This window comes from Bufo bufo, chromosome 1 (genome assembly GCF_905171765.1).
Source record: "Bufo bufo chromosome 1, aBufBuf1.1, whole genome shotgun sequence".
Lineage (NCBI taxonomy): Eukaryota > Metazoa > Chordata > Amphibia > Anura > Bufonidae > Bufo > Bufo bufo.
The window spans coordinates 223,903,123-224,047,301 of record NC_053389.1 but is presented as its reverse complement, the minus strand read 5'-3'; the positions used below and the strand labels follow the sequence as shown (position 1 = coordinate 224,047,301).

The 144,179-nt window shown below is 44.5% G+C and overlaps 2 protein-coding genes across 2 annotated transcripts; one reads left to right on the top strand and one right to left on the bottom strand.

Moving 5' to 3' along the window:
* Positions 1 to 18,894: 18,894 nt before the first annotated feature.
* On the bottom strand, positions 18,895 to 41,305 carry MED21 (mediator complex subunit 21). Its single transcript, XM_040435700.1, has 4 exons — positions 41,201 to 41,305; positions 21,401 to 21,515; positions 20,063 to 20,163; positions 18,895 to 19,377 (listed from the first exon to the last, which is right to left on the bottom strand). Exons 1-4 carry the CDS (start codon positions 41,240 to 41,242, stop codon positions 19,201 to 19,203), a joined length of 435 nt encoding a protein of 144 aa, XP_040291634.1. The 5' UTR covers positions 41,243 to 41,305; the 3' UTR covers positions 18,895 to 19,200.
* Positions 41,306 to 53,015: 11,710 nt separating this feature from the next.
* LOC121003788 (glucose-fructose oxidoreductase domain-containing protein 1) lies at positions 53,016 to 131,636 on the top strand. Its single transcript, XM_040435690.1, has 2 exons — positions 53,016 to 53,613; positions 129,745 to 131,636. Exons 1-2 carry the CDS (start codon positions 53,361 to 53,363, stop codon positions 130,662 to 130,664), a joined length of 1,173 nt encoding a protein of 390 aa, XP_040291624.1. The 5' UTR covers positions 53,016 to 53,360; the 3' UTR covers positions 130,665 to 131,636.
* Positions 131,637 to 144,179: the final 12,543 nt, after the last annotated feature.

The following is a 144,179-nucleotide window of genomic DNA, read 5'->3' as shown; positions in this document are numbered from 1 at the left end:
GGGAACTCTGTAACGCTGGGTTCACACAAGAGCGTACTGAACGTACGCTCTGTATGCGCGATTGTACGGGCATTTACAATCGCACCGCGGAGACAAGCGAACGCCCAGTGTCGCGCATTCCCGGAAGTCTATGTACGGGAACGCGCGACACTACGCCCCAAAGAAGCTCCTGAACTTCTTGGGGTGTCGGGCGTTTTACAGCGCGATCGTACGCGCTGTAAAACGCCCAGGTGAGAACCATGTCGGTAGGGAAGCATTGGTTTCTCCTTGTTGAGCGTTTTACAGCGCGTAGAAACGCGCTGTAAAACGCTCAGGTCTGAACCGGCTGTTAGTTGCTGCACATAAAACAACTACAGATGTCCATTTACTATCTGCAAACGGACAGTCTGGTAGAACGGTTTAACCAAACATTAAAAAATATGTTGACAAAGGTAATATCTAAAGATGGGAAGGACTGGGACCTCCTTCTGTCCTATCTCATGTTTGCAGTGCGAGAGGTACCTCAGGCCTCTACTAGGTTCTCGCCCTTTGAACTGCTATATGGCAGACACCCTCGCGGTCTCTTGGACGTGGCCAAAGAGGCGTGGAAACAACAACCCACTCCACATAAAAGTGTCATTGAGTACGTTACCCAGATGCAAGATTAGATAGAGACAGTGTTGCCTCTTGTTAGGGAGCATATGGAGGCAGCTCAGCGAGCCCAGAGTCGGGTCTATAATCGGCAGGCTCGGGTGTGGATCTTTAACCCGGGTGATCAGGTTTTGGTTCTGGTGCCGACCGTGGACAGTAAGTTCCTGGCTAGAAGGTAGGGTCCCTACGAGGTACTCGGGAAAATTGGAGATGTAAACTACATGGTACACCAGCAAGGGCGGCGAAAGCTGGATCAGGTTTACCATGTGAATTTACTCAAACTGTGGAAAGATAGGGAAACCTGTACAGAAGACAGCCCTTGACAGGACTCTTGAAGGAACACAAGTCAATGATGGTTCGCTGGGATGATCGGGCGGAAGAGGCTTTCTCCGCTTTGAAGTCGGCCCTGTGTGGGTCTCCGGTTTTGGTGACGTCTGACTTCAAAAGGGAGTTTATAGTACAGACTGATGTCTCCGAAATAGGCCTTGGTGCTGTACTGTCTCAGGAAGTCAACGGGGAGGAGCATCCCGTTGTCTTCCTCAGCCGTAAGCTCACCCCAGCCGAAACCCGGTATAGTATAGTGGAGAGTGCCTGGCTATCAAGTGGGCACTAGAATCTCTCCGCTATTATTTATTGGGGAGAAAATTCCGCCTGGTGACTGACCACTCCCCTCTCAAGTGGATGAACCAGGCCAAGGACAAAAATGCCCGGGTCACCAGATTGTTTCTCTCCCTACAAAACTTTACGTTTTCGGTGGAACACAGGGCAGGCTGGTTACAGGGAAACGCGGATGCCCTGTCCCGGGTACACTGTCTGTTGTGTGTTCACCCCCTCAGAGTTGAACAAGGGGGGGGGGGGGGGGCGGGGGCATGTGACACAGTGAGAGGTTTGGTCTGGGAAAACAGGTATTTTCCTCCCAGCATGTGCTGCTGGGCTGATTTACAGCCAGGTGAGGTCAAATACCGGATTTTAAGTGCCGGCCCAGGTTTTGGCAGCACCTGGCTGTCCTTAAATAGGCAGCTGGGCTCAGAAGCGAGGACTCTGTGTTGGGATCTGGGAACCTTGTGTCTGGATGAAGGCTTGCTACCTGTTTGGCGTGAAAACAGGTTGGTGCTGCTATGCTCAAGGACTCTTTGAGGCAGAATTGTCGCATGGTGTGAATTACCACCAACACTGCAAGGTGACTTTTTGCTTGTTTATGACTGCTTGTTTTGTCACTTGCCTAAAGTGTGAATAAAACACTGAACTGTTTGATCCAAAGAAATCCAAAGAACTTGTTATTGCCTCTATACTGTATCCGCTAATCCTGTCTACCAGAGCTAAACCCCACAGGTCCCAGCAGGCCACCGTGGCCTTCCTTGTTCCCCATCAGGCAACACAAAGCAATAAAATGTATTGGAGATACTATACATAGACTACCTTCCACGCTTTACAATAAGCACATTACCCCTTCTATTTTTCACCTGGAGACCTCTCTGCTCACCTGGAAGAAGTTCCTATTATCAGATATAGGATGGGCAAATATTTTAACAATTATCAAAATACCCAAATCCTCTACTACTGTGAAAGGGGCACATGTGGGTATAACTATGGTGAAGGGGCACATGTGGTAATAACTACTGTGAAGGGGCCACATATGGGTATAACTACTGTGAAGGGGCACATGGGCATGACTTCTGTGGAAGGGGCACATGTGGGGATAACTACTGTGAAGGGGGCACATCTGGGCATAACTACTGTGAATGGGGCACATGTGGGGATAACTACTGTGATGGGGCACAGTGTGGACATAACTACTGTGAAGGGGCACAATGTGGGCATAACAACTGTGTGGTGGCACAAAGGGGGAATCATTATTATGTGGGGGCTTGAACCCCTTCCTGACACAGCTATTTTCCGTTTTTGTGTTTTCATTTCTTACCTTCCCTGAGACATAACTTTTTTTTTTCATTCACATAGCTTTTTTTCTGTCACAATTTTTATGGGTTTTGTTTTTACGGCGCTCACTATGCAGTAAAACTGACTTGTGCTCTTTAATCTCTTCTTCAGTAAGATTATGGTGATACCACTCTTGTATAGTTTTAATACTGAAAAAAAATTTTTTTTTATTTTTTATTGTCATTGCCATATTCTGACCCCCATAACTCTTTTATAGTTCTGTCTATAGAGATCTGTGAGGGCTAATTTTTTGCATGACAACTAGGAATGAGCGAACTTGTGTTTTACAAATTTGGGGTTCGGGTTTTATAACAATTCCGTCATGGATTCCATTACCACGGGCCATAACAGAATTCTATGCCTTTAAAAGGCATTCCGTCATAATAGAAGTCTATGGGCCGCATAACGGATCTGTCTGGTTTCCGTTATGCAGGAGTCCTCTTTGTGATTTTAAAATTTGCGTAGCACGCTGCACATATTGTCCCTCTTTGTGATTTTCAAATGTTGGGAGGTATGCAGAAATTGCTGCCTTGAGATCAGCATCTGGAGACATAATATTCTTAATATTATCACTCGACTATGACATCTGAGGATATTCTAACATGGACACTGCAATCCTGTTTTACCCAATGAGACACACTCAAGACATTTTTTGTTTTGTTTTATAAATGTCTATTACAAAAAAACTATAAAAAAAATCTTAAGTGGTAGCAGATAATACAGTCTAGTCCTGCTAGTGGGGGATATATCACATTGGCTAGTTTTAGGAACTCTTCCCAGAATTTCTTTGATGAAGCCCACCTACCAGAGATTTTTAGAGATGACTTTTCATGACGCATTTTCCCCCACTGAAGTCAATATGGAATAATGTTTTCAAAAATATCAGGGATGAACCTTGCAGCATTCCCTTTAAATGGCCAGGAACCTGCACGCGCTGCCATACCTACTACCTAAGCGCTCTACGTGGATGCCTAGCTCACTTACCACTACAAAAGCATCTCCTTCGAAGAAGACAGGGATTCTCTGAGACATTTTCCCAGTATGACCTCATCTTCTAATGTAAGACGAGATCACGCCTGCCGTATTATTACACAATGACACAAGTGTTTTAGGCCGCTGCTGTGAGTCAGGACAGACTCCTTCATGTTCCTATTGAAGACCCTGCCTGAACTCCACCATCCCCTCCACCACCTTCTTAAAGGAGCCTTTGAGGATCATGACGTCTTTTCCACGAGCTGTGAGCCCAGAAACTGTTATATTATCTGGGCAGGGAGGGCGAGGTTTATGTTGGGATACAGAGTGTCCCTTGTAGAAAAGCCACAAAATGAAAACACTTATTGTAAATGTCCAAGTGTCTGCATACAGGAGGTGAATGGAGATTTCACGGGTATTTGAGGTTGGAATTCCAATTTATCTCCAGCCAAATATAAAAATGACATTTCAGCCCTGGCTGGATATTATAGTAGTGACTCACCAACTAAGTTTTTGCTTAACAGGGGTTCATTTTTTAGACTGGGGAAGGTGGGCTGTATGTAAGACTACCTTCGCAAAGTTATCAAGGCTAACCATGCCTTTTGAATTCCCTCAATGACACCCAAGTGCCATGACCATGTCTCCTGTAACCTCCTTCAGCTCTAATTATCACCTACAGTAGACACCCTCCTGCAGACCTGCATCATATCAGGTGCCAAACGACTGATTTTGAAAAACACTCAAAAGTTTTAGATTTTTTGAACCAATGGGTTCAATACAAAAAACCTCCATGTGAACAGGCCCTAACAGCCAGGTGCCATAAGTATGCCTCCTGCAGATAAGGCCGAATCCACACGGTCGTGTTTCATGGCCGTGAGCGGTCCGTGAAACACGGCCGTGTGCATTAGGCCTAATACCCTGGGGCCATAACCACGACATGTACATCCCAGATCTGTCATGAATTAAATTTTTTAGATCAAGAGGCTGGAAGCCTGTACAGATTTAAGGCTAGGTTCACACAGCAAAATCCAATATCTGCAGCAGATCAGCCGAAAACAGGTTGTCTATGGTTATGGTTTTGTAATTTGTTGGCATTTTCACAGGAATTTTTATATAATTTTATTACAGTTTCTGAGTGATGCTTCTATGCTTCCCCCTCGACTTCTATAAAAATCAGCTTGAAATTTTTTTTACATGGAACTTCTCAGGGTACGTTTTCCATGGGGGATTTTAACCGTGAACATATCCTCAAGCAGTTTTTAAAACAGGTTTAGAAAAAAAACCTCCACCATGTGTCAAGCGTTTACATTGAAGTAAGGGCTCATGCAAACAAATGTATTTTCTTTCCATGTCCGTTCCGTTTTTTTTGCGGACCATATACGGAACCATTTATTTCAATGGGTCTTAAAAAAAAAAAACCGGAAGTTACTCCATGTGCTGTCCGTTTCCATATGTCCGTTCCGCAAAAAAATAGAACATGTCCTATTATTATGGAAATATGGTGGCTCACTCTGTATTTGGTTGTGGAATGGGTGCTACTAAGTCTGAAATGACTCACCCAGTCATAAATAAGAATAATTGTAGAAAATATAGGAAGACTGAGCACTCACCAGCTGGACCAAATAGAGACTAAGAACAGATAGTATATAGCAATAATATTTAATAGTTAATAGCCCTATATTGAATCCAAATAAGTAAAATCTATAATACAGTAATAATATAACACCTAAATAAATAAAACAATTCCGTATGTTCAAATATAAAAGGACAAAGTCTATAAATACACCTGATATATATGCAGTAATAAAAATGTAGCAGGGACAATTCTAAAAAGGGCAAATATAATCGATGAATAAAAATATATAGATAGTTGAAATATTCGATAGATCACTATTGAGTTCAATGAGAAATGCGCCAGATGGAATGTTCGATAATCAGAACAGGTAAATATATCTGTGTTCGAAAAAACCTATTCACTTATTCAGGATCAATTCGATCAAAAAGACCAGATAAGCATACAGTCAGTGGATGTATTACACCTGTTAGTTTTGCCGTCTGATGTGAGTGTAACCGTGGCGTCCCACGTGGCTCACTGTATCAGATCCGGCAGTACCTGGTTCCAGTCGCTTGCTTGGGGTGATTCGGATAATCGTGTGGCTCCCAACGTGAGAGGTCTCCTGATGATATTCACCGATGTTGCAAGTCTGGACCTGGTTTGTAGTTAACAAGGTGTTCCCTCCACATTGGCAGAAGTCGTAATTCCGACAAGGTAAAAATCCAGTTATCGGAGTGTTGGGGTCTCGTAAGTGTTCATCAGCTGATGTCCGATGTCTCGTAAGTGTTCATCAGCTGATGTCCGATGTCTCGTAAGTGTTCATCAGCTGTACACCTCGGACATCAGCTGATGAACACTTACGAGACCCCAACACTCCGATAACTGGATTTTTACCTTGTCGGAATTACGACTTCTGCCAATGTGGAGGGAACACCTTGTTAACTACAAACCAGGTCCAGACTTGCAACATCGGTGAATATCATCAGGAGACCTCTCACGTTGGGAGCCACACGATTATCCGAATCACCCCAAGCAAGCGACTGGAACCAGGTACTGCCGGATCTGATACAGTGAGCCACGTGGGACGCCACGGTTACACTCACATCAGACGGCAAAACTAACAGGTGTAATACATCCACTGACTGTATGCTTATCTGGTCTTTTTGATCGAATTGATCCTGAATAAGTGAATAGATTTTTTCGAACACAGATATATTTACCTGTTCTGATTATCGAACATTCCATCTGGCGCATTTCTCATTGAACTCAATAGTGATCTATCGAATATTTCAACTATCTATATATTTTTATTCATCGATTATATTTGCCCTTTTTAGAATTGTCCCTGCTACATTTTTATTACTGCATATATATCAGGTGTATTTATAGACTTTGTCCTTTTATATTTGAACATACGGAATTGTTTTATTTATTTAGGTGTTATATTATTACTGTATTATAGATTTTACTTATTTGGATTCAATATAGGGCTATTAACTATTAAATATTATTGCTATATACTATCTGTTCTTAGTCTCTATTTGGTCCAGCTGGTGAGTGCTCAGTCTTCCTATATTTTCTACATGTCCTATTATTGTCCGCATTTCGGACAAGTATAGTACTGTTCTATTAGGGGCCAGCTGTTTCGTTCTGCATGGGTCACCCGCACTGAATCCAGACCCAGTCATTTCAATGGGTCTGTGTACATGAGCGTTTTTTTTCACTCATCAGTTCTGTGTTGCATGAAAATCACAACACGTTCCATATTCTGTGTTTTTCACGCAGCCCTGGCCCCATAGAAGTGAATAGATCTTCAGTAAAAAAACACATTGCATCCAGAAGCAAGTGCGGATGCGATGCGTTTTTCACTGATGGTTGCTAGATTTTTTTTTCAAACCTTCAGTTTTTGATCACGCGCATGAAAAACACATCAAAATGCATTGCACCCGCGTGGAAAAAACTGAACACAATCGCAGACAAAACTGACTGAACTTGCTTGCAAAATGGTGCGAGTTTCCCTGAACGCATCCGGAGCCAATCCGTCACGCTTGTGTGAAAGGGGCCTAAGGGTGCTGGCATATGTTCAGCTGAGGGTTTGTTACAGTTGAAACCAGTCTTTCCCATCCACCTCAGATCTCTCCTGTCCTGAGTTTGGTACAATGTGTCAGCCTTTGCTCTCTTTCGTATTTCTAGCCTTTAGGCCTCATGCACACGGCCGTGCCAACCGCGGATTCGCAAAAAACGGAAACAGAGTGCTGTCCGCATCTTTTGCGGCCCCATTGAAGTGAATGGGTCTGCATCCGAGCCGCAAAAATGGCGGCTCTGATGCGGACCCAAACAACGGCCGTGTGCATGAGGCCTTACTTTGTCTCTCCATTTTTCATTGTGTTATCATATGTCACACCCTGCAAGTGACTGTATAGACATATATACAGTCATGTGAAAAAATTAGGACACCCTTTGAAAGCATGTGGTTTTTTGTAACATTTTTAATAAATGGTTATTTCATCTCCGTTTCAACAATACAGAGAGATTAAAGTAATCCGACTAAACAAAGAAAACTGAAGAAAAGTCTTTTCAAGATCTTCTGTAAATGTCATTCTACAAAAATGCCTATTCTAACTGAGGAAAAAGATAGGACACCCTTGCCCCTAATAGCGAGTGTTACCTCCTTTGGCTGAAATAACTGCAGTGAGACGGTTCTTGTAGCCATCTACCAGTCTTCGACATCGGTCTGAGGAAATTTTACCCCACTCCTCAATGCAGAACTTTTTCAGCTGTGAGATGTTTGAGGGGTTTCTTGCACGTACAGCCCTTTTCAAGTCACCCCACAGCATCTCAATGGGATTCAAATCTGGACTTTGACTTGGCCATTCCAGGACTCTCCATTTCTTCTTTTTCAGCCAATCTTTGGTTGATTTACTAGTATGTTTTGGGTCATTGTCATGTTGCATGGTCCAGTTCCGCTTCAGCTTTAATTTTCTAACTGATGGTCTCACATGTTCTTCAAGCACCTTCTGATACACAGTAGAATTCATCGTGGATTCTATGATGGTGAGCTGACCAGGTCCTGCTGCAGCAAAGCAGCCCCAAACCATGACACTTCCACCTCCATGCTTCACAGTTGGTATGAGGTTCTTTTCTTGGAATGCTGTGTTTGGTTTACGCCAAACATGTCCTCTGCTGTTGTGTCCAAATAATTCAATTTTGGACTCATCTGTCCAAAGAACATTATTCCAGAAGTCCTGGTCTTTGTCAACTTTATCGCTGGCAAATGTCAGTCTGGCCTCGATGTTTCTCTTGGAAAGCAAAGGTTTCCTCCTTGCACACCTCCCATGCAAGTTAAACTTGTACAGTCTCTTTCTGATTGTAGAGGCATGTACTTCTACATCAACAGTAGCCAGAGCCTGCTGTAGTTCTCGAGATGACACTTTAGGGTTTTTGGATACCTCTTTTAGCATCTTGCGGTCTGCTCTTGGGGTGAACTTGCTGGGGCGACCAGTCCTGGGCATGTTGGCAGTTGTTTTGAAAGCCCTCCACTTGTAGACTATCTTCCGGACAGTGGAATGGCTGATTTCAAAATCTTTTGAGATCTTTTTAAATCCCTTCCCAGACTCATAGGCTTCTACAATCTTTTTTCTGAAGTCCTCTGACAGCTCTTTTGCTCTCACCATGGTGCTCACTCTCACTTCAACAGTCAGGAGCACACCAAACTAAATGTCTGAGGTTTAAATAGGGCAAGCCTCATTCAACATGCAGAGTAACGATCTACTAATTATGTGCACCTGGTGTGATATACCTGTGTGAGATCTGAGCCAATTTAAGAGGGAATACATGTGAGGGTGTCCTATCTTTTTCCTCAGTTAGAATAGGCATTTTTGTAGAATGACATTTACAGAAGATCTTGAAAAGACTTTTCTTCAGTTTTCTTTGTTTAGTTGGATTACTTTAATCTCTCTGTATTGTTGAAACGGAGATGAAATAACCATTTATTAAAAATGTTACAAAAAACCACATGCTTTCAAAGGGTGTCCTAATTTTTTCACATGACTGTATATATATATATATATACTTACATATACAATAGAAAAAGTAAGGCAGCACCAACCTATAAACAATACTGTGGGTGCAAGCTCGGTTAAATAACCATCGTCTCACTATCCGACAAAAGAGGTTGGATTTGCCGGTATCGAAACACTTCGCAGATTTCAAGCAAAAAGAAAGGGATCTCAAATGTTGGATCATTGATCATGTACCGATGCCCAGAAGGGGTGGTAACAGAATCAATCTCCTAAAGAAAAAGGAGTTACAATGGATTTATGCACTCAATTCTTTGAGACCTAATGGTCTCAATGCAGATTACAATTTGGGACAAATATTGGGGTGGTGACTTGCCCTGTACCCCATGGTTTTCGTCGCTTCCTTTTTCCTGCGAGTTGGGTTGTTCTTAGGACAAATATATTGATAATACATATGTATTTTATTATCACTAATATTATTTCTTTTTCTCATACACAGATCTATTGGATGTCTTGATGACACACTGCCAGCATCATTTCGACCCCCTCTGCTTGAAGATATTAACGTTACCCCCACTATGTTTTTTTTTATATACGGTACACATCATTTATATTGGTCCGTGGTGCAATTACGTTATGTCCAGTCTCCTGAGTATGTGGTGTATTTGTATTTGATGAGGAGATCCCTCGTTAATAAGTTACTGGATCCATAGGGTTAATTTGGGGCAGGGTTGCTGTTAACGCGGTTCCCCGTCTCAGGTTTTCTCTATGTTTGGCTGGGCTGTGGGTGCTTAATGGTGCCCTCTGTTCCGCACATAGATCCAATAAGTAACATTTTGACATGCTTGATAACGTTGCTGTATTCCGCATTGAGGAATGGTTGCTGACGTTATGTCATGGCGCATGCGCTATGGCTGCTGTCGGCATTACCACTTCTACAATTGTGAATACATGAGAGAGCTGGACGCTGTGCAAGTTCTTTATCGATGACGCGATTTTCTATGATGGCAATACTTTGCGCATGCGCTGTTACGATGAGGGTACGCTATGTCCAGCATTGAGCAGGAGATGGGGATCGTTCTTTTGCTGGTTAGTGTCTGTGCCCACGCCCTCTACTATGTGTTTCCATCTATCACATGCATCAGCTGCACACACGCACTTTGTATCATTAGTCATTTCATGCACTATATATTAATGCATATATTTATTATGATCATTGTTGGTCATCATGCACTTTATAAGCATCTTTGCACAGTTCTCACGTATAATTATGTATATTTTGAACACTTTATACTGATTTTAGTATGGTTGTGTATATTGATTCTGCAATTTATCACAGCAAGGGTTAATGTTTTCCTTGAGATGTGTGATCACATGACACTGTGATGTACCGGTAATTTCCTTTGGCTATATAATGTTTTGAATGTCCTGTTCACATTGCTTGAGAAAGGCTTCATGTTGGAGCCGAAACGTTGCGACATATACACATATACACTAACCAACGCACAGCTAGACCCATTCTACAGCTCTCCAAAAATAATGCTGTATCAAAAATGTAATTCAAAAAATGGAAAATCCCGACCTAATATAACCCAACCACTTCTATATTGAGCTGCAGACAAGACGACTTATCTGAGGCAGAACTCTGGAAAATGTCCCCTTATCTAGAAGGGGCTTGTCTGAGTCCTTACAGGGGATGTGTGGTTTAGAAGGCACATTTCAATTACTCAATTAGGGAAAGTTGAGTTGGCATCTAGAGTTTAGTAACCTCAAAGCGACACTACTATCAACATTTGTTAATCATAAATTAACAGCCTATGGGCAATTTCACTTGAACATTCGGTCTAAGGCCTCATGCACACGGCCGTTGTTTGGGTCCGCATCCGGACCCATTAACTTCAATGGGGCCGCAAAAGATGCGGACAGTACTCAGTGTGCTGTCCGCATCCGTTGCTCCGTTCTACGGCCCCGCTAAAAAATATATAACATGTCCTATTCTTGTCCGCGCTTTGCGGACAAGAATAGGCATTTATATTGCGGACCGCAAAAAAGGAATGGTCGTGTGCATGAGGCCTAAGGCTACTTTCACACTGGCGTCTTGGTTTTCAGTTTGCGAGATCCGTTCAGGGCTCTCGCAAGCGGTGCAAAACGGATCAGTTTGCCTCAGTTCACTCTCGATTCCACTTTGGAGACAGACACCAAACGGATCCGTCCTGGCACACAATGTAAGTCAATGGGGACGGGTCCATTTTCACTGACACAATAGAAATGCTAATCTAGTGCTGGTCTAATCAAGTGCGGGACTGCAAGTGCATTGGAGATATTCAGGAGGTAATCTGGAGGTGGATACAATCTAAACAAGTAAGATTTGTTTGTTTAAATTTTATTTTTATTTTTTTATTCCCCCCTTCCCCCTCTTTGCAATGGCAGACCTGGTTCTGTGCAGGAATTGTTGTGCTTTTATTTCAGGTTCCACTCTTCAGAGGTTTGGATACTGTCTGATCTGTAGACAGCTCTCTATAATGCAACAGGAAATTACCTTTTTGAAATATGAGATTTGTAAATTAACCATTAAGCAAACTCAGACTGAGAACATTGCAATGCCACTGCTACAGAGGCCCCCTAGAAATGGAAGATGGGTTACTGTAGGTTCTGGTAGACTGAGAGTTGTGGATAGAAGACATGTCCCACAGTCTGTGGCTCTCCATAATTCATTTGCAGCACTTTCAGAGTGCAAGAGCAACATGGCGGATGGCTGAAGCACAGTGGGTGAGAAACAATCATCTCCCATGCCTAAAGTATGCAAGACTGCAGCCAAAGACAAAAAGGAGAAGGTGAGGATTGATAGTAAGCAGCTGTTGGTGGGCGATTCCATCATAAGAGGTGTGAAGTTTGAGGAGAATGGTGTTGTAAGATGTCTCCCTGGTGCTACCGCTAGCAGGGATAGACGACGGATCCTTAATATTGTTAGGCAAGCAAAACAGGAAAGGAAGTGGCTGTTATTGTCCATCTGGGGACAAACGATCTGGCTTGCAATGAGGTTTCAAAGGTGAAAGAAGCTTTTCACACACTTGGAAAGGATATACGGGAGGTTGCATCAACTTTTCATTCTCTGCAGTTTTGCCTGTGCATAACCTTCAGCATGACAGGAAGATGCGCATTAAGGAATTCAATGTATGGCTTGGTGAATGGTGTCGGAACCAAGGGTTTGGCTTTGTGTCTCATGTTAGCTCTTGTTGGAATGGAAAAGAACTGTACAAGAAAGATGGTTTGCATCTTTCTCTCAAAGGAACGAATGTCCTCGGTGAACAGTTCCAATTATTTGATAAGGAGCATTTAAACTAGGAAAGGGGGGGGGCAAAAGAGTGATAATCCAGCAGTCCGACTGCCCCCCGGAACAACGCCAGAAGATGCCAGTAGCACAAAGGTTAAGAAATGACAAGCTCAGATTCTTATCTACAAATGCTCGCAGTTTAGGGAATAAGATCAATGAACTTGAGGCTATAATGGCATCTGAGAATATAGATGTAGTGGCTGTTACGGAGACGTGGTTCAAGGGGAGTAATGACTGGGATATATCAATACCAGGGTTCTCTCTATACAGGAAAGACAGGGAAGGCAAGAAGGGGGGAGGGGTGGCCCTGTATGTGAAAGACAGCATAAAATCTAATTTGATACAAGTTAGCGAGAACAATTTAGAGTCAGTTTGGGTTACCTTGCAGCTTGATAATCATAAGGTAACTCGTGTAGGTGTGATATATAGACCACCTAGCCAAGTCAAAGAATTAGATGATCTACTAGTTGAGGAAATAGCTAAAATGACATTGAAGGGGGAAGTTATCATTATGGGAGACTTCAATCTTCCTGATGTAAACTGTAAAACCAAAATAGCTAGTTCTGCCAGGAGTACAGATATTCTAAAATTCCCTACTGGGATTATCTCTACAGCAAGTAGTTGAGGAGCCAACCCGGAAGGAGGCCATTTTAGATTTAGTATTCACAAATGGGAATTTGGTATATGATATTACTGTAGGGGAAAGCTTGGGATCTAGTGATCACCAGTCAGTGTGGTTTACTATAAGCACAGTGACTGAGTCACACCACACAAAAACAAAAGTTTTAGATTTTAGAAAAACTGACTTTTCTAAAATTAGATTAGTGGTATACGAGTCCCTATCAGATTGGAACAGTTTCATTGGAGTCCAGGAGAAATGGGACTACTTAAAAGAGGCACTATTGAAAGCAACAGAAAATTGCATTAGGCTTGTCAGTAAAAGCAAAAAAAGGAAAAGACCACTGTGGTACTCAGCAGAAGTGGCCAAAATCATTAAAAACAAAAAGATAGCATTTAGGAATTATAAAAAAAAAAAAACACGAGGATGACAGGCTAATTTACAAGATTAGGCAGAGAGAGGCCAAACAAGTTATAAGAGCTTCTAAAGCACAGGCAGAAGAGAAATTAGCTCAGTCAGGGAAAAAAGGCGATAAGGCATTCTTCAGATACATAAATGAAAAAAGGAAACTAAAACAAGGAATTACAAAATTAAAAACAAAAGAAGGAAGGTATATGGAAGAAGATAAAGAACTAGCTGACTGCCTCAATAAATACTTCTGTTCAGTCTTTACGAAGGAAAATGAAGGAAATGGACCTCAGTTAGGAAAGACAACTAATGAATATTTTGATGCATGTGTCTTTACAGAGGAAGAGGTCCTAAGTCAGCTGTCTAAAATCAATACAAATAAGTCACAGGGGCCTGATGGGATACACCCAAAAGCTATTAAAAGTGCTCAGCGGTGAACTAGCAAAACCATTAACAGATTTATTTAACCAATCACTGGCAACAGGAGTCGTCCCAGAAGATTGGAAATTAGCAAATGTTGTGCCCATTCACAAGAAAGTTAGTAGGGAGGAATTGGGCAACTATAGGCCAGTAAGCCTGACATCAATAGTGGGGAAATTAATGGAAACCATACTTAAGGAGAGGATTGTGGAACATCTAAAATCCCATGGATTGAAAGATGAAAAACAGCATGGGTTTACTTCAGGGAGATCATGTCAAACTAATCTTATTGATTTTTTTGATTGGGTGACTAAAACAATAGATGGCGGAGGTGCAGTAGACATCGCTTATCTAGACTTCAGTAAGGCTTTCGATACTGTCCCACACAGAAGGCTTATCAATAAATTGCAGTCTTTGGGCTTGGACTCCCATATTGTTGAATGGATTAGGCAGTGGCTGAGGAACAGGCAACAGAGGGTTGTAGTCAATGGAGTATATTCAGACCAAGGTCATGTTACCAGTGGGGTACCTCAGGGATCTGTTCTGGGACCCATATTGTTTAATATCTTTATCAGCGAAATTGCAGAAGGCCTCGATGGTAAGGTGTGTCTTTTTGCTGATGACAAAGATTTGTAACAGGGTTGATGTTCCTGGAGGGATACACCAAATGGAAAAGGATTAAGGAAAACTAGAGGAATGGTCAAAAATCTGGCAACTAAAATTTAATGTGGATAAGTGCAAAATAATGCACCTGGGGCGTAAAAACCCAAGAGCAGAATATAAAATCAGTGATACAGTCCTAACCTCAGTATCTGAGGAAAGGGATTTAGGGGTCATTATTTCAGAAGACTTAAAAGGTAGGCAGACAATGTCATAGAGCAGCAGGAAATGCTAGCAGAATGCTTGGGTGTATAGCAAGAGGAATTACCAGTAGAAAGAGGGAGGTGCTCATGGCGCTCTACAGAACACTGGTGAGACCTCATTTGGAGTATTGTGCTCAGTACTGGAGACCATATCTCCAGAAGGATATTGATACTTTGGAGAGAGTTCAGAGAAGAGCTACTAAACTAGTACATGGATTGCAGGATAAAACTTACCAGGAAAGATTAAAAGACCTTAACATGTATAGCTTTGAAGAAAGACGAGACAGAGGGGATATGATAGAAACTTTTAAATACATAAAGGGAATCAACAAGGTAAAAGAGGAGAGAATATTTAAAAGAAGAAAAACTGCTACAAGAGGACATAGTTTTAAATTAGAGGGGCAAAGGTTTAAAAGTAATATCAGGAAGTATTACTTTACTGAGAGAGTAGTGGATGCATGGAATAGCCTTCCTGCAGAAGTGGTAGCTGCAAATACAGTGAAGGAGTTTAAGCATGCATGGGATAGGCATAAGGCCATCCTTCATATAAGATAGGGCCAGGGGCTATCCATAGTACTCAGTATATTGGGCAGACTAGATGGGCCAAATGGTTCTTATCTGCGACACATTCTATGTTTCTAAAACGGATCCGTCCTCCATTGACTTTCAATTGTGTTCAAGACGGATCTGTCTTGGCTATGTTAAAGATAATACAAACTGATCCGTCCATGACGGAGCCGCACAAAACACGAGTGTGAAAGTAGCCTAAGGAAACACGCCAGCGTGTCCACAACTCTACTGAATTGTGGTCATGACAGTCTGCGAGTGGACAGGAACCCACAGCATTTTAAATCATAATGGCGTGAGTTTGTGTCAGCCCAGGAAATACTGCTCTCACACAGAATAGGTTTCCCGGACTAAATATGAGCATGTAAAATTGCCATTTAGGTGGATATTCCGTGTGATTATTTTTTTTACAAAAACCAGGTGTATGGTATTTTCTTTACATCACAGCATGTATTCTGCTCCCTGTCCTGGCTCTTTAATTTCCATTCTTAGGCCCCATGCACACTCCGTAGCCGTTTTTGCAGTCCGCACGACACGGATGGCAGCAGTGTGAGTTCCACATTCTGCAGAAAGGAAAGTCCTGCACTCTGTTGGAACGGTCTATTCTTGTCCGGGTTTCTGCACTTTTTTCCCGACATTTTCCCGAGGACGGGGCTTAGTGGAAAGGGGACAGAGCTACACGAGAAAAAGGGCATGACCTAAAATGCACTACTTGTGCCAAAACGGAGCATAAAAATCTGTCTCAAAGTAAATCATTGGTATAGAGGCAGAAAAGTATCTGTCCCTGAGCCTCTGTGATAAATCTGAAAAGAAAACAAAAAAAAAAAAAAGAAAAATAAACAGCTCTACATGTAAGTGAAAGTCTATGGGAAATATGAAATGCAGGGCCCTCGAGCATTTTTAATAATTTGGCGGTGTTTGTGTTTATGGCGTTTTCTAGAAAGCTAAGCATGCAGAAACTTTTTTTCTTTCCCTTCTCTATAAGGCAAACTCCATAGAAAACTTCGTCCATACAGTTGACTAGAAAAAAAACACAACTTTTCCTGTTCATTTAACGTATACAAAAAAAAAGAAAAAAAAAAGAGAATATATATATATATATATATATATATATATATATATTAAACAGATGATATAGATATATCTCTATCTCTAACAAACAGCAGCACTCTATAGGTATGCCAGATGATATATAAAAATTTTACCGGACTGTGCAGAATACAAGAACGTGGTGTGCTGTAGGTCATAAAAGGAGACGAAGTATAAAGGAAAACTATGACTGCCCTTTTTTATTTATTTTTTTATTTTATTTAAATTCATTCCTGGTTTTGGCTTGCAGAAATCGGACCTTGTTTTTTTTAAGCCAATTATAGGATTTGTCCAAAAATGTAATTCTCAGACAACCCATTTAGTTCCAAAATTGTCATTAGATAGACAACCCACTGGTGGCGCTGTTGGGGGAATAGGACACTTATTCTGAGTTATGTAGAGCTCACACAAGAAGAAGGCAAGGCAAGGCCAGGTATGAATGCTTCATATTCATTCCTGGGAAAGGACACCAGGTCTGCCTAATTATGCAGGGAGGCAGATATGCCGTTCAGAGTCGGAGAAAGCTGGCGATACCTGTGGGCACTGTAACAGAAGCCATACTAGCTGTCACCCAGCTTTCTCAGGAACAGAGGTGACTAAGAAATGACTGAATAGAGAGTAAGAATTGGACACCTCAAAGACTGAGAATTTATCGAAGTGGTGGATAACATTGGTGCAGAGATATTATTTGATTGGGCTGGCCCTTTAAACACATTCCATAGACCGTTCTAGTCCTCACTGTCACCATCGTGTTCGTGTAAAGCTTGGGTGATGTAACTGGACACAGGAAACAAAGGATTAACTCATAAGAGGAAGCGACTGACTCAATCCTGGTCTACTGCACAGAACACCAAAAACAGGCACCAAGCACCAACTCAAGCTCATTCTTATGTCACATGACTATTCTGTCCGAGGACTTTGGTGACATCATGACCACATGGTCATCTAACTGTATTGAGAAAAAGCATGAAAGTGAAGCTGCAGATGCACTAACCACTATTACTCCAGATCCCGGGCTCTGCTGTGCCAGGACAAGCTGACAGTTTTACAAGATCAGTTCACTGGGTCTCATTACAGCTAAAACTGAGAAATATCTAAATAAATCTTCTGTGTCCCAGGAGGTCAACCATGTCCCCACTCCTCCTCCCCACTGTCCTATAACAGACGAAGACAAGTGGCTGCAGCAGGAGCTTCCACCCACTGAGCAGTTCTGCAGATGAAAACCGAACTGATCAGCAGGAGCTTCCACCCACTGAGCCGTTCTCCAGATGAAAACCGAACTGATCAGCAGGAGCTTCCACCCACTGAGCCGTTCTCCAGATGAAAACCGACCTGATCAGCAGGAGCTTCCACCCACTGAGCCGTTCTCCAGATGAAAACCGAACTGATCAGCAGGAGCTTCCACCCACTGAGCCGTTCTCCAGATGAAAACCGAACTGATCAGCAGGAGCTTCCACCCAACTGAGCCGTTCTACCAAACTGATCAGTAGGAGATTTACTATCTGCATGATGTATGGAAGAGGCAATGTAAAATCCACACTAATCTGTTGACTTTTGGGAGGAAAGGGGGGGTTTGAATATTTTTTTCAAAGGATAAACCATGCTTTTTTTTTTTTTAAAGAGTTAAGAGCATAAACTCTACAGATTTTCAGCAATTAATCCAATTTTATTATGAAAAACCTGATACAAACAGTTGCCGTGACAGAGGCAGATAGGATTTAAGTGCAGCCCGTCCTAGCAGTAGAAAAACCACTCATGCCAAACAGATTTCTAATAGGTCCAGCAATGTTTATACATGAAAACAGGGCCACCTACTGGTTGTGAATGGGAAGGACAGAGAGGAGATTTTAAGGGATCCTGCGACTCTGTCCTGGGATCAGAGTGGTGAACCTACACGAATATTAGAAAAGTGCATAAAATCGTAATTGCCTACAATTCCTTTATTATGGGGAGCTCTGTCGGTTTTCCATCAGCAGACATGCTGTTTTAGGACAGCCTGTGCTTGCTGCATTATTTACAATACAGGCCCTCTCTGAAGGTGGTGGGGTTCCAATGAAAGACACTTTTGGCATATAATGGATGTTCTCCAACAAGCTTTCAGATGGGGGACAGGAAACAGGGGTCCAGTGGAATTAATAAGCTATGTGTGATGGGATAACCCTTGAGGTATGATCAATGAGGAATCAGACTGCTTTTACATATAAAGCAGGCAGTTCCTCTTCAAGCAATTCCCTAAGGGTACTTTCACACTTGCGGCAGGGGACTCCAGGAGGCTGTTCCGGCGGGTGAACAGCCTGTCTGATCCTTCCTGATGCTAGTTCAGGTGTGCCCCCAGACTGCCGCTCAGTCCCCATTGACTATAATGGGGGCGGAGTTATAGCGGCAGCACGGCAGTGCACGGTGAGAGGCAGCTGGACTAAAAGTACTGCATGGCTGCCTCTCGCCGTATGCTGCCGGAACTCCGCCCCCATTATAGTCCGGGGGCACATGTGAACTAGCGGCAGGACGGATCCGACGGGCTGTCCACACGCCGGAACAGCCTGCCGGAGTCCCCTGCCGCTAGTGTGAAACATAGAAGCATAGGTTCATCGATAACAGGTCATCTTAAAGCATAATAAAAAACATATAAGAAGTATTTAATTGCACGCTGTAATGTCATGCCCATGGAGAGTCTCTTTGTAGTGCCAATCATTGATGTTCTAAGCCCCTGGCAAGCACGGCTACTGTTTCCTGCCACTCAGCATCTCACAGTGATCAGTTCTAATGAAGGACAGCGCCCTCTACTGCTAGCTCTCTGAAAGTGGCTGCATGTGGATGATGCTTCTGGTCTTCAGCTGAGACTGGGCGATGTCCGCTAGTGCAGTCTGAATCTTCTCAAGCAGCATGTCCCCTCTGTATACCACCTCCTCTAGACGGGCTGCTGCTGCGTGGTTTTCTTCCTCTAACTGGTACAGGCTAGCGGCCTTAAAAAAAAAAAATATTTACAAGTAAAGTTCAGTTATTCAGCACCATAGTGTCCTATACTTTGCTACACTACAAGACTACCCAGACAGACCAAGGGGGGCATTTATCAAACTGGTGTAAAGTAGAACTGGCTTAGTTGCCCATAGCAACCAGATTCCGCCTTTCATTTTCCAAAGGAGCTGTCCAAAATGAAGGGTGGAATCTGTCTGGTTGCTATGGGCAACTATGACAGTTCTATTTTACACCAGTTTGATAAATGACCCCCAACGTCTTATAATAGATGTATAAACATGCCCTGCAGTCATTAAAGAGAAACTGTCCCCTCTCCTGACATGTCTGTTTTAGTTACTACTTGCATTCCCCATGATGCAGGAATTCTGAGTTATCTTTTAATACAACTATGTTGTCATGCCTCTATTATTCCTCCTGGAAATGCCAAAACAAATTGTCAGGGGTGTGTCCCTGCACAGTCTGCCACTACCAGTTAGACGGGGCCATAGTATGTAGGTACACACTAACTATTAACACCTAGTTATCAATTTATTAATAATCCCCAATAGGAATAACAGAGGGACAACACAACTTATATTCTAAAGAACAGATGTTCCACAATTATATGGGGAATAAAATGATCTACTAAAACAGACACGTCAGGAGAAGTGACGGGTCTGCTTCGGGTCTCACCTGTAACGCAGCAGTAGATTCCTCACTTGGCAGAGAGTCGATGAGAACATCAATATCTTTTGCTGTGCGAGCAATGAGGGCGGCAAACAGCTGAGCGTATTCTGGAATAAAGAAAAGTACAACAGCCGCCAATACATCAGCATTTCTAGCCACATATGCGTACATTACTCAAAAGGTGCAGAGCTACAAGAAAAGTCAACTGAATGACCGTAGAGCGCCCCCTAAAGGAAAATAAGAAATAGCTGGCCAGCTGGTTGAAAGGGACTCTTATGTACAGAATGGTGGGAACTTGGGAAGTGTCAGAATGGGAGCAGCAGGGGATCAGCAAGGTGCACATCACTTCTTTCATTTTTTTAAGTTACCGGCTAAAAAAAAAAAACTATGGCTCAAAAATCAGGTGATATCTGTTTCAGGGAAACCTGAGTGATGGCCAACATGGCTGCCGCTGGAACTCCCGCAGGGGCAGCTGCAGCGGATCACGGACCCATTCACTTTAATGGGTCCGCAAAAAGATAGGACATGTCCTATCTTTTTGCAGAACGGAAGTATGGCACGAAACCCCATGGAAGCACTCCGTAGTGCTTCCATAGGGTTCAGTTCCGGACCATTCCGCATCTCCGGACCCATTCAAGTGAATGGGTCCACATTCGTGATGCGGAATGCCCACGGAACAGCGCCAGTGTATAGCGGATTAGGGATCGACCGATTATCGGTTTTACCGATATTATCGGCCGATATTAAGAATTTTGAACGTTATCGGTATCAGCATCTATTTTGCCGATGTACCGTCAACGTATGGGGAACAAAGATCGCGCTGCTCTCAGCGCTCTCCGTGTTCCCTCAGCAGCACAGGGGAGAAGGAAGCAGGGTCCCCTCTCCCCTCCTCCTCATTGGTGGTGCAGTGGCAGTTCTGATCGGAGTCCCAGCAGTGTAATCCTGGGGCTCCGATCGGTTACCATGGCATCCAGGACGGTGGAGATGGTGCAGGCAGCCATGTTAGTTGTCACCCAGACCGACAGTACTTGCGGTCTCCAAATAATAAATATTCGGCAACTTCAAAGAGAAAACTGAAGGACAAACCATGTTCATATAAGATTAGGATATATGGACATCCCCTCCATTCTGTAAGATTAGCTCTTGCCCCAGCTTACACGGTCACTCCATGCATTACACAGCCGATCACTCACTGGAATGGCTGCCATGTAAAGCTGCATTACCCTTGCAGGGGGCGCATACTGCATCTGATCTATAGCCACCTTCTGATAGGCTAATGACCATGGACCAGACTTTCCCTGCACCATTACATTATACACTATTACACAGGACTCCTCCACTCACCTTCTGTCGGGTTGGAGGGCTGCTCCTTGCTTATCGCTGTCTGAATGTTATTAAAGGATGCGGGGGGAGCACACTGCTGGAGGACGCCAATCGCATTACAGAACTGATCCGCAAGCTGCAGGAAACAGAACAAAATAGCCATAAAGTCACACGTCATTCCTCCGACCTCTGCTGTCAGTGGCAGGAAGGAAACCCCTAGACACGAGAGATCATCAGTCTAAGGGCTCATGCACACGGCCATTGCCCCGCCATGGCCGTATTGCGGCCATGGCGGGTCCACAATACACGGGGCACCAGCCGTGTGCACCCCGCATCACGGATGCGGACCCATTCACTTGAATGGGTCCGCAAACCCGGAGATGCGGTGCGGAAGCACGGATCAGAACCCCACTGAAGCACTACGGAGTGCTTCCATGGTGTTTGTGGCCGTGCCTCCTTACCGCTAAAAAGTAGTGGATGCAGTACTTTTCTGCGGTGCGGACCCCATTCCAGTGAATGGGTCCCCAATCCGCATGCGGCTTCCCCACGGCCGGTGCCCGTGCATTGCGGACAGCAATTTGCGGTCTGCAGCACAGGCACAGAGTCCTTACATTCGTGGGTATGAGCCCTAAAACAGCAAGTTTATCTAAGGGTGGGTTCACATCACGTTTTATTCCTCCGTTAGACGTACACATTACAAAAATACAGCACACCACGTTCTTGTATCCTGCACAGTCCAGTAAAAAAGTATACTATTTTTTTTTTCCATAATGGAACTCCATGGTGAATGGACGCCACTGTATGGCATCAGTCTGAGGCGTCTGTTTAACATATATATGTTAAGCAGATGTGAACCCATCCTAACTCCAGTAAAGCAGGAGAAATTTATTTTTCCTTTACATATATAGTTGCAAGCCTATAAATCCATTTAAAGCTTACAGTATGTCCCTCATTGAATACCATGTTCCATACAGATGTAATCTACATAAAAGTGGAGTCACTACCGTGTAAATATGACATCACTGATCCTGAGTTACATCCTGTATTATACTGCAGAGCTGCACTCACTATTCTGCAGGTGGAGTCACTGCGTATAAACATTACCAAGGGTACTTTCACACTAGCGTTGCCGGAACTGCCTGCTGGATCCGGAAATCCGAGTGCTGGATATCATTTGTTTCCGGATCCAGATCAGTCTCTCATGCATTGAAATACCAGAACCGTCTTTCCAGTGTCATCCGGAAAAACAGATCCAGCATTTATACTTTTTCACATTTTTCAAATGTCGGCGCATGCGCAGACCAGAAAACCGGATCCGTCAATGCGGCAATTTCCTAAACACTTGGTACCGGATCCGGCATTAATACACTTCAATGGAAATTTTGTTCCGGAATTTTGTCCGGAGAAAAAACCGCAGCATGCTGCGGTATTTTCTCTGGCCAAATACCCTAAAAGGGAAGGAACGGAAGACATCCTGATGCATTCTGAATGGAAAGCAATCCGTTCAGTATGCATTAGGACAAAACTGATGCGTTTTTTTCCCCGGTATTGAGCCCCTATCACTGAACTCAATACCTGAAAAGAAAAACACTAGTGTGAAAGTAATCTTATCCTGAGTTACATCCTGTATTATACACCAGAGCTGCACTCACTATTCTGCTGGTGGAGTCACTGTGTACATACATTACTTAGGGCTCTTTCACACCTGCGTTATTGTCTTCCGGCATAGAGTTCCGTCATCGGGGCTCTATGCCGGAAGAATCCTGATCAGGATTATCCTAATGCATTCTGAATGGAGAGAAATCCTTTCAGGATGCATCAGGATGTCTTCAGTTCCGGAACGGAACGTTTATTGGCCAGAGAAAATACCGCAGCATGCTGCGCTTTTTGCTCCGGCCAAAAATCCGGAACACTTGCCGCAAGGCCGGATCCGGAATTAATGCCCATTGGAAGGCATTGATCCGGATCCGGCCTTAAGCTAAACGTCGTTTCGGCGCATTGCCGGAGCCGACATTTAGCTTTTTCTGAATGGTTACCATGGCTGCCGGGACGCTAAAGTCCTGGCAGCCATTGTAAAGTGCAGTGGGGAGCGGGGGAGCAGTATACTTACCGTCCGTGTGGCTCCCCGGGCGCTCCACAGTGACGTCAGGGCGCCCCAAGCGCATGGATCACGTGATCGCATGGATCACGTCATCCATGCGCATGGGGCGCTCTGACGTCATTCTGGAGCGCCCCGGGAGCCGCACGGACTGTAAGTATACTGCTCCCCCGCTCCCCCGCTCCTACTATGGCAGCCAGGACTTTAATAGCGTCCTGGCTGCCATAGTAACACTGAAAGCATTTGGAAGACGGTTCCGTCTTCAAATGCTTTCAGTACACTTGCGTTTTTCCGGATCCGGCGGGCACCTCCGGCAACGGAAGTGCATGCCGGATCCCAACAACGCAAGTGTGAAAGAGGCCTTATCCTGTACTGATCCTGAGTTACATCCTGTATTTCTTTTAACATTTTAAAAACATGAATAAATAAATACAGAACATAACAAAACCCAAACCAAAAAATACAGGACATAATGCACCTCAGCACGGTGCAGATAACACCGCTCCAGCCCAACACTCACTTCCCCATAGAACACCTACTATATACAGTCTTTACAATGTACTAACCTTCCTGATCCGGTTGCACCCTACCTACACACAGCAAAACACTGAACACTTACAAAAACCCCACACACCAACACCCCAATTAAAACACACACTTTTTTTTTTGGCCCCGAGTTCGTCCCGCATCCCATGATAACAGATGTCCATGGACCAGCCCAGAATTTCTCATATACCCAAAAAGTCCCCAATGTCCTATGGAACCCTAGAACCTTCCCCCATTTACCCACCACCCAACCTAACACTACAACCAGCAACTCAAATTATAAAATATATACATCACTATACAAACATACAACATATACACTCACACAACCTACCAATATATACATATAAAACACATGGCAGACCACCCATACCACCCACAGTGAGGCTTTTCAGCCACACACACACAACCATTAAAGGGTTTCTATCACTTCGTATGACAGTTGTCAGACACTAGCGATCTGCTAGTGTCTGCTCTGGCCAACCATCCTACTATAATCACTTGTGGGGCAGCGGTTTTGATAAAAAACTAACTTTTATAAATATGCTAATGAGCCTCTAGGTGCTATGTGGGCGTCATTAGCACCTAGAGGCTCCGTCTACCTTCATACACAGCCGCCGCCCAGCGCGTCCCTCCAGCCCGCCCATGTCCTCCTCCGTGTGACGCAGCGGACGAGTTCTCGCGCATGCGCCGTGCGTGGCTGTATTCGGCGCATTTGAGATCTCAGCTCGGAGCGGTCAGACATTCAATGCGCATGCGCGGCTGTATTCGGCGCATTGAATGTCTGACCGCTCCGAGCTGAGATCTCAAATGCGCCGAATACAGCCACGCACGGCGCATGCGCGAGAACTCGTCCGCTGCGTCACACGGAGGAGGACATGGGCGGGCTGGAGGGACGCGCTGGGCGGCGGCTGTGTATGAAGGTAGACGGAGCCTCTAGGTGCTAATGACGCCCACATAGCACCTAGAGGCTCATTAGCATATTTATAAAAGTTAGTTTTTTATCAAAACCGCTGCCCCACAAGTGATTATAGTAGGATGGTTGGCCAGAGCAGACACTAGCAGATCGCTAGTGTCTGACAGCTAATTATGTCATACGAAGTGATAGAAACCCTTTAAAGGGAACCTGTCACTGGGATTTTGTATATAGAGCTGAGGACATGGGTTGCTAGATGGCAGCTAGCACATCTGCAATACCCAGTCCCCATAGCTCTGTGTGCTTTTATTGTGTAAAAAAAACTATTTGATACATATGCAAATTGACCCGAGATGTGTCCTGTACGTGAGATGAGTCAGGGACAGGACTCATCTCAGGTTAATTTGCATATGTATCAAATCAGTTTTTTTACACAATAAAAGCACACAGAGCTATGGGGACTGGGTATTGCGGATGTGCTAGCGGCCATCTAGCAACCCATGTCCTCAGCTCTACACACAAAATCCCGGTGACAGGTTCCCTTTAAAGCCCAAGTTCGGCGCCTGCAAGCCACATGTCCTCATACAGCCACCAAAAAAAAATAAAAAAAAAATAAAAATAAAATAAAAACACCTCTGCAGTGTCAGCATCAGCCCACCACCAGGAAGGCAGACAACATGCTAGGGTACCCTAAAGGCAAATCCCCTCCAGAGGAATGCGGCTCTACCCGCCCCCAACCTCTCATAGTCCAGAGAGTCTCCAAGAATGTTCCTAACCACTTCATCCACGGGGAAGATTTTGCGCTGCGTCGAGACTAAACATTGTGCGTGTCACGTGTAGTACCTGACCACTGAGCTGACTAGGAATAAAGTGCAGCGGTCCCTACCACCCAGGTGTCTGAATGCTCCATAGGCCCATTCGTATAGGAAAGAGTGACCAGCCTAGGCCAGCCGATGGAGGTCCCCACCCTGGTGTAAACCTCTGAGTTAGGCCTCATGCACACAGCCTGTATTCCGCGGCCGAGAGTGGTCCGTGGTAACACGGCCTGGATTCCTGTTGAGAGCAGAAGCACACGTCATTGGTTGCTATGACGCTGTGCGCTTCATGCCGCCGCTGCACTACAGTAGTACACTGACTGTAGTGCAGCGGCGGCATGAAGCGCACGGCGTCATAGCAACTAGAGATCGACCGATTATCGGTTTGGCCGATATTATCGGCCGATATTGAGGATTTTGACCGTTATCGGTATCGGCATCTATTTTGCCGATATTCCGATAACATATGGGGAACAAAGATCGCGCTGCTGTCAGCGCTCTCCGTGTTCCCTCAGCAGCACAGGGGAGAAGGAAGCCGTGTCTTCCTCCCCCTGTGCTGCTGCTGCCGCCGCCAATGAGAGGAGAGAACATAAGAGGAGGGGAGGGGCTGTGGCCGCTGCGCCACCAATGAAGATAAGCCTTTCATTCATTCATATACAGGAGGCGGGAGCTTGCTGCAGAATCACATAGCCAGCTCCCGACCTCTATGAGCAATAGCTGCGATCCGCGGTAGTTAACTCCTCAGGTGCCGCGGATCGCAGCTACCGCTCATAGAGGTCGGGAGCCGGCTATGTGATTCTGCAGCCAGCTCCCGCCTCCTGTATATGAATGATTGAGAGACTTATCTTCATTGGTGGCGCAGTGCGCCCCCCCCCCCCCCCAAGCCCCCCAGTATTAATCATTGGTGGCGCAGTGCGCCCCCCAACCCAAGCCCCCCCCCCTCAGTAATAATCATTGGTGGCAGTGGCCACAGGATCCCCCCTCTCCCCTGCTCCTCCTATCGGAGCCCCAGCAGTGTAATCCTGGGGCTCCGATCGGTTACCATGGCAGCCAGGACGCTATTGAAGCCCTGGCTGCCATGGTAAGCTCCATGCTGCTGTGTGCACAAAGCACAGAGCAGCAGGGACAGTGTGACATCCTATTCACCCTGATAGAGATCTATCAGGGGGAATAGGACAAGGGTTCTAGTCCCTAAGGGGGCTAAAAGTTAGTAAAAAAACAAACAAAAAAAAACATTAACAATAAACAAAAAAAAAAAATACACATTAACAATAAACATTAATTTTCAGCAGATTTGTGTAGGAAATTTTTTTTTTTCTCAAAAATGAAAATTCCCAGAATATCGGTATAAATTATCGGCTATCGGCCTGAAAGTTCACAAATTATCGGTATCGGCCCTAAAAAATCAATATCGGTCGATCCCTAATAGCAACCAATGACGCCGTGTGCTCCTGCTCTCAACAGGAATCCAGGCCGTGTTACCACGGACCGCTCTCTGAACACGGCCGTGTGCATGAGGCCTTAAAGGGACAATGAAGCAGGAAGTGGTCCATGCTCTCCAGCACACCAACGCACTCCTCTCGGGGACACCCCTGTCCTCAGAGCTCCTACACTTCAGATTGTCCCTCACACACAGTTTCCTTTGGAAGCAGCGCCAAGTCAAGTCTAAAAACTTCAAAGGGATCCTAATGGAATTCAAAAGCCGTAACCTGATCCCCAGATCCCCTCTGAGGGCCAGAGGTTTCTGGAAATGGGTCAACAGAACCCTCTGGTCAAGGAGAGTCACGATTTCCCAGGCTATGAGCTGTGCGCTGCGATTGGCCAGCGCTGCAGCAAGGGACACGCCTCATACAAGAAATCACTCCAGTACAACAGAGGGAGCGCAGACACCGGAGCCCATACCGGGCGAATGGAGCGGCGCCCAGACATACTAGTAAGTGCAGGGGGACCCCTGGGCGCCGCTCTGCCCACTGATATAGTTAGGTTTTAGTTTCTACACTAGTGAAAGGTCCTCTTTAATAAAAGGTGTTCACCAAGAACACCACAGGGTTGTCCATACTCAACCCTCCTAGTCTCCTCGTACGGTAAGTAACCTCAATCTTGACAAGGTTCAGTCTATTTCCCCACAACATCTGGAAGAACAGACTGTAGACCAGAGTCCAGAAAGGTTCTGGCAAGACTCACGCACTGCCCAGATATAAAAGCAAAGGGATCAGGTAGGTTTTGACAATGTTCACCCTTCCACTGTAGCACCCTCTGAGCTACAATCTTAAGCCTGCTATGCCAATTTTGATGTGGGCAATCCTCCTGGCCAAATTCAATGCCAAGGACTTTTGTAGACTCCTGGGGCTCTGGAATGGTGTCCGGGAGATCAAAACCAGGATCTCCACCTCCCAACCGGAGACTCTCACACTTATCCCGGTTGATCTTGGACCCAGATGACTGAGTAGTGTTCTACCTCCGACAGCACCTACTCTGCCTCCCCTCTCAAAAGACACAAAGATAGTTACGTCATCAGCAAATGCCACCACCCTCAGTGTGGTCTCCGGAGCTTCCCGGTCCATCTCGACACCTGCCCATGATTAACCCTTCTAAGGAAGGGATCAATCGCGAACACGTACATCCTGTATTCTACTCCAGAGCCATACACACTAGGGATCGACCGATTATCGGTTTTACCGATATTATCGGCCGATATTCAGGATTTTGACAGTTATCGGCATCTATTTTGCGGATATACCGATAACGTATGGGGAACACAGAACGCGCTGCTCTCAGTGTTCCCTCAGCAGCACAGGGGAGAAGGAAGCAGTGTCTCCCTCCCCCCTGTGCTGCTGCTGCCAATGAGAGGAGAGAAAACAAAAGAAGGGGAGGGGCTGTGGCCACCGCTCCACCAATGAAGATAAGTCTTTCATTAATTCATATACAGGAGGCGGGAGCTGGCTGCAGAATCACATAGCCGGCTCCCGACCTCTATGAGCGGTAGCTGCGATCCACGGTAGTTAACTCCTTAGGTGCCGCGGATCGCAGCTACCGCTCATAGAGGTCGGGAGCCGGCTATATGATTCTGCAGCCAGCTCCCGCCTCCTGTATATGAATTAATGAGAGATTTCTCTTCATTGGTGGCGCAGTGCGCTCCCCCCAGTATTAATCATTGGTGGCGCAGTGCGCCCCCCATCCCAGTATTAAAAACTTTGGTGGCGCAGTGCGCCCCCCCCCCCCCACCCAAGTATTAATCATTGGTGGCAGTGGCCACAGGATCCCCAGCTGTGTAATCCTGGGGCTCCGATCGGTTACCATGGCAGCCAGGACGCTACTGAAGCTCTGGCTGCCATGTTCAGCTCCATGCTGCTGTGTGCACAAAGCACAGAGCAGCAGGGACAGTGTGAGATCCTATTCACCCTGATAGAGATCTATCAGGGGGAATAGGACAAGGGTTCTAGTCCCTAAGGGGGCTAAAATTTAATAATAAAAAATAAATAAAAAATAATAATAATAAAGTATAAATGAAAAAGAAAGATTTACAAAAAAATAAAATAAAATATACACGTTAACAATAAACATTAATTTTCAGCAGATTTGTGTAGGAATTATTTTTTTTTTAAATGAAAATTTCCAGAATATCGGTATAAATTATCGGCTATCGGCCTGAAAGTTCACAAATTATCGGCCCTAAAAAATCTATATCGGTCGATCCCTAATACACATCTTCGCTGTACTCGCACTATCATGTTCCAGTGTATGAATGCAACTCTAGAGTATAACACAGGATGCAACTCAGGATCAGTACAGGATAAGGAATGTATGTACACGGTGACTCCACCTGCAGAATAGTGAGTACAGCTCTGGAGTATAATACAGGATAAGTAATGCAATGACTACACCAGCAGAATAGTGAGTGCAGCTCTGGAGTAGAACAGAGGATAAGAAATGTATGTACAAAATAACTTTTAGATCATGCGATAGGTCTACTGTAAAATGGTGAATGTACAATTTAAAGCGATTTGCTTGCATGACACATCCTCTTTTAACCTCTTGGGGACACAGGGCGTACCTGTACGCCATGATGTCCCGGTACTTAAGGACACAGGGCGTACAGGTAAGCCCTGTGTATTTCCGGTTTGCAGTGTTTACGGGTCATTCCGGTGGGGATCGCCGCTGCCATCGGGTCCCCGTGCTGCTGTAATGGGGACCAGTTGGCATGGAAGACAGCGCAATGTCTTCCTTAGGCATCGGGGCTGCCTTCCGGTGAAGAGCCTGTGAGATCCAGCATCCTGGATCTCACAGGCCGGAAGCTGTATGAGTAATACACACAGTATTACTTATACAGCCAATGCATTCCAATACAGAAGTATTGGAATGCATTGTAAAGGATTAGACCCCCAAAAGTTGAAGTCCCAAAGTGGGACAAAAAAATAAAGTGAAAAAATAATTGAAAAAAAATAAAGTTTTCCCCCCAAAAAATGAAGTTTCAAGTAAAAAAAAAGTAAAAAATAAATAAATTGGTAAAAATTAGAAAAGTAATATTAGGTATCACCGCGTCCGTATCGACTGGCTCTATAAACATATCACATGACCTAACCCCTCAGATGAACACCGTAAAAAAAAAAACTGTGCTAAATAAACCATTTTTTTGTCACGTCACATCACAAAAAGTGAAACAGCAAGCGATCAAAAAGGTGTATGCCCGCCAAAATAGTACCAATCTAACCGTCACCTCATCCCGCAAAAAATGAGCCCCTAAGACAATCGCCCAAAAAATAAAAACTATGGCTCAGAATATGGAGACACTAAAACATATTTTTTTTGTTTTAAAAAAAGCTGTTATTGTGTAAAACTTAAGTAAATAAAAAGAAAAGGATACATATTAGGTATCGCCGCGTCCGTAATAACCTGCTCTATAAAAATATCACATGACCTAACTCCTCAGGTGAATACCGTAAAAAAAAAAGATAAGCCATTTTTTGACACCTTACATCACAAAAAGTGTAATAGCAAGCGATCAAAAAGTCATACATTTTTTTTTTTTTTTTTTGTTTTAACAGGTCAGTTATCTTCATTGGTGGCGCAGTGCGCCCCCCCAGTATAGTAAACATTGGTGGCGCAGTGCGCCCCCCCCAGTATAATAAACATTGGTGGCGCAGTGCGCCCCCCTAGTATAATAAACATTGGTGGCGCAGTGCGCCCCCCCCAGTATAATAAACATTGGTGGCGCAGTGCGCCCCCCCCAGTATAATAAACATTGGTGGCGCAGTGCGCCCCCCCCCAGTATAATAAACATTGGTGGCGCAGTGGGCAGTGCTAAAGAGGGTTAAAAAAAATAATAATATAATAATATTAACTCACCTCCTCCAATTGATCGCGTAGCTGCCGGTCTCCGGTTCTTTCTTCAGGACCTGTGGTGACGTCACTGAGCTCATCACATGGCCCATTACCATGGTGATGGATCATGTGATGAGCACAGTGATGTCACCACAGGTCCTTTGACAGGTCCTGAAGAAAGAACAGGAGACCGGCTGCTACACGATCAATTGGAGGAGGTGAGTTAATTATATATATATATATATATATATATATATATATATATATATATATATATATATATTTGTGGTCAAGGCTAAATACGAAACTTGGGCAGCGTGCCTGCCTGGAACCTAACCGGCTGAGGTGTGCCTGGAGCCGGGTATGAGAGTAGCCTAAAAGGGGGCTACCCTAAGGAGGACCCTTGAAATGAAGGGAATGGGTGGGTGGGACCAAGAACCGGAACGCCCACTGTGATGAGGTAAGTGGGGGTTTAAATAGGCTCAAGCCCCTCCCACAAATGCAGGCTGAACCTCAGCCTTACCAACTTGTGGTCAAGGCTAAATACGAAACTTGGGCAGCGTGCCTGCCTGGAACCTAACCGGCTGAGGTGTGCCTGGAGCCGGGTATGAGAGTAGCCTAAAAGGGGGCAAAATGACAACAAAATAGTTAAGGTGTAAGACTTTATTACCTTATAACACCAAAGACCGAAATGCCTGCGAAATCTCCACCTGCGGGTTAGGTATGTATCTGGTGAAGCAAGACGAACGCCATCTCCCCATCTTTCGGATGACGTGGGCGGGGACCCCCTGCCGGGAAGCCGCGGAGGCTGCCCCAATGCGGAAGGAATGACCGGATATTGTTCCTGAGTCCAACCCTAAGCCAGCAGCCACCATGCGGATGTGGCTGATGAATTGCGCCGTGGTGAGAGCTCCCTTCAGATGGGGTAGCAGAGGGCTGTGAGGTGGCGCATCCCGGAGGGGGAGGATGAGCTGGTCAAATACCTGTAACGGGCACCATTCATTCCTAGTGGGAAAAAACTGGACCTCCACCGGGGGGCCTGTTTGACTGGTTTTGGAGATAATTATCTTCAGCGCGTAATGGTCAACCACCCTCACCAGCTGCTCTCGGTGCAGGCTGCACCGTCCCGCCGTGCTGCACGTGAACTCGCCTGGCCTAAGGAAGCCGTAAAAAGCTAAGTACATGGCAGCTTTGATGATTAAGCTGGAAAAGGGCCCAAAAGGAGCACCATCCAGGGCTGAAGATAATTTCCGGAACATCTCTCCCGTGACGCCCTGCCTGCGGGACGAGGGATTGGACCCACCCTTCTGGACCCCTCGTAAGGTGGCCTTGACTGCATGCGCAGAAAAAATGGATCCGCCCCCTGGGTTGCGGAGCATGGTGTGGTGTTGGACGCCTGCTAGGTACAACTTAATGGTGTTGTAGGAGAGGTGTAACTGGTGGTGGCAATGGGCGATGAAGGCCATGATGTAAGGAATGTCCGCCAGGCCCGCCTGCGGGTGCAGACGTGAAAACTCCTGGAAGGTTTTCAGGCCTGAAAGGTAGTTCCTGGCCGTGTTTGGGGCAAGGGACTGCTGCGCCAGGTCCCTTGCTGACGAGACGAGCAAGCCTAGTCCATTGACAGGGAACTGAAAGGCGGGGTGGGATATCTGCGTGGCTCGGCCTCCGGCATGACCTGGAAGAAGAGTTCAAAATTAAACCTAGACAGTGCGTCGGCTGCTACATTCCTCTCCCCCGGGATGTGGCTACAATGCACATGGAAGTTATGTGACAGGGCCAGCCAAACCAGCTGGCGCAACAGCGCCATGATCTTGGGGGACTTGGCCCTGCCCTTGGCCAAGATGTCGACCAAGGCCTGGTTATCTGTCACAAACATCACCGGCAAGTTAGCCCAGAGGTGGCCCCATGCCTGAGCAGCTGCCACGATGGGGTATAATTCCAACAGAGAGGAGGTGCGGATGGATTCAGCCTCTTCTAAGATGGTATTGGGCCAACGATCCGCTAGCCACTGGGAACCCCAAATGGCAGCGTAGCCGCAAGATGCAGCTGCGTCTGAAAAAATGGTCGGGCAGGAGGAAGACCAAGGTGACACGAAAAAGGAGACGCCGTTCCATCGGGACAGGAACAACTCCCACATGGCCAGATCTGCCATGGCCTGGCCGTCCAAACGGATGATGCTGTCCTGCTCGGGTGCTGAGGGAAGAAGCTGGAGCAGCCTTGACACAAAGGTTCTTCCCTGGGGCATAATCCTGGAGGCAAAGTTGAGCCGCCCCAGAAGATACTGCAACTCGACTCTAGTGAGGCATCCCGTGGCTGCCGCATGGGAAATGACCTCCCGACACTGAGTGAGTTTCTCCTCCGGTAGGCTGGCTTGCAACAGAACCGAATCCAGGACGATGCCCAAGAATGAGACCCTCGTGGCAGGACCCTCAGTCTTTGACTCCGCGATCGGAACAGCCAGACTGGCGAACAATCCGAGGAGGATGGTGAGTATGCTGGACCCGCCCTGCGGATCCTCGACAACCAGAAAATCGTCGAGGTAGTGGATGACCGACCGGAGGCCCCCGTGATGGATCAGGATCCAATGCAGCGCCTTGGCCAGCTGGTCGAATAACCACGGGCTACTCTTGGATCCAAACGTGAGCCTGTTGGCGAAAAAAAAATACTGGCCGGCCCACTCAATGCCGTAGAATTGCCATAACTGCGGCAGGATGGGCAGGAGTTTAAATGCATCCGCAATGTCAACCTTTGCCAGCCAAGCGCCCCTACCATGTGACAGGATGGCCTGGATGACGTCGTCCACCGAGGAATAACGCATGGAAAATTCCTCTGAGGGAATCAGAGAATTAAGGCTTGGCATACCGGACACATGAGGGGCGGACAGATCATAAATTAATCTTTTTTTATTAGTGTTCTTTTTTGCCACTAAGCCGATGGGGTTAATGCGCCATGAGGAAAACGGGATGCGTGGGAACGGGCCTATGAGGAACCCCTTGGAAACTTCTGACTGGAGCAACTCGCTAGTTGCTGGAGGGTCCAGGGTGGCGGACAGCAGATTCCTGCCCTGCCAGGGCACCTGCGGCAGGGTGATGAGCCCTGTGTGGAACCCCTGGCGGGAGCCTGCCAACAGGAACGCCACGAAGTCTTGATCGTGAAGGAGTGCCGCCAAGAGGTCCACGTTGATGTCCGCTAGTCAGGAACCTTTGGAAGATTTCTTTGGGCAGGCGGACCGTGGGTGAGCCCTGAAGCACAGGGAGCAGACGTGGAGTGACCTGCAGCTGGCATATGAGCACCCCCCTGAATTAAAGTTATTACAGACCTGGTTCTTCCCCAGGTAGACAATAGGTCTGCCGAGCTTGTCTGTGGAGGGGTTGGATGGAAATGACCCGGAGGTCCCCGGGATGGCCCTGTCCTGAGGCGGGTGCGCGGTATTGGGGCACCACTCTGAGGAGTGGAAAATCGACTGACACGTCGCACAGTTGGGAGCCCTGAGGCCAGCGAAGTGACGGCAGAAGAGCTCGGTGTCAATCAAGGACCAGCTGGTGACATACTGGAACTGGGCCAGAGCTGCCGCCGCCTTAGCTGCAAAGGAACGGTGGTAGTCATAGAAGGCCGACCCACCATACTTGTGCCCTAGGTCAGTGACCAGGTACAAATAGCTGTCAAGCTCCTCTCTTCTCTCCGGCTGTGCGGTGCAGACGATGTCCCTGAAGAGGCTGAAGGCCAGGACAAATTCCGGAATGGACAACTTGCGGTTGAGCCGCGAATCCTTGGCCCGAAGGACCACCGACACATCGCCACAGTTTATGACCCAGTTCTCGGGAACATCTTGAGCGGCAATGAGGATTGATGCCAGATTGACATCTTTCCCTGCCAGGATGTCTCTCTTAAGGTTATCAGGAATGAAGTGAGAGGGGGACACATGTGGAATGGGTCTTGGCGTACCTGTAGCCAGCCAGCCTGATGTAGAGGGAGTCATCAGCGGAACGGGAGCCGGGGGTACAACGGGTGGCCGGGATTCGAGCTCCTAAACCCTTGCCCGCACATCCGCCACCGAGTCCACCAAGGAATTCAGGGTCGCCTGTAGCTGCACCAGGGACAAATGGATGGCCGACACCTCTGGCTGCACTGTTGTGGTGCTGGGGCTGGTCATGAGCAGTTTGTATAGCTCTGCCTTTCTTGCGGTGGCCGGATGTGGAATGCGTCTTCTGTTCAACTCGGCCAACAGTTTTGGGATGGTCCAACTCCGAAGGGATGAGGGACCCGCTTGGCTTGACACGATTGAGCCGGAGATGGAAAGGCCGTCCTCCATGTCCGAGGCTCGAGACATGGCAGAGCAGCTAAACAAAAATACAAGGCATAACAAAATAAAAGGAAAAAAAAAAAAAAAACGAGGGCGACGATGTACTGGAATTTGGACTGGTGCACGACAGAGAGACACGTACCGGTAACGGAATTCACGAGACGGCTCAGTCGAACCTGGCCTAACCGAACAGACGAAGACAATTAACGCGTGGTTATGACTTGACTGGGACCGAGGTGGTGCCAGTGCGAACTTACCTGAACAGGACCGAAAGGAACGGAGAACTGGGAACAAACTTCTGTAAATAAAGCACAGGCAAAAAACATTTGAAAGTGCAGAGGACACGGGTGCCCACCAACCTGCGGAACCAGGCGAACTGGCCAGGCTGGGGCTCACCCTAAGGCCAAGTGACCATCCGAGCGCATCGGATCGAACACCTGACCGAAAAGAGAGCCGCCTGAGCGTACCAGGCGGTTTGACAGGAGAGAAGGCGCGTAGCCATGAAATAGAGGCTGCGCGTAGCAGCGGCCCGCGAAGGGCAGTGGTAAGCCATAACCTAGGAGTTACGGAAAGCAAGAATGACCCGGGGAGAAGCCGAGGACGGCCCCTTTGGAAGACTTGAAAGCCGAAGGACAGGTGCGTGAACCCATGTGATAGACAAGAAAAACATGAAGACCTGGGCGTACCAGGAGTGAACCGAGCCCCGGGCGTACCAGGGAAGAAGGAGGTGCCACCAACCGCGACCGGACACCTGACTGTGACCGGCCGACAACGACTTGGCAACAAGACAAAACCCGGTGGCCTGGGCGAAACCAGGAAGACCAGACACCCTGGCCGTAACCAGGTGCCCGAGGTGGGGCCAGATCGGTCCTACGTGGGACACCTATCCTTGTCCAACCGAGAAAATTAAATAATTCTTTTTTTTTTTTTTTTTTATTAAAAGGGGGTTAGTCGGTGTCGACTATATGGCGGGTTTGTGCCGCAAATACATATATATTTATATTATAATTTATTTATTTATTTATTTTTTCTCGGGTTGATGATCCGACTATATGGCGGGTTTGTGCTGTAAATACTCACATATACCTTTTTTTTTTTTTTTTTTTTATTCAATTATTTATTACAATTTTTTATTTTTTTTTGCGGACTATATGGCGGGTTTACCAACGTACTTATACCTTTTTTTTTTTTTTTTTTTTTTATAGACCATGTGGCGGGTTTACTGCACACACTGATACCAATTGCTTATTTTATTTATGTGAATTATTCCTTTACTATCCCCTCCTTTCTTCCCCCCCTCCCCGTCTGGCCTGGCTGCCCGTGAGCCCGCGCCCAGCGTGGAACGCAAGCTGACATTGCAGCCAGGGAGACCGGCAGGGGGCGGGTGACGTCACAGAAGCGCCGGAAGAGGAGTGCGTTCCAGGCTGGAACGCACGCCTATGTGCCCCGGCTTCCATGCCGCACCCGGGGTGCAGCCTTGCCCAGGAACCCAACCCCCCCCCCCCTCCCCGATGAACGGGTATCCGCCGGCAGGCGCTGATTTGTCCCTGCTGCCGCCGGAAAGCAAGTGGAGCGGGCGGGGACCGAAACCAGGAAGTGTGTGCGTTCCACCCTGGAACGCACGCCTTCCTGCGCCGTGCCGGGAACAAGGTGAGCCGGCCAGACCAGGGAAAAAACACCCCCCCCCCCCCGTCTCCAGCATGACGAGTCGACCAGCTGCCGGGTGCGCTACCTGACGCCATACCGCCAGGAACACAGGGAGACGAGTGGAGGAGGAGGGGAGCCGGAAGCCCGTGCGCTCCACGCTGGAACGCACCGGCAGCATGAGGCGGAGGGAGGGTGCCAGACTGCCGCAGTCCTTGCCCTGCGAAAGAGCCCCCCCCTCCCCTACTTACCACCAGGAGACACGAACTCTGCAAGAGGCGACCGTAGGTACCAGGAAACACACGAACACTAGCCAGTGAATAACCAAGAACCGGAACGCCCACTGTGATGAGGTAAGTGGGGGTTTAAATAGGCTCAAGCCCCTCCCACAAATGCAGGCTGAACCTCAGCCTTACCAACATATATATATATTTTTTTTTAACCCTCATTGGCACTGCCCACTGCACCACCAATGTTTATTATACTGGGGTGTTGGGGGGGCACACTGCGCCACCAATGTATTATACAGGGGGGGGCACTGCGCCACCAATGTTCATTATACTGGGGTGTATATAAGGTTTATTATATTGACCTTCTACTAAGCAATCTGTATTAAAGAATGCTATAAAAAAAAAATAGTGAATAGACTTTAAAGAGGACCTTTCATCAGTATAATTTTAATAAACTAATAACCCTACCTAATAGTGCGGCTTCCACTGATGTTCCCCCTTTTTTTTTTTTAAATCGACCACCGAATGTTGAAATAATAGCCCCGTTTGTTCTGGTGCAGCACCGGTCACTCAAGCGCTTTTTTGTATGGGGCGTTGCTAAACTTTTTTCTTTGCTATGGGCCTTGGCTGAGAGCGCAGCCAATCAGAGCGCTCCTCTCTCAGCCAGGCAGATCAGATAGAAAGATCAGATAGACCGGCCGAGGGACGCGACGGGTGTGGAAGCAGCGGTACGAGCGGCAGGGTAAGTATCATAATCATCCCCTAGACATCGCTGCAACAGGATGTTATGAAGCTAAAGTTCTCGCGAGAACTTTAGCTCCTTCTGCCTGGCTGAGAGAGGAGCGCTCTGATTGGCTGCGTTCTCAGCCAAGGCCCATAGCAAAGAAAAAAGTTTAGCAACGCCCCATACAAAAAAGCGCTTGAGTGACAGGCGCTGCACCAGAACAAACGGGGCTATTATTTCAACATTCAGTGGAAGCCGCACTATTAGGTAGGGTTATTAGTTTATTAAAATTATACTGATGAAAGGTCCTCTTTAATCTTAGCAACCATGCGTGAAAAATCGCACCGCATCCGCACTTGCTTGCGATTTTCACGCAGCCCCATTAACTTCTATGGGGCCTGTGTTGCGTGAAAAACGCACAACATAGAGCATGCTGCGATTTTCACGCAACGCACAAGTGATGCGTGAAAATCACCGCTCATCTGCACAGCCCCATAGAAGTGAATGGGTCCGGATTCAGTGCGGGTGCAATGAATTCACCTCACGCATTGCACCCAAGCAGAAATCTCGCCCGTGTGAAAGGGGCCTAAGGGTGAAAATGACAAGGGTTCCAACTGCCTGCCGGATCCGCCGATCTGGATGTGACAAAGCATTTGTGAGACGCATCCGGATGCGGATCCATCTCACAAATGCATTTCAAGGACGGATCCGTCTCTCCGCTTGTCATGCGGACAGACGGATCCGTCTTGTATCTTTTTACACATTTTTACCGGTCTGCGCATGGTCAGACCGGAAGGACGGATCCTGCATTCCGGTATTTTGAATGCCGGATCTGGCACTAATACATTCCTATGGGCAAGTCTTCAGGTTTTTTTTGCCGGAGATAAAACCGTAGCATGCTGCGGTTTTATCTTTTGCCTGATCAGTCAAAACGACTGAACTGAAGACATCCTGATGCATCCTGAACGGATTACTCTCCATTCAGAATGCATGGGGATATAACTGATCAGTTCTTTTCTGGTATAGAGCCCCTGTGACGGAACTCAGTGCCGGAAATGAAAAACGCTAATGTGAAAGTAGCCTAAAATAATAAGTTTAAATCCCCCCTTTCCCAATTTTACATATAAAATATATAAACAATAAATAAATAAACATATTACATAGCGCTGCGTCCGAAAAGTCCATACTATTAAATTATTAAAAAAATATCTCCTATGCGGTGAGCATTCGCCATTTGTCACCCCAAAAAATAGGATAGGACTGTTCATGACCATCTGATCCTGTGTGGGAGGAGTCAGGCTCACAGGCTGTGCATTTGAAGGAGGTAAAGGACCTATGATGATGTCGCGACCCTGTGCCCCTGTATGGGCGAGGTCAAGTGGATCACATGATCATGTGCTGCTGTACTTGTTGGATAGTGACTAGAGTAGAATCGCTGCTGGTAGGTGTGATGTCACCCAAGGAGGTGGAGACCGGTCGTCTAATGGGCGGGGCCTCTTTCTAACAACTCCAGTCTGCCTCCCCATACATGCTGTGTAATCTCCACCATTTTCTGTCATTAACCCCTTCACTACCAGCTCTCTGCTCTTGAATAACCTCCTATTCCTTATTAACACCAGGAGGCGGTTAAAGGGGGTTCTCTGAGCGCACACACCTCCTGGGAGTATTATTTCTATACTGAGTAATATATAAGGGGCCACATGACTCTTAGGCGGGTCCTGCTCCCGAGTGTGTCCTCCTGCCCCTTACCTCATCCTAGTGGTGGTCCCAGCCTTTCTGTACCCTGCTGCCTCCATTACAGCACCTGTGTTACAGTGTGTCAGCACAGAGAGCCCTGAACACAACCTGCTGTCTCCATCTAACATAAGCTTTTCCAGGGTGAGATCCACCTGAAGCTGCTCGGTTCTTTCTTTCAGCCAGATGTTCTCTGTGATTTCTGGGATCTGTCTACAGACGAGCTGTCTGGGCCGTACTCTGTGAGAGTGTGAGTGAGTGTGTGTGTGTCTCTCCATCACCATGTCCACAGTGTTCCTATGTTTTGATGCAGCTGCATCAGGACATTCTGTGTGGGGCAAGAAGAAGGAAGAGGAGGCAGCGCCGCCAGCATGGAGTCCATGGGAGTGAGACAGGGAGGCACACTAAGGACATAGGTAACACTACCACATTATCAGCACTAGTGTTGTCTGTGTTTTTACATAGGACTGCAGGTAACACTACTACATTTTCTGTACTCAGCCATCACTGTGTTATCTGTGTTGTCACATAGGACTGCAGGGGACATCTACTATATTATCTGTACTCAGAGAGTTATCACTGTATAGGGGGGCCCACAGACTTTATCGCCCAAGTGTCCACATGAGCCTGGAGCCGACGCGGTGCAATATGTGGGTGGGGCTGTGTGTGGGTGTGGCTTGAGGGTGGGCAAGGACACAGGGGCCCCATAATCTCTCAGTCCGCCCCTGTAAAATGGCATTTACAAAATCATCCAAACCTGAAGTAGACATATGGGGAATGTAAAGTAATAACTATTTTTGGAGGTATTACTATCTATAATAAAAGTAGAGAAATAGAAATTTGGAAATTAGCAAATTTTTTAAATAAATAAAACGATTCTCGCGAGAACTTGAGCTCCTTCTCCCTGGCTAAGAGCGGGGCGCTTGGATTGGATGCGCTCGTTCCCAGGGAGAAGATAACCTAAAAAGTAAATGCCTACTATAACTTAGTCGCCTCATTTGCATATGAGGCGACCAAACAGCGTGGAGAAAAGCGGTCGAACGGAGGTCCATTAGAAAAAAAAAAAAAATAAGGTGTACTGACATCTGTGGTAGCAGCCCGTTATGGTAATGTAAGAAGTTCTGACTTTTTTCTCATGAAAGGTCCTCTTTAATGTCCTCCCCATGCACTATGCCCCTTGGTGGAATAGTGGTGGGATCACATCCACCACAGGGAAGTCAATGACAGCTTCATGGGTGGATCCCAACATCTGCAGTAGGCAAGTGATGACCTACCCCTCCCATCTCCCCCTGAAGTGCTGTACACCCCCACATGTACAATGACCACACTTAGGAGTGCGTTGTAGTCACAATGACCCAGTATAATAGGGGCACTAGCACTACAATACGTAACTATTATACATAACTCCCCCCTTTCCAGTACACTCTGTCCCCTCACATCTACATACCACAGAGGAAAGCCATGAGACCGGGATAAGAAAATAACTCACCGAATTCAGCGCATCCTGCAGCTGCGTCAAGCGATCCGCCATCTTGGACTCGGGCAAATCCCTAAACAGCGTCCAGAACAGCGACGTGCTCTCCTATTGGCCCGCAGCTTGTAGGCGTTCCTGCTGTGCTCGACGTTTTCTCGTCACTGTTGTCTTTTTTATGTAATAACTTTATTGATATCATTCCGAACTAACACTGGCTCTAAAGTGATTCAGGAACCTCTATAAATCTAGGAGGTGTTTCGTTTTCTTAGATTATGAACACTTAGCAGTTATAAATCAGAATATTTTATGATTTTATTCTATTCAGAGCTTGGAATGCGTCAGCGTGACCCACAAATATATATGCCTCCTCTGCTAATGGACGGTTTGCATGTAAATAATACGAGCAGCTCCACTAATGACCACCAGGTGTCAATCTGAATCCTTCAGTGTTTAATTATTGTGGGTCAACCTGTGACGCTATGGACTGTCAAATAGGGTTTAGATAGAGAGTGGGATTTATCAAAACTGGTGTAAAGGAATGCTGGTTTAGTTACCCATAGCAACCAATCGGATTCCACTTTTCATTTTTCAGAGCTCCTTTGGAAAATGAAAGGTGAAATCTAATTGGTTGCTATGGGCAACTAAGCCAGTTCTACTTTTGACAAGTTTGATAAATCTCTCCTAGAAAGTTAAAAAATCCTCCAGGAATCAGAGCTCCAGTAAGTGGTTTGATCATAACACATCGGTCTTCCAGTTCCTGCTGCATGACATTTCACGTTTATTCCCTGTATATACCATACACATGTAAATATAATAAAATACACATACCACATAGAAATAGACGTACACTGTATCAGGCCGGGGTACTAGAGAAAAGTATATTGAAGGGCTAAGCCTACAGCTGCATGCCTCCTGACACCATGTTAAAAACGACGAACCATAGCGGCAGGTCATCAGCGTCAGATGGGGGTTGTCTTTTGCTGCAATCAATGGCCCATAGTGCCAGGACCTGAGCCCTTTGGAGGATCCTCTAGTACTTTGTCCGCCCCTTCATGTACAGGTATAAAGTACATGCATGCACATACTGTATATACATACATATCTTACATGGACTGCATGGGAACCATGTTTGCACATCTCTGAGCTGTCAGAAAATCAGCAGCAACCAGATCCAGAAGTGACTGAAACACAGGCGTGCTGCCGCTCCATTCATCTCTATGGGACTGATGGAGATAGCCAAGCAGCTTCTCTTTGGTAGGACAATAGAGATTAATGGAGCGGCAGTCCCATTCATACTGAGGAATACAGAAACCCCCATTCTCATGATTGGTGGTGGTCTCAGCTAGGGATGAGCGAATCGACTTCAGATGAAACATCCGAAGTCGATTCGCATACAACTTCGTTTCAATACTGACAGATGCCCTTTAAAAGGGTTTTTCCAGGAGTGCAATACTGTTGGTCATTAATATCTGAATGGTGGGGGTCTGACTCCCTGCACCGCCACCGATCAGCTGTTTGAAGAGCCTGTGGCGTTCTTGCTGCTGCCTACTCACAGGTTACCAAGCACAGCTCCATACATTGTATAGTGGCTGTGTTTAGTATTGCAGCCAAGGCCCACTCACTTCAATGAAACTGACCTGCACCTAGTCCATGTGACTGGTGAACATGTTGTCACTGGCCTAGGAAGAGGCTACAGAGGTCGCCAGGAGTTGGACCCTCAAAGATCTGATATTGATGACCTATCCTTCAGGGCTGTTTCACACGAGCGGATGCCGTGGGTGTCATCCGCTGCGTAAAAGACAGCCAAGCCCCACAGTGGACAGCAGAGACACAGAGGATTAACATGATTGATAATGCTCCGTTCCTCTCTGTGACCTTTTTACTACAAAATCCCGGTGACAACTTTATCTCACTGTGATTTTGTAGTAAACAGATCACAGAGAGGCACAGAGCATTATCAATCATGTTACTGCTCCGTGTCTCTGCTGTCCACTGCGGGGCTTGGCTGTCTTTCACGCAGCGGATGACAAGCACGGCATCCGCCTGTGTGAAACAGCCCTTAAAGGCTATGTACACCTTTTGGAGGCAATTTTTTTATTATTGCATTTTACTCATTTTGAGCTAAAAAATTTTTTTTCAATTGATCCTTTTTTAAAAATTTTGAACCACTGTCTTTGTGCAGCCTTGAGTTTATCTAGTAGCAGGAACTGAATTTTCACTCTGTTCTGTCAGGCAGGTCAGCTGACAGGCTCCTTATCTCTGCTCTCTGACATTATAAACATTCATTATAGCTCAGTTCTTATCTAACTGATAAGAATGTGGCTTAAATAAGTGTTTATGACCTTTTAGTAATTTAGACATAAGGTTTATTAGATGACCGGCACAAAGTAAAAGTACATTCACACAGCTAGACAGTTAATCCTTTGTAACAGAACCACTCAATATTTTTTTATAAAGACCAATTGAAAAAAATTTTTTTTAGCCCAAAATAAGTAAAATGCAATCATAAAAAAACTTGCCCCAAAGGTGTACATAACTTTTATATTGTGAGCCCCACTGGGGACAGCGTGATGCTAATATCTGTAAAGCGCTGAGGGATATGTCAGTGCTATATAAGTGGGCAAAATAAGTAAAAATAAGAAAATGTTAAACATATACAACATGTCAAAAGTTGCCACTGATTGAGCAAAGATCTTATTCTGAACCATGATATGGGGTCCTCTTAGTCAGTGGCGTAACTAGAACTTTTTATCAAAAAACCACGGCACTCTATAATTAATTTATAAGTTGCTTGTTTTTTTTCATTTCATATCTTTTTTATATATATATTTCTTTTGTAAATCCATCCAAGAAAGTAGCCACTGGCCAACGTTTCGGTCTAGTCTTAGACCTTGTTCACGGCCTAATATATAGATAGGTAAATATTTACATTAGTATATACAGTAATAGAACAGAAAGTTATTACATAAGTATCATGTTGACAATGTAATTCTTTGGTATGACATGAATTAGGGAGAACATGTCTAACCTACAGGAGAATACATGACGGACCAAGGACAACCATGATATCCACATATAGATATTTGGCTTCTAACATAGAAACGGTCAGCTTGCAATATAGAAAGGAACAGTAGCATCAAATAGAACGTTGAGACAATGGGATAATGATCTCCAGGTAGAGATGGCAGGATATGGGTGTAATATCTGTGAAATCCAAACAGTATAATATTAGATAAAGGACCAAGGAAGTGTTTCATGGATCATATTTCATATTTAGCGATGACTGCATAAGCATGGTTGGGACAGAGCATAGTTAGGAGAGATAGTAACTTAAGAAGAATTAGTAGCAATAGGTCATGCAAAGTGTTTGAATGGACCACTTAGCATTAACGTCAGTGTAGTAATAAACATGCTGGTAAAATTGATTAGTCAGGACGTCTCTAATGTATAGTAGGCATAGTAACGGATCGCAGCAGTCTCAGTAGCTGTACATACCTTAGTCTGTGTAGTAGGGAGAATGATGGATGATGTGGGGGCGCCATTAGCCTATTTGGTTTAAAAGGACGGCGAGGATGACGAGGGGAGGCGCGGCCCGCGCCGAAATGATGACGTCAAAAGGGCACGTGCATGCGCAAAGCAAGTAAATAGTATCCGGAGCTGAGAGCTCACGTATGGTGAATGCGATCATGGGCGGGCGCATGCGCGGAGGCAAGATATGGTCTAGAAAGGGAACTGGCAGGCCGTAATTATGCATAGGGAAACGGGCGCATGCGCTGTGGTAATAATGAGTCTGGTAGAAGTACTGGCATGTTGTAAGGGACATAAAAGTTCCTATTGCCTCCTATGCAATATATTCTTAGAAAAAGGTAATATATAGTATATTCTTAGAGGAAGGTAATGTATACCAACACTAATCTTAAGTAGTAGAAACATCTATTAGTATATATAACTATATAAATATCAATATATCGCTACAGTATATTCTAGCAATGGCATCATATTATATTACCAGTGGCATAATACTACCTGTCTGACAGTGGTCATTTCACCTGTAGAGAATAAAGAGGGGGGGGGGGGGGAGGGAAAGAAAATTAATATATGGAAACCAATATTTATCTCACATTCAGCATATAGGATAATATGAGCATAGAGTTGTCGTAGTTCATAGAATATATGGAAAAAACAAGAACTGTGATCCAGGAATGTAAAGACATTTAAAGAAATCAAGAGATGCAGAAATCAAATTCTCTATTTAATCCACGGGGTGTCAAGGTATTAAGTTCATAGATCCAGTAAGCCTCGCGTTGTTTTAGTCGTGCCATCCTGTTCCCTCCGCGTCTTGCCGATGCTACTTGTTCTAAAGTTTGAAACTTTAATTGTTGATCTGGTGGTTTGCCGAAATGAAATGATGTGGTACTGGTAATTCGGTTTTGTGGCAACGAATGTCCGATTTGTGCTTGGAGATGCGGTCCCGTGCACATTGGGTAGTTTCACCCACATATGCAAGGCCGCATGGGCAGCGGATTAGATAAACGACATATGAAGATGAGCATGTGTAAAAACCTTTCGGATGGTATATTTTGCCTGAGTGGGGGTGAATGATCCTATTGCCTCTAATGACATTGTTGCATTGGGTACAGTTGAGACATGGATAGGTGCCTGTTTTTGATGGTGCCAGTGTGTTAATAGAGGGTTTTATCGGGCCAATATCTGCCTTCACTAGTCTATCTCTTAGGTTTTGTGTTCTTTTGTAACACATGCGAACTGGAGACTGAAATTCAGGAATATCTGGATATGATTGTTGCAAAATCGACCAGTGTTTTTTTTATAATTGTTTGAATTTTAGGCATGATTGGGTGGTATGTCACCACATTAGTGGGGTGGTATGTCACCACTAGAACTGACTGGGCTCCACAGCATATTTTTGAACGGGCTTCCCCCCCCCCCAAAAAAAAACTTCTTCGCAACATTCTCCTCCCATCCAACCCCTACTACTGTGGCTACTTAACCCATCTGCTACCAGTGCCGTACATGTACGGCGGTGGAGCGATGTGTAAACATGGCACCCACTCGCACGTGCAGCGGGCGCCATTCCCGGCAGATCTCTACTGCTAATTACTGTGCCCGGCAATAATGCCGATCGCGGTAATTAAAGGCTTTAGATGCCGTGATAAAGCGAGATCACGGCATCTAAAAGCACAAAAACCCGGGCTTCCTACTGATGCCCCGTGTGGCCAATGTGGGCAACGGTAGTTACGCTCAACACTGTAAGCCTCGCTGACGAGGCTTTAAGTGTTCATGCTGCAATTGTTATTTGGCCACCAGATGGCAGGCCAGGATAAGAAATGTGCAACTTATTTTTAAAATCCCTGATAGAACAAAATCAAAAATTAAAAAATATTATTTATAGGCTCATATATGAGCTTCAAAATCATCACAAAAAATAAAAAAAGTTTAAAAATATATTTTAAAAATATAAAAGTTTAAATCACCCCCCTTTCCATATAATTAAAAAATAAATACCTAAATAACAATAAATCTAAACATCATGGGTATCATCGCAACCAAAAACGCCCATACTATTAAAATATTTTAAAAAATTCCAATATGGCAAATGGCGTAATGGAAAAAAGGTCAAAATGGCCAATTTGCCATTTTTTCATTGCTTCTCTTACCCCAAAAAATGTAATAAAATGTGATCAAAAAGTCACACACACTCCAAAATGGTAGCAATAAAAACTATAAATTGTTCTGCAAAATAAGCCCCTAAACAGCTCAGTAGACAAAAGTATAAAAAAGTTATGGGGGTTAGAATATGGTGATGTAAAAATTATTATTTTTTTCTCAAAGTTTAAGTTAATTTTTACACTATTTAGACATAAAAAACCTACACATATGGAGTATCATTGTAATCGTACTGACCCAGAGAATAAAGAGCATGGGTCAGTTTTGCCGTAAACGAACCCGTAAAATGGTAGAGGAATTGCGTTTTTTTTCCAATTGCACCCCATTTGGATTTTTTTTTACCGCTTCCCACTACATTTTAGGCCATAATTAATGGAGGAATTAGAAAGTACAACCTGTCCCGCAAAAAATAAGCCCTCATACAGTTATGTGGCCAAAAATATAAAAAAGTTATGGCTCAAGGAATATAGGGAAGAAAAGTGAAACCACAAAAACGAAAAAACCTCCAGTAGCCTAAGGGTTAAAGGGGTTATCCAACCCCTATAATGACCCCCCTAACGCCCAGGCCCCTCAGATAGGTTATACTTACCCCGCTTCCCGGCATCCTTTTCACTCTGGATCCCCGCACGGGCCGCCGCTGCATCTCCGCGATGCTAGGGAGGCTGGTCTCTCGCGGCCTGCTATTTGGCTTCTCCCCCATTGCCGGATATTTTGATCTGCACGATGGGGAGATGCAGTGGTGGCCATGCGGAGATCAGAAGCGATGCGTGTGCCGAGGAGCGGGGTAAGTATAACCTATCCGAGGGGCCTGGGCATTATGGGGGTTGGATAACCTCTTTAAGATTGCTCTCTCAGGCGAGGCTGCTCCATCCATTTCTTACAGTGTCACTGTATATAATGTCATTGTATAGTATCTTTTAGTCCTCCTCCTGGGTGGGCCCCTTCTGAGTGTGGGCCCCAAAACAGCAGCTTCCTCTATAGCTACGCCCCTGCTCATAGTCTGTATTACAGAATACACACAGCGTTATCACAGACTGAATCTGACAACCCCTCCCTACAGTATGGGTACCCCGACGATGAGCTGGCTGCAGGTGGTCCCGCCGCCTGGACACCAAGTGACGAGTGCCCTCTACATAGCTAGCATTACGCTGCACCCATGACGTGTGTCCTGGAGGTGTGGAAAGTGCAGGGGAAGATTCCATATCTGCCAAATGCTGCCCCCTACAGTCAAGAAATGGGGCTGCTTGATAGAAGGTGCAGCTATAAGCCACAGAAATCATTTAAAGGGGTTGTCGTGCAGGAAGCTGATCAGGTATCTCCTGCATGTAGAGTTGGGATCAGGAAGGTGAGTAATGGCCATTCTGCCTCATAGGAAAATGTTACCGCTTCGGACAACCCCTGTAAGGTATAATGCATGGGAGGCACTGACGCACTAAAGTGAATGTGTCTGGATTACAGTTACTGATGGTTTAGCGGCATTGTAGTCCCCTTCATGCTAGATATCTACTGGGGTCCTAGTCCTCCTGGTCCATAGGAGAGGAAGAATGAGGTCAGGGCCCAGTGCTGGTCATTTTATTTCCCTGTAATGGAAGGAATACCGGCAAAAAAAATTGTGGGATCTTTTTCTTCTGCCCTTGAACCGCACAATGGCTGCTATCTGCAATGTGGGGATTGTGGATAGTCACACACCGTGTAAGGCCCAGCTCACACTTCAGTTATTTCCATCAGTTATTGTGAGCCAAAACCAGGTGCAGGTCAAATCCACAGAACAGGTGCAGATCTTTCCATTATACCTGATCTCGGAGTAGCCTCCACTCACAAAGGCCTCATGCACACGGCTGTTGGGCTTCAGTGGTGTTTCTTTCCGTGGTTCCGCCTGGCAAAAAAATATATACGGATGTTGCAATTGCGGTCCCCAATGCACGGAACGGCCGTGTGCATGAGGCCTAAAACTGATGGAAATAACTGATGTGTGAGCTGGGCTTTTGTCTCTCCTAGTTGGGGGGAGGTAGGTGTGGGCAGTCGGTGTTTACCCTTCTTCAGCATTTGTTTGCCGCCACACCCATCTCTTTGTAGAGGCCATTATTGTAATGTAGATAAGATGCCATACTGATACCATACAAGCAGGGGGATAACTACCTGGATAGCAGATATAGCACCTACTATGGGACCCAAAACATAAAGACGTCCCACCAAAAAGTGCAGGTAGTAATGCCTATGGACGATGGAAGGGGGTGTGGGGTAGTGAATGCAGCCCCATCCTGTTTTACTCTGGAGCCCCACGGTTACCCCTGCTGAATTTATCATTACTTTTTGCATTATACAAGTATTTAGAGAAGGCTCACCTAATGCTCAAGAATGGAAATGGGTGCACCTACCAAGAGGATTCACCCAATCCTCAAAAACAGTAGTAAAATCGAAGAATAAGATGGTAGGGCACACCAATATTTGATACCACACGGATATTTATTATAACAATATTTATTTATTAGTGATATAGCTGTTAAATAAACATACATAAAATGTAACACTCTTAAAAGTAATAAAATACTAAAAAATGGAAAAACTATTGAACACAATAAAACCCAATATAATAATAATATATAAATTAGCAATATTGCGTTTTTGATATCTATGTAATTTCAATAGTTCAACTGTATGTATACCAGGACTCGTTAGATGGTAGACAATATCCTTCCAGATGGGTTCTTTCACCCAAACGATACCCCAAGAAATGGGGATTAATTGGATGGTTTGAATCAAGTCTTTTTGAATAAAGGCTTTTGAAACAAAGATTTTTCTTATATATAAATAAATAAATAGTCACTGCCGATGTTGCGACTCAATAATCGCTATGTATATTGAATCAGTGCACTATTGCTGCTTTTTAATACAGGAGAGCCGAGACAATTTTACTCACAGTTTGTAGTGCAGTATTGTCGGCTTTGATAAATCACAGGTGGCGTCCCACGTGTGGTGAACAATAGTTGCTCCAATTGCAGCAAATTAAAGTGGTGCGGCTTTGGGATCCTCGCCGTTTTTCATATAGCTGTGCTGTATTTGGGGGTCAGTCGGTGATGCGTTCCTTCTGTGTTTAAATAAATACTTCACAGGAGTAAACTCTGCCAAACAGCCGACTCTCCAAACAAACAGGTATCCTGCTTATCTTGGATTTTTCAAGCTGGAAAATCAGCGATCCCTTGTTTCTTTATTTCCTTTTTCTTTGCCTTTTACTTTAGCGCTTTTAGTCCTCCGGAGTGATGCTTTATTCCATAGGGTAATTACCCTATGGAATAAAGCATCACTCCGGAGGACTAAAAGCGCTAAAGGAAAAGGCAAAGAAAAAGGAAATAAAGAAACAAGGGATCGCTGATTTTCCAGCTTGAAAAATCCAAGATAAGCAGGATACCTGTTTGTTTGGAGAGTCGGCTGTTTGGCAGAGTTTACTCCTGTGAAGTATTTATTTAAACACAGAAGGAACGCATCACCGACTGACCCCCAAATACAGCACAGCTATATGAAAAACGGCGAGGATCCCAAAGCCGCACCACTTTAATTTGCTGCAATTGGAGCAACTATTGTTCACCACACGTGGGACGCCACCTGTGATTTATCAAAGCCGACAATACTGCACTACAAACTGTGAGTAAAATTGTCTCGGCTCTCCTGTATTAAAAAGCAGCAATAGTGCACTGATTCAATATACATAGCGATTATTGAGTCGCAACATCGGCAGTGACTATTTATTTATTTATATATAAGAAAAATCTTTGTTTCAAAAGCCTTTATTCAAAAAGACTTGATTCAAACCATCCAATTAATCCCCATTTCTTGGGGTATCGTTTGGGTGAAAGAACCCATCTGGAAGGATATTGTCTACCATCTAACGAGTCCTGGTATACATACAGTTGAACTATTGAAATTACATAGATATCAAAAACGCAATATTGCTAATTTATATATTATTATTATATTGGGTTTTATTGTGTTCAATAGTTTTTCCATTTTTTAGTATTTTATTACTTTTAAGAGTGTTACATTTTATGTATGTTTATTTAACAGCTATATCACTAATAAATAAATATTGTTATAATAAATATCCGTGTGGTATCAAATATTGGTGTGCCCTACCATCTTATTCTTCGATTTTACTTTTTGCATTATCCCTGTAGTGTGACATCATTGTGTGCATTATCATTTTACTGTGACATCACTGTGTGCATTATTAATTTACTGTGACATCACTGTGTGCATTGCTCCGATACTGTGACTTCACTGCATGCATTATCCCAGTTCTGTGACATCACTGTGTTCATTATCTCTGAACTGAGATCACTCTGGGTATTATCTCTGTACTGTGACATCACTGTGTGCATTATCCCTGTATGATAACATTACTGCATGCATTATCCCTGCACTGCGACAACCTTGCGTGCCTTACCTCTGTACTGTGACATCACTGTGTGCATTATCCCTGTACTGCGACATCCTTGTGTGCCTTACCTCTGTACTGTGACATCACTGTGTGCATTATCCCTGTACTGCGACATCCTTGTGTGCCTTACCTCTGTACTGTGACATCACTGTGTGCATTATCCCTGTACTGCGACATCCTTGTGTGCCTTACCTCTGTACTGTGACATCACTGTGTGCATTATCCCTGTACTGCGACATCCTTGTGTGCCTTACCTCTGTACTGTGACATCACTGTGTGCATTGTACCTGTACTGTGACATCACTGTGTGCATTGTACCTGTACTGTGACATCACTGTGTGCATTATCCCTGTACTGCGGCATCCTTGTGTGCCTTACCTCTGTACTGTGACATCACTGTGTGCATTATCCCTGTACTGCGACATCCTTGTGTGCCTTACCTCTGTACTGTGACATCACTGTGTGCATTGTACCTGTACTGTGACATCACTGTGTGCATTATCCCTGTACTGCGGCATCCTTGTGTGCCTTACCTCTGTACTGTGACATCACTGTGTGCATTATCCCTGTACTGCGACATCCTTGTGTGCCTTACCTCTGTACTGTGACATCACTGTGTGCATTGTACCTGTACTGTGACATCACTGTGTGCATTGTACCTGTACTGTGACATCACTGTGTGCATTATCCCTGTACTGCGGCATCCTTGTGTGCCTTACCTCTGTACTGTGACATCACTGTGTGCATTATCCCTGTACTGCGACATCCTTGTGTGCCTTACCTCTGTACTGTGACATCACTGTGTGCATTGTACCTGTACTGTGACATCACTGTGTGCATTATCCCTGTACTGCGGCATCCTTGTGTGCCTTACCTCTGTACTGTGACATCACTGTGTGCATTATCCCTGTACTGCGACATCCTTGTGTGCCTTACCTCTGTACTGTGACATCACTGTGTGCATTGTACCTGTACTGTGACATCACTGTGTGCATTATCCCTGTACTGCGGCATCCTTGTGTGCCTTACCTCTGTACTGTGACATCACTGTGTGCATTATCCCTGTACTGCGACATCCTTGTGTGCCTTACCTCTGTACTGTGACATCACTGTGTGCATTGTACCTGTACTGTGACATCACTGTGTGCATTGTACCTGTACTGCGACATCCTTGCGTGCCTTACCTCTGTACTGTGACATCACTGTGTGCATTATACCTGTACTGCGGCATCCTTGTGTGCCTTACCTCTGTACTGTGACATCACTGTGTGCATTATCCCAGTATGATGACATCACTGCATGCATTATCTCTCTTGTGTGCTTTACATCTGTACTGTGACGTCACTTTATGCATTATCCCAGTATTGTAATTTCAGTGTGCATTTCCCCTATACAGTGACATCACTGTGTGCATTATACCTATACTATGGCATCACTGTCCCCTTCATCCCACCACTGTAACATCACTGGGTACAGTATCCTTGTACTGTGACATCACTATAGTCCTAGTGGAGTTTGTACAAGGATGGCTGGCACACACGGGCACTACCAGGCAGCATATTGGACCAATTCAGAAATCCTGCATCAAGCAGGTCCTGCTGAAAGGGTTAACACGTCACCTTAGCAATAGCCAATGGCGGGCGAGGCCGGGGAGAGGGCGTTGCAGGAACACACACGTTAGGTGACAGCAGCTCTCCCCTCCCACTCCCTCTATCACAGCACTGTAGGGGAAGCCTGCGATCATGGCAGAGGGCGACTAGGATCGGCACCAGCCCAGGATCGCCTGGTTCCCCGGCTGGCACTGCCCGCACACCGTTCTCTGCCCGCTCCGGCCATTTTGCCTCTTTCCCCTGGGATAGCATTGTCCTTCGATGAGAAGAAGCGAGGGAGGCAGGGTGTCTGCAGGATCCGGGCATGAGGTGGACATGGAGGAAAGAGCCTGGCCCCTCCAGCCTGAGAGGTGAGGGGGGCATGCAGTAGGCATCCCCGATCCCCTGTGTGTGACTCTGCTCCCATTGTGCTCTGCTGGAGGAGATCGGCTCTGCATTAGCAGCCATGCTGCCCGGGGTCGGGGTGTTCGGCACCAGCCTCACCTCCAGGGTCATCATCCCTTTGCTGAAAGACGAGGGCTTCTCCGTGAAGGCTTTATGGGGCAGGACGCAGGAGGAGGCTGAGGAGCTGGCCAAGGAGATGAGTGTCCCCTTCTACACCAACCGCATCGACGACGTCCTGCTGCACCAAGACGTGGACCTGGTGTGCATCAACCTGCCCCCTCCTCTCACCAAGCAGATCGCCGTCAAAACCCTGGGTGAGTCCTGTGCCCACATGCACCCCTGCACCTGGTACCACAGTGCAGGCCTTATTACTGGAGGACTGGCATCATGGTTGGCTTTATTGTAAGGGCGTGAACCAACTGAGCATTGGTCCTGCCAATGGGGGTTTTGCAGGGTACTTTAGGACGCCTTCACACACTGCAGATTTTGTTGCAGAAAACTGAAGAGCCGCGTCGTGTGAAGGCGTCCCTTATAGTTACTGGCACTTGTCACGTGACATAATAATTGTGCCTTGTGTGTAGTGTGTATATTGTACCAGGCTGTAGTTTATACCAGCTCTGGAGACATGGATGGCGGCATACTCCACTAGTTTTAGTCACTTACCTGTGATCAGGTGAAATCCGCAGCAGACTTTTCTGCAGATTTGTGGTGGAGTTTTCCACCGCAGCTTACATTGTGTGTGCACATTCGTTAAAGACGACTTAGAGTAATCTCACACTAGCGCTATTCTTTTCCGGCATTGAGTTCCGTCCTAGGGGCTCAATACCGGAAAAGAATGGATCAGTTTTATCCTAATGCATTCTGAATGGAGAGCATTCCGTTCAGGATGCATCAGTTCAGTCACTGTACGGTTTTTGGCCGGAGAAAATACCGCAGCATGCTGCAGTTTTCTCTCCGGCCAAAAATCCTGAACACTTGCCGGAATGCCGGATCCGGCATTTATTTCCATTGAAATGCATTATTGCCGGCCCCAAGTGTTGCGGCAAAACGGATCCATTCTTTAAAGTCCGCGCATGCGCAGACCATTAAATCTGTGGAAAGAATTATTACCGGATCCGTTTTTCCGGATGACAACCGGAAAGACGGATCCGGTATTGCAATGCATTTGTGAGACAGATCCGGATCCGTCTCACAAATGCATCCGTTTGCGTCCAGACTGCCTGCCGGAATCCTCTGCCGCAAGTGTGAAAGTATTTCAAAAAGTGTTTAGAGCAATTTACACAAAGAGTTATTACTGTTAAAGGCTACATGCTTGTTTCCGTGTCCATTCAGTTTTTTTGCTGATAAGATGTGGACCCATTCATTTCAACGGGTCCACAAATATGCGGACAGCACACCGTGTGCTGTCCACATCAGTATGTCCGTTCCGTAGCCCCGCCAAAAAAATAGAACATGTCCTATTCTTGTCCGTTTTAGGCATTGTTACAATGAATCTGCAAAAAAAACAGATGGCATACAGATGTCATCTGTTTTTTTTTTTTTTGCGGATCCGCAATTTGCAGACCGCAAAACACATACGGTCGTGTGCATGTAGCCTAAGGGCTATTTCACATGACCGTGTGAAGCCCGTGCCCGTATTGCGGACCGCATTTGCGGATCCGCAATACACGGGTCCAGTTCCGTGGCCATTCCGCATCACGGATGCGGACCCATTAATTTCAATGGGTCCGCAAATCCGGAGATGCGGAACGGAACACTACGGAAGCACTACAGAGTGCTTTCTGAGGTTCAGTTCCGTGCTTCTGCACCGCAAAAAGATAGAGCTTGCTCAATTTTTTTGCAAAACGGAGGGATCACGGACCCATTCAAGTGAATTTAGCCACGATCCCTATGGGCAGGTGCCCGTGCTTAGCGGACCGCAACGGTCGTGTGAATAAGCCCTAAGGCCCCTTTCACACAACCGTTTTTTGCGTTCATCTCAATAGTTCCGCAAAAAAACGGAATGTACTCCATATGCATTCCGTTTCTGTATTTCCGTTTTTCTGTTCCGTTGAAAGATAGAACATGTCCTATTATTGCCCGCAAATCACATTCCGTGGCTCCATTCAAGTCAATGGGTCCGCAAAAAAAAGGAACACATACGGAAATGCATCCGTATGTCTTCCGTATCCGTTCCGTTTTTGCTGAACCATCTATTGAAAATTTTATGGCCAGCCCAATTATTTGTATTTAATTACTGTATACTGCATATGCCATTAGGAAAAATAGAACAGAAACACAATGGAAACAAAAAACGGAACAACGGATCCGTGAAAAACGGACCGCAAAACACTGAAAAAGCCATACGGTCGTGTGAAAGAGGCCTATAGTGAGAAAACCAGACCCCTAAATTTATTAGAAGGTTTGTATGAGTGTTTTACACTGATGCCCTATATTCAGGATAGGTTATCAGTATCTGATCAGTGGGGGTCTGATCCTTGACATCAGTTGTTTGAAGAGGCCAGGGCGCTTCGGTGAGTGCTGCGGCCTCTTCCTAGGCCATGTGACATCACGTTTGTTGGTCACATGGCCTAGGCGCAGCTCACAGACATTCAGATGGATGGGACTGAGCTGCATGGACTGTGCTGTGCTTGGTAAGCTGAGAGGAGGCCACGGCGTTCACCAGAGCATGGGGCCTCCTCAAACTACTGGTCCGACTCCTGGCACTCCTGTAATTCAGATACTGATGAGGTATCCTAAGAATAGATCATCAGTGTAAAACATTTGGAAAACCCCTTTAAGACCCCAGCACCTAAACTCATTCAGACCCCAGACCACAGCCCTAAAATTCATACCCCTAAGCAGACAGAAAAAAAGAAAGAAAAGATATACACCTGGGACTGTGTGTGCATTAGTTCCTCTCTTGACAGTGGACCTGCTGTCATTTTTGCATTGGAGAAGACATTGCCCTCCCCTAATTCCTGTATGGCATGAAGCCTCGTCTGGACAACTAGCGTCCCTACTTCGGATGCACGGTCTGCCAGTTGAGGACCACTGTTGAATCTGGCCTTTACAGAGAGAGTTGTTTTCATGGGTTTGTGATGGTCATCTGGAAGTTTCGACTTCAGGAGACTATATGCAAATGGTGGACATCTTGGTGTACAACAGTGCTTCTCAAATAGTGGGGCGCGCCCCCCAGGGGGGGCGCCAGGCTCCGTAAAGGGGGGCTCGTTCAGGGCCTGGAGCTGGGGGCCGGCAATAGCGGTGGGGCGGTGCGGTCACTGTACTATAGCCCCGCCCCACCGCTCCCTCCAGCAATGCTCCAGCATCGCAGGCTGCGATGTATCAGCGGGGAGGGACCGGGAGGAGGAGCTGGGGGCCGGTGCGTTCACTGTGCTCCGGCCCCGCCGCTCCAGTACAGTTATAGAATGTGTAAAATTAATAATGATTATATTCATTAGGCCCCCTCTGTAGTAGAACATTCAATATATCCATCCTACTCACAGGGCTGTTATCGTAATGCAGGCCGGCCGGGCAGACGAGCGGCAGCGTCACTGACTGACGTCACGTGCCTGCCCGGCATACTTTATGAATGAAGCAGGCGGCGCAGGCACGTGACGTCAGTCAGTGACGCTGCCGGCCTGGATTACGATAACAGACCTGTGAGTAGGATGGATATATTGAATGTTCTACTACAGAGGGGGCCTCATGAATAGAATCATTATTAATTTTACACATTCTATAACTGTACTGGAACGGCAATGGGGGGGGGGGGGTCTGTGGATGGCACTGTTATGGGGTGGGGGGGGCACTGTGGATGGCACTGTTATGGGGTGGGGGTCTGTGGATGGCACATATATAACAGTGCCAGCCACAGATCCCCCCCCCATAAGTGTCCGTCATCCACAGATCCCCCCATAAATGTGTGTCCGTCATCCACAGATCCCCCCCATAATTGTCCGTCATCCACAGATCCCCCCATAATTGTCCGTCATCCACAGATCCCCCCATAAGTGTCCGTCATCCACAGATCCCCCCCATAAGTGTCCGTTATACACAGATCCCCCCATAAGTGTCCGTCATCCACAAGCGGCGTCCCACGCGGCGTCGGTTGCCTAGCAACTCTACGGCTGGAGAGAGGGAGCCCCCGGCCCCCGACAAATGATACTATTTACAGTCGCGCGGGGGGCGCCAAATGTTTTCTTCTTCCTAGGGGGGGCATGACAGAAAATAATTGAGAAGCACTGGTGTACAAACACAATAATGCAGAAGCCTGAAGGCCCAAATCTTCAAAAGGCAGGAGCTTTGAAGTCACCGATAAAAAAAAACGCTTTGTTATTAATTAAATGAGTTCAAGTATTCTTCTCCTAACGTGCGACGGTTCTCCAACCGATCTAAATCCAGCCTTCATCTTCCAGACTTCAACGCTGGAGCTCTGGTTGGTTGATATGAACAAGGACGCGTTCTCTGAGACGGTTTACAGCATGTGACCAGGGTACCACACACCGGTAGACCTCTGTCGTTACACCTGTGGCAAGAAGCCAACACTCAAAACCATTTTAGGAGAAAGCTGTAAATCTATGCCCACAAATGCCATCTTGGTTTCACCTGGGCGCAACAAAAGTCAATTCAGTGGTCAGTAATGAGGAACACAGTGAGAAGTTGCTTATGGCGGTGATACATGTTGTAACTCTGGACGGTTATTTCAGTAGTGTGACTAAATGTGGCACTTACTGTACTGTCTGGGCGTCCCGTACAAGAATCACTGGGCTACAAAATAGCAGTGACGGTACTGCGGGTACTGCGCAGCGATTAACAGTACAGACTGATTAGTTAAAGGGGTATTCCCATCACATACAATGGGGGCATATCGCTAGGATATGCCCCCGTTGTCTGATAGGTGCTGGTACCACCTCTGGGACCCGCACCTACAACGAGAACGGAGCAGGGAGAGCTGTGGCTGGTGGATCCCGGATTTCCCGGGGGTCCGTCCACCACTCATCGCTGCTCCCATAGAAGTGAATGGGAGCGCACCGCGCACACGCGGCCCCTGCTCCCATTCATTTCTACGGGGCAGACGGAAATAGCCGAGCCATCGTTCGGCTATTTTCGGCGCCCCCCCATAGAAATGAATGGAGGGCGGCTGCGCATGCGCAGTGCGCCCTCCGTTCATTTCCTCGCTCTGTTCTCATTATAGGGGCGGGTCCCAGAGGTGGGACCCGCACCTATCAGACAATGGGGGCATATCCTAGCGATGGTAAAACCCCTTTATTTGGAAATGGCTTGGGTTCGTATGGTGTTTCTGTACTGAACCGCAGCGCAGCCGCCTCGCGCCGTGTCCTCTGAATGTATTTGTTCTCTTTGAAATCTCGTTTACATTTTTAATCTCTCAAGGACACGGCTGCTTTGATCCTTGAGGTGACAGATTTAGATTTTTGAATGGCACTATTTTGCGGTATGTAGAGTGTATAGTGGCAGTTATCTTTAGTACACAGATAATGGCTGATAGTTTGTGGGGTGTCTGCAGGTTTACACAGCGCAGTGACCTGGTGAGTGTTCGTCCCGATCATCGGACTATAAGGGCCCTTAGAAATGGTGGTGACTGCACAGGGTGGTATAGTTCAGTGATAGGCAAACTGCGGCTCTCCAGCTGTTGCAAAACTACAACTCCTACCATGCCCTGCTGTAGTCTGAAAACTGTAGGCAGTCTTTGCATGCTGGGAGTTGTAGTTCTGCAACAGCTGGAGAGCCGCAGTTTGCCTATCACTGGTATAGTTCAACAGGAAATGAGCATGACATGACATCACAGGGACTCGCAGGGACTGTGTTCTATATGATTATTAAAGTGCTTTACATTAAAGGAAGTCTATCACTGGGAAATTCACCTTGTAGGGCTAGCTGTAATGATACCTTTCACTTAGCAATCGATTGCTTCATGCTGGAGAAAAAGTACTTTTAAGCCATATGCAGCTGAGAAGTTAAGTGCACTGAGGGCGGGTCCAAGCCACTCAGTGCACCCTGAATCCTCCTGCTTCCTCTGACTGGGTTTTCCTCTCCTTCTTGATTGACAGGGCCAGGTTCCTGTATAGTCCTCTTACCTGGCACTGTCAATCAGAGGAGGAGATGAAGGGGCTAGCAGAGAAAGCAGAAGGAGCAAGGGTGCACAGAGTGGCTTAGGCCCGCCCTCAGTGCACCTGATTTTTTTTTAAACCGTTTTTGATGCGTTTTTTGTTCACTTCAATACAAAGCTGCATTTTCAGCTTGAGTTTTTGAAGCATGTGGAAAACGCACATAAAATACATGGACTTACATGGAGCTTTTTTTTTTTTAGCTTCCTATTCATTTCAATGGGAGATTTATGCCCCAAGATAGGACATGCTGCTTCTTTTTTCTACGCTTATTTTTTTACAAGTGCTTCTTCCTATTGAAATGAATGGGAGGCTGTTCTGAGGCGTTTTTGGAGCTGATTTTGAGACAGAAACGCACCAAAATCAGCGCCAAAAAAAATTCTATGTGAACTGGCCCTTACACAAAAGAAACCTACTGGAACCTATACCAGTCTGTCACATACAATACGACCATTGATTTCATTAGCGCCAGGGAAACTGGGTTAAATAAATAATACATGCAGCCAGTCTATGGGAAGGAGTTGCTATGTATGCGATTTTCCTCCGATGTAGAAGAATGGATGTCAGTAAAGTAATACACACAGTGCTACTCTATTGTACTGCAGATGGAAGCCCAATCATCCCTTGAAGGGGTATCCTCGTCTGATAAAGTGATAATGTCATATTGCTATGATATGCTGCTATTTTGTGATGGGTGGGGGTCCGACCTCTACGTACAGTTATTAGGCTGACAATAGGACCACCAAAACCATTACAATTATGGAACTGGCAAGACGACAAGGTGTATACTGAAGATAGGTAGTCCTATATCTATATCCCTCTCCCTGTATGTACACCTGTAGCATTAGTTCATTCATTCACTTGTCCATTGTCTCCTTCTGCATCACATGAGGAGCTGTGAGGAGACCCCTCAATATGCCAGGCTTCTATTATACGAGATACGGACACGTCCCTCTCCTCCCCTGGAGCTTTCTGCAGATGACTTCCATAGAAGTCGAGAAGGCAGGATTTAGCCGTGGCTCGTGGCTCTACACATGGCAGGCAGCAGCTTTGTGGGAGATCTTCCGTCACCAGAAATTCCAGCTTTTCCACATTGCTTCCAGGCGGTTGTGACCTGTGACCGAGTGCGGTGATTCGCTAGGTGTTTACTTTTGCATATGACCTTTTTGTGGTTATTTGTCTTTAGTCAGTCGCTGTGAACTATTGGAAATGCTTAGATTGCCTCCTATTAGTCCTACCTTCAAGAGAAAGATGGACCCTTGTCATCAAGACAGTCCTTGATTTAGTACAGACAGTTGTCAAAGATATCAGGACCACCTAAAACTCCCAACACCATTGGCGAGCTTTAGAGATCATCCCACCTTCTGCATTTTAGAATTATTGTTGTCTGTAAAAAGTAACTACAGGGTCCCATAGAAAGGCATGAAATGGGGCAGCAATCCACCATGAGCACCTTCACAGCAAGTTCAGGCATATCTATAAGGCCTTTTTTTCCGTTCCATTTTTTGCGTTCTGTATACGGAACCAATCATTTCAGTGGATCCGCCCAAAAAAACGGAAGGTACATCACATGCCTTCCGTTTCCGTAATTTCCGTTTTTCCGTTATGTTCAAAGATAGAACATGTCCTATTAGGGCTCGTTCACACAGACGCGTGCTGCCCGTTGTTGTATTGCAGATCTGCAATACACGGACCCCGTTCCGTGTGCATTCCGCATCACAGATGCGGACCGATTCACTTCAATTGGTCCGCAAATCCGGAGATGCGGAACGGAAGCACGGAACACTACGGAAGCACTACAGTTTGATAAAGGCAGATTGTATGCCGAAACGCCGTCACTGGAATGTGACAATAAATCACAAGATTATATACTAACATCGAGTGCCGGTCCGTTCTTCCTTTTAGCTCAGTGTGCTGTCTGCATCCGCATTTCCGGAACGCGGCCCCAATCTTCCGGTCCGCGGCTCCTGAAAAAAATAAAACTTGCGGACAAATTAGGCAGTTCTATGGGGGTGCAGGTCGGGTGTATTGCGGATCCGCAATACACTACAGACGTGTGAATGGACCCTAATGATGTCACAGTACAGGGATAATGTCTATAATAATGTCACAGTACAGGGATAATGTCTATAATGATGTCACAGTACAGGGATAATGTCTATGATGGTCTATAATGATGTCACAGTACAGGGATAATGTCTATGATGGTCTATAATGATGTCACAGTACAGGGATAATGTCTATAATGATGTCACAGTACAGGGGTAATGTCTATGATGGTCTATAATGATGTCACAGTACAGAGATAATGTCTATAATGATGTCACAGTACAGAGATAATGTCTATAATGTTACAGTACAGAGATAATGTCTATAACGATGTCACAGTACAGAGATAATGTCTATGATGATGTCACAGTACAGAGATAATGTCTATGATGATGTCACAGTACAGAGATAATGTCTATGACGATGTCACAGTACAGAGATAATGTCTATAATGATGTCACAGTACAGAGATAATGTCTATAATGATGTCACAGTACAGAGATAATGTCTATAATGTTACAGTACAGAGATAATGTCTATAACGATGTCACAGTACAGAGATAATGTCTATGATGATGTCACAGTACAGAGATAATGTCTATGACGATGTCACAGTACAGAGATAATGTCTATGATGATGTCACAGTACAGAGATAATGTCTATGATGTCACAGTACAGAGATAATGTCTATGATGATGTCACAGTACAGAGTTAATGTCTATAATGATGTCACAGTACAGAGATAATGTCTATGATGATGTCACAGTACAGAGATAATGTCTATAATGATGTCACAGTACAGAGATAATGTCTGACGATGTCACAGTACAGAGATAATGTCTATGATGATGTCACAGTACAGAGATAATGTCTATGATGATGTCACAGTACAGAGATAATGTCTATGATGATGTCACAGTACAGAGATAATGTCTATAATGATGTCACAGTACAGAGATAATGTCTATGACGATGTCACAGTACAGAGATAATGTCTATGATGATGTCACAGTACAGAGATAATGTCTATGATGATGTCACAGTACAGAGATAATGTCTATGATGATGTCACAGTACAGAGATAATGTCTATGATGATGTCACAGTACAGAGATAATGTCTATGATGATGTCACAGTACAGAGATAATGTCTATGATGATGTCACAGTACAGAGATAATGTCTATAACGATGTTTTCTCCCTTGGATAATTTTGCTATCTGTAGTTTGAACACTTCCTGTAGATTTGACCTTTTGGTGAATGTTACTAGCTTTATACAGAACATTAGCCATTTCCTTTTTTCTGATTTTGGTGGGACCAGCTGACCATTCAATGTTTGAGGACCTCCCGACGGCAGATGTTAGAGAAGAGAAGGATCGGGCAGGTGACAGCGACTTGCCTCCGTCTCCCCATTCAGAATACAAGCATGCTCTGCCAAATGAATGGCATGTTGACTTTTAAATTCATGCTGGTCCATAGAATAGTATAGACCGGCTACACCAAGGACGGCATTCATTTCCAATCATGCAGTTTGTAGACTAGAACGCTCTAGTGAGGAGTGACTATGTAATCACACCCACCATGTTGTTAACATGAAGCTGAACTCCTGTACTCCCGCCGTCCATATTCTCTATATCTGTCCTTTTACATACTGATCAATTGGCCTGACCTGGTTTCCAAGAAAAGCTGGTTTGTGGTCTGTAACAACCAATCACAGTCCAAGTTTTATCTCCTTTCATTTTAGTTTAGAAAATGTGACTTGAGCTCTGGTTATTATGGGCATCAACGTAACTTTTCCTGTGACATGCTTCATCCATGAGACCCGTTTATGTATAGATTATCCAGGAAAAGTTACTCAACTTTTGTAAGGTCTGCAGCGTAACAAGGACAAGGACAGTGAGGCCCTGAACTGAGTCACCTTGCTGCCGCTACCTACTTGCAGTACAAGCCCTAAGCGGCAGGACCACAACTGGTCGATGTTCCCTACACTACTAAGTGCCGAGACAGACAAACAGACACGCAGACAGACAACACAATCAGGCAAACTCTAGAGAAAATGGCGCAAAACCAGACAAGCTACACGGTACTAAAATGTGAAGCAGAGAAGGGTCCAAGACAAGGTAACTGCCGCTGATCTGCTGCCAGCCCCCGCCTCCTGTATAAAAAGTTAATTATCATTGGTGGCGCAGTGCGCCCGCCCCCCTCAACCCCCCCAGTATTAAAATCATTGGTGGCAGTGGCCACAGGGTCCCCTCCCCTCCCCCTCATTGATGGCAGTGGCAGCTTCTGATCGGAGCCCCAGCAGTGTAATCCTGTGGCTCCGATTGGTTACCATGGCAGCCAGGGCGCTACCGAAGCCCTGGTTGCCATGGTAATTTCTCTGCTGCTGTGTGTACTATGCACAGGGCAGCAGGGAGAGTGTGAAGTCCTAGTCACCCTAATAGAGCTCTATCAGGGTGAATAGGACAAGGGAGTAAAAGATCCCATGTTCTAGCCCCTAAGGGGAGAAATAGTTATTAAATGAACTGTTAGGGTACTTTCACACTAGCGTTTTTCTTTTCCGGCGCTGAGTTCCGTCCTAGGGGCTCAAATCCGGAAAAGAACTGATCAGTTTTATCCTAATGCATTCTGAATGGAGAGTAATCCGTTCAGGATGCATCAGGATGTCTTCAGTTCAGTCTTTTTGACTGATCAGGCTTTTCAGAAAACCGTAGCATGTTGTATTTTTACCTCCTTCCAAAAATCCTGAACACTTTGACTGAACGCCGGATCCGGTCTTTTTCCCATTGACTTGCATTAACGCCGGATCCGGCGCCGTGTGTTCCGTCAAACCGGATCCGGCTTTTGCATGTTAAACCCGAAAAATGTGAAAAAAAGTTAAAGTCCATAAATGGCGGATCCGTTTTTTCCAATGCATTTTTTCATTGTGATCAAAATCCTGATCAGGATTCAAATGTAATCCGTTTTCACAAGTTTTTCCGGATCCGTCGGGCAGTTCCGGTGTCGCAATTGAACGTCGGATTCAAACAACGCTAGTGTGGAAGTAGCCTAAAAAAAAACAAAAAGTAAATAAAAAAAAACACACCAAGTATAAATCACCCCCTTTCCCAATTTTACATATAAAATATATAAACAATAAATAAATAAACATATCGCCACATCCGAAAAGTCCAAACTATTAAAATACTAAAAAAATCTATGCGGTGAACGCCGGAACAGAAAAAATTAAAATAAAAATGGCGCGATTCGCCATTTTTTAAAATAAGGAATGCACTTGGCTTTTATGGTGTTTTTTTATTTTTTTCGCGTGGTATCGAATGGTATCGAGTATCGCTATACTTTTTTATGGTATCAAAATCGATTTAAAAATTTGGTATCGCAACAACTCTATGCTGGAGTAAAATGCACCAAATTTATGAAGGGACACAGGCCTTTAAAGAATGATTTAAAGCGTACCTGAGTTTTCAAAAAAAATAATTGCACAATGCCTGTGCTTCTTTGTACAATCATAATTGTGAAAGAGCAGTGATGGTTGGGCTTCCCTACTGTCTCTTTCAGCCATATTATTCCCTGTTTCAGGTGCACAGCTAGATGCATTTCACTCAGAAGCAGAGAGGCATCTCCTTTCTGCCCATGCTGTACAGTCGTGGCCAAAAGTTTTGAGACTTACATAAATATTGGAAATTGGAAAAGTTGCTGCTTAAGTTTTTATAATAGCAATTTGCATATACTCCAGAATGTTATGAAGAGTGATCAGATGAATTGCATAGTCCTTCTTTGCCATGAAAATTAACTTAATCCCAAAAAAAACTTTCCACTGCATTTCATTGCTGTCATTAAAGGACCTGCTGAGATCATTTCAGTAATCGTCTTGTTAACTCAGGTGAGAATGTTGACGAGCACAAGGCTGGAGATCATTATGTCAGGCTGATTGGGTTAAAATGGCAGACTTGACATGTTAAAAGGAGGGTGATGCTTGAAATCATTGTTCTTCCATTGTTAACCATGGTGACCTGCAAAGAAACGCGTGCAGCCATCATTGTGTTGCATAAAAATGGCTTCACAGGCAAGGATATTGTGGCTACTAAGATTGCACCTCAATCAACAATTTATAGGATCATCAAGAACTTCAAGGAAAGAGGTTCAATTCTTGTTAAGAAGGCTTCAGGGCGTCCAAGAAAGTCCAGCAAGCGCCAGGATCATCTCCTAAAGAGGATTCAGCTGCGGGATCAGAGTGCCACCAGTGCAGAGCTTGCTCAGGAATAGCAGCAGGCAGGTGTGAGCGCATCTGCACGCACAGTGAGGCGAAGACTTTTGGAAGATGGCCTGGTGTCAAGAAGGGCAGCAAAGAAGCCACTGCTCTCCAAAAAAAACATCAGGGACAGATTGATCTTCTGCAGAAAGTATGGTGAATGGACTGCTGAGGACTGGGGCAAAGTCATATTCTCCGATGAAGCCTCTTTCCGATTGTTTGGGGCATCTGGAAAAAGGCTTGTCCGGAGAAGAAAAGGTGAGCGCTACCATCAGTCCTGTGTCATGCCAACAGTAAAGCATCCTGAGACCATTCATGTGTGGGGTTGCTTCTCATCCAAGAGAGTGGGCTCACTCACAATTTTGCCCAAAAACACAGCCATGAATAAAGAATGGTACCAAAACACCCTCCAACAGCAACTTCTTCCAACAATCCAACAACAGTTTGGTGAAGAACAATGCATTTTCCAGCACGATGGAGCACCGTGCCATAAGGCAAAAGTGATAACTAAGTGGCTCGGGGACCAAAACGTTGACATTTTGGGTCCATGGCCTGGAAACTCCCCAGATCTTAATCCCATTAAGAACTTGTGGTCAATCCTTTAAGAGGCGGGTGGACAAACAAAAACCCACTAATTCTGACAAACTCCAAGAAGTGATTATGAAAGAATGGGTTGCTATCAGTCAGGAATTGGCCCAGAAGTTGATTGAGAGCATGCCCAGTCGAATTGCAGAGGTCCTGAAAAAGAAGGCCCAACACTGCAAATACTGACTCTTTGCATAAATGTCATGTAATTGTCGATAAAAGCCTTTGAAACGTATGAAGTGCGTGTAATTATATTTCACTACATCACAGAAACAGCTGAAACAAAGATCTAAAAGCAGTTTAGCAGCAAACTTTGTGAAAACTAATATTTTTGTCATTCTCAAAACTTTTGGCCACGACTGTACTGCTATGACATCCTTTCCCTTAGTTCCCACTATGTTTGTTTTCCACAATGGAGCTAACAGAACAGATAAGGATATAGAAAGACAGAAGGCTCCTGTGATGTTCAGAAGCTGTGTAGAAGCAGTTTTACAGATTCAGCTAGCTCTGACACGCCTCCGCTTCCTCTCAGCCGCCTTCTGTGTCACTGTTACTAGGGATGGATCTTGCCATGACTTTACAGCTTTTTTTTTCCTGGTGGATCCAGGCATATTTTTTAAATGAAGTGATTAAGAGTCATTCTCTATTAAATGAAAGGAAATTGTGTGAAAGTATAGTGACTCTTACACAGTAATATAATATTGTATATTCTACTAACATAAAACGCTAAATAATGAAGATTGAAACTTTGGAATTGCTTGTAAAGCACAAGAGTGACTTTAGGATCATTACAAGCTGCCTTTGACGTTTACAAAGGACCGTCTGCCCTATGTAGTGAATGATGGTGACTAATCTCCGTATTTGTACTACTTCAGAGGTGGTAGTTTGCTCTACATTTCTACAGATTTATGATGGTTATCTTCACCTGTGCTCACAAGGTTCATATACTATACTCCTACCGTGGGCTTAGTTCACAATTCAGTTATTTGCATCAGTTATTGTGAACCATAACTAGTAGTGAAGGCACTCAATGATAAGGTATAAGTGTACATACATTACATTACTTATCCTGTACTAATCCTAAATTACAACCTGTATTATACTCCAGATCTGCACTCACTATTCTGCTGGTGGAGTCACGGTGTGCAATAAATACATTACTTTTTCTGTACATCCTGTATAATACTCCAGAGCTGCACTCACTATTCTACTGGTGGGGTCATTATGTACAGACATGACATTACTTATTCTGTACTGATTCTAAATTACACCTTGTGTTATACTTCAGAGCTGCATGCAGTAGTCTGTTGGTGAAGTCACTGTATACATACATTACTTATCCTCTACTAATCCTGAGTTATAGACTTTGTTATAGACCAGAGCTTCATTCATATTTCCTCAGGCTTTAGAACTGGCTCTCCAGCAATCCTTCCTGTAACACCGCCCCTTTCTTTAGGTGCTTTGCTAAGCTGTTAGTGATCTGTATGATGAGAAGTGTGCATTGTTTCCTATGACATCCAGCAGAATTGCGAATACAGCTCTGGACTATAATACAGGCCATAATTCAAGATGGTAAAAAACTTAATTTAGAATTACTTTACTTTCTTTGCTTACTTTACTTCTTAGGATCGGCCATCAATAGCTGATCGGGGAGAACACCCCTCACCCTTGCCGATCAGGTATCTGTCGCTGGAAGCTGGAACTAACACAGCATTGTCAACCTTTTAGTAGAGGTAGCTTGTTTCTACAGTACTGCTGTTGGAACCCCACCAATCAGCTTATGATGGCCATCAATTAGTAAAGTCTGGACAACTTCTTTAATATCGATTACAACTATATGTAAAATTTTGTTCAAAGGGGTTGTCTCACTCCAGCAAACGGCATTTATTATATAGACAAAGTTATAGGGGTTATGCCATGGCTAATGTAAAAAATGAAAATCATCATATAGTACATGACAATACCTTTCTAACAAAGCCAGCCCTTTACATCACATGGATCCAGAGATCTCCCCAGTCATTGCTCTGCTAGATTTATATCAAGCGGTCAGCTCAAGGGGAGTGTCTTTTCTACTGCAGCTAAGGGGGCGTGTCTCAGCTCTCCCTATCACAGCTCAGGAGGCGTGTCTCAGCTCTCTCAGGCAATCAGAATAACTCCCTGGATCAACGACCCCTCTCTAGTAGCTATAGCCTGTAATATTATTACACTCCAGAAATACATCCAGGCCCCTCTTGAATTCCTTTATTGTACTCACCATCACCACCTCCTCAGGCAGAGAGTTCCATAGTCTCACTGCTCTTACCGTAAAGCATCCTTTTCTATGTTTGTGTACAAACCTTCTTTCCTCCAACGCAGAGGATGTCCCCTCGTCACAGTCCTGGGGATAAATAGATGATGGGATAGATCTCTGTACTGACCCCTGATATATTTATACATAGTAATTAGATCTCCCCTCAGTCGTCTTTTTTCTAATGTGAGACACCTCCTTTAAAGGTACTTTCACACTTGCGTTTTTCTTTTCCGGCACTGAGTTCCGTCAAAAGGGCTCAATGCCGGAAAAGAACTCATCAGTTATATCCCCATGCATTCTGAATGGAGAGTAAGGGTGCTTTCACACTTGCGTGGTTTGATTCCGGCAGGCAGTTCCGTTGCCTGAACTGCCTGCCTGATCAGGCAAACTGTATGCAAACGCATGTAATTTTTCTGACTGATCAGGCATTTTTCAGACTGATCAGGATCCTGATCAGTCTGAAAAATGCCTGATCAGTCAGAAAAATGCATTGCAATACCGGATCTGTTTTTCCGGTGTCATCAGGCAAAACGGATCCGGTATTAATTTTTTTTCTCATTTTTAAAGGTCTGCACATGCGCAAACTGGAAGGACGGATCCGGCATTCCGGTAATTTGAATGCCGGATCTGGCACTAATACATTCCTATGGAAAAATATGCCGGATCCAGCATTCAGGCAAGTCTTCAGTTTTTTTCGCTAGAGATAAAACCGTAGCATGCTACGGTTTTCTCTTTTGCCTGATCAGTCAAAATGACTGAACTGAAGACATCCTGATGCATCCTGAACGGATTACTCTCCATTCAGAATGCATGGGGATATGTCTGATCAGTTCTTTTCCGGTATTGAGCCCCTAGGAAGGAACTCTATGCCGGAAAAGAAAAACGCTAGTGTGAAAGTAGCCTAAGGCTACTTTCACACTTGCGGCAGTGTGATCCGGCGGGCAGTTCCGTCGTCGGAACTGCCCGCCGATCTGCCGCTGACTGAAGGCATTTGTGCGACGGATCCGGATGCGGATCCGTCTCACAAATGCATTGCAAGGACGGATCCGTCTCTCCGCTTGTCATGCGGACAGACGGATCCGTCTTGTACATTTTTTCCCACTTTTGCCAGTCTGCGCTTGCGCAGGCCGGAAGGACGGATCCGGTATTCTGAATGCCGTATCCGGCGCTAATACATTCCTATGGGCATTCAGGCAAGTCTTCAGTTTTTTTCGCCGGAGAGAAAACCGTAGCATGCTGCGGTTTTCTCTTTTGCCTGATCAGTCAAAAAGACTGAACTGAAGACATCCTGATGCAAACTGAACGGATTACATTCAGAATGCATGGGGATAAAACTGATGAGTTATTTTCCGGTATAGAGCCCCTGTGACGGAACTCTATGCCGGAAAAGAAAAACGCAAGTGTGAAAGTACCCTAATCCGTTCAGGATGTCTTCAGTTCAGACTTGCCTGAATGCCGGATCTGGCATTTTTTTCCATAGGAATGTATTACAGATACCAGAATGCCGGATCTGTCCTTCTGCGCAGACCGAAAAAAAGGTGAATAAAATAAGTGCCGGATCCGTTTTGCCGGATGACACCAGAAACACGGATCCGACATTTCAATGCATTTTTCTGACTGATCAGGCATTTTTAATACTGATCAGGATCCTGATCAGTCTTATAAATGCCATCAGTTGGCATACGTTTTGCCGGATCTGGCAGGCAGTTCCGGCGACGGAACTGCTTGTCGGATCACTCTGCCGCAAGTATGAAAGTAGCCTAAGTGTTTGAGATGGAATTTCTGTGGTCCTGTAGTTTGTGGAATTTTTAAGATATACATTGTGTCATGAAGAAAGAAGATTGGGTGTTGTTAAAATTTGGCCTGTTATTTTCCAGCACTTGTGTAATGATACATTAGTGACAGTGCTGTAAATGTAACCTGTCCTTTAGGAACTTTACTATTTTTACTGTTTATGTACAGCACTATTACTATGTGTCTCTGCTACTTCACAGCGGTTATAAAATTCTTTCACATTGAAGTGACTCATCGCTATAAAGCCTTAAAAGGAAGCTTTGTGTATGGGGTGTACGCCGCATGCCAGATACCGGCATATTTGTGTATATGGATGTCTGTGTGGAGCTGAGATAACACGGTCTGTTATTCAGACTCGAAATATATACACACTGCATGAACAAAACTGCTGGGGCACCTACATCTTACACCTACAGGAGCTTTTATGACATCCCAGTCATTAAAGGGGATGTCCTCTTTCTTTATATTGATTACTTTTCCACAGAAAAGGTCATCAATATCAGATTCGCAGGGGGCCAACTGCCGACACTCCTGCTGATCAGCAGTTCGAAGAGACCGCTAGGTGGGTAGACGTGCTGCCTTCTCTTCATTGTTTACCTGCTCGCCGTCGCAATTGCAGTGGTGAGCAGTTGTAATTGCAGCTCAGTGGGACGGCTCCTTCCTATTCAAGTGATTAAGGGGTGTCCTAATACTTTAAAGAGCCTATGTCAGCATGATCAACCCAATGAAACCAGGCATACTGCCTGGTAAGGTTGATCATGCTGATTAAAACAATACCTTTCTTTTGTGTGTATGATAAACAGCTGCAGAGATATCTGCGTTTTTAGGGCTCAGGCACACGAGTGTGTGCCCCATGCCCGCATTGCAGACTGCCCACGCTTCTGTGGGATTTTAGTCCGTGTCTCTACGCCGCAAAAAAGTAGAACATATGCGGAACATATCTTGCGGAATTTGGGACTGGAGTGGACTCGGCCGGTACCTGTGCATTGCGGATCGCTATTTGCGGTCCGCAGTATGGGGCACATATGCTTGTATGCATAAGCCCTTATTGATATGTAAATTATTGGAGCATTGCTTTGGTAACACCCCTGTGCTCTGCACTCTCCTCCCCTCCACTTGGTTGACAGTGAGAATAGAGGTTTTCTATGCTTAGAAAGCTAATACATATTACTGGTTTAGATACAGGCTGAATATATGATTATAATGACACCAGTAATATATATTAGCTTTCTTTGGCTACTTTCACACTAGCGTTAACGTTTTCCGGTATTGAGTTCCGTCATAGGGGCTCAATACCGGAAAAAAAAAGCTTCAGTTTTGTCCCAATGCATTCTGAATGGAAAGCAATCTGTTCAGGATGCATCAGGATGTCTTCAGTTCAGTTACTTTTACAGTATTTGGCTGGAGAAAATACTGCAGCATGCTGCAGTATTTTCTCCGGCCAAAATTCCGGAACACTTGCCATTGAAATGTATTAATGCCAGATCCGGTACGAAGTGTTCCGTTCCGGAAAAATGGATCCGGTATTGCAATGCACTTGTCAGAATGATCCGGATCCGGAAACAAATGATATCCGTTTGCATAAGGATTTCCCGATCTGGCAGGCAGTAACAGAACTGCCTGCCGGATTTTTCTAACGCTAGTGTTAAATTATCCTAAGTATAAAAAAAACACTCCTCTTAGGCCTCATGCACACGACCGTTGTTGTGTTCCGTTCCGCAAAATGTAGTTCCGTTGTTTCGTGATCCGTTTCCGTTTTTGTTTCCGTGTGTCTTCCTTTATTTTTGGAGGACCACCAGACATAAAGGAATGTAAAAAAAAGTCTAAGACAGGTTTGCCATGCAAATGATAGGAATAAAACGGACGCGGACGTGGATGACAATCTTGTGTGCCTCCGCGTTTTTTAGGGGTCCTATTGACTTAAATGGGCCCGCGAACCGTTTTCCGCAGAAATATTAGGACAGGTTATATTTTTTTGACGGACTGGAACCACGGATCACGGACGCCGATGGCAAACGGTGCACTATCCGCATTTTCAACGGCTCCATAGAAATGAATGGGTCCGCACCTGAAACGCTAAAATCTGACGCGGAAGAAAACAACGGTTGTGTGCATGAGGCCTAAATATAATAAGATTATAGCCTGGAGGTAAGTGGTCAGCCTTGCATATAGATTTCTCAGGTTCAAATCCTAGGAGTGACTTATACATTTTTTTCTTTAATTATTATCTTTCTTCCTCATTTAACTCACAATAAAATAGCTATAGCCTTACTATATTGAGAATAGAGGTTTTCAACACTTAGAAAGCTAGTACATATTGCTTGTGTAGCCACCTTTAGAGGAACTTGTACAATGTGCTTTTGACTATTTATTACAACTGAATCCTATGATTATTAGCGTTGCTTCCAACAATGGATGTATACAATATGACTGAAATATGCATCACGCGACTTATTGACCGGTCATACGATCTGCATCTGCAGCATGAGTGTATTGTCACCAGTGACCACATAGATTATGGCCATAGACCCAAGAATTGTGGCAGGACATAACACTGGAGCAGGGTCATATTGCTGTGTAATCCTATGCAGCCATTAACATAGCTAGTTTTTGACGTGGAGATGCATAACAGTGAAAAAACCTGATGTTTGTGTAAATGACATTAATTTGTCAAAGGGTTTTTCCAGTTTTGCCAAATATTGCCTATTCGTTGTATGATGTAAGATTAAAGAGGACCTTTCACCGATTTTGACCCTATGAACTAAGTATACATACATGTGGAGCGGCGCCCGGGGATCTCTCTGCACTTACTATTATCCCCGGGCGCCGCTCCGTTCTCCTGCTATGCCCTCCGGTATCTCCGTTCCCTAAGTTATGGTAGGCGGAGTCTGCCCTAACGCTGGCCAATCGCATTGCAGAGCTCACAGCCTGGGAGAAAATAACCTCCCAGGCTGTGAGCTCTGCGCTGCGATTGGCCAGCGCTAGGGCAGACTCCGCCTACCATAACTTAGGGACTGGTATCTCCGCCTACTATAACTTAGTGAGCGGAGATACCGGAGGGCATAGCGGCAGAACGGAGCGGCGCCCGGGGATAATAGTAAGTGCAGTGAGATCCCCGGGCGCCGCTCCACATGTCTGTATAGTTAGTTCATAGGGTAAGAATAGGTGAAAGGTCCTCTTTAACACAGCTTTCTAATACACAGTGGGGGAGCATTTATCAAACTGTTATAAAGGATAACTGGCTTAGTTGCCCATAGCAACCAATCAGATTACACCTTTCATTTACCAAAGGAGCTCTGAAAAATGAAAGGTGGAATTTGATTGGTTGCTACGGGCAACTAAGCCAGTTTTCCTTTACACCAGTTTTGATAAATCGCCCCCACTGTGTATGAATTTCATATCTCAGATCTCAGCTTGTTGGCACTGAATTGGGAATCCTTGCTGTTTGCAGTACTTTCAGAGAATAAAAGGTCTGTCCTGCAATCGCTTTACATGACCAGGACGGATTTTTATTCTCTGAAAGGAAAGGGTCAAGGTTCCCTATCCTTACATGAGGAGATTTAAAAAAAACAGTCAGTGAAGTCATTTTTTTCCACCATTGTTTTATTTACCTCATAGAGGCCCAAAAAGCATGTCTAGTCTGCGGCAGGTCCGTCTTTTTAAGTAAGTTTCCCTGGGGGAATTTATGAAGGCTTTTACACTAGTTTTTTGGGGGTATAAAAGCTGCAAACTCTTCTTTTATGCCTTTTTGTGACTTTTTGTTTATTTGTCGTGTTCACCACTTTCCTAAAAAAAATAGGTGGGAGTGAGCGGGGCCTATGCGGGCCAACAAATGTAGCATTACTTTTACACCAGAAATCTATGCCAGCACAAGCGCCAAATTTATTAGTAGGCATGCCAAAAACAGTTTGGGGAAGATACTAGGGTAAAAACTAGTGTAAAGGAAAACTGGCTTAAAGGGGTTGTCCACTGTTTTTATATTGATGACCTTTCCTCAGAAAAGGATATCAATATCAGATCGGCGGGGAGCGACTCCGGCTGTTTGAAGAGACCGTAGCGCTTATAGGAATGCTGCCTTCTCTTCTCTGTTTACTTGCTCAGCTCAGACGTTCCTATTCACTTCTATGGGACGGCTCTTTCCTATTTAAGTGAATACTACAGAGCCGTCCCATAGAAGTGAATGGGACAGCGTAGCTGTAATTACACCTGCTCATCACTGTGGTTGTGATGGCGGGCAGGTAAATAGAGAAGAGAAGTCAACTCTCTGACAAACGCTGCCTTCTCTTTAAACAGCTGAACGGCAGGGGGGGCAACTACCGATCTGATATTGGAGACCTATCCTGAGGATAAGTCATCAAATTAAATAAAGCCGACAGCCCCTTTAAGCATCTAATCAGATTCCACCTTCCATTTTTCCGAAAATGGAAAATGATAGGTGCTATGGGCAACTAAGTCTGTTTTGCTTTACACCAGTTTTGATATATTTCCCCTTTGCATGTACTATGTTTCGTATTACACAATGTCGGGCTCGCCTGTATGATGGTCTACTAAAGTCGAATTAGTGAAGTGCCAGTCAATGGGCTGATGAAGTTCCACTTCTGAAAAGGAGCAAAGGATGCACGGTATTGGGTACTGAGTTTATACCTCTAACTCATTATTATTGGGGTATATTCCACTTAAAGGGCTCAGTTCACCTGTCTGCAGCAGTGATGTCACGTCAACAACACATGACCGCTGCAGCAAATCACTGGTGTCTTCAATGCCCTGCTGAGGCCAGTGATTAGTGGTCGCGTGTTGTTGATGTGATGTCACCTCTACGGGTGGAAACAACAGAGCCCTGCCTGGAGAACAGGAGCGGTGGCACGGGATCTACCAGGTAAGTAATCATCTATTCTTTATTACAGGTGGATCCCCAGAGTTGCCTGGTTTTCTCTTGAAACTGGAAAACCCTAGTTATGAAGTGATCATTTGCCAGATCATTGGGACAAATTTACTAATCCTTTAGATGGTATAAACATAGACAGGCTGTCTAAAGATGCTTTAAATTTATCCCACGGGCTCAGGCTGGATGATACTTGTGGTTCGTTTGCGAGACACTTTTGTTTATCCCGTATACCAACTATTGGTTTGATTTGCGACAGATATTTGTGCAAAAATTTTGGAACAAATTTGGTGCAAAATGTCCCATGTTAGGCCACACACCATTTGCAAATTTGCGCAGTTCAACCAAAACTAGGTGCACCAAATAGCACCATATTTTGTTGCATTTTACAACGCGGTCTAGATGCAATCACATTAGTAAATGTGGGCCATTGTGTCTTGTTTCTGAGGTCTTGTCTTCCTACCTCCTCTAAGATACTGTGTGACTGACTGGCACCACGGTAATGTGCGTGGCCAGACAGATTGCCTCAGGTATGTAGTTCATCTCTGATGCTTACATGAAAAATTAACTAATGATGTGAAACACTTCATTTTCCTTTTCTCCATGGACCCAGTGTCTGGTAATTACTTTCTACGAAAAAATGGAAAAATCTATGTTGGACGTAGTTCCGATTGTCTTCTGGATTCCTGTACATGAAATAAGGATGATGGAAAGAGCCCCTTTAGTAGGACACTGTCGATGTGCATTTAAAACTGCGTCAAAACCACATCGGAAAAACACCTAATGCGTTTGTAATGCGGTAAAATATTTTACAGGTAACAAAAATGTGTTTGTCACGCCCTGCCCTGTGAGAGGCCTGAGAAGATCTGACAGACTTGCTACACGTGAGTCTATCTGACAGATTCTTCTGTTTCTCTTTGTTGTGGTTTTGGGCAGGATCCCACTTCCCCACAGGTACTGCTCATCAGCTATTTAGTGGTGCTATTTATACCCGCCTCTCACTATAGCCCTTGTGGTTTATATTTGCTTCTGGAGTTCTCAGCTGGTGTTTGGTGGATCTCCTGCTCCCCGTCCATCTTAAGCTAAGTCCTACTCCTTCCCTTTTGTTGAGTGTTCTGGCTAGGCCTCAGGAAGACGCTGGTTCCTGCACCTTGTGCTAGGAATCGGTTATCTTATCTCCAGCTCCCTAGCTGAGGGTTTGCTTCAGTTTCAGCCAGGCTTAGGTTCCTGCGCATGAGCACTTCGAATCTAAGGATTTGTTCATGTTGTCAGCAGTCAGCGAAAGGTTCAGGGATTGTCAGGTGGGGACCTTTCCCTGTTCCCTAGCTTTGGGGCCTAGCATAGTGTTTTGTTGTATTTGGTTTTCTTCCCTTCCCTCACCTACCGTGACATTATAAACCGCCCATACCGTTATTTTTTTCTTGCTCTGTGCAAAATGGAAGCTGTTGATGCACTGGTGGATCGCATGCAGAAATTATCTTGGGAGTTAGCTGACCTCTGTAATTCTGTTGTACTGTGTCAGAGATTCCTGGCGTCTGGCTCCGCTGGTGGGAACCAGGCCATCCAGGAACCTAAGGTCGCTCTCCCAGATAGGTTTTCTGGGGGAAGTGATAACTTTGTTCGGTTCAGTGAATCTTGTAGATTGTATTTTCGTCTACGTCCGATCTCATCTGGAGACGAAAATCAAAGAGTGGGGATTATCATTTCTCTGCTAAAAGGTGATGCTCAGTCTTGGGCCTTGGGCCTTTTCTCTGCCAATCGGTTCTCAGTCCTTCCGAATTTTTCAGAACCCTGGGCCTGATTTATGATGATCCAGACCGGGTCTCTCTGGCTGAATCTAAGCTGCGTTGCTTGAGTCAGGAAGAATGTTCTGCTGAGTCATATTGTGCTGAATTTAGAAGATGGGCAACAGACTCGGAGTGGAATGACCCAGCACTCTAGTCAGTTCTGTCAGGGGTTGTCTGAGAGACTAAAAGAAGCCCTTGCATTTCATGAAAACCCTGATTCTTTGGAGGCGGCCATGTCCCTAGGCGTTCAGATTGATAAACGCCTGAGGGAGAGGTGCAAGATTCCCCTCAACCAGGATGACTATCATGTGGGGAAATTGTTCCTCCTGTCCCTCGGGGCACAGTGACACTTGAACCAGTGCCTAGGGATGAAGCTATGCAGTTAGGTCAGGTCTCTTCTTGCCCTGGTAATGGGAACTCTAGAGGTCATAGAAGATTCTGTTTCTTCTGTGGTAAAGAAGGACATTTCATTAATGTGTGTCATTTTAGGAAGCTTCAAAGTGGAAAAGAAATAAAACAAGTTCCATTACCCTTGGTAGCGTGAATGGGGTGTCACAAAAGGCATATTTGTATTCTACCTGCAGTACCCGATTTCTCCTGCCTGCCATGGTAGCGCTAGACTCTGAAAATATTGAGTTAGAAGTATTTGTGGACAGTGGTGCAGTGGTTGTTGATTATCAATTTGTTCAGAATCATGGTTTTATAACAAGCGCATTAAGCAAAGGGATGTCAGTATTTGCTATTGATTCCGCTCCTCTCTCGCTAAAGTATCTAACTCCTATTGTGCTGGATATTCATTTGAGGGTGGGTGATTCTCATGTTGAGTCCATTTCTTGTTTTGTTCTGAAAGGTTTGCCTGCTCCTCTGGTACTGGGTTTACCATTGTTGATCAAACATAACCCTACCATTGATTGGCAAACTAGACAAATCAGTAATTGGAGTGATTTTTGTATGGACAACTATCTCAGCGCATCTATTTCTGTGGTTTCCACTATGGTGTTACCTTCGTTTCTTTCTGATTTTGCTGACGTTTTCTCTGAGGGTGGAGATCAGGAGTTACTCCCTCACCGAGAGTATGATTGTCCAATCAATCTTATTCCCGGAGCTAAATTGCCAAAATCTCGGCTATATGATCTTTCCCAATCCGAAAGAATACCTATGCGGGAGTATATTGCCGAGAGTTTGTCAAAAAGGCGTATTAGGCCATCTAAGTCACCTATGGCAGCCGGCTTCTTTTTTGTTAAAAAAAAAAGACGGGACCCTTAGACCATGTCTAGATTTCCGGGAACTGAATCTCATTACTCTCCGTGATCCTTATCCTCTTCCCTTGATACCCGATTTATTTGATCAGATTGTCGGAGCCAAGGCATTCTCTAAGTTGGATTTAAGAGGGGCTTATAATCTGATAAGAATCGGGGAAGGGGACGAATGGAAGGCTGCCTTCAATACCCCTGAGGACCACTTCGAGAACCTGGTCATGCCCTTTGGTTTGACTAATGCCCCGGCAGTCTTCCAGCACTTTATATATGGCGACATCATATAGGATCATTTAAGACAAGTAGTATCGATCCTTCAGGAGAATAAATTGTATGCTAAGTTGTAGAAATGTGTGTTTGCTGTTCAGGAGCTGCAGTTTCTGGGTTACTTACTTTCTGCCTCAGGTTTTCGCATGGATCCTGAAAAGGTCCGTGCGGTACAGGAATGGGATCGGCCGGAGAATCAGAAAGCTCTTATGCGGTTTTTGAGTTTTACTAATTACTACAGAAAATGTATCCTGAATTATTTCACTATTGTCAAGCCTTTGACTAATATGACTAGGAAGGGAGTGGACTTCTCAGTCTGGTCGGAAGAAGCATTACAGGCTTTTTCTGCTGTAAAGGAATGTTTTGCTTCCGCTCCCATTCTGATGCAACCCGAGGTGTCTCAACCCTTCATTGTGGAGGTTGACACGTCAGAAGTGGGAGTCGGAGCAGTTTTGTCGCAGGGTCCCTCTCCTTTCTGCTGCCGAAAGAAATTATGATGTTGGGAATAGAGAGTTGCTGGCCATTAAATTGGCCTTTGAGGAGTGGCGTCATTGGCTATAGGGAGCAATTCATCCAATTACGGTAATTACTGACCATAAGAATCTGGCTTACCTGCAATCAGCAAAGCGTCTGAACCCTAGGCAGGCCAGATGGTCATTGTTTTTTACCAGATTTAATTTTGTGGTCACCTATCGCCCTGGGGTCAAAAATGTCAAAGCGGTTGCTTTGTCACATAGCTTTCCTGGGGGAGGGGGGGAGGAATTCAGAGGATCCCGCTCCGATTTTGGATGATGATTTCTGTCCTTTAGGTGTTTAAGGAACATCATGATACTGTCCTTGCGGGACACCCTGGGAGTCGATTCAAGCTGAGCATAAATGATGGCCACCAACGATGTTGGAGATGTGAAGAAGAGCGCTATGCATCAGCCACTATCGTCACCAGAAGAGCCTTTGGTGGTGGTGGTGTTACAGTGTGGGCAGGTGTGTCTAGTCAATACATAACTGCCATACACTTTATGAATGGTACAGTGATAAGCCCATACTACTTGAATAACATCTTTAATCCAATCATTGTGGCTCTGCATAAACAACACATCCATCTTCATGGATGACAATGTGCCAGCTCATCGAGGTCGCATCATTAGAGAACAGCTGCTGGAGACTGGGGTACCTCAAATGGTGGGGTGGATCTTATTTCCCAGAAATTCTTATGGCCAGGTTTGCGTAAATATGTTGAGGGCTATGTAGCAGCTTGTGAGACCTGTGCACGTGCTAAGGTGGCTCACACTCAGCCTTCAGGATCTCTTCTTCCTTTGTCCATCCCGTCTTGTCCTTGGATGCATTTGTCCATGGACTTCATCACTGATTTTCCGAGTTCCTCTGGGAAAACTGTGATTTTGGTGGTGGTGGACCGCTTCAGTAAAATGGCTCACTTTGTACCATTGTTGGGTCTGCCCAATGCTAAAACTCTCGCTCAGGTGTTTGTTGATAACATTGTGAAATTACACGGCATCCCTTCTGATGTTGTGTCTGATAGGGGGACTCAATTTGTTTCCAGGTTTTGGAAGGCATTTTGTACTCATCTGGGTATTCAGTTGTCTTTCTCTTCGGCTTTCCATCCTCAGTCGAATGGACAAACTGAGCACACTAACCAGAACCTGGAGACTTATTTGAGGTGTTTTTGTCGCCGAGAATCAGGAAGAGTGGTTTTCATTTTTGTCCTTGGCTGAGTTTGCCTTGAATAACTGTAGACAGGAGTCCACTAATAAGTCACCATTTTTTGGCGCATATGGTTTTCACCCTCAGTTTGGTACTTTTTCTGGGACTGAATCTTCTGGCATACCTGAAGAGGAGAGATTCTCTTCTTCGTTGCCTTCTATCTGGCGGAAGATTCAATCTAATTTGAAAAAAATGGGTGAAAGATATAAACGGATGGCTGACAAGAGACGTATGACTGGTCCGGACCTGTGTGTGGGTGATTTGGTGTGGTTGTCCACTAAGAACATTCAGTTGAAAGTGACTTCTTGGAAGTTGGGCCCTAGATTTATCGGTCCTTACAAAATCTCGGCCATTGTTAATCCGGTTGCGTTTTGTCTGGAACTTCCGCAGGCCTGGAAGATCCATAATGTGTTTCACAGGTTTTTGTTGAAGAAGTATGTTGAACCTGCTGAACCATCTCCTTTGCCATCTCCTCCTGTCTTGGTAGATGGCAATCTGGAGTTTCAGATCTCCAGAATACTGAACTTGCGTGTTCTTCGTGGCTCCCTTCAGTACTTTGTGCATTGGAGGGGATACGGCCCTGAGGAAAGAATGTGGGTTCCGGCGACTGATGTCAATGCTAGTCGTCTTGTGAAGGCCTTTCACAGGGCACACCCGGATAAGGTTGGTCCTGGGTGCCCGGAGGTCACCCTTAGATATAGCCCTTGCGGTTTATATTTGCTTCTGGAGTTAACAGCTAGTGTTTGGTGGATCTTCTGCTCCCGTCCGTCTTAAGCGAAGTCCTACTCCTTCCCTTTTGTTGTGTGTTCTGGCTAGGCCTCAGGAAGACCCTGGTTCCTGCACCTTGCACTAGGAACCGGTTGTTTTATCTCCAGCTCCCTAGATGAGGGTTTGCTTCAGTTTCAGCTAGGCTTAGGTTCCTGCGCATGAACACTTCCACCCTAAGGATTTGCTCATGTTGTCAGCAGTAAGGGAAAGGTTCATGGATTGTCAGGTGGTGACCTTTCCCTGTTCCCTAGCTTTGGGGCCTAGCCTGGTGTTTTGTTGCATTTGGTTTGTTTCTCTTCCCTCACCTACTGTGACAGTGTTTTACCTGAAAAAACTGCAACCATAACCACAACACATTTTTTCATTGCAGTTTTAATCACACCTACGTGTTAACATAGCCTTACATTTGCTCTGACTGAGTTCACACACACAGGTTTTCTGTCACGTCTGTGGACCAGTCCACTAATTCTAGTGGGACCAGACAGCTATGCATGCTCACCTGAACCTGTTTTGCGATGTCACAGTGTGCATGGTGACCTTTAGCCATATGACATTATGGTCTGCAGTGTCCCTGTACTGTGAACTTATTGTATAATTCCTGTGTTGTCACTGACTCGATGTACATGTACTGTGACATCACTGTGTGTAGTATCCTTGTACCATTGACTGTGTTTATTATACACTATTCACGAAAAGTTAGGGATATTTGGTGTTCGGGTGAAATTTATGGAAAATGTAAAAAGTTCACGCTACAGTGATATTATATCATGGAACTACGGCATTTAAGTAGAAGCAGCAATGGTGATTTCCTCATCTCAAACTATTTATTGAAACAAATGCCAACAACAATGGTGGGTATACCCTAAAAAAATGTCAATGTCTCAATAACTTGTCATGTTGCCTTGAGCATCAACTACAGCTTGACAACGACGTCTCATGCTGTTCAAAAGTCGCCTTATGTCTGCTGAGGCATGGCATCCCACTCTTCTTGAAGGGCGGCCCTCAGGTCATTGAGGTTCTGGGGTACAGAGTTACGAGCCTCTACACGGAGACACATCTGATCCTATAGGTTTTCAATGGGATTCAGGTCTGGAGAAAGTGCAGGCCACTCCATTTGAGGTACCCCAGTCTCCAGCAGCTGTTCCCTAATTATGCGACCTCGATGAGCTGGCACATTGTCATCCATGAAGATGGATGTGTTGTTTATGCAGTGCCACAATGATTGGATTAATGATGTTATTCAAGTAGTATGGGCTTATCACTGTACCATTCATAAAGTGTATGGCAGTTATGTATTGACTAGACACACCTGCCCACACTGTAACACCACCACCAAAGGCTCTTCTGGTGACGTTAGTGGCTGATGCATAGCGCTCTTCTTGACATCTCCAACATCGTTGGTGGCCATCATTTCTGCTCAGCTTGAATTGACTTTCATTAGTGAACAGCACGGAGACCCACTGGTCCCTCGTTCAGCGTCCCTCGTTCAGTATAGATGCTCCCTGGCTCATGCAGGACGATGACGCCTGATGTAAATGGTTTTGAATGGTCTGACGTGACACTTGGTGCCTCTCACCTTGCTTAAATCTGCCTGGAGTTGTTCATCCAGTTCTGCAGATAATTTTTCTCAATGAAGTGGTCATCAGTGTGGGATGTGGCCAAAGGACGTCCACTTCTATGCCTTTCCTCCAGTCTCTTTGTATCTATGTTGCAACCTTCTGATGCCACTCTGTGAGACTTTAAGCTCAGTGGCCACTTCTGTCTGGGAACTTCCTGCTTGAAGCCTCGCAATGGCGAGGTACTGTTGATCAATTGTTAGGTGTCGTCTTGGTCTCATGATGTCAAAATGTGAACAGCATGATGAGGAGGACTATTTAAATACCAATTCTAATTGAACCAGGAAATGTATTAGGTGATTCATGGATCATAGAAACAGGATCAAACACCTGTTGTGAATTTTGCCGTTAAGCTCCTTGTTAGAGAACAGAAAGTTGTACTAAAACATTGAACAGTTGGACATGTGCATTCAAAAGTTTAGAGAAGGTCACATTAAGTTCACCTGTAAAGGTTAGAGTGCATTCTAGGTTCACCCACAAGCCAAATATCCCTAACTTTTTCTGAGTACATGTACGGTGACATCACTGCATGGGGTATGCTTGTACTATATTATACATGTACACATGTACTGTGACATCACTTCATGGGGTATCCATGTGTTATATCACTGTGTTTATTATACATGTACTGTGGCATCACTGTGTGTAGTATTCTTGTGCTATATCTCTGTGTTTATTATACTTGTACACATATATTGTGACATCACTGTGTGTAGTATCATAGTATGTTTACTGTTTTTATTATACATGTATACATGAACTGTAACATCACTGTGTGTAATATCCTAGTACTATAGCACTGTGTTTATTATACATGTATACATGAACTGTAACATTATTTCTGCATTGAGACATGCTGTCATTTTACCTCAATGATGACATCTTTATGTTTTTTCCTGTTCTATGATATCACTGTGTATGTGTGAACCTCTGACATTACTTTGTGCATTTCCCTTGCACTGTAACACCAATATGCACATTATCCCACTGTTGTGACATCACTTTGTGCATTATCTCTGTACAGTGACATCAGTGTCACACTACCATGGCTGACATGTAAAAGCAAACATACAGTATATGTAGCAGCACCCTGCTCCAAGCGCAAAGACACATGCAAGCACTGAAAACATGGATTACCCTGAAATTGCATTACTACTGTACTTACTGTATATGAAAATGTCAAACGATTTGTGCACATTTTTTTTATCAAAATTGTGTTGAGCCCATCTACCAGCGACTAGGTGGCTTCTGGAGATGGGGAGCCTAACCCTATCAGAACTGCCTCTACTGGGACTAAGCCTACAACATTCAGGGCAGTGTAGTATCCAGCTATAGTATACTCTAGCTTTTGTGATATCACTGTGTGCCTTATCCCTGTACTGTAACATTACTTTGTGTATTATCTCTGAACTGTAATGGATTATTTAGACGAGCAGATAATCATTTAAGTGGTCACCGACATGAGCGACTACTAACCGAACGTTCTAGCAGATAACTAGCATTTAAATGAAAGGGTTATCGTGTAAAATTAAGTTGTTTTTTTCCGATCGTATAATCTTTGATACGCCTGCCTACACAGGGCTCTCTATCATCAAGAATGTACACGATGCCCATTTTACAGAGCGTAATTCATTAATGACAAACAGTGATTGTACTTGTACGATTTCACAGATGTTGAACGAGCTTTTTTTGGTCAGATCGCTCTATCGCTCTTCTCGTCCATCTTCCTTCGCTTGCGTTCAAATAGTAATCATTTTCTGCTTGTCTAAATCCACCTTTACTTCATTTGCACATTATCCCTGTTCTGTAACGTCAGCATTCTCATTGTCCCACTATTGTGACATCACTGTGTGCATTACTGTGCTATCCAGGTTCTACAGCAGTTTAAATATGCCCTTGACAACGCTGTACATAACAGAAAAAGCACACTCACCTGTTCCGAACCGCTCCGTTCCAGCGCTGAGGGTCCGGTCCTGCTCTTTCCGTCATGCAGCACACATGACTCTGTCCAGAAGTTTACACACTGTGGACCGGAAGAACTGGGCCTTCGGCGTTGGAACGGAGCAGTGGGGAGCAGGTGAGTGCCTTTTTTAGGTTATGTACAGGACTGTCTGAGACATAGGTAAAAGTGGAAGCTTGATAACACCTTCATCAGAAACCAACATAGTCCTAAGCTTTTCCTGGTCTGACCATGCTAATGAAGGTAGCCATGATTGAGAGAGGCTCCATTTACAGTCTGCTGTCGGGGCCCATGAGTACTGGTTACGCTGTTGTTATAAGTCACAAGGGGATGGCGGCAGCTACCGTATGTTTGACTTTGAAGCTAAATAAGCCATAAAAAAATAAATACCGCCATAGGAATCCTAATTTCTTAGCTGCTCGTGTCAGAGAACAGTGCTGTGTCATTTAAAATTGGCACAAGCCCAAATAAATGTGTGCCAGACTGTACTGAATGCTGCGTGCTTGCCCTAGTTCTGCAGCTTGGATATAGCTTCATGTTCCACGTACAACCTGCTCATTCTCCGATCTCATCCAGCATAGAAAAAACTGGAAAATTGAATTACTGATGAAACCTATTTGCATGGTCACCTATACCATATATACATAACCAAAACACTTACTGCAAAAAGCTACACAAATGAGATCAGAATAAAAACTGCTAAAACATATCAAGTGGTTTCTGTTGCTGAAGAGCAAATAAAAATGTATTGAAAAATACAAAAAAAATTCTATCCACTGCAGATACTTTCAGTGGGACCATCACTTGGAGATCCCCGTTTTGTTTTCCGTTCTTTTGATACCATCACTTGGAGTTCACCGTTTTGTTTTCCGTTCTTTTGATACGTCAGAACAACAGAAACATTTTTTTTTTAAATTAAAATAAAATGGATGCTTTATTTTGCATCTGTTTGTGTCAGTTCGGTCAGATCAGTTCTTTCTGTCAGTCCCCTTGAAGTGAATGGAGTGGTGGTCGTACATGTTCACCACAGCTCCTTTCTCACTGGAAACTCTGGGACCTCTGTTCTCCTAATCACAGTCATTATTTGCAACAAAACAGCACTATAGGATATGTCTGTCTATTAGAGTATATGACAGTCTGTTAGTGTATATGACTGTGTTAGAATATGCGACTGTCTATTAGAGTATATGACTGTCTGTTATAGTGCATGACTGTCTGTTAGTGTATATAACTTTTATAGTATATGACTGTATTTTATACTGTATGACTGTCTATTTGTATATCTGACTGTTTATCAGAGTATATGACTGTCTTTTAACGTATCTAATATATAAAGCTGAGTGTATGTGTGTGTGTATGTCCGCTAAAGGAATCCTCACCGTCGCATTTACAATCACGAAATTTGGCACACAGGTACATCAGGTGTCCGGGAAGGTTTTAGACCAGGTCTCGGCTCTCTAGGACATACCGTTCCTGAGATATTCCCCAAAAATGTATTAGCCAATAGAAGCTTGGTCACATGACCCTTATCAGCCAATAGAAGCTTGCAGGTTCTCCAGCCTCCAAATACACAGTTTTTACTCCCAGGTTTCAATAACAGCCCAGCCATTTATCTTCACTGGTGTAGGAGAGCTTTAAAGGAAATCTGTCACCAGGGTAATCGCTATTGAAGTAAATCCATGGCCTAATAGCACTTAGTACCTTATTTCCAGATGTGCCTTTGTTCCAGCAATAGATGTTTCTATCCTCTGAAAATCCAGTTTATTTGGTATGCAAATGAGCCACTAAGGTGCCCAGAGGGGCGTCACTCTTGCAGAAAGGAGCCCAGACACGCCCCCCGCCCCCAGGTCCTGTTAAGCCACGCCTCCTCCCACTCCTCAGCCGACGGGGATTGAAAAAAATGAAAGTAAAAATCAACTTCTGTCAGGTGCAGGAGTGGAAGGGACGGTGACTTTCTTCCTGCAGCTCACACTCGGACAGCACAGTGCTGCTATCTGAGAGTGAGCTGTTCAAAAGGACATCCTTGTGTCCGTCCAGGCCCTGCGCCAGACGGAGGACAGGGAGTCTGAAGGGGGCAGGGTGCTGTAGATGTCACTGTTATAGTGGATAGTGTTGATATCTTTTAACAATACACACAAACATTAAATTAAATTAAATAGATTAAATATACCCGAGCGAAGCCGGGTCATTCAGCTAGTATGTTGTATAATGTTTATTACAGGACACAACTATCTATTAGTGTACATGATCATTATAGTATATGACTGTCTAATAGAATATATGACTATTAGTGTATGTGACCATCTCTTATACCATATGATTGTCTTTTAGTACATATGACTGTTTATTATAGTACACAACTGTCTATTAGGCCTCATGCACACGACAGTTGTTTTTATCGGTCCGCAAAACGGGGTTCCGTGATCCGTTTCCGTTTTTGTTTCCGTGTGTCTTCCTTTATTTTTGGAGGACCACCAAACATAAAGGAAAGTAAAAAAAAGTCTAAGACAGGTTTGCCATGCAAATGATAGGAAAAAAAATGGACGCGGATGACAATCTTGTGTGCCTCCGTGTTTTTTAGCGGTCCCATTGACTTGAATGGGTCCGCGAACCGTTTTCCGCGAAAATAATAGGACAGGTTATATTTTTTGGACGGACTGGAACCACGGATAACGGACGCGGATGGCAAACGGTGCACTAGCCGAGTTTTCAACGGACCTATTGAAAAACAATGGGTCCGCTGAAAATCACAAAAAACGGCGCAACGGACACGGAATGAAACAACGGTCGTGTGCATGAGGCCTTAGTGTATGACTATTCCAGTGTGACTGTCTCTTTTAGTATGACTGTATTTTAGAGTATATGCCTGTCTATTAGAGTATGTCACTGTCTCTTATACTGTATAACTGTCTATTAGTATACATGACCTTTAGTGTATATGCCTGTCAGCATATATAGCTGTTTATTATGGGACATTAGTACACCACTGTCTATTAATTAGTGTATATTGCTATTATAGTGTGGCTGTCTTTTATAGTTTATGACTATTATAGTACATGTCTTTCTCGTATAGTATATACCTGTCTATTAGAGTATATCACTGTCTCTTATAGTATATGTCTGTATGTATGTTTGGAAACCTTTATTGGCATGTTAATATATATTCCCAGTTTCAGAACTATTATAAGGAGGTCCCATAAGCTTTCCTTACATGTCTGTTTTATTGAATACTTCTATTCTTCGTGAAATAACACTCCGGAACATCTTTTCTTAGAACTCCACATTGTATTGTTCCTCTGTTATTCCTCTTAAAAATGTATGAATAAACGGGTAATTGGGATGTTGCCAGTTTGGGGGGGGGGGGGGGTCTCTTTGCAGTCTGACACTGTCCAATCAGTGCTTGCGTTACCTTTCACAGGATGAATAGTAGCACCCAGTCAATTTAATCATAAATATTCAGAAGGAATAACGGAGGAACATTATAGAATTATAAAAAAAAATATGCTCCAGAATTGTTATTAGATGGGGAAGAGTATTTTCTAAAACAGACATGTTAGGAGTGGTGACAGATCCTCTTAAAATTTCCTAATTAACTGATTTTGACCACATGCACATGACCATATGTATTTTGCAAACCGCGGGTCTGCAAAAATTGGATCCCGGCCATGTGCATCCGCATTTTTCACGGGCCCAGGAGTAAGAATGCCTATCCTTGTCCACATACAGACAAGAATAGGACATGTTCTATAATTTGTGGGACGGACACATTAATTACAAGCATATGCTGTCTGCATTTTTTGTGTTTCCACAGAAATAAATGGGTCTATGTCCGAAACACAAAAAATGGGAATCGGACATGGACCAAAAATGAAGTTGTGTGCATGAGGCCTTCAATTGTACTATGTAATGCGTCTCCCTCCATCTATTAAACCCAGTTTGAGGTGTCCTGAGAGCTCCTGTGTTAATGTCTCCTGTCCCTTAGACTTATACAGTGGGGAAGATTTATCTAACTGGTGTAAAGAAAACTGGTTTAGTTGCCCAAAGCAACCAATCAGATTCCATCTTTCATTTTCAAGAGGAGATATGAAAAATTAAAGGTGGGTTCTGATTGGTTGCTATGGGCAACTAAACGAGTTTCCTTTACACCAGTTTTGATAAATCTCCCCCCGGTAAGTCTCATGTTTTGGGTGCACCATTGGTTCCACTCAGACATCTATGGTGGACCAAGGGAGGAAGAGGGATGTTTACAACCCAATAGATACAGACCTGAAAACTATTTCTCAAACATTTTACTACCTTACGTGCAGTAACACCTTGAAGGTTAAGATAAAGCCATAGAGGAAGGGAACTCTAGCTGTCCAGTATGTGTGGTATGACCGCTGGTGCGGATACGTTGTACTTTGGACACTTTATTGTAGTATTATTTAGTCACTATAATGCACATTTGTTTATGCATTGTGTGAAGGCACTATATGGTGGCATTATGGTGTATGGTATATTACATTGTTTTTGGGGCCTCTATGGTCGTATTATTTCACCAAAAAAGAGGAGAGGGCTCCCCCAAAATACAGTCCTCTCAGGGGCCCACCAATAACTTGATTCAGATAATGAAACGTTCAGTGCATTGACAAGTATCTGGGCACGTCTACTACAAATGCCTCCTGCAGTAAACGTGGCTTGTGTGAATAATATCAGCGCACGTTTCCAGGAAATGTAGACTGTGCATTCAGCCCATGTTCTGTCACATCAGAATACGGGGCTGCATTTTTCTGCTGTGGAAGTCAGCATTACATAACATGCAGGAAATTAAACACTGAGCACCTTCCTCCACCTACTTCCTAACCAATTGTTCAGATGTTTCTGATAGAAAAAACAATAGTACAGCGTGCTCGTTTCATTTTGTGCCAACAAACCCTGGGATGTCCTTATGGGTTGTGCTCCTTCACTTCATTATTCCTTTATGCCAGGGGTACTTAATTAATTTTAACGAAGGGAATTAAGAAAATGAAAATACTTAAATATTACTTTATTATAAATATATTTCCAATCACCTTTCATTAGTTATAATGGCTTGTTTTATCAAGGGAGCAATCATTAGGCGATTAAAAAGGCCGCCATCCTATTAGTACCCACAAAACCTGTCCTAATCACAGGGAGGGCAAGTTACTTCAGAGCAGTGAGCTAAAGAGCTGCCTCGTCCTCCTCTCTGCTCTACTTGTCAGGGATTATTGTCCTGAATACAGATAAGATCTTCAGCTGAATCTCTATAGGAATGAAGTTCATGAGGAGACATGAAGTACAGAGAGGACGGACAGGACAGACTGTGGTAATGGAGACTGCATAAAAGTGCTGCTGCTCATTATCCTCACCCCCACCTCTCTGTACTTCATGTCTCCTCATGAGCTCCATTCCTACAGAGATTCAGCTGAAGATCTTATCCGCTATATTCAGGATCATAATCCCTGACGAGCAGAGCAGAGAGGAGGATGAGGCACCTCTTTAGGTCAGAATTGTGAAGTAACTTGTCCTGTGTGATTAGGACAGATTTTGTGTGTACTAATAGGACGGTGGCCATTTTATTTCCCCTGATGATTGCTCTCCAGACAAAACGAGCCATTATAACTAATGAAAGGTATTTGGGATTATATCTATAATAAAGTAATATGTAAGTATTTTCATTTTTTTAATTCCCGGAGAACGCCTTTAATCTTTTCATTTTCCCAAGAAGCTCTAAAAAAATGAAAGGGGGAATCTGATTGGTTGCTATAGCAAACTAAGCCAGTTTTTTTTTACAGCAGTTTTCATAAATTTCCTCCTTGGTGATCTCGATCTCATACATTTCACTTGAAAGAAGACCAGCGTTAGAGAAACCATGCGGTAGTAAAATAGCTATCTAAGGCTACTTTCACACTAGCGGCAGGACGGATCCGACAGGCTGTTCACCACTAAAAAGTCGGACATGCAGTACTTTTAGTCCGGCGGCCTTTCGCCGTGCTGTGCCGTAGCTCCGCCCCCGTCCCCATTATAGTCAATGGGGACGGAGCAGCGGTCCCACAGCACAGCGAAATAGTGGCAGGACGGATCCGACAGGGTGAACAGCCTGTCAGATCAATCCTGCCACTAGTGTGAAAGTACCCTAAAACAGATCAACTGTATCCAGGGGCGGGTAGGGAACCTAAATTAGCCCTGGAAAAAAAATACCTAAAAGCGGCCCCATATTGTAGGAGGGTCTAAATTACAGGAGGCAGGGCAACAAAAGTAGAGGGGTCAGCAATACCATAGCACAAAATACCACATACCACAGTGCCGGACAATATATTGCCCCAAAAGCTGTAACTCTGAGTTGGTCATCAATAGAGGCCGTTTTCTCTCCTCCTCTTCCAGTTGTCTCTGATTAAGATATGGAGCAGGGGTTTAGGAGGTGAGATGCGGGACATGGTTGAATTCAGGAGGGCATGTCAGTACCTGATTACCACTGATAGATTATTATGTACCCAGCAAGTGGCAGTTGGGCAGCCCCCTGGTCATCGGCCCACCGGGAAATGGCCAATCCGCCCCTGACTGTATCAAATGTGTTACTCGGTCTAAAGGATCATACCATACTAATTGCTCATGAGTGGAACCTATCGGAGGCTTCTGTAGATGGTAATAAATTATGCCTTCAAATACTAATATTAAGCCACCATAAATAACAATGTTCTATCATTTCCCAGAAAAACACCAAATTGCAATTCTCAGTTCAAGTAATGCAATGTGGTGAACCAATAGACCTCATGCTGTAATAGCCGGACCATTACCTGCTCCCTGTCAGGGGTTTTCCGGCAGTGTAATATTGGTGACCGATCCTTAGGATTGGTCATCAGTATCAGATCGGGGAAAGCTGTTGCCTGGCTGATCAGCTGTTTGAAGATGTTGCAGAGCGCCGGTGAGCGCTGCGGCCTCTTCCTAGGCCAGTGATGTCACATTCATCGGTCACAAGTCCTATGTACAGCTCCGTCCCATTAGAGTGAATGGTCCTGGGCTTCTGTGAGGAGGCCATAGTGCTCATCGGAGCGCCGTGACCTGTTCAAACAACTGATTGACGGGGTGCTGGGGAGTCGGACCTCCACCAATCAGATGTTGATGACCTATCTTGAGGATAGGCCCTCAATATTGTACTCCTGAAATTTGTACTCCTTTATATCAGGGAAAAAACTTTTTCAAAGAAAATGGACACAATGTTTTTTTGTTTTTTCTCTTGCTCATCTTGTATCATTTCCTTTTTTTTCTTTTTCTAATTGAAAAACTGATCGATATTAATTTATTCTTAATTTTACTGTCCTATGAAAACCATCCCACAGGGACTCTTCAACACGTATATCATGTTACTGCTATTACAGGGAAAGAATTTCTGTCCTTGTGGAGGATGGCACACATAATCTCCTCTAATAATAATAGATGAGCAATTTGGGCAATTTAAACAGGGAAAAGTCCCTTTCTTCTGTGTCATTAGAAAAGTATGTCGTGTCACCTTCCTCTCACTCAAATCTGCTGTAATTAGGTGATTACCCATTGAATGTCTCTTTCTGTGCACAAAGCAGGGATATTGATGAAACAACACCCCAAACTTGGCGTCTCTGCGTAACAAATCCCAATTTTTCTTGATGACGTGTTTATGTTGTATGCTTATTATATGTGGATAAGAACAATGTCTTCTCCTTCTGTGCTCTTCTTGTCACAACTATTTCCTATCTTACCTTTCTAACCTCTTTATCATACGTTTAGTTGATGTCCCACACGTCTCTGCACAGTGAGATGAGAAGGAAGGTAGCGGGGTGAGAAGGATTATATCACAGTGATAGGGATAGCTGGGGGAGAAGAGCCTGAAATGACACTGAAACCCGAAACTCAGTGCCGATGGAGCTCAGTGGCACCCGGTGAAACCCCATTGATTTATGATGTTGCCTGTCGAATTGTTATATAAATGAAGACTGGTCGTCAACCCTTATAAGTAAATTGTAGTTATTTTTTCTATAAGTATTCCATAATATATCATAATCCAGCACCTGTCAAACACCATTACTGTCAGATTAAATAATGTATTGTATATGTAGGTATACTATATGGAATAATCATTGAATTCAGGTGTTTCCATTCAGTCCCATAGCCACAGGTGTATACAATCCAGCCCCTAGCCATACAGTCTGCCTTTATTAACGTTTGTGAAAGAATGGCTCATTGTAAAGAGCTAACTGAACTCCAGTGTTACGGTAATAGGTTGTAACAAGCTAGTTCAATTTCCTACTAGATTTTCCACCATCTACTGTGAATGGTACTATTGTAAATTGGAAGTGTTTAGGAACCACAGAAACTCAGACATGAAGTGGAGACCACATAAAAGTAGAGAGTGGACTCACCGAGTGCTGATGGACATAAGGGGGTCATTTACTAAGACTGGCGTTTTAGATGCTGGTTTTAATAACCCCCTGTGCTGTCGGTGGTTCCGCCGAAGTTATGTAGAGGTGCCGGCCTCTATATAACTTTGGTGCATCCATCGCCGGTCTAAATGTAAGCCAGCCTCCTTGCTGATGTAGATTTAGACCATTTTCTACGCCTAAAACAGACTAAGGGCTCTTTCACACTTGCGTTCTTTTCTTCCGGTATAGAGTTCCGTCGTCGGGGCTCTATGCCGGAAGAATCCTGATCAGTATTATCCCCATGCATTCTGAATGGAGAGAAATCCGTTCAGGATGCCTTCAGTTCCGGAACGGAACGTTTTTTGGCCGGAGAAAATACCGCAGCATGCTGCGCTTTTTGCTCCGGCCAAAAATCCGGAACAGTTGCCGCAAGGCTGGATCCGGAATTAATGCCTATTGAAAGGCATTTATCCGGATCCGGCCTTAAGCTAAACGTCGTTTCGGCGCATTGCCGGATCCGACGTTTAGCTTTTTCTGAATGGTTAGCATGGCTCCCAGGACGCTAAAGTCCTGGCAGCCATGGTAAAGTGTAGTGGGGAGCGGGGGAGCAGTATACTTACCGTCCGTGCGGCTCCCCGGGCGCTCCAGAGTGACGTCAGGGCGCCCCACGCGCATGGATGACGTGATCGCATGGACACGTCATCCATGCGCATGGGGCGCTCTGACGGCATTCTGGAGCGCCCCGGGAGCCGCACGGACTGTAAGTATACCGCTCCCCCGCTCCCCGCTCCTACTATGGCAACCAGGACCTTAATAGCGTCCTGGCTGCCATAGTAACACTGAAAGCATTTTGAAGACGGTTCCGTCTTCAAATGCTTTCAGTACACTTGCGTTTTTCCGGATCCGGAGTGTAATTCCGGCAAGTGGAGTGCACGCCGGATCCGGACAACGCAAGTGTGAAAGAGCCCTTAAAAAATGATAAATGAGATGCGCCTTCCTGGCTTGTCCTCTTTTTTTTTTTTTTTTTAGACCTGGCGTGAGCTGGGAAAAGTCACACACTGCGGCGCAAATAGCCATCTGTGCCAGATTTACACCAGAAAATTGGCGGATATCTGATAGTAAAATACCACCATAATGCAGAAAAGTCAGCACCGTCCTGCTGACTCAGTAACTGCAGAACTCCAAACCTCCTCTGGTATTAACTGAGGAATCACACAAGTCTGATGGACAAGCCTGGGTTTGGTGAATGCCAGGAGAACATTACCTGCCTGACTGCTTTGTGCCAACTGTAAAGTTTGGTGGAGAAAGGATAATGCTGTGGGGTTACTCTTCAGGGGTTGGGCGAGGCTTCTTAGTTCCAGTGAAGAGAAATCTCAATGCTTCAGAATACCCAGACATTTTGGACAATTGTATGCTTAGAACTTTGTGGGAACAGTTTGGAGAAGGCCCTTTTCTTTTCCAGCATGACTGTGCCCCAAAGCACAAATGAAGGTCCATAAAGACAGGGTTGGGTGAGTTTGTTGTGGAAGAACTTGACTGGCCCCCCACAGAGCCCCTCACCTCTGCCCCATCAAACCTTTGGGATGAACTAGAATGGAGATTGCAAGCCGGGCTTCCCATCCAACATCAGTGTCTAACCTGACAAATGCTCTTCTAGATGAATGGGTACAAATTCCCACAGACACACTTCATTTTAATGTCTATGGATTTAAAATTGGATGTCCATATAGTGTACATTATCTTATTGTTTCAGAATTTTTTCTACATGTAGATGTTACTAATGTTTCCCTTTGCATGTTGTCTTTAGGCCTGCACGTTCTAAGTCCTGGTGTATGGGTAAAACAGGAAGGAAGGATACTACATTCATTACCCATGTCCAAGAGTGTGTCCTTTTAGTTTAAAATAGCATTACATTAGTACAATGAGCACTCATGTCAGATGTCATCTGGTTCCTTTCCTCACACAGAAGGGTGTGTATTGTGCATTGCATCACTTGTGGCAAGCATTGACATGTTAAACACTAAAGTTACCAATACTTCTTTTAACTTTATGTGCTTCCTCCCTATTACAACATGTATCACCAGTACAGTCTACAGTCTTTAACCAGTTCAGAACCAGGGTCATTTCAGTCTTTAGGACCAGACACATATTAGCCATTTTTCACACACTTCAGTTCAAAGGTTATTTTTATTTTTGTGGGGCTAGCAACATGATTTTTGTGTTGTGTTTTTGCATGAACAATGCAGTTTTATTTTAATATCATTTTGATTCAATCTGCTATTCTAGTTGTGTGGCATAAAAATGGGGTATGCGGTCACATGCAACATTTTGGTGCATTTTTTTGTGACTTTTAGCAAAATTTTGCAACTTTTGATAAGTTTCGCCACTTTCAAAAGTGGAGTCAAAATTTGGCTGGGATTACAGATTAGAACACCTTTATGTCTCATAAAAAAAAAAAAAAAAAAAAAGTTGCATCTCCATGCCAGTCACCCCCTGGTGTAATTTCAATGAAGTGCTATCTTCATAAATTTGGATCAGATTCACAAAGCAAGTCCAGCCTCAAAAATAGCCTCAAATACACCTAAAATGATAAATATCCCCCATAGTTTATGCTTTTTTTGTGTATAGTTTGAAAACAATGGTAAAAAATATGTTTTTGTGCAATTTAGCAATCTTGTTCTGGTTATATATTAGCCTACGGGATCATGCACTGCCATTGATCGTCTGTTCCGTGCATTGGGGCAACATCCGTGCAGTTTCCGCAGCTGGATCCAGACCCATTCAACTTGAATGGGTCCGTGGTCCGTCCAGTCCACACTGCAAAAAAGTAGTGCATGCACCACGGAGTGCTTCCATGGGGTTCCGTGCATCCATTTCGCACCGAACCTTCTTGATTGTGGACCCATTCAAGTGAATGGGTCCGGTGCAACGGCCGGTGCCTGTGTTTTGCGGACACGCTGTATGGGGGCCGCAATACGGGCACGGCCGTGTGCATGAGGCCTAAAATTGTTATTTTTTTATTTGCATTTGTGATTGTGTACCCCTATTTTTAATATATTTCCTGCTGTTTCGGGTAATTGAGTTTAAGCTAGCGTTGTGACTTATTAGCATAAGGAAAAAAATTTTGGTTGTTTTTTGTGTAATTTCTATTTTTACTTTTATACTCTGTCAAAAAAGACACTTGAGGGGTCTTTATTACTATTACTGTTTTTTATTTATTTTTTTACACTTTTGTAGTTCAAAATGACCAGTTACAGTCACTGTTAGGGCTGTGTTGAAGCTACCGTATTTTTTGCCCTATAGGACGCACTTTCCCCCCCCCCCCACAAAAGTGGGGGGGAAATAGCAGTGCGTCTTATGGGGTGAATGCTGCGACCGTCCGGTGAATATGCTGAGAAGGAGGAGGGGCTGGGGGCCGGCATCTGTTTCTGTAATGGCAGCGGGGCCCGGTGCAGTCACTGTATTCTACTACACCGGGCCCCGCTCTCTGTAGTATACGATAATCATATCTAACTTGTGGGTATTGTTAAAGTATTCCAATCATCTTAAATCTAGCGCTGTACTACTTATAACTAACTTCTTGGCAGTCAGGAGGCCGGGCGGGCGGGTGCTCATAGCGTGTCTCACTATGCTCACTGCGCCTGCGCCGCCCACTTTATGAATGAAGCAGGCGGCACAGGCACCGTGAGCGTAGTGAGCGCCCGCCTGCCCGGCCTCCTGACTGCTAAGAAGTTAGTTGTAAGTAGTACAGCGCTAGATTTAAGATGATTGGAATACTTTAACAATACCCACAAGTTAGATATGATTACCGTATACTACAGAGAGCGGGGCCCGGTGTAGTAGAATACAGTGACTGCATCGGGCCCCGCTGCCATTACAGGAACAGATGCTGGCCCCCATTCACTACACAGGGACACTGTTATGGGGGATCTGTGGATGACACATAAGATGCTATATACAGTTGCAAGAAAAAGTAGGTGAACCCTTTGGAATGATATGGATTTCTGCACAAATTGGTCATAAAATGTGATCTGATCTTCATCTAAGTCACAACAATAGACAATCACAGTCTGCTTAAACTAATAACACACAAAGAATGAAATGTTACCATGTTTTTATTGAACACGCCATGTAAACATTCACAGTGCAGGTGGAAAAAGTATGTGAACCCTTGGATTTAATAACTGGTTGAACCTCCTTTGGCAGCAATAACTTCAACCAAACGTTTCCTGTAGTTGCAGATCAGACGTGCACAACGGTCAGGAGTAATTCTTGACCATTCCTCTTTACAGAACTGTTTCAGTTCAGCAATATTCTTGGGATGTCTGGTGTGAATCGCTTTCTTGAGGTCATGCCACAGCATCTCAATCGGGTTAAGGTCAGAACTCTGACTGGGCCACTCCAAAAGGCGTATTTTCTTCTGTTTAAGCCATTCTGTTGTTGATTTACTTCTATGCTTTGGGTCGTTGTCCTGTTGCAACACCCATCTTCTGTGGACAGATGGCCTTAAGTTCTCCTGCAAAATGTCTTGATAAGCTTGGAAATTCATTTTTCCTTCGATGATAGCAATCCATCCAAGCCCTAATGCAGCAAAGCAGCCCCAAACCATGATGCCCCCACCACCATACTTCACAGTTGGGATGAGGTTTTGATGTTGGTGTTCTGTGCCTCTTTTCCTCCACACATAGTGTTGTGTGTTTCTTCCAAACAACTCAACTTTGGTTTCATCTGTCCACAGAATATTTTGGCAGTACTGCTGTGGAACATCCAGGTGCTCTTGTGCAAACTGTAAACGTGCAGCAATGGGTTTTTTTGGACAGCAGTGGCTTCCTCTGTTGTATCCTCCCATTAAATCCATTCTTGTTTAGTGTTTTACGTATCGTAGATTCGCTAACAGGGATGTTAGCATATGCCAGAGACTTTTGTAAGTCTTTAGCTGACACTCTAGTATTCTTCTTTACCTCATTGAGCAGTCTGCGCTGTGCTCTTGCAGTCATCTTTACAGGACGGCCACTCCTAGGGAGAGTAGCAGGAGTGCTGAACTTTCTCCATTTATAGACAATTTGTCTTACCGTGGACTGATGAACAGCAAGGCTTTTGGAGATACATTTATAACCCTTTCCAGCTTTATGCAAGTGAACAATTCTTAATCGTAGGTCTTCTGAGAGCTCTTTTGTGCAAAGCATCATTCACATCCGGCAACGCTTCTTGTGAAAAGCAAACCCAGAACTGGTGTGTGTTTTTTATAGGGCAGGGCAGCTGTGACCAACACCTCCAATCACATCTCATTGATTGGACTGCAGTTGGCTGACACCTCACACCAATTAGCTCTTGGAGATGTCATTAGTCTAGGGGTTCACATACTTTTTCCACCTGCACTGTGAATGTTTACATGGTGTGTTCAATAAAAACATGTTAACATTTAATTCTTTGTGTGTTATTAGTTTAAGCAGACTGTGATTGTCTATTGTTGTAACTTCTGATCAGATCAAATTCTATGACTAATTTGTGCAGAAATCCATATCATTCCAAGGGGTTCACATACTTTTTATTGCAACTGTATGTGTCATCCACAGATGCCCCCATAACAGTGCCATCCACATATGCCCCCATAGCAGTGCCATCCACATATGCCCCCATAGCAGTGCCATCCACATATGCCCCCATAACAGTGCCATCCACAGATGCCCCCATAACAGTGCCAGTCACAGATCCCCCATAATAGTGTCATCCACAGACCACTATTACGGTAGTTCAAAACCCACCAAAAGCACACCTTTTGGTTCAAAATATTTTTTTTCTTCTTTTCCTCCTCAAAAAATCTGTGCGTCTTATGGGCAGGTGCGTCTTATAGGGTGAAAAATACTAGTTCGTCCTAGCAGCAGGCTCCTAGAATCGGCATCTCAGCAATCGCGTGACCAGTCGTATGGCCACTGGGACGAATAGAGGCAGCTTCACCGCTCTGTTTTTCCTCCTGCAAATGTATGCCTTAATTGACAGCTGTTTTTTGCAATTCCCCTTGCCAGTAGGATGTGTACCTGCAGACACTTGACTCTAAGGACTTTTTCATACGAGCGTGTCCTGTGCAGAAATCGTGCTCTGTCTGTGAGTGTGTTTTCCTGGATGCTGCTCATTTCGCAGGATCGCACAGCATTATAATGATTTATAATGCTGTGTCTCTCTGCATGACCTTGCATCTACTGAATTGTACTGGCATAATGCTGCCATTATAATTCTGTAAGGTCATGCAGAGACACACAGCATTATAAATCATGCGATGCCATGCAATCCTGCCACAAGGAGCGGTGTCCATAACGGGGAATCATGCTCACACATGGAGCGTAATTTCCGCACAGGACACGCTCATCTGAAAGAGGCCTAAAATAGATCCCCTGAAATATTAGGAAATTGTAATTCTTTAATAAACCATCAGTATCAGAATTGCTCCTGGAGTGATCTACTACTACTACAAGATGGTCACCATGAAATATCCGGTTTGACACTACCAATATTTAGGCTCATTGAAAAAGGAAAACGGCTGTATTTAGTTTACTTTCACACTTGCGGCAGAGGATTCCGGAACTGCCTGCAATCTGGACGCAAACTGATGCCATTTGTCAGATGGATCCGGATGCGGATCCGTCTGACAAATGCATTGCAATACCGGATCCGTCTCTCCGGTGTCATCCGGAAAAACCGATTCAGTATTAATTTTATTTTGCATTTTTAAAGGTCTGCGCATGTACAAACCAAAAATCCGGATCCGTTTTGCCGGAACACTTAATGCATTTAAGTGTAAATTAATGCTAGATCCGGCATTCCGGAAAGTGTTCAGGATTTTTGGCCGGAGAGAAAACTGCAGCATGCTGCGGTATTTTCTCCGTCCAAAAAACGTAAGAGGGACTGAACTGATGCATCCTGAACGGAATTGAACTCTCCATTCTGAATGCATTAGGATAAAACTGATCAGTTTTTCCCGGTATTGAGCTCCTAGGACGGAACTCAATACCGGAAAACAAAAACGCTAGTGGGAAAGTACCCTTAAGGCCTCTTTCACACGGGCGTTGCAGAAAAATGTGCGGGTGCGTTCCGGGAACACCCGCGATTTTTCTGCGCGAGTGCAAAACATTGTAATGCGTTTTGCACTCGCGTGAGAAAAATCGCGCATGTTTGGTACCCAAACCTGAACTTCTTCACAGAAGTTCAGGTTTGGGTTAGGTGTTGTGTAGATGTTATTATTTTCCCTTATAACATGGTTATAAGGGAAAATAATAGCATTCTGAATACAGAATGCTTAGTAGGTGATCAATTGAGGGTTAAAAAAAATTAACTCACCTTCTCCTCTTGTTCGCGTAGTTCCCGGTCTCTTCTTTACTTCTTTAATAATGAGCTGTGGGCTAAAGGACCTTTGGTGACGTCAGATCACATGCTCCAATCACATGGTACATCACCACGGTGATGTACCATGTGATTGGAGCATGTGATCTGACGTCACCAAAGGTCCTTTAGCCCACAGCTCATCATTAAAGAAATAAAGAAGAGACCGGGAATTACGCGAACAAGAGGAGAAGGCGAGTTAATTTTTTTATTTTTTTTTAACCCTCAATTGATCACCTACTAAGCATTCTGTATTCAGAATGCTATTATTTTCCCTTATAACCATGTTATAAGGGAAAATAATACAGTGAATTTACTGTCACCTAGCAACCATGCGTGAAAATCGCACTGCATCCGCACTTGCTTGCGGATGCTTGCGATTTTCACGCAACCCCATTCACTTCTATGGGGCCTGCGTTGCGTGAAAAACGCAGAATATAGAGCATGCTGCGATTTTCACGCAACGCACAAGTGATTTGTGAAAATCACCGCTCATGTGAACAGCCCCATAGAAATGAATGGGTCGGTATTCAGTGCGGGTGCAATGCGTTCACCTCACGCATCGCATCCGCGCGGAATACTCGCCCGTGTGAAAGTACCCTTAGCCTATGCAGTGCAGACTGTAGACTGCCACAAATACTCTGTGACCTGTTGAGAGACTTCAGGAAAGATGGGGAGAAGTTGGCTTCCCTTCAGTAGCTATACACTGCACTTTCTAGCGTCTATGATTCAGGGTTGCATCACTGTTTGTGAAGGTCCACACGTAGGTCGACATGACATGATCAGGCAGCTACTTACCGCACATGTCAGTTTCACGTTTCCCACACATTTGCAGTGTACTTTGTAAGACAGGTACTGGCCTGTTTCCTTCTGGTTTTGTCATGATTTCAGCTCAAAAACAAGGCAGAATGCAGCTGCTTGTTTGACCACACAGACATTTTCTTTCAGTTGTAGTTTTCATCAGGGTGCTAAGATTTAGGCCTCATGCACACGACCGTTGTGTGTTTTGCGGTCCGCAAGTTGCGGATCCGCAAAACATGGATAGCAGCCGTGTGTGTTCCGCATTCTGCCCTATGATAGAAATGCTTATTCTTGTCAGCAAAATGGACATGTACAAGCATATGTTCTTTATTTATTATTATTTTTTGCGGGGCTGCGGAACGGAGCAACGAATGTAGACCGCACATGGAGTGCTGTCCGTATCTTTTTCCAGCCCATTGAATGGGTCCGCATCCAAGCTCCAAAAAATGCATCTCGGTTGCGGACCTTAACCCCTTTCCAACCAGCGGCGTAATAGTACGGAGCCGGCCGGGTCTTTTAAGATGGCGACCGCTCCTGAGTGCTGCGGGCGCCATAGCCGCGGGTGGCCGTCTGCTTCTTATAGCAGACACTCATAGCTCATTTCTGCAATCGGCAGTAATGCCAATCGCGGACATTTAACCCCTCAGATGCCGTTATGCTCCGGCTCCCCCGTGCGGCGATCGGTGTAGCCGGAGCTTGTGTGCAGCCCCTGTCTTTGTGAATGACAGGAGGCTGCTGCATAGTATTTCCTATGGAGCCCTTGCCTGTAATAGGGCTGCATAGGAAAGTAGTAAAATCATCATAGATTCCAATGCAAGTGCATTGAGTCTATGATAACAGCAATCAGATGATTGATTGTTATATTTCCCTATGGGGAAAATATAAAAATTCTAATCATCCCCCTTTTAAAAATATATATATATATATATATATATATATATATATATATATATATATATATATAAAAAAATACACATCATAAAAATATATTCCCCATATGGCAAACAGCAAATTGTAAAAAAGCGTCCACATGGCCGATTTGCCATTTTGGATCGCTTCCTTTTTTTTTACAAAAAAAATTAATAAAAAGTGATCAAAAGGTCATACACCCCAGTGTTCAGAAATCAAGCCCTCATATGGGTATGTGAACAGACAATTAAAAAAGTTATGGCTCTGGGAAGGCGGGGAGCGCAAAACGAAAATGCAAAAAACAACAACTCTGAGGCTGAAAGGGTTAACAACGGTCGTGTGCATGAGGCCTAAAGGTGGGTTACATGGGCCGATGCAGAGCCATAATGAGCGTGAGTTGATAAAACAAGTCATTTGGGGCATGCTTAGCCTGGAGCTACTGTGTCTTCCCTGGCCAAAAATATGTCTTAGGCTACTTTCACACTGCCGTTTCTGGGTCCGCCTGTGAGATCCGTTTCAAGGCTTTCACAAGTGGCCCCAAACGGATCAGTTTAGCCCCAATGCATTCTGAATGGATAAGGATCCGCTCAGAATGCATCAGTTTGGCTCCGTTCAGTCACCATTCCGCTCTGGAGGTGGACACCAAAACACTGCTTGCAGCATTTTGGTGTCCGCCTGGCCGTGCGGAGCCGAACGGATCCGTCCTGACTTACAATGTAAGTCAATGGGGACGGATCCGTCTACATTGACACAATATTGGTGCAATTGAAAACGGATCCGTCCCCCGTTTGACTTACACTTAGACTTTTTTTGAGTAAGTGTATGCAGACGGATCCGTACTGAATGGATACCATCGTTTGCATTTATCGGTGCGGATCAGTCTGTGCAGACACCAGACGGATCCGCACCTAGCGCAGGTGTGAAAGTAGCCTTATCTGCAACTTGCTGTTGTGTGACTGTGTTAGGACCGGGATTAGGCAGTGAAAACACAACCAAGTCGCGGTCAAACGTGACTTGCATTGTGATCTGAGATGACAAAATCGCCTGCGACTTGTGTTGGATTTTTGGTGACTGTTGCTTTGCAGCCCCATTGACAGTCATTTGATGCATTATCACAGTACGACATCATAGTCTTTATGTCACACGATGGCAGCTGATGTTAACTGCATGAGGGATGAATGATCCTTACTGCGATCATTTGTCCCCCATGCAGTTAACATTATGGAAACGCCACTGAAAACATGTTACGTGGCTGCTTACCCCTTTAAAAAACACTTTTTATCTACTTTTTTTAAAGGCAGTGTGTTATAGAGGCCTTAAAGGGGTTGGCCACCTTTTTGTGGGGTTTTGGCAGACCTGCAAAGGGAAGCATACTTATCTGCTCCCCGCCGCTGGGTCTTTTGTCACTGGTCTCAGCTGCCTCCCTCGGGTCCCCTTCTGTCAACATGTGCTTCAATACCGCTGCAGCCAGTCCCACCCCTATCCCATATTTGGTGTCAAATCTATAAGTGTTGAATGGTGGATATTGTTAGAATCTGCCAGATATGTCGACCAAATAGACATTTACTTGGTAAATAAACTTTACAATCCACCCTAAAAATAGGAAATTAGGAGTTTTCTCTATAGCAGTGGTTTTTGGAGGTTTTAGGATCACCAGGTAAAATCCTGAAGCGAGACACCAGCTCCACATTGAAATGTCATACGCCAGCTTACTTTCTCGAATCCACGAAGCTCTAGTGAAATGTGAAAACTATTGTACAGTGTCTTTGTGGAGCCTTCTCTTCAGAGATCTGCTGTCTGTGGGGCAGGTATAATGGACAGGCACTGGTCACTAGTTCTGCAAGCTTCCCCTACACTTCCCTTACCTCTCCCAGAGCGAGAGAAACTTCCATTACTTTCTAATTTAAAAAAAATATGCAGAAAATCTAGCACTACAGTGCCACCAAAATACAGTGTGGATCCCTCATTGATGTCTGGGATCCACACAATCTTTTCTTTTTTAGAATTGATATGAACACATCTAACCCCAGTACGGTATATTGTAGATTAAAGGGACTCTGTCACCATTTTATGCTGTCCTAATGAAGGGCAGCCTAAGCTAGTGACCGTTCCTCTTGGCAAGACACTGAGGGGCACATTTATCATGAGGATTTGCGCCTGTTTTGGTTGCATTTGGGCAGACATTTCAATGTAGTTGCATTTATTTTTATGTTTGCGCCTTGTCTTAAGATTTTCCATCGTATTTGCGCATGTTTATTTTTTCCGTCTGTTTCGGAGATAGGTCTAAGCGTTTCGTCAGTGGGATTTATGTCTAGTCAGATCTTTTTGTGGTTCAGATGATGGTGAAAGTGGCATCATTTCTCTTTGTTTTGCAACTTTTTAAACCATATTTGCAACTTTTCAGGCAAAAAAAAATTGGACTTTTTAAACCATTAGATTTGCTGCTTTCAAGATCCACAGCAGACATAAATTACACGTACAAATTACGACACGCCTTTAACCAATCGAACGGTGCTTTCACACGACCATAAGTGTTTTGCGGTCCGCTCATGGCTGGCACTATGATGAAAAATGATGGCAATTGCGGACAAGAAGAGGACTTGCTCTATCTTTCTTGCGGGGACACTGTGTGCTCTCCGCATCTTTTGTGGCCCTATTAAAATGAATGGGTCCGCACCCGTTCCGCAGTCGTCTGAATGAGCCCTAAAAAGAATGGAAACAGACTGATTTATCAACCCAAATAGAATCACATGATACTTTGAAGAAAATGAAACTTTCTAACAACAGAAAAACAAGCGCAAAAATAGGTGTATTATTATACTAGCATGATAAATGTGCCCCTGGGTCTCTTTCTATAATTGACCCAGCAGTTTTCCTACAATCTTGTATTAAACAGCTCAATACACAGCAGGAGCCGATGAGGCCTGATAATCCTGAGGTCCTGGCTCTCCTCGCTGATTTATATATTTTTTCCTATAAATGGAATTCACACAAAGGGGTCTTTTATCGGAGCCTCATATGATTTGAGCACCTTTTATTTCCCAGTGTTGGTTATTTTACTATTACAGATAAGCAGTTGAAATGCAGTCTGCATGAAATGAGAAGCCTCCGGAGCAGACATCAGTACTTGCGTCATCAGTGCTCCCATTGAGCGAAGGCATTAGCCTCCATTAATATTCAGAGGCGGCCTCCCTCCTGCTATGTCTAAATGAATGAATATGCAGTATTGTTTCATTGACGATATGACATTGTAAGGGACAATAAAATACAAGGTCATGAATAGAGAGATATTTGAGGTATGATACTTACAGGCAAAACTGGTAGTAATGTGAAATGTACTTAGTAGCTACGCCAAACCTCATTCCAGAGCACATCTTCCATTACTATGCCGCCCACAATGCCATTATAATATTTTATTATTACATTTTCTAGTTTGGACACCCAGTTATTTGATGGAGCCTCTGAGAATAAGCTAATTACAGGGGGATACTGGGATCCCTTGTGTTCTGGTGTTATCTCCGGAGGATGCATTAAAGGGATTCTCAATTTTTTTTTATTTTATATATATACAGTACAGACCAAAAGTTTTGACACACCTTCTCATTCAAATAGTTTTCTTTATTTTCATGACTATGAAGGCATCAAAACTATGAATTAACACATGTGGAATTATATACATAACAAACAAGTGTGAAACAACTGAAAATATGTCATATTCTAGGTTCTTCAAAGTAGCCACCTTTTGCTTTGATTACTGCTTTGCACACTCTTGGCATTCTCTTGATGAGCTTCAAGAGGTAGTCCCCTGAAATGGTCTACCAACAGTCTTGAAGGAGTTCCCAGAGATGCTTAGCACTTGTTGGCCCTTTTGCCTTCACTCTGCGGTCCAGCTCACCCCAAACCATCTTGATTGGGTTCAGGTCCGGTGACTGTGGAGGCCAGGTCATCTGGCGCAGCACCCCATCACTCTCCTTCATGGTCAAATAGCCCTTACTTTCAAAGTTTTCCCAATTTTTCGGCTGACTGACTGACCTTCATTTCTTAAAGTAATGATGGCCACTCGTTTTTCTTTACTTAGCTGCTTTTTTCTTGTCATAATAAAAATTCTAACAGTCTATTCAGTAGGACTGTCAGCTGTGTATCCACCTGACTTCTCCTCAACGCAACTGATGGTCCCAACCCCATTTATAAGGCAAGAAATCCCACTTAATAAACCTGACAGGGCACACCTGTGAAGTGAAAACCATTTAAGGGGACTACCTCTTGAAGCCAAGAGTGTGCAAAGCAGTAATCAAAGCAAAAGGTGGCTACTTTGAAGAACCTAGAATATGACATATTTTCAGTTGTTTCACACTTGTTTGTTATGTATATAATTCCACATGTGTTATATCATAGTTTTGATGCCTTCATAGTCATGAAAATAAAGAAAACTCTTTGAATGAGAAGGTGTGTCCAAACTTTTGGTCTGTACTGTGTGTATATATATATATATATATATATATATATATATATATTGGGGTCTTCTTGCTGATGGAAGAAAGATCTTCTCTTCAGTACTTAGGCTACTTTCACATCAGTGTTTTTTCTGTACGTTTTGGCAGGGGATCTGAAAACCACAGCAAAACGCTTCCTCTCTAATAATACAACCGGCTGCATCCATTCAGAACAGATCCGGTTGTATTATGTTGAATATGAAGAAACCGGATGCAGCCCTAAAACAATTGTAAGTCAATGTGCGCCGCATAAACCGGATCCGGCACCATTGACTTACATCCAGCTTGTTCAGTTTCCCATGCTGCACTCAAAAACTTGCAGCGATTTCATGTCCGGCGTGGGAACGCAACAAACCGGAACGTAATGCATTCCAGTGCATACTGTTCCGGTTTGTTCAATGGATGGGGACAAAACAGAAGCGTTGTGCTGTGGTTTTGAGAGCCTACGCCAGATCTCAAGACCGGACAGCACAACGCTGATGTGAAAGTGGCCTTACCCACCCGTTGTGCCGCTAAATGCTGTTGTCTCCTCTGTGCTTAGACCTGCGACGGGCTCTTCCGCTCAGGTCCGGACTGGATTTGTTCCTGAGTCTTCCTGTTCAGCTACATACACAGTATATGCAACTGAACAGCAGACAGTGGCATCGGCGGGATGATGGAGGGGTTAGGCTGAGTTCACACTTCAGTTATTTTGTCAGTTATTGTGAGCCAAAACCAGTAGTGAAGCCTACACAGACCTGCACTTGTTCTGTGTATTTGACCTGCACTTGGTTTTGGCTCACAATAAGGGTCCATTCACACGTCCGATTTAAATTGGAACGTTTTTTCGGATCCATTCATTTCAATTGCCTCTGCAAAAATGCAGACACCAATCATAGTGCTGTCCGAATCACGGGATCCGTTCCGTTTTCCTATTTTCGAGTATGCGGATCCTGAAAAAAAATTAAGCTTGTCCTGCTTTCTGTCAGTTTTTCGGGTCCGTTGTCCATTCAAGTCGATGGATCCGCATAAATGCGGATGACATGCACAAAACCATCCGAATGTCATCCGATTTTGCGGATCCGTTGACAGGAAAATGGATGGAAACAAAACCCCCAAAAAACTGAATAACGGAAACATGGAACGGATTCGGAAGCACTTTAGTAAAAAAAACTGATGGTTGTACTGAAAAACGAATTCGCAAAAAAAAGGAACGTTTATCTGGAAAGGTAAAAATACTGACATGTGAATGGACCCTAACTGATGGAAAAAACTGACCAAATAACTGAAGTGTGAACTCAGCCGAAGTACTGAGGAAACAAACACTTTCATAGGTGAGAAGACTCTGGGATTTCCTAAATACTGAAAGGCCAGTGCTGCTGGGGTTTTAAAAGCATCATTCAGGCGTAGTGCAAACAATTTGCAGATAATACAGTCTACACACCTCTGTTAAAATGTCAGGTTTCTGTGATGTAAAAAAATGAGACAAAGAACTTTTTCCACCTTTTTAATGTGACCTATAAACTGTACAACTCAATTGAAAAACCAAACTGAAATCATTTAGGTGGATGGAAGAAAACAAAAAAAACTAAAATAATGTGGTTGCATAAGTGTGCACACCCTCTAACTGGGGATGTAGCTGTGTTCAGAATTAAGCAATCGCATTCAAAATCATGTTAAATAGGAGTCAGCATACACCTGCGATCATTTAAAGGGTTTGTTCGACATACCCTTATTTTCACCCAGGCAGTCCCCCCTGAGGCTAGCATTGGAGCTTCTCATGCTCCGATGCTCTCCTTTGCGCTGCGCTAAATCGCGCAGAGCACGGGCTCTTTTGTTTATCATAACACACTGCCGGGCAGAAGCTTCAGCCCGGCAGTGTGTTCGATGATATCAGTGCCGGTGACGTCACCGGGTTTCCTGGCAGCCGGATCTCCAAAAAATGCCTTTACCCTGCGCGATTTAGCGCAGGGCAAAGGAGAGCATCGGAGCATGAGATGCTCCGATGCTAGCCCTCAGGGGGGCTGCCTGGGTGAAAATAGAGGAATGTCCGGGTTCAGCTCTGAACAACCCCTTTAAAGTTATTAACCCCAAATAAAGTTCAGCTGCTCTAGTTGGTCTTTCCTGAAATTTTCTTAGTCGCATCCCACAGCAAAAGCCATGGTCCACAGAGAGCTTCCAAAGCATCAGAGGGATCTCATTGTTAAAAGGTATCAGTCAGGAGAAGGGTACAAAAGAATTTCCAAGGCATTAGATATACCATGGAACACAGTGAAGACAGTCATCATCAAGTGGAGAAAATATGGCACAACAGTGACCTTACCAAGAACTGGACATTCCTCCAAAATTGATGAAAAGACGAGAAGAAAACTGGTCTGGGAGGCTACCAAGAGGCCTACAGCAACATTAAAGGAGCTGCAGGAATATCTGGCAAGTACTGGCTGTGTGGTACATGTGACAACAATCTCCCGTATTCTTCATTAGTCTGGGCTATGGGGTAGAGTGGCAAGATGAAAGACTTTTCTTACGAAAAAAAACATCCAAGCCAGGCTACATTTTGCAAAAACACATCTGAAGTCTCCCAAAAGCATGTGGGAAAAGGTGTTATGGTCTGATGAAACCAAGGTTGAACTTTTTGGCCATAATTCCAAAAGATATGTTTGGCGCAAAAACAACACTGCACATCACCAAAAGAACACCATACCCACAGTGAAGCATGGTGGTGGCAGCATCATGCCAAGGGGCTGTTTTTCTTCAGCTGGAACTGGGGCCTTAGTTAAGCTAGAGGGAATTATGAACTGTTCCAAATACCAGTCAATATTGGCACCAAACCTTCAGGCTTCTGCTAGAAAGCTGAACATGAACAGGAACTTTATCTTTAAGCATGACAACGACCCAAAGCATACATCTAAAAGGTGCTTCAACAAAGTATTAGTTTAAGGCCTCATCACGCGACCGTTGTTGTGTTCCGTTCCGCAAAATGAGGTTCCGTTTTTCCGTGATCCGTTTCCGTTTTTGTTTCCGTGTGTCTTCCTTTATTTTTGGAGGCTCACCAGACAAAGGAAAGTAAAAAAAAATCTAAGATAGGTTTGCCATGCAAATGATAGGAAAAAAACGGACGCGGATGACAATCTTGTGTGCCTCCGTGTTTTTTAGCGGTCCCATTGACTTGAATGGGTCCGCAAACCCTTTTCCGCAAAAATAATAGGACAGGTTATATTTTTTGACGGACTGGAATCACGGACGCGGATGACAAACGGTGCATTAGCCGAGTTTTCAACGGACCCATTGAAAGTCAATGGGTCCGCAGAAAATCACGAAAAATGGAACAACGGACACGGAATAAAACAACGGTCGTGTGCATGAGGCCTAAGGGTGTGCACACTTATGCAACCACATTATTTTAGTTATTTTTTTCTTCCCTCCACCTAAAAGATTTTAGTTTGTTTTTCAATTGAGTTGTACAGTTTATAGGTCACATTAAAGGTGGAAAAAGTTCTGAAATGGTTTATCTTTGTCTCATTTTTATACAGCACAGAAACCTGACATTTTAACAGGGGTGTGTAGACTTTTTATTTCCACTGTATATCCATGTAAGACTGGTTCCACTCACGGGAGAATTTACTATCATCAAGGGGATTTTTTGGTGCCATTTTTCTGGTGTGCATGTCTGAAATTGTTGTACAAATTGTGCCAAAGAGAGAAAAAAACGAACGTCAGAAAAGTAGCACCAAAAATGCCTCTGATGATAAATACCAGCCTGGATTTGTAGGTCACCCATGTAGTGGAGTAGCACTGTACGAATATTTTCTATTTTACTTATAACAATATAACAATATAACAAAATAATAGCAAAGACAGGTGCACTCTGCGGTCTTACTAAACCCTCAAACTGATTTTAAAATTGAGAGATTAGTCAACATGTCCTACGGTGCCTCATGCTCCTGTAATTTGCCCACTGGCTCCTGGTATTGCCCATACGGCTCAGTTAGGAGAGTGTTAGGTCCCGGGCTACTTGTGAAACCTTGGCGTGGTGCCCGGGCTTAGACATGTCCTACACCGTAGGACATGTTGACTAATCTCTCAATTTTAAAATCAGTTTGAGGGTTTAGTAAGACCGCAGAGTGCACCTGTCTTTGCTATTATTTTGTTATATTGTTATATTGATTATGACATCCACACAATTGCTACCTTGTGTAGGATGTCTATTGTGGTACTTGTGGTTCGCTGCGAGCATCCTCCACCGTATGCATTTTTGCTGGGGATCGCCATTAGCAACGGGCCACAAGTGCAGGATTTGCTCCCCTATATACACTGCTCAAAAAAATAAAGGGAACACAAAAATAACACATCCTAGATCTGAGTTAATTAAATATTCTTCTGAAATACTTTGTTCTTTACATAGTTGAATGTGCTGACAAAAAAATCACACAAAAATAAAAAAATGGAAATCAAATTTTTCAACCCATGGAGGTCTGGATTTGGAGTCACACTCAAAATTAAAGTGGAAAAACACACTACAGGCTGATCCAACTTTGATGTAATGTCCTTAAAACAAGTCAAAATGAGGCTCAGTAGTGTGTGTGGCCTCCACGTGCCTGTATGACCTCCCTACAACGCCTGTGCATGCTCCTGATGAGGTGGCGGACGGTCTCCTGAGGGATCTCCTCCCAGACCTGGACTAAAGCATCTGCCAACTCCTGGACAGTCTGTGGTGCAACGTGACGTTGGTGGATAGAGCGAGACATGATGTCCCAGATGTGCTCAATTGGATTCAGGTCTGGGGAACGGGCGGGCCAGTCCATAGCATCAATGCCTTCGTCTTGCAGGAACTGCTGACACACTCCAGCCACATGAGGTCTAGCATTGTCTTGCATTAGGAGGAACCCAGGGCCATCCGCACCAGCATATGGTCTCACAAGGGGTCTGAGGATCTCATCTCTGTACCTAATGGCAGTCAGGCTACCTCTGGCGAGCACATGGAGGGCTGTGCGGCCCTCCAAAGAAATGCCTCCCCACACCATTACTGACCCAATGCCAAACCGGTCATGCTGGAGGATGTTGCAGGCAGCAGAACGTTCTCCACGGCGTCTCCAGACGTGTCACATGTGCTCAGTGTGAACCTGCTTTCATCTGTGAAGAGCACAGGGCTCCAGTGGCGAATTTGCCAATCTTGGTGTTCTCTGGCAAATGCCAAACGTCCTGCACGGTGTTGGGCTGTAAGCACAACCCCCACCTGTGGACGTCGGGGCCTCATATCACCCTCATGGAGTCTGTTTCTGACCGTTTGAGCAGACACATGCACATTTGTGGCCTGCTGGAGGTGATTTTGCAGGGCTCTGGCAGTGCTCCTCCTGTTCCTCCTTGCACAAAGGTGGAGGTAGCGGTCCTGCTGCTGGGTTGTTGCCCCCCTACGGCCTCCTCCACGTCTCCTGATGTACTGGCCTGTCTCCTGGTAGTGCCTCCATGCTCTGGACACTACGCTGACAGACACAGCAAACCTTCTTGTCACAGCTCGCATTGATGTGCCATCCTGGATAAGCTGCACTACCTGAGCCACTTGTGTGGGTTGTAGACTCCGTCTCATGCTACCACTAGAGTGAAAGCACCGCCAGCATTCAAAAGTGACCAAAACATCAGCCAGGAAGCATAGGAACTGAGAAGGGGTCTGTGGTCACCACCTACAGAACCACTCCTTTATTGGGGGTGTCTTGCTAATTGCCTATAATTTCCACCTGTTGTCTATCCCATTTGCACAACAGCATGTGAAATTGATTGTCACTCAGTGTTGCTTCCTAAGTGGACAGTTTGATTTCACAGAAGTGTGATTGACTTGGAGTTACATTGTGTTGTTTAAGTGTTCCCTTTATTTTTTTGAGCAGTGTAAATGCACGACTGCATGTGGGTTTGAGCACCTCCTGCTAATACCACGCTAGTCTTTTTAGTTAAGAAGTCATATATAATAATGTCGCAAACACTTACTGAAATGAAGCAATATCCATAATGCTCCCAAAAATGTAAAAATAAGGCCTCATGCACACGACCGTTGCCCAGACATGCCTGTATTGTGGTCCACAATATACGGGCATTCAAGTGAATGGGTCTGCAAACGTCAGCCACACGGTCCGCAGCACGGGCAAGGCCAGCACACGATTGTGTGCATGAGGCCTAATACGTTTTTTCTTAAATTGCAACGTGCTTTGGGCATGTTGTTTTTATAGGGTTTTTTCCATTGGCTTCTCTTCAGGAACACAAGTACAAAATAACACTAGAGAAAAATGTCTCCAAAACCCCCCAAAAAAATCCTTATTAGGGTCCATTCACACGTCCGCAAAATGGATCCTGATCCGTTCCACATTGTTGCAGAACGGATCCGGACTCATTCATTTTCAATGGGGCTGGAAAAGATGCGGACAGCACACAGTGTGCTGTCCGCATCCGCACTTCCGTTCTGCAAAAAATAGAACATGTCCTATTCTTGTCCGCAAACACGGACAAGAAAAGGTATTTCTGTTAAAGTGCCGGCAAAATGCGGAACACACATGTCCGGTGTCCGTGTTTTGCGGATCAGCAATTTGTGGACCGCACAACACTTGCGGACGTGTGAATGGACCCTTACATTTAAAAAACAATGGTGTTTTTGCAGTTCTTATTTCATGTAGTTTAAAATGGCAGAAAAAAACACTTGTCAGTCTAAAAGGGGTGTTCTACCTTTTCAGTAATTAATATCAGATCGGTGGGGGTTTGATATCCGGCATCCCCACCAATCAGCTGTTTGCAGGATGGTAAGAATAATGGTGGGCAGAGGCAGAAGGCTCCGTTCTCTGTGTAGTGGCCATGCCAGCGTACTGCAGCCGTTCAAACACCGACCTGATAGTGATGACATATCTGGAGGGTAGGTTATCCATATCTAAGAGGTAGACAACCCCTTACAGCACCAGGAGAAAGGGACGTACGACATAACACAAAATGAAAAAAAAAAGCCACAAAAAATTCTATAATTGGTGCTTGTTACATGTAAAAAAGAAAGCTGCCGTTTAAAGATGCGTTTTATCATACATTGGGAACCAGCAGAAAAGAAGTCATGCCCTTGGCCTTTGTTCAGCCTGAGTAACCATGTAGCTGTGAAGAGCGGTGACCATAGTACCAGGTACTAAGTATCCGTGTAAAGTGCATGTAAAATTGATTAGCAGAATACAAAAGAATGCCATCCAACAAACATGAACTTTGCGTTTGACGTTGGAATGACTTGTGTGCCGGCCGGCGCAGACATCCAGCGCTCTTTAAATAGTTTCGTCAGTGTAACATGCCCTTGAGTCACAGCCAAGGTCACAGCATAGTCTTCCCTGTAATGTGACGGTGCAGTTCGCCAGGTATCGCAGTCAGCGGGAAGTATTCCAGCGGGATTTCAGACTTGAGAAGACCCCAAAGGCATCATTAAAATGGCTTGTTATTGCAGACTCCTCTATCGGCAGGTACAAGTCTGCCGGGTTACTGAAATGAAAAGCTGCATCCATGAGCCAAAAATGTCTACAGGATGTATTTGTCTGGCTATGCTTTCAGAAGCAGTCTGGGGGATTGGGCACTTACCGCTGGGATTCATTTACAAATTGCCGATTTATCTTCTCAGTGCTCCAGGCAGAAAAAAAAATGACCTGGCCGTCTACTTCTTCTAAATCGAAAAATACAGGAGCCAAATAATTTTCTGAGTTGTCGGATTTAACTATGTATCATTAAAGGGGCATTCCAGTTACGACAAGTTATGCCTATCCAGTAGAAGCAGTTTCATAGGTAAGGGGATACCTGATATATCACTGGCGGTCTCGGCAAGGACGAGAGAATGGGTTTGCCGAAGGTGGCCAAGCTCTTAACTCGTCTGTCTTGGTAGTTAGACTTTGAATGGAGTGGTGGTGCTCATACTCAACCACTGCCCCATTAAGGTGGGAGCACAGGACTCCAGTTCTTGTGATTGGCAGAGTCCCAGCAGTCAGATCACCCACTGATCTAAGTTATCTATCCATTTGATAAGGGATAACTTGTTGGCACCAGAATACTTCTTAAAGGGGTTTTCTGGGTTCCGAGCTGCACCCGGACATCCACATTTTCACCCCTCCGGCCCCTCTAACATGAGCATCGGAGTATTTCATGCTCCGATGCTCTCCCTTGTCCTGTCCTGTATCGCGCAGGGCCAGCGCAGTTTGTTTATATTTTCACACCGCTAGACAGAGGCTTCCACCTAGCAGTGTTGCCGGGGACGTCACCAGCACTGACTGGCAGGCTTTAGCGCTGCTCTAACGGTTTTTTTTTGAATCAAATCGTTTTTATTAAACAATAAATACATATTATAACATAATACAATATGTTGACTTTTTCTTTCTTTAAATTATCCACGATGCAGATTCAGTGAACAACAATACTCATAAGTATATCACCACTCAGTATTATCATGAATCCATACACTACATATACCTTTGCTAAAACATATTATGGGCAAAAAAAAATTACCAGAAACTTGACCTTTCCAAACTCCCTCCCCCCCTTACCCTACCCTAACCCCCCAACCCTAACATTGGTCTTGACCATCACATGACTATATAACCACGTGGGTATGAGATAACCATTCAGTCCACATTTTTTCAAACTTCTGAGGGCACCCTCTCTTCACAAACACCCCTTTTTCGAGTACCAGCATGTCATGCACCTTCCGTTCAAACTCACTCAGTGTAGGCGGACTCCCCTGGATCCACCTCATAGCGATCAGTTTCCTGGCCACATATAGCAATCTCCCCGCAGCTACCCTAACCGGTTCATTTCCTCCAATTTCAGACACATACCCCAGAATACACACCTTAGGATCTTTTTGAATTCTTAATGTCAATTTACTATTAATCATCTCTACAACTTCCTCCCAATAATTAGCAACTACTGGACAAGACCACAACATATGTAACAAGTCTGCACCATCTTCCATACACTTTGGGCACTTGTCATCACCTCTTACTCCTATCTTTTTCAGGAACACCGGTGTTTTGTACACTCTGTGTATAATAAATAGTTGGGACAGTTTGCCCTGTTCACTTAGAGACACCTTGGGGACTGCTTCTAAAATATCTTCCCACATATCCTTAGACATATCCCCCACGTCAGCCTCCCACTTTTTCATTCTTGAAAGCGGATATCCCTCTAAGAATTTTTCCATTAGAAGAGCGTACACCTGTGATATTAACCCTCTTTTTCCCCCTCCCGACGGAAGAACAAGCTTATGGACCACCTCCATTTGAGCTATCACACATCCCTTCCGCATCGTGACCCCAAGGGCATGTCTTATTTGAAGATATTTATAAAACCACTCCTTGGGGATATTAAATTCCTGCTGCAGGCTTTGAAATGACTTACATGTCTTGTCCTTAATTAATTGTCCAATTCTCGTCACTCCATAAGTTTCCCAGTTCCTAAGTCCTGGTATGGCCAATAGTTCTGGCAACAAGTGGTTCTTTCCAATAGGTGAAAGTTCACTAATACCTCCCACTCCTCTTAGCAGCTTCACTTTTGCCCAAACTTTTTTCATGAGTTCAATCAGAGGAAGTTTTTCCCTCCCTGCATGCATTCCTAAACCTTCCAGAATGCCCATGAGGTCACGACTGCCCAGCCAATGCTGCAATATCTGCCCAGTCATATCCGGTGCTTGTAGATCAATCCATCCCTTAAAATGCTGACATTGGGAAGCCAAAAAATAAATCCATGTGTTAGGGACAGCTAAGCCCCCTTCCGACTTAGAATACTGCAATGTCTCCAGTTTGATCCTAGCCTGTCCATACTTCCAAGTAAGATCTCTAAATATAGAGTGAATTTTCTTAAATCTATCCAGAGGGATCCAAACTGGAGCATTATTCAGTATATATAACAGTTGGGGCATCATAACCATTTTTAAAAGGTTAACTCTACCTACCACCGAAAGAAAGAGCCTACACCATGACCTCACTTTAAGCCTAAAAGTAGCTAGCAAAGGGGATAGATTTAGTTCTTCAAAATCCGCTAGTCTCGGTGTTATATGTAATCCCAGATATTTAAATTTATCCACCCAGGGCACCAAACTATCTACTTGTCTGCCTACCAGGGCCTGCCCGTCAATTGGCATCAAAGAGGATTTCTGCCAGTTTATCCGTAGTCCGGAAAAGCTACCAAATCTGTCAATCAATGCCATGGCCGTATCCAGGGACGCACCAGTATCGCCCAAGAAAAGTAGGGTATCATCAGCGTACATAGCCACTTTATTATGCAGTTCACCATATCTAAACCCCTCTATACTCGTAGATAAGCGAATATGCGCCGCCAACGGCTCTATTGCAAGAGCAAACAATAAGGGCGACAGTGGGCATCCCTGTCTGGAACCCCTGGCGAGGGGAAAACAGTCTGATAATCCTCCATTAGCTCTAATTCTCGCCTTAGGGCTAGAATACAGAACCTGTACCCACTGAATGAACCGTTCACCAAAGCCCATAATTCTCAGGACCCCCCACAAATACCTCCATTCCACACTATCAAACGCCTTAGCGGCATCAAGCGCAAGCAAGGCCCTGTCACCACCATTGTCCGCCGGAATATTTAAACTAGTGTACAGCCTACGAAGGTTAATAGCCGTTGATTTTCCTGGCATAAATCCCGTCTGATCCGGATGTACTATGGTCAGAATTACCTTGGACAGCCTGTTCGCCAACACCTTCGCCAGTAGCTTAACATCAGCCGTGAGAAGTGAAATTGGCCTGTAGGAATCCGGTATTTTAGGATCCTTCCCAGGCTTAGGCAAAACCACAATTATAGCTTCCTGCATCGAATGTGGTAACGAACCTGCCTCCAATGAGTGCTCAAACACCTTAAGTAATTCAGGGAGTAATATCCCCTGTAGTTTTTTGTATATCTCTACTGGGAGACCATCAGCTCCAGGGGCCTTACCACTTGCCATGTCCCCAAGTGCAGCTTCCAGTTCCTCTAGTGTAATCGGCTCCTCTAGCCTCTCTCTATCTTCTTCTGACAGCACCGATAACTGCGCCTCCTCTAGGAAATCCTTCAGGGCCTCATCAGAACTAGATCCAGTGGAAGTATATAGAGATACATAGAAGCTTTTTAAAATTCCTAATATTCCTTTTGTGTCCTGACAACTGTTCCCCCTGTCATCTCTCAACTCCTGAATACAAGAGGAGCCTCTCTGAGCCTGCGAGACCACTGACAACAAATGACCCACCTTCTCTCCTTCCTCAAAAGATCTCTGACGGTAAAAGCTTCTCTTTCTATCTGCGGCCTGTACCAGATGACATCTCAGCTGCTCCTGAGCAACCTCCAGCGCCTCACTACTAACCATGGTGGGGGATCTACTAAACTCTCTCTCAGCCTCGGACACTAGTACATGCGCCTTGACATCCGCCTCTCTGGTCCTGGATTTATGTTTGTTGATTTCTTTCATCAGAACTCCCCTCAGAAATGCTTTCATGGCGTCCCATACACCTGGTATCGAAGCCGACCCTGTATTGATATCAAAAAATTCCTTAATTTCCATAGAAATCCCAGATAGGTCACCCAACACATTCAACCAATGAGGATTACACTTCCACAGCCTCGGTCCCTGTCTGAGCACCCCCAGGCACAAGTCTATCTGCACCAGAGAATGGTCAGACAACGACCGAGGATGATAAACAACATCCCCAACTAGTGGTAGCATTATGTCGTTAACAAGGGCCAGATCTATACGCGATAGTGAATGGTGCGTGGCGGATCTACATGAATATTCACGCTTATCCGGGTTACGCCGTCTCCATACATCTTGCACTCCTACCTCACCCAAAATATTCCTGAGAGCCGCACTCCCCGGTGAACCACCTGCTCCCTCCACCCGGCATCTATCTAGGGAGTCATTCATCGTGCAATTAAAGTCCCCAACCAACAGCCACGGCAGCCCAGGGAAGTCCGCCACAAAGCCCATGATCTCTCTTATTAATGGGGAAGCAAACGGTGGAGGCACATACACAGACACCAGCACCAGCTGTATTCCATCCACCTTACACACCACACACACATACCTGCCCTCAGCGTCCACACACTCCTGCATATGTTCATACCTGATACTCCTATGCACAATCATACTTACACCTCTAGAATGAGAGGAATGAGTTGAATGTAACGCATGGATCACCCAATTTTTATTCATCCAGTGTAAATTTTCTCCTGTCAAATGCGTTTCCTGAAGACAACATATAGCCGGCTGAAACCGCCCCAGATACTGAAAAATACACTGTCTTTTCCGTGCTTCAGCCATCCCTCTCACATTCCAGCTTAAGATTCTAATCGCCTGTGACATGGTAAAATTTTAAACCATATTTGAATCTCACACCCCATTCAGATAACACTCGCTCATAGTTCAAGACCCTAACCTTCCCCCCCAACCTTTTCCCTACCCCCCCACCCCCCTCCCTCCCTCTCATACTCAGGTTACTGTAGCTGGGGAAACCTTTCCCTTTCTTATCCACTTCCCACATTAAAACAAGGCAATCCGAGAGCAACATGCCCTTCAACCTACAATAAGCATAACAATTTATAACACTTTTCCTCAGGTAGAGAATCCTCCCCACAACTGAGAAATACATTTTACTATCATTACCGCCTGCTCCCTCCTCAGGAACTACCATGTGGTAGCATTACATAATACACTCCCTAACTGGTGCAACATTTAAAGCAATCCTAGAGTGTAAATGCATATATAACTTAAACATAAGAAACGTATATCTGCCTCCTTCAAGTGTCCAGGGCCCCACTTCTCAATTGTCGCTCGTGGACGTCCAGCCACTGCGTCGCCTCCTCCGGATCTTCAAAAAATCTGGTGGATCCCAATGCCACCACACGCAGTTTAGCAGGAAACAGCATAGCGTACTGGACTTGTAGAGCTCTCAGCCTTTTCTTTATATCCATAAATCTGCTTCTCCTCCGCTGCACTTCGTTGGAATAATCCGGAAATATGGATACTTTCACCCCATTCAGGACCATCTCCTCATTGTCCCTAGATTGTCGCAGGATAGTGTCCCGGTCTTTAAAATGGAGTATCTTCGCCAGTATGGGACGGGGAGGTCTGCCAGGCGGAAGCGGCCGCATGGGGACTCTGTGCGCCCGCTCCACCGCATATAATGAGGATAGACCTTTTTCATGAAATAATTGGTGCAGCCATTTTTCCACAAATTCGGTGGCATTATCCCCCTCCGTCTTCTCTGGCACACCCACAATCCGCAGGTTATTCCTTCTGGACCTGTTCTCCAGGTCATCTGTTTTGGCGTATAACGCCGCTATATCTTTAGCAGATGATTTTGCCGCCATTTGCATAGGCTGGATAACGTCCTCAATAGTGGACACCCTCTTCTCCAATTCAGAGGTGCGTTCTGTGATTTTGTGTAGGTCATGCCTAATTAAAGACACATCCGACCTCAGGCTACCAACCTGTACTGTAAGCACCTTCAGTGTGCTGTTACAACTGGCCACAGCGGCCATAATATCTTTTAGAGTAGGCTCTGCTCCATCCACAACTTTAGGGCCTACCGCGTCTTTTGCCGGCCGTGCAGGGGTTAATGGCGGCCAATTTACCGCGTCCAGGGTCTCCCCGTCAGTGGATTCATCCTCTTGTCCAGAGGAAACCTGAGCGTCCATCTCCTTCTCCTCAGCCCAGTCTCCCCCAGCACTCTCCGTGCGAGCAAACCTGCTCAGCTTTGCGGCAGCCGTCTGTCTCGTCTTGGGCTGTAAGGCCGGCCCCTCTTCTTCCTCGGCGCCATGCCGACTCTCCTCTGGCCTGTCACAGCGCGGCCCTTTACCGGACTTTCTAGGCATGTCGGGACTCAAAAGATCAGCACCACACTCTCCTGTCTCCTCTCAACCACCAGGTAGGCAAGGATCTGCGAAATAGGGGGTTGCTACCACTCTAAAATCAGGATGTCTGCAGGAGCTCAGTGCGGTGCGACCTACTCCATGCGCTCTCAGGCCACGCCCCCTGCTCTAACGGTTTTACAGGCTAGGGCAGCGCTAAAGCCTGTACATCAGTGCCAGTGACGTCGCCAGGCAAGCCTCCACCTAGCAGTCTCCATGGAGAGCCGGTACATCACATAATATAGAATAAACAGTACAGTTATATGGGTATAATATTCAATGGTCTGACTGTAAATTATAATATAGGATAATCAGTATAGTTATAGGGGTATAATATTAAATGGTCTGACTGTAAATTATAATATAGAATAAACAGTACAGTTAGGGGTATAATATTCAGTGATCTGGCTGTAAATTATAATATAGGATAATCAGTACAGTTATATTGGTATCAGTGATCTGACTGTAAATTATAATATAGGATAAACAATATTATATAGGTATATCATCCATCAATCTGGATAATCAGGAAAATAGATAATCCTAAGTATCAAAAGATTTTTCTGGGTAGGATATTGATGCTGGCCCGAGTTTTGGTTAGTCGGACCTGGTTTGCTCGTTATACTTCAGATATAAATATATGGGTAAATCTTATTGATAAGGTAAAAAACTATGAGAAAATCATCTTTAAACAGAGGGGAGCTGATGATAAGTGGACTAAGATATGGGGTGGTTGGAGGATTTGATTAGCTGTGAAAATTGTGGTTGCTGTTTTTTTTTTTTTTTCTTGACGCACCACAGGTAGGGGGAAGGGGGGGTTAGGGAACAGGGATATGGGGGAAAGAAAGGGAAGGGGGAAAAAAATAATAATTATTTTTTGTATTCTCGTTTTGTCTTGTAAATTGTTTGATATATTAATTAATAAAGATAATTAATTAAAAAAAATCTGGATAATCAGTACAGTTATAGGGGTATAATATTCTGTGATCTGTAAATTATAAGATACAATAAACAGTACAGTAACATAAGTATAATATCCAGCAATCTGTCTGTAAATTATAATATAAAATAAACAGTACTGTTATAGTATTACAACACAGGGTTAACGGTACAGTCTTGACTTGGAGCTGTTAGTGCACCTTTATTTAATGTTAGTACACACATATTTTATGAGTAATACATACCGTAAATGGTTGTATTAGAAAAGATTATATGACTTCTGCATTCTTAAGAGTTGACCGGTTTAGAAACTCTATTTTTATATACCCTATAAGGGAATTATGAGTTAACAGAGTGGGGTCTTCTGTTATCCTGAGTGGAGCACCTGTCCTGTATTACACAGACAAATGTGTAATGCTTAATTCCACCTGTGGGGGAGCTGCAGTGTTTCTGAGCACTTAGGTTTCCCCATAGATTTCATCATATTTCTGTGGGCCACAGCAGGTGAACACTTTGTAATCTGCTCATTATCTAGGGACCCTTATATTAATTAGACATTTTCCTTCAAAAGAGTTATCTTCTTTAGACACAGTACATTAATCAATGGCTGGAATAGAGACCGGGTACAAATTAGAAGTAAACCCTCTTGTGCAGTGTCCAGCAGATGGGCTGTATAAGAACTCGTTGTGAATGTCGTGTCCAGGATGTCTTTAGTGCAGAAGGGTCTACATTATAGAATAAGTGTAGGAACAGAATACAGGCTGCCTACTTAGACGACTCTCCCCTCCCCCTCACACCCTAGCTCTATCTAACCCATAAATGCTGCACTACACTGAAATAGGGAGTAGTATTTAGGAAAGTTGCGTCCCCTCTGAATTCCAGACTGTGGGTGTCACAGTCATCAGCTGTTTATTTAGTGATTTATAAATGTTTGCACCATGATATGTATAGGGTGTGTGTACCCCAGAGCAGTTCATAACAGGATTGTCTGGAAAAGCTAGTCCTGCATAGGAAATCTTCCTGTCAAATCCTCAGAGCCATCTCTCCCAAGTCCCCCATAGGCATTCAGTCTGGCCGACCATGTGTGTTGTCAGTGGGGAGAGAGGAGAACAAAAGGATCAGGCAATAATATCCACTACGACCTGATCTTTCTGTCTCCCTGACATCATCTGTCAGGAGAGAGTCGGGGAGCTCCACATACACATTAGATTGTTGGCCAGACCCGCCGTTCTCGACAGTTTTGGCCGACAATACTCTAACGTGTATGGGGGCCTTTAACTATGCAGTAGGGTGCTATTTCTGCTAGGTCCTATATTTGGAGCAGATGATCTTCGCCCACCAATAACCAGCAGGTTGCACAGATACCAGTGGGCTTCTCTAGCAGAGTCTCAGTAGTGCAGAAATTCCTCAAATCATCTTAGATTATCAAGTCTCTGTCACTACAAATTTTTAACCTAACGTGGAAGAGTACATTTTTGTTAATTTGTTTGCCAGACATTTACTTCAGGACATGGTGATTTTTGCTTTCCTAACCTTCTAAAAGCCATAGCATTTTCGTTTTTCTGTTCTTATTCTTTTTTTTTTACCGGGGGGTGGAAAAAAATGAACAAAAATCACTTTAAAAAAAATCACTTGTTTTCGTGTCCTGATAATCTGAGAGACAAAACCTTTGCATTTTTCCATCAACTGAGCTGGGTTGTAGCTTGTTTTTTATAGGGTAAATTTATACCACTTTGGGGTACATATAACTTTCTTTTTAATCACTCATAGTTTGCTTTTTGTGTTTTTTTTTGTTTTTTTTATGGCCAGGATGAAAAAATTGTGCAGATCTCTGACTGATCAAGCACCTGTGGGATGTGCTGGCAGAACAAGTCCAATCCATAGAGGTCTCAACTCACATCTCCCAAAGGGGTATTCCCATCTGGGACACTGATGATGGCTTATCACTAGGATATGCCATCAGTGTCAGATAGGTGTGGGTCCTATGTCTGGGACCCCCGAAGTGTACAGTGAGCAGCCGCTTATGCGCAGCCACTGTCTGTTCACCGCTATAGGAGTTCTGAAAACAGAGGAGTGCTGTCTGAGCTATTTCCGGTAGTCCCCTAGCAGTGAATGGGGAGGTGGCCGTGCTTGCGCGGTGCACTCTCTGTTCTTCGCTATGGGACTGCCGGAAAATAGCTGAGTGCACTTGCTCGGCTATTCTCAGAACTCCCATTGAGTGAATGGAGAGGACACGTGCACAGTGTCTGCTCCTTTATTTCAGAGACCCCTTTCTGTAGGTAGGACAGGTCCCAAAGGTGGAACCCCCACCTGTCTGACATTAATATCCTAACCCAGATGGGCCAACACCTTTAATAAAAGGATCTGCTGCTAAAGTCTTAGGCCGCAAGAAACCATCAGAGGTCTTGTGGAACTGTGCCTTGATGGGTCACACACAGCTGTTTGCAGGGGGTGAAGAGACCTACACAATATAAGGAGGATGGTTATCGTGGTACGGCTGACCAGCGTATATGTACAGGTTAGGGGTGAGGCGTTGCTAAATGTGCTGGTGTATAGCTTGCTTGGTCTACAGTGCCGACAGTGGTGGGAGCCTTTAACTGTGGCAAATAAAACCCACTCCTTTGCTATAAAAAGACAATGTCCTACTACTGTTTCCAGCCATGCACTTTAGCTAGTCATTGATGGATTGCTTGTTTGACAGCCTTTTTTATTTGACTCTACTAATACGTCTGCTGAATGTAGAGAAAAGATAAGAAGCTGCCAGACACATCTGGAGCTTCTCCTCTAAGAAGAACAGGTTAGGCAGGGTAAAAGTCCCATTTGTTGGATCATTCTTGTCCCTCACTTTGAGGGACAGTCGGGTCAGCCCCAAACACATTAGCTAGGTATTCAGTATGTATAGGCAGCATGTTTTTATATGCCTTTTTTTGCCTTAGTACCCATTTCTTTAGAGGTTTAATTATTGCCGTCTTTGAAGAAAATGGTAGGTCAAGTATATTTCCACTTGTAGCATGCACGGAGTGGAAGGGCATTCTTCTTGCTTCTTAGACCTTGTAAACTAATTGTTTCGCGGAGTGGAATCCTGTATACATCTTGTTAGCGGGCTATTGCCCGGTGTTACTGTTTCTTTTATGGCTGCCTCTTCCTGCCATGGAAATTTGTGGTGGTCGCCTATGACTTGAGCCAGTAAATAGCGCAATGAATAAGCCTAGTGGTAGTAGAGCTTGAGGATTATATTAACACTTTAATGAACAGGTCTATATTAAAGGGGTTTTCTGAGAGTAAAATAATGATAACCTATCCTGAAGGGGTCTGACTCCTGGCAGTCCTATTCTCAGGATAGGTGATCAATATCAGATTGGTGGAAGTCCGACTGATGAGCTGTTTGAAGGTCGTGGTGAGTGCTGTGGCCTTTTCCTAGGCCAGTGACGTCATGTTAATCAGTCACATGGCCCATATGCAGCTTCAGTCCCATTCAAGTGACTGGGCTTGGGTTGCAATACTAGGTGCGGCCACTATAAAATGTGTGGCACTGTGCTTGGTATGCCGTACTGAGGCCCCAGTGCTCATTGGAGCACTAATGCCTCTTCAAACAGCTGATCAGCGGTGGGGCCAGGAGTCGGATCCTCTCAAATCAGATATTAATGATCTGTCTTGAGGATAAACCATCAATATTGTACTACTGGAGCACCCCTTTTAACCTCTTCATGACATCCGCCGTACACGTACAGCGGATGTCAGGTCTTTAAAGATGGCGTCTGCTCTGGGTGCATGTTGTTTCATACAGCAGACACCAGCGGCTAATGTCCACGACCGGCGGTAAGGCCAACCGTGGACATTTAACCCCTCAGATGCCGTGGTCAAATGTGACCACAGCGTCTGAGAGGGCTAAAACCCAGGAGCGCTTACGGGGTACTGATGCTTTCCCCCCGGCAGAGAACGGGGAAAGTGTTCTATGCTAATAATGAGCCAGAACCTGTACTAGGCTTCCAGGCACTTTACTTGTATGTTACAGTTCAGGCTAGCAGGTGGCAGCACTGAACTGTAATATACCTATTTCTGTATAGAATAATGGATCAAATTCCATTGTTCTTTAAAAATTGCAATCTGATGATTGCAAGTTGGAGTCCACTTGGGGACATTAAAAATAATTAAAAAGCAAGTAAAAAAAAAGTTCTAAAAAAAAAGATAAAAATTCTAATCACCCGCCTTTCCCCAGGATCAAAATAAATAAACAGTAAAAAAAATAGCAACATGGGCATTGCCACGTGTGAAAACGACGTACTATTGGAATATTAAACGTATCCCATATGGTGAATGGTGTAACAGGAAGAAAAAAAAGGCAGATTTGATGTTCTTTCATCACTTTACTTCCCCCAAAAAATTTTAATAACAAGTGATCAACAAGTCGTACACACCCCAAAATTGTATCAAAAACTACAGATCGTCCTGCACCCGCTTGGAATTCTCCCCCGTGTAAAAGGGGCCTTACTCTTTTTCTCCCCTGCTTCTTCTTGTGCTGTGCTGCAGACCTCGCTGCTGCTTTTATCTCTGGTTGCAGTGGTAAACTTATCATGCACATAGGTCACTGCTGCAGCCAATCGCTGGCCTCAGCAGTAACGTCCTGTATGCAGCTGAGGCCAGTAATTGACTGCAGTTGTGACCTGTCACTGCTGCAGTCAGGAAGATGACATCAGCAGTGGGGAGGGCAGGAGCTGAGCACTGGAAGTGGCAGGGAAGAAAAGAGGTGAGTATTGATTACTTTTTCATTTTACTACATTTGGCAGTTTTTTTATTTAAAGGGGTTCTGCAGTTTGTTTGTTTTAACTGATGATCTATCCTCTGGATAGATGATCAGCATCTGATCGGCGGGGGTCCGACACCCGGGACCACCGCTGATCAGCTGTTTGAGAAGACAGCGGGGCTCCAGCAGCGCCGCGGCCTTCTCACTGTTTACCGCTGGCCCACTGACGTCATGACTAGTATCAACTAGCGTGGGCGGAGCTAAGCTCCATTCAAGTGAACTGAGTTTAGCCGCGCCCAGGCCAGGCCAGGTGTCGGACCCCAACCGGTCAGATGCTGATGATCTATCCAGAGGATAGATCATCAGTTAAAACAAACTGTTGAACCGCTTTAACTCAGACAATCCCTTTAACGGCTGCTGAAATTAGACATTTATTAAAGGGGTAAATAGTGAAATTTTAAAAATTTCCTGCTAGTTTTCTATCCTCTAGACTGGAGTATGAGTTTTCAGTAGTGCATGTTAGAGAAAGTGTCTTTTCCTTATAAATAAGGACAAACTGATGTAAAGTAACCAGCAGTAAAAGTGGAAATGGTTTCTTAGGTCCTGAACAATGCAACATCCTGAAAGTAATCAAGGCCGGAAGAACGTGCATTTTTTCTTTGTGTCTCAGGAATACTGAGTGGACCTATTTATCACTTTTTCACGTGACCGGTTGTAATTGAAAAGAATGTTATCTAGAAAGTCACCAAATCTCCCTCTGGTGACAATGCTTCTCATTGTAAATGGTATCTTCTCAAACGGTCAGACACAGGTCCAGTGGGTGATCTAAAGGTTCTGTATTGGGTATTTTATACATATGAATCTGTATAGGGAACAATATGAGTAACTAATCTACAGCTTCATAAACCTGGTAATATTCTATAATATTTCACTAGTTATTAGGGTGAAATATTTTCTTGTAAATGATCCAGCAATATTCACAATTCTCATAATAATTCTCAGAATCAGCCCTAATATTCTTTAAAATACTGTACCAAAAGCAGCATATTCTTGGAAAGGTGACAAACTGGTCTCAGGTCAGTGAGGAATACATAACAAGCCACTGTAGAGCAGGATATAAGAAATACATAAATGGTGGACACAGCAAAGAGGCCTCAACAAGCACACTCAGTGCGGAGAGTTGGGCGTCCCCGGTCAATCTGATATTGATGACCTCTTAAAGGCCATCAGTCTTGTAATCCTGGAAAACTTCTTTGGGGCTTAAACGGGCCAGGTCATTAAGTGGTTAAAAGAGTTTTCTGAGAATTAAAAATTTGATGATCTATCCTCAGGACAGGTCATTAGTATCTGTTCAGTGAAGGTCTGACACCCAGCACCCCCGCCATTCAGCTGTTTGAAGGGTCTGTGGTGCTCGGACCTCTTCAAGGGGTTGCCCCATAAAAAATATTCTACATTTTTCAAACCAGCACCTGTATCGGAATACTTTTGTAACTGAATGTAATTAAAAATTTAGTATAGCCACTGAGTTACTTAATAAAATCTATCTAACATGCTGTTTGTTCTTGTCTGTAATATCACTGAGGTGGTCGCACATGCTCAGTTTCATCCTTCAACTGCCACATCCATGTCTCCTGTAAAAAGCTGTGAGAGTAAGGGTCCATTCACACGTCCGTTGTTTCTTTCCTGATCTGTTCCGTTTTTTGCGGAACAGATCTGGACCAGATCTGGACCCATTCATTTTCAATGGGTCCTGAAAAAAAACGGACAGCTCAATGTCTGATTTTTTTTCAGGAGCCATTGAAAATGAATGGGTCCAGATCTGTTCCGCAAAAAACGGAACAGATCAGGAAAGAAACAACGGACGTGTGAATGGACCCTTAGAGAGCTGCAGTAGAAAGAACATGGCCCCCTTAGGCTACTTTCACACTTGCGGCAGGACGGATCCGACAGGCTGTTCACCCTGTCGGATCCGTCCTTTTGCTATTTCGCCGTGCCGCCGGACCGCCGCTCCGTCCCCATTGACTATAATGGGGACTGGGGCAGAGCTCCAACACAGCACAGCAGTGCACGGCAAAAGGCCGCCAGACTAAAAGTCCTGCATGTCCGACTTTTTAGTCCGGCGGCCTCTCACCGCGAACTGCCTTACTGCGCCGGAGCTCCACCCTGTCCCCATTATAGTCAATAGGGACGGAGCGGCGGCACAGCGAAATAGCTGAAGGACGGATCGGGCAGGGTGACCAGCCTGTCAGATCCGTCCTGCCGCAAGTGTGAAAGTAGCCTTAGAAAGGAAAACCCCACATCCTGAGAAAGGACACATCCCCTGACTTACCAGCTTAAAAAAAAAGGTAGCAAAGCATCTAGAATTCTACAGAAATGAATGAGGGAACCTCTGGATCCACGTGAGGTACAGGGCTGGTTCTAGCTTTGTTAGAGTAGGATCAGGTTGTTATGTCTTACATGATGTCTGATTTTCATGTTTTACATTACTCATTGGATGATCCCTTTCCTACTATACCAAGCACAGTGCCATACATGGTATAGTGGCTGTGCCTGGTATTGCACCTCAATCCCATCCCACTACTTTGAGGAATCCTTTCTATTGTTTTAATACTTTGGAAAGGCACTCCAATTAACATGGCGTCACATGCTGAGGAAGAGAACACAGCGCTCGCCAGTTAGTCTTGATATATTTAGCATATTTCTGCACATGATCTTGTAATCTTCAGTTTATCCTGTAAGACACACAGTGTATGGATGTGTATATACTGAGATTAAGGGGCCATTCACACATCTGCAAAATGGGTCCGCATCCGTTCCGCAATTTTGCGTAACGTGTGCGGACCCATTCATTTTCAATGCGGACAGCACACTTCCGTTCCGCGGCCCCGCAAAAAAAATAGAACATGTCCTATTCTTGTCTGCAACCACGGACAAGAAAAGGCATTTCTATTTTTTTCTATTATAGGGCCGGCCATGTGCGGTCCGCAAAATGTGGAACGCACATGGCCAATGTCCGTGTTTTGCGGATCCGCAATTTGCGGACACGTGAATGGAACCAGTGTATATACGGTGCAGAATCACGCAAACAATTGACATGCTGCCGATTTTAAAATCTGCACCTCAGGCCAATTTCCACATATTAAAGAAAGTCAGACCCTAAGATTAATGAGACCCCAGATTGCCTCATCATTTCTGCTTCTCTTCTCATCAGGGCCCTGGTCTGCGCACAGGTCCTAATGGGAGCCAAGCACAGGACATTGTATATGTTCCTTCTGTGCATTTTCCAGTGAAGCTCGCCCCTTTCAAATTTAGCAGGATGAAATCCACATCGAATTTAACCGAAAAACATGCAGATTTTGCCGAAATCCACAGAGGTGCACATGTACCCTAAAAGAGGGTTTACAATCAGTTGTCTCCTTTGTGGAATGGTCATTAATGGTGTTATCTGTCGTTTATTGGTTTTTGACAATGCGACTGCATTTTTGACACGAATATAAGAAACAATATATACATCTCTTTTCCATAAGACTTGCTGTAGTAATATATGTGCCTAATGATTTTCTTCTTGCCTTGCAGGAATTGGTAAGAACGTCATCTGTGACAGGACAGCAACACCCCTTGATGCCTTCCGAATGATGTCTGCTGCCCACTACTATCCCAAGCTTATGAGCATCATGGGAAATGTCTTGCGATTTCTGCCTGCTTTTGTGAAGATGAAGCAGCTGATTCAAGAAGGATACGTGGGGGAACTTCAAGTCTGCGAGGTCCAGGTCCACAGTGGAAGTCTACTAGGAAAGAAATATAACTGGAGCTGTGATGATCTCATGGGCGGCGGTGGACTACATTCTGTCGGTAGCTACATAATAGACCTCTTGACTTTCCTAACCAACCAGAAAGCAGTGAAGGTCCATGGACTCCTGAAAACCTTTGTGAAGCAGACAGACCACATCAATGGAATCCGACAGATAACCAGCGATGATTTCTGCACATTTCAGATGGTCCTTGAAGGTGGAGTGTGCTGTACGGTTACCCTCAACTTTAATGTTCCTGGGGATTTTAAACAAGACGTATCAGTTGTCGGGTCATCTGGTAGACTCATTGTAACGGGGACAGATCTCTATGGACACAGAAACAACTCCTCCGAGCGAGAATTACTTTTAAAAGACTCCACGCCCGTCAGCAACTCCCTCTTACCTGAAAAGGCTTTTAGCGACATTCCCTCCCCATATCTGAGAGGGACTATCAAAATGGTACAGGCGGTGCGGCAAGCGTTTCAAGACCAGGAAGACAGGAGAACGTGGGATGGCAGGCCACTGACGATGGCGGCTACCTTCGATGACTGTCTTTATGCTCTTTGTGTAGTAGACACGATAAAAATATCTAACCAGACTGGTGAATGGCAGAATATAGTAATTATGACCGAGGAGCCAGAGTTAAGCCCGGCTTACTTAATAAGCGAAGCAATGCGCAGAAGCCGCATGTCCTTGTACTGCTAGTAGACTTGGTCTGATGGGGGGATGTATGCTGCTTTGTAGGGCGTTGACGTACCTAGGCAGGTGGTACCCGTCTATGTTATACTGTAACTTAAGCATCTTTCTATTAGTGCTGTGGTTGGAAATGAGCTGAATCCTCTCTTTCCGCAGCACACAAGCTGTGAACATTTATCAGAATGTATTTTAGCACAGGATAAATATCCAGGATTATAGAACATCATTCGTCTTTGGGTTATATAGAGAAATTGGTCTTCATTGCACATTTTCAAGGATGCCGTTTTACCTGTAGAAAATGTGAACTTCAGTTCTATGCTAAAAGTGGTCATCTGTGTCCTGTATCCAGAGTGCGCTGGCGATTACTTTATCAGAGCACATGGCACAAACTCTCACTTGAGCCTAGTCTAGTCTGCTGTTAGGATGTGTACTGCTATCTAATTCTTTACCATTAACGGGGGTTTCCCCCACCAATAATTATCACAGTCAATGAACAGATCAGAAAAAGTCAACATTTGCCATTTACATTTGGTAAGCAGTGAAGAGTTACAACATTTACTTGTATAAGGTGGCACCACCCGGTGTTCAAATCTAAGAATGTGGACGTCCGTTTACTGAGCCGAGTGCTGGTGGACACACATGCTCAGTCACTCTTCCCACAGCTAGGCCTCTACATAGTCATCCTCTGTTCCCTGCGGAGCAGCCAATAGTAATAGCTTTCTTCTCCTTTTGGAGTCTCTGGAGTACCATGGTTGTATAGATCAGAAGGTTCCTTCTGCAGGGGAATTTGGAAGAGACTATATTAGGAGCAGCACCAAAGGGGACACATGGAAGCGACAAAATTCTTAGGCTACTTTCACACTCGTGTTTGGTGTGGATCCATCATGGACGGATCCATTCAGATAATACAACCGTCTGCATCCGTTCAGAACGGATCCGTTTGTATTATCTGTAACATAGCCAAAACGGATTCGTCATGAACACCATTGAAAGTCAATGGGGGACGGATCCGTTTTCTATTGTGCCATATTGTGTCAGTGAAAACGGATCCGTCCCCATTGACTTACATTGTGTGTCAGGATGGACCCGTTTGGCTCAGTTTCGTCAGACGGACACCAAAACACTGCAAACAGCGTTTTGGTGTCCGCCTCCATAGCGGAACGGAGGCAAACGGATGCATTCTGAGCGGATCCTTTTCCATTCAGAATGCATTAAGGGCAAAACTGATCCGTTTTGGACCGCTTGTGAGATCCCTGAACGGATCTCACAAACGGAAACCAAAACGCCAGTGTGAAAGTAGCCTTAGTAAAAGGTACTAACAGCATTTTGGAACTTTTCATATAAAAATCGTTAGAGATAACCACTTTAAATGGCTTCCGATAGATTCCAATAAGGTCATCCCAGGATAGGTCATCATCCTCAGAACTTACAGTTAAAGCCTCATCCATAAGTTCCCATATTAAAAATATTGTAATGTGACCTACATTTGGGTTGTCTCTCTCCCTCCTTTTCATGGGAAAGACAGGAATAACCACAGTAATCACGGCCTTGGGTGGTCGGAATTACGGAGACATCCAAGCGACCAGTGCTCTGCTGTTTCTGTAACTCCCATAGCAGTGAATTGGAGCTAAAGAAAACAGTGTAGTACAGCAAGTTACTATGTTTCCGTAACTCAGGAGTCCCAGAAGTAGTGTATCTTGCTCTACTATGCTGTTTGCCTAGCCCCCATTCACTGCTATGGGAGTTACAGAAATAGCGGAGCACCAGCCGCTCGGCCATTTCCAGAACTCTCCTTCCTGGGGCTGCGTTTACTGTGGTTATTCCCATCTTGGCCATGAATTCCGGCTGGCCAACCTTATTAATACAATTACGAAATAGTCTGGAGCAAAGTACTGAATACATTCTAAAAAGACCCTATTGAAGAGCTTCACAAGGCACATCCTACCATGACTTGGAAGCCTTTGCTCCTGCCACAAATGATGAGCCTTAGGGTCCATTCACACATCCGTGTGTGTTTTGCGGATCCGCAAAACACGGACACCGGCAATGTGCGTTCCGCATTTTGCGGACCGCACATCACCGGCACTTAATAGAAAATGCCTAATCTTGTCTGCAATTGCGGACAAGAATAGGACATGTTCTATTTTTTTCGGAAACGGAAATGCAGACCCGGAAGTGCGGATGCGCATTTCCGGATCCGGGAAGCACATCATGCGGCCCCATAGAAATGAATGGGTCTGCAATTCCGTTCCGCAAAATGCGGAACAGAATTGCGGACGTGTGAATGGAGCCTTATGGTGGTAACACCCTGATCATTTCCTTCACTGTTTTTCAATAGGCCCAGTAGTGACAGAAGAAAATGGTTCCCAAAAAGAACGTGCCAAGCAGCACGTAGAGTGCCCAGACCCTCTGGCACCGCTGGGAAAATTCCCACCTTATTGTGCAGCCGACCCATTCACCTAATATGCCTTTTGTAGAATGAAGCCTTGGTGTCAGCGTAGCCCTATGCAAGTGCCCACTCTGAAATTCACCTTGTGTACAGCCTTGGCCTGTTGTCATATAGATTTATTGAGAGTTCTCTGTCATGTTGAACTGATGACAGCATGGTGCAGAACAGGAGGAGCTGAGCAGATTGATGTATAGATTATGGGAAAAAGATCAGTATAAGGCCTCATGCACACGACCGTTCCGTTTTTTGCGGTCCGCAAACCGCGGATCCGCAAAAAACGGAAGCCTCCCGTGTGCCTTCCGCAATTTGCGGAACGGAACGGGCGGCCCATTGTAGAAATGCCTATTCTTGTCCGCAAAACGGACAAGAATAGGACATGTTCTACTTTTTTTGCGGGGCCACGGAACAGAGCAACGGATGCGGACAGCACACAGAGTGCTGTCCGCATCTTTTGCGGCCCCATTGAAGTGAATGGGTCCGCATTCGAGCCGCCAAAACAGCGGCTTGGATGCGGACCCAAACAATGGCCGTTTGCATGAGGCCTAAGGCTACATGCGCACGACCATTGTTTTGGTCCGCATCCGAGCCGCAGTTTTTGCGGCTCGGGTGCGGACCCATTCACTACAATGGGGCCAGAAAAGATGCGGACAGCACTCCGTGTGCTGTCCGCATCCGTTGCTCTGTTCCGTGGCCCCGCAAAAAAAATATAACCTGTCCTATTCTCGTCCGTTTTGCCGACAAGAATAGGCAGTTATAAAAATGGCTGTAAGTGCCGTTCTGCAAATTGCAGAACGCACACGGACGCTATCCGTGTTTTGCGAATCCGCAATTTGCAGACCGCAAAACACACAACGGTCGTGTGCATGTAGCCTAACCCTGCTCATACCGTGCTTAGGAGTCCAGTGGGTGGTCTTACTGATTGATCATTATATAAACACGCAGTCAGAAAGAGCTGTCAATCAATAATAGGACTGCCCACTTGACTTCTAAGCCTAAAGTAAGCAAGAATCAAAATGAAGGAATGTTTTCCTACAAACCTACATATCGATCTGCTCCCTTCCTCCTGCTCTGTAATACGCTGCCCGCAGACCGCATGTTCAGCATGATGGGTTCCTTTTTAAGGTTTTTCTGTGTCCGTACCTCTAAAGTACTTGTGGCCAGTCCAGCTTCCTTGTGTTTAGTGGATGCTCTGTGGCAGTAGGACATGGCTGCCCTTCTATAGGACATTGTATAACCTGCGTGTGGATCCGCCTCAGGCATATGCATGTGAGTCGTGGGCTCGGACTTATTTATTGAGGCGCTCATTTAGTGACTTGTAGAGTGAACCTGTCGTATAAGCATTTAGAATAGCTTGCTAATACTTATAAGGTTTATCACCTAAAAGTAGGAATATAAAGGTAAATTCACAGCAAGCAGATTTGTTGCAGAAATTCATTTTAGACATGTTATGCCTCATTCACACGTCGGTGATTTCTATCAGTGACTGTGAGCCAAAACCAGGAGTGGAGCCTCCACAGACATCAGGTATAAGGGAAAGACCTGCTCCTGTTCTGTGTTTAGAGCCGCACCTGGTTTTGGCTCAAAATCACTGATGGAAATCGCTGACCGAACACTGACGTGTGAATGAGGCATTAAAGGGGTTTCTCTGCAATACGTGTATGGATGTCCTCAAGCTCCATTCAGATGTGTGGAACAGTCACAGAGATTTCTGCATCAAATCTGCTGTGTGTGAATATATCCTAATTGGGACAGTATACTAATTTGTTATGTAAGGCCTGCTTTACCGATATCAGTTGTGTCTGGCTCTAGGCCTAAAACAACAGTTTTTCGGTCCGGGAGCCGGACGCAACTGATATACACTGCGCTTCTGTGCACAGATCCATAACCTGTACACTGATAGCGTCAGACAGAAAACTATGGGATCAGTTCTAGCTTCAGTTCCCCTGCGGCATTTTCTGCATCACGCCAGAGAGGAACTGAACCGGATCGCCGGACACAGGTGAAGCGGTCGTCGGGAAAAAAACAACTTCTTTTCTGTAGAAGTGAACTGTATGCGAGTGTGAGGATGGTATGTTCTGTTCTGCTAAATATGGAGACAACTCAGTTCATTCTATTTTATTTTTACCAGAGTAAGGCCTCTTGCACACGGCCGTTGCGGTCCCTAATTCACGGAATGGAACCACAATTTGCGGTCCCCAATGCACGGGAAAGGGCCGTGCGGCGGCTGGAACGGATCTAGACCCATTCAACTTGAATGGGTCCGTTCCGCAAAAAGATAGAACAAGTTCTATTTTTTTGCGGAACGGAAGCACGGATCGGAACCCCACGGAAGCACTCTGTAGTACCCCATGTATTGCGGAACCGCCGTATGCGGCCCGCAATACGGCCACGGGAGCACAACGGTCGTGTTCAAGAGGCCTAAGGGTAAAGCCTCATGTACACCGGCATTGGACTGGCCGGGAGAACCGCACCAAGATGATCGCACAGTTTTGTGGACGGAACAACTGTTTTCTATGCCGAGTATGTCTCGGGCACATTTCTTGGCCACATCTCTGCCGCCCTGATGCCGCTCCATATGGCCATCTCTGACTAAGCATTACAGGTCCTTGCAGTCTGTTACTTACTCTGTACAGCTGTCCATAGAGTAATTGCATGACTGTGGAACGCATTTTGAAGTTTATATGAACTCGTATAATAACACAAGGGAAATGATATGTTCTGAAAGAAAATCCTGGCTTGTCTGTAAGTGGTAAATAACAGCGGCTGCACATCCTAAAGGCATTGTCCACCTTTAGATCCATTCTTTTTATTACTCCAATGCAGCCATAATTTGTAAAAAAAATAAAAAAATTGTCAACTTTCTCAAAATCTTTAATGAAAAAATCAACTTTTTGGAGTCTGCAGCTCATATAAAGATCTGTGTATCCATGGTAACAGACTACAATCAAAGTCTTTGTAGTCAGACTCCCATCTGTACTCTGCTTCTTTTTAAGCGTGTGACTGCCCCATCAGACTTCACAAGGTTTCATTGATTGGCAGTTATGGAAACACCATAGGTCTGCACTGGAGCTTTAGACAACAAAAGATGACTTTTTAATAAAGACCATTTACAAAGTGGTTTCATTTTTCATTTTGGATGCAATGGAGCTGTAAGAAATGTGTGTGAAGATGGAAGTCTTTACATGTGGTCAAATGTAGAATACAACCTCCTTTTATGTTGTTCACGTTGCCATGAAAAATAATTCTATAAAAAATATTATACGACCATTGAACAGAAAAAAACTACCACATACATTTCATTACATTTAACAAATATGTATTTCTCAGCAAGTGGAATATGAATCAGGATTTCTTCATTGGTTATTACCAGAAGAATTGAAAGTTTGGAGTGATAATATTTCTTGATGTAATGTGGGACCTCATAGGAGCAATGACGGGAGGATATTATCAGTCTAGTGTTTAACCCGTTAAAGACATTCGCACCATTCAAGAGCCATATGCTTTTAGTTTTCTCTCGATGTAGTTTTGGGAGGGCTTGTGTTTTGTAGAATGAGTTGTATTTTTTTATTGGCAGTATTTTGGGGGTACGCATAATATATTGAATAAGTGCAAGTCTGCAAATGTTGGGGTTTTCTTTTTGGGCTCCATTTTTACTGAATTCACCATACAATATAAATGACATTTAGTGGGTCAGCATAATTACGGTGATACCATTTTTATATAACTTTATAATGAATTGTGCCTCTACATTCTGAGAGCCATAACCTTTTATTCTTCTGCTGACGTTGCTGTATGAGGGCTTTTTTTTTTTTGTGGGATGAGTTGATCTTTTCATTGGTACCATTCTGGGTTACCTATGACCCTTTTTATTGTGTCTTTTGGGGCGCTGGATGTACAAAACCCAACTGTTTTAACATATTTTTACAGTGTTCACCAGGCATGGTGATACAATTTTTTTTATTTTTTTTTATAAAGTAGTTTTAATGCTTTTTTTTTTTTAAGTCCCACTAGGGGACTTGACCATGCAGTCACTTGATTGCTGGTATAATATAATGCAGATCTATAGGCAGGCATCCTTATTAGATTCTGCCTCTGGCAGGGCCTAACAGGTGTTCAAATGGATTGCAAATCTGGGGACCTTCCTTAGATCATCGGATGCCCATCAGCACCCTGCGCACACATCCCAGGACGAGTGATGGAGGGGGCCTGCTTCCTCTGTTTAATCATTTAAATGCTGAAGTCTCTGTTGACCGTGGCATCTAAGGGTTTAAATGGCAGGGCGACTGCTGTATCATATGGGCACATCGCTATGGCGTGCTATTACCTCAGTTCATGAGGTGGGAAAGGGTTAAAATGCCTTTCAGTACAAAGTAATATCTGACTGCAGAGATAATTACCGATTTGCCTACGACACCATTAAAACTGTACATATGACTCTACTCTAAACCTAGCAGAGCCTCTGGAAAGCCACATTACTGCAGGAAGATGCGATTCTTACGGCTGTTACTTGTCAAAATGTAATATTATTAATAAAGAGAACATTTAATTATGAACAAAATGTTCTCCGCTAAATGGATCACGTTACCGCATACAGACAAGCCAGGGTTTCATTCATTTCTCTTGCAGTGATAAACTGGTCTCCGGTTTCTCTTCTATTTATCTTACAAAGTGTCTGTCTCTGAAGAGTTAATGAATGTACCACCATTTTGTGATGGCAATCAAGCCTTTGCAGAACAGAAAAATGAATATTTGCACCAGTTATTTACCAAATGAAATGTTGTTCTGCTTGTAAAATATGACGGATATTTTGGTAAGGCATCAGCGACCTTACAGGGGTGTATTTTGTATCCTTTCTGGTTCCTGTGGACATCTGTTTTAATGCCACATGTCTGGTTAATAATTCATGGAATGGACACAATAAATTCTGTGCTTATCTGGTGTTGAAGTCCAAGGCTCTTGTAGCTTCTTCACTATTATGATATGGGTGCTCAAGTAGCTGGGTGTCGGGGCACATTTCATAAAAACAGATGTTTCACACATCGGTCTTAGTGAAAAGTCCACTAGAGAAAGAGGCGGTAAATTTATTAAGAGATAGCCAGGAGCTAGAGTCGATTTCAGTTGTCATTTCTATTAGCTGTGATTGTAAATGTGTTGAGGTGCAGTGATCCACCTAAGACAAGAGCAGAAGAAAATCATAATTTTCCCCAAAATGCCATTTATGCAAGTATTTTGCAATTCTTGTACATGAACATCTTACCACGCCAGACCCCAAAATGAATTGATCCCAAACCAGATCCCTAAAATGAATTCAGACCGCAAGACTTCTGACATTCTTGGCTGTTTTATGCTGACCTCTTAGGCTACTTTCACACTAGTCTTAATATTTTCCGGTATTGAGATCCGTCATAGGGTCTCAATACCGGGGGGGAAAAAAACGCTTCCGTTTTGTCCCCATTCATTGTCAATGGGGACAAAACGTAACTGAACAGAACGGAATGTTCCAAAATGCATTCCGTTCCGTTCTCATACCGTAGAGAAAACCGCTGCATGCTGCAGTTTGCTTTCCACCCTGGGATGCGGAGCAAGACCGATCCGTCATGACCCCCTGTTTTCTCGGACACAATAAAAAACGGATCCGTCCCCCATTGACTTTCAATGGAGTTCATGACGGATCCGTCTTGGCTATATTAAAGATATTACCACCAGATCCGTTCATAACTGATGCAGATGGTTGTATTATCAGTAACGGAAGTTTTTTTTGCTGAACCCTGACGGATCCAGCAAAAACGCTGGTGTGAAAGTAGCCTTACACATGTAACTGAAGATGCTTCTCACAAATATCTCTTTGGATAAATAACCAAACCAACAACCACATCTGTGATTTCATCGCTATTTCCAGTGTTGACTTTTTTTTGTCTAAAAAAACGGATCTCAGATGGAATTGGGTCAAATGGATGCCAAATGTGCAACATGATCCTTCTTTTTTTACAGGATCCTTTTTTTTCTGCTCTTCTGATGGATCAGAGGAACAGAAAATGAAACAGAGATGTAAACTCTCCCTAATCAGTGCTTAGAGTTTATCACAATTTCTGTGTTTTTGTTTGTCCACATGCTTTTTGAGGACTGACCTCAGGTTCTCAGTGGGATAGAGATGTGCATAGTTCCTGGGCGTGGACCCAAAATTGTAATGTTTCAAAAATTCCCCAAGCCACTTAGTTATCACTTTTGCCTTGTGACATGGTGTTCCTTCATGCTGGAAAAAGCACGGTTCATCACAAAATTGCTCCTGGATCGTACGGAGAAGGTGCTCTTGGAGGATGTGAAAATTGTAAGTGAGTCCACCCTCTTGAATCAGAAGCAACCCAGTACATGAATGGTCTCAGGATGCTATACTGTTAGCATGACACAGGAGTCATGGTAGTGCTCACCTTTTCTTCTCCGCACAATCATTTTTCCAGATGTCCCAAACAGTCTGAAGGGCTTCATCAGAGAAAATAATTTTACCCCAGTCCCCTGCAGTCCAGTCCTTGTACTTCCTGCAGAATGTCATTCTGACCTTAAAGGGGTTCTGCACTTTTTGGAGGATGGTCTGGTGTCAAGAAGCAAAGAAAAGTCACTTCTGTCTAAGAAAAACATTAAAGGGGTTCTGCACTTTCATTTAACTGATAATCTATCCTCTGGATAGATCATCAGCACCTGACCGGCGGGGGTCTGACACCCGGGACCCCCGCCGGTCAGCTGTTTCAGAAGGCAGCGGCGCTCCAGCAGCGCCGCAGCCTTCTTACTGTTTACCGCCGGCCCACTGACGTCACGACTAGTATCAACTAGCGTGGGCGGGGCTAAGCTCTGTTCACTTGAATGGAGCTTAGCCCCGCCCACGCTAGTTGATACTAGTCGTGACGTCAGTGGGCCGGCGGTAAACAGTGAAAGGGCCGCGGCGCTGCTGGAGCGCCGCTGCCTTCTGAAACAGCTGATCGGTGGGGGTCCCGGGTGTAGGACCCCCGCCAGTCAGGTGCTGATGATCTATCCAGAGGATAGATCATCAGTTAAATGAAAGTGCAGAACTCCTTTAATGTTTTTCTTAGACAGAAGTGACTTTTCTTTGCTTCTTGACACCAGACCATCCTCCAAAAGCCTTCTTCTCACTGTGTATGTAGATGCACTAACATCTGTCTGCCGCCAATCCTCAGCAAGCTTTGCACTAATGCTGACCCTATTCTGAAGCTGAATCCTCTTTACGAGACAGTCATGGCACTTACTGGACTTTCTTGAGCACCCTGAAGTTTTCTTTACAGCAATTGAACCTCTTGATGTTCTTGAGGATCTTATTAATGGTTTATTTAGGTGCAATCTTACAAGCAGTAATGCCTTTGCCTGTAATGCCCTTTTGATGCAAAGCAATGGTGACTGTATGTGTTTCCTCGGAGGTAACCTTGCTTCAGCAGGGCTGAAATGCTGTGGAAATTGATTTTTTTTGTGATTACAGAGGTTGGCAACTTTTTATGGCTACTTGTGACCTATGTGTATGTAAGAAGACTATATGGCACTTATATGTCCTGTCCATAATAAGCTTCTGATGGAGGGGTATGTGACCAGGCAAATCACCACCATGTGATGTCTCCTGCATTCAAAAACTTCCAACAGTACAAGTGTATGTGGCAGACATCACGGGTAGGTGATTTGCCTGATCACATGACCCTCCGTCAGCAGCCATTTTTTGGACAATATATCTGTGTGGACAGCACAAAAGACTTGGCAAACAAGGGGACATATATTTTGAAATATAGAAAATGCATAATTTCAGGAATATAATAGTAAGTGCCATAGTCAACAATATTCTGAAAATTGCCAACCCTTTTAAGTTAATTTTGATGGCAAGAAATTACTTTACAATGAATTGTTTTTCATCTGATTTACTATTGTTAAAAATGAGTTAATGAAAATTGCCAGCATAAAAGACAAAATTTGCGTCATTCTCAAAATGTTTGAGATTGCTAGATAGAAACTATAAACAAGCTGTTGTCAGACCAGTTAATCTTGTTCTGTGGTCTGTCAGTACTTTAAAGGGAACCTGTCACCGGGATTTTGTGTATAGAGCTGAGGACATGGGTTGCTAGATGGCCGCTAGCACATCCGCAATACCCAGTCCCCATAGCTCTGTGTGCTTTTATTGTGTAAAAAAAACTATTTGATACATATGCAAATTAACCTGAGATGAGTCCTGTCCCTGAGATGAGATGAGTCACGTACAGGACTCATCTCAGGTTAATTTGCATATGTATCAAATCGTTTTTTTACACAATAAAAGCACACATAGCTATGGGGACTGGGTATTGCGGATGTGCTAGCGGTCATCTAGCAACCCATTTCCTCAGCTCTATACCCAAAATCCCAGTGACAGGTTCATATAAATCACAGAAAAATGCACCAAACGGATATGCCACTGACTATACTGGCTAGTCATAAATGCAGATATTAAAAGCTGAGACCTTTGCCAATATATTCCTGTCAGGAAAATATCGGAGCCCATCATGCACCACGTCACGGTCACTCAGCATGGCAAGGGTCCTACCACTACGCTAACTATGGTGTGAACAAGGTCTGAAGGTGATGTAATCCAGCTCACAGCCAAGCTTCCACACAACCGCCCAGCAGGACAACTAGTGCAATGTGAACAAAGCCAGACTGTAAGCCACACCCATATCAGACCGTGTGATGGAGGTTACCAGGTGCAAAGGAGTGTTTAAATGCAAGGTAAAGGCACATTCACTACATATAAAACAAAACAAAATCACAGAAATACCGTGACAGGTTCCCTTTAACCACCTCCCGTCTCGCTAACGCCGATCGGCGTCAATGCGGCGGCTCTGCCAGGTCACACTAACGCCGATTGGCGTCATCTCGCGAGACGCGAGATTTCCTGTGAACGCGCACACACAGGAGCGCGCGTTCACAGGAACCGGAGGGTAGTTATACTGCCCTGGCATTCTAGGGGCCCTAATGTGTGAGAAGTAGTTTGAAATCAAAATGTGTAAAAAATGCCCTGTGAAATCCGAAAGGTGCTCATTGGAATGTGGGCCCATTTGCCCACCTAGGCTGCAAAAAAGTCACAAAAGACAACTTTTCCCATTTTTTTTATACAAAGTTGGCATTTGACCGAGATATTTCTCTCACCCAGCATGGGTATATGTAAAATGACACCCCAAAACACATTGCCCAACCTCTCCTGAGTACGGCGATACCAGATATGTGACACTTTTTTGCAGCCTAGGTGGGCAAAGGGGCCCACATTCCAAAGAGCACCTTTCGGATTTCACAGGGCATTTTTTACACATTTTGATTTCAAACTACTTCTCACACATTAGGGCCCCTAGAATGCCAGGCCAGTATAACTACCCCACAAGTGACCCCATTTTGGAAAGAAGACACCCCAAGGTATTTTTTGATGGGCATAGTGAGTTCATGGAAGTTTTTATTTTTTGTCACAAGTTAGTGGAATATGAGACTTTGTAAGAAAAAAATAAATAAATAAATCATCATTTTCCGCTAACTTGTGAAAAAGAATAAAAAGTTCTATTAACTCACTATGCCTATCAGCGAATACCTTAGGGTGTCTACTTTCCGAAATGGGGTCATTTGTGGGGGTTTTCTACTGTCTCGGCATTGTAGAACCTCAGGAAACATGACAGGTGCTCAGAAAGTCAGAGCTGCTTCAAAAAGCAGAAATTCGCATTTTTGTACCATAGTTTGTAAACGCTATAAATTTTACCCAAACCATTTTTTTTTTTTACCCAAACTTTTTTTTTTTTATCAAAGACATGTACAACAATAAATTTAGAGAAAAATTTATATATGGATGTCATTTAAAAAAAAATAATTACAACTGAAAGTGAAAAATGTCATTTTTTTGCAAAAATTTCGTTAAATTTCGATTATTAACAAAAAAAGTAAAAATGTCAGCAGCAATGAAATACCACCAAATGAAAGCTCTATTAGTGAGAAGAAAAGGAGGTAAAATTCATTTGGGTGGTAAGTTGCATGACCGAGCAATAAACGGTGAAAGTAGTGTAGTGCAGAAGTGTAAAATGTGGCCTGGTTATTAAGGGTGTTTAAGCTAGGGGGGCTGAGGTGGTTAAAGGGGTTTCCACTTTCCAGGGCCTTTCAACCAGACCCTCCCACATGTCCGGCCCTGTTTGGGGAAGCATACTATCCTGCTCCCTACCGCCAGGTTTCAGTTCCACACTGCCGCGCTCTGATACTGCTCATCATCATCACGTGTGCTGCTGCAGCCAATGACTGGCCACAGCAGTGACATGTCCCCCATGCATTACATGATCCTTTGATGTGACGCATGGGTGGGGGGGTTGTCCAGCAATTTAGTTTATTTAAATTTAAAAGCTGGTGTAAAATAATAAAATAACTCAGTACTCACTGTTGGGATCCGCCCATGGGTGGATTTTGCTAGGGTTGCCCTTAAAAACAGTGACAGCCCCAGCAAATTTAGGACAGTTGACAACTATGCATTACCTAATATTGAAATATGCCTACAATTTCTTATTAGTTTTATGAAATTTCATAGACATTTCGGCATAACTTTGCTTGAGATAGGCATATGCCCATGGTGGGCAAACATCTCCTTGCTCTGAGCTCTAATCGACTTGGATTGTGCTGGGGAACACATTGAAGGGGCATGTGAATCGATAGGATAGGCTATAAATGTCTGATAGGTGCTGGTCCTACCTCTGGGACCTGCTCTTATCTCAAAGAAGTTGGCCCCGCCATGAATGGAGAGTACTGCTATGGAACTAACAAAACTGGTTGGTACACTAAATGTCCCAGAATACCCATTAAATGAATCAAAGACCCACAATGCAATGTTTTGTGAAGGTTCCATAAGCTGTAACTAACCAAGGAAATCAAAGGTAGTCATGTGCATAGACCCTATGTGGTTTCCATACAACTGAGCCATATTTGCTCTTGTTTCTGCTATATGATGATTCCATACAGCACAGTATGACAATACTTACAATATGACAGAATTAGGGGGAAAAAAACTGCTTTCCCTCATATGAAAT

Excerpts from the sequence above, each read along its gene's own strand:
- MED21 (XM_040435700.1), bottom strand. The coding sequence starts at position 41,242 with ATGGCGGATCGCTTGACGCAGCTGCAGGATGCGCTGAATTCG. Across the intron at positions 21,516-41,200 it reads TGCAGGATGCGCTGAATTCG|CTTGCGGATCAGTTCTGTAA; the intron begins GTGAGTTATTTT and ends TGTTTCCTGCAG. Across the intron at positions 19,378-20,062 it reads AATCTACTGCTGCGTTACAG|GCCGCTAGCCTGTACCAGTT; the intron begins GTGAGACCCGAA and ends TTTTTTTTTAAG.
- LOC121003788 (XM_040435690.1), top strand. The coding sequence starts at position 53,361 with ATGCTGCCCGGGGTCGGGGTGTTCGGCACCAGCCTCACCTCCAGGGTC. Across the intron at positions 53,614-129,744 it reads GATCGCCGTCAAAACCCTGG|GAATTGGTAAGAACGTCATC; the intron begins GTGAGTCCTGTG and ends CTTGCCTTGCAG.